General features: G+C 44.8%; 2 protein-coding genes and 1 long non-coding RNA gene across 4 annotated transcripts; 2 read left to right on the top strand and 1 right to left on the bottom strand.

Moving 5' to 3' along the window:
- The first annotated feature begins 27,085 nt into the window (after nucleotides 1-27,085).
- Nucleotides 27,086-34,646, top strand: LOC308526885. The gene is made up of 4 exons (XR_013996583.1): nucleotides 27,086-27,229; nucleotides 28,597-29,795; nucleotides 29,890-30,841; nucleotides 34,417-34,646. It is a non-coding gene; the product is annotated as an uncharacterized lncRNA (long non-coding RNA).
- A 13,985-nt stretch (nucleotides 34,647-48,631) lies between these two features.
- LOC308527468 (aldo-keto reductase family 1 member B15-like) lies at nucleotides 48,632-63,247 on the bottom strand (the record flags this gene model as incomplete). The annotated part of the gene is made up of 10 exons (XM_081102791.1): nucleotides 48,632-48,674; nucleotides 49,966-50,048; nucleotides 50,629-50,712; nucleotides 51,249-51,330; nucleotides 51,728-51,834; nucleotides 52,122-52,244; nucleotides 56,991-57,068; nucleotides 58,012-58,137; nucleotides 60,084-60,251; nucleotides 63,182-63,247. 10 exons carry the CDS (start codon nucleotides 63,245-63,247, stop codon nucleotides 48,632-48,634), a joined length of 960 nt encoding a protein of 319 aa, XP_080958917.1.
- Nucleotides 63,248-94,250: 31,003 nt separating this feature from the next.
- Nucleotides 94,251-105,889, top strand: AKR1B1 (aldo-keto reductase family 1 member B). Of its 2 annotated transcripts, none has more exons than XR_013996601.1 (10): nucleotides 94,251-94,421; nucleotides 97,261-97,428; nucleotides 98,083-98,199; nucleotides 99,172-99,249; nucleotides 99,522-99,644; nucleotides 100,149-100,255; nucleotides 100,575-100,656; nucleotides 101,243-101,995; nucleotides 102,058-103,466; nucleotides 105,484-105,889. XR_013996601.1 is itself a non-coding variant. In XM_081102547.1 (10 exons), exons 1-10 carry the CDS (start codon nucleotides 94,356-94,358, stop codon nucleotides 105,524-105,526), a joined length of 951 nt encoding a protein of 316 aa, XP_080958673.1. In that variant the 5' UTR covers nucleotides 94,251-94,355; the 3' UTR covers nucleotides 105,527-105,889. The 2 variants fall into 2 exon arrangements, 1 of the variants encoding a protein (XP_080958673.1); XM_081102547.1 differs by having other exon boundaries at nucleotides 101,243-101,326; nucleotides 103,384-103,466.
- The last annotated feature ends 1,358 nt before the right edge of the window (nucleotides 105,890-107,247 follow it).

Raw genomic sequence — 107,247 nt, 5'->3', positions numbered from 1 at the left:
ACACTGGCCCAGAAACTTAATTTGCAGGAATCACTTACTCCTAGTGCTTGATATTTCCTTCTACATGGAAGGAAATGTATTGGTGTAGCATAACTGGCCTCTTTCTGGCCTTCTCACTTATCCCCAGAGGAAAAGGAACAGTTTATCCAAGTAATGAGTTTGGGAGAAAGCTTTGAATGTATGAGGCCTAGCCTCTTTGCAATGAGAAAGTGCATGAGTGATCTTAGCAGTTAAGCCCCTGGCCTTACAGATTAGACCTGTCTGGGTGGGTGATCTTTCTAGATCTGGGACAGTATTAAGCAGCTTATTGTTGCCTCATACTTGAGTCCTATTATTCAAAAATTTTAACAGCAATATAGCTGATATTCTGGTCTCTATCTGTTTCTATACAATCTTAGTTACCAATTTTACAATTTTGGATTGGTGAAAAACTTTTCAAAATTTTTTATGTGGAACTAAATGTAGACTGTTAGAAAACTTGCCAGAATATACCCTTCACCCAGCTTCCCCTGTTGTTAACATCTTCTATAACCATACTGCAATAGTCAGAAACAGGCAATTAACGTTGCTATAATACTTCTAGCTAAACTGAAGACCTTATTCAAATTTGCCACTCATTTTCCACTAACATCCTTTTTCTTTTTTAAAAAAATAAGTAATAATCCTGTTGATTTCTTCCTCCTTTTTTATTTTTTAAATCTTTATTGTTGAAAGCACTACATATGTCTCCTTTCTTCCCCCGCTCCATTGACCCCTTGCAGCCGACCCCTGTCCCAGGCTTTCACCCCACTATTGTCTGTGTCCATGGGTTATGCATATATGCATACAAGTTCTTCGGTTGATCTCTTCCACCTATTCCAGGATCTTTTCCCAGATGTCACATTGCCTTTAGTTGTTAGTTGTCCTTAGTTCCCTGAGGCTATAATAGTTCCTCAGTCTGTCCTTGTCTTTCACAACCTTAATTATTTTTTGAAAAGTTTATTTTGTCAAACGTCTCTCAGTATGACTTGGCCTGATGTTTTTCATATTGAAGTGACGTTATATATGATAGGTAAGAATACCAGGAAATATTATATTCACACTGAATCATATCACAGTGCTCATGATATTGGTAGGTATTATTATTGGTGACATTAACCTTTACCAGTTGGTTAAGGTGGTCTCTGCCAAGTTTCTCTGTGATAAAATTGCTGTTTATCCCATTGTAATTAATAAATATCTTGGGAAATATATTTTTTTAAATTTTATTGTAAAATATGCATAACATAAAATTTATCATCTTAACTATTTTTAAGTGGATAGTTCAGTGACATTAGGTACATTCATGTTGTGCAACCATCACCACCACCCATCGCCAGAAGTCTTTTCATTTTGCAAAACTGAAACTTTATACTCATCAAACAAAAGCTCCCCCTTCTCCCTCAGAGGAGATATTTTGAAATGGTGCAAAATTTGTATCTCCTCAAACTTCCACACACTAATTTTATCATCTCTTGATGAAGCTTTATTGCAACTGTTATTATTGTGGTATTTCATTGTAATTTTGTATTTTTCTTTTTCCTTTTATATTTATTACTTCAAATTCTACCATAAGGAAAATCTGACCCATCTCCCCCATTTATTTAATTGATTACTCTTATCCAGGAGTCCTCAAACTTTTTAAACAGGGGGCCAGTTCACTGTCCCTCAGACCGTTGGAGGGCCAGACTATAGTTTAAAAAAAAACTATGAACAAATTCCTATGCACACTGCACATATCTTATTTTGAAGTATAAAAACAATACGGGAACAAATACAATATTTGTATTTGCATGTGGCCCACGGGCCGTAGTTTGAGGACCCCTGCTATCAGTAAGGACTCATGGATATTTATTATATTTATATATTATAATTTAATATTGTAATTTTCTATTTTGCTGCTCAAATTGTTCCAGCTTTGGCACATAGGAGCTACTTTGAGTTGGCCCCTATGTTTTATTTTGGTTTCGAAACATGATCTTACTTTTAGGCACTGGAAGATGTTCCAGACTCATCTTAAGTATTACCTGCCCTAGCCCTGGAATCAACTTATTTCTCCAAGAAACTCTAGTTCTTTTTATTAGAGAATGGTGTTTAGAAACCACGATCTGAACACAAGCTGTGAAATTGGCTAAAGTTTCTGAAAATTTCAAGTTGATGAAAATGTGGAATTCATACACTCATGGGAATTGGTACAATCAATTTGGAAAACAATTTAGCATTAGCTGGTATAGTTGTAGGTAGTTACATTCTGTAAGCCAGTAATTTCACTGGAAAAATTCTTGCAGATGTGCAACAGAAGTTGTATGCAGAATAGCACAAAACTGAAAAATAACCAAAATGTCCCTCAGTAGAATCTATATATATAAAAGCCCAAGTGACCGACCATTCGACCATTTGACCAGTAGCTATGATGCACACTGACCACCAGGGGGCAGACACTCAACGCGCAAGCATGGAAACATGGAACAGACTGATGAATCTCAGAGGGAAGGGGGGAGAGAAGGCAGGAAGAGATTAACCAAAGATCTTATATGCATACTAGAGGCCCAGTGCACAGATTCGTGCACCAGTGGGGTCCCTTGGCCTGGCCTATGGGGATTAGGCTAAAACTGGCAGTCCAACATCCCCTGAGGGGTCCCGGATTGTGAAAGGGCACAGGCCAGGCCAAAGGACCCCACTGGTGCACGAATCTGTGCACCAGGCCTCTAGTAGATGAATAAAGTGTGGTGTCTTCATAAAATGCAGTACTCTAAAGCAGTGACAACTCATTATGTTGATTGATGAATGGATCTCAGACACATAATATCGAGCAAAAAAGGATACATTGGTATTATTACATTTGCATAAAGTCCATCAACACACAAACTAGGTATTTGTAGGGATGCACAGGTGATAAGATAATAAAACTAGAAAGAGAAGGGAACAATAACTACAAAATCCAGGATAGTGGTTAAAGATAGGGGGTCGAATACAGTGGGCTTCAGAGGTATTGGTAATATATTTCTTAATTTGAATGGTGGGTTATTGGGCATTTTATTTAGTTCTGACATATGTCTGAAATATGCATAATGAAGAAGCAGGAGAAGAAAATGGAGAGGGAGAGCAGCTGGAGGAAGGGAAAGAAAAGAAGGGAGGGAAAGAGAAAGGGAAGAATGGAGTGAGGGGAAGAGAAAAGCATTCCTACGCATGTTATCTTAGATCTGAGTGGTAGTTCAGATTCTGACCCTAAATACCAGTTTGGCTTTGGGTGAGTCACTAAACTTCTCTGCACTTCACTTTTCATACCAGATAGCTGGAAAAAATGCCCTTTGCCCTGTGTACAGTGTTATTTTTGCAGATAAAATGAAAGAGGTATACCTGTAGAATAGTAGCTCAAAAAAAAAAAGCAATAAAGTGTTTCAAAATATAAAAGAAAAAGAAAGTTATACTTCACAGTGTTATTGTGAGGATAAAATGGAATGTTTATACCTATGGTATAGTACTTCAAAAAAGTAATAAAGTCTTCTAAAATATAAAGAAAAAAGAAAGTTAATACTCAAGTTATTTTGCTTCCTAACGCCAGAAACCTAGTGTATCTCAATATTTACATATAATTTTATATTCAGTTACTGTTTAACTTACATCCTGTGCATTCCTTGCTCAACTAATATATAAAGAGGAAGGCAGATACTGTGCTTATGCCTTTCAAGAAGGGTGGTTTGCTCTTCTGCAAAATTCATACAAGAGTGGTTTAGCCATAGCATTTCTACAGCCTCAGGCTGTGGGACTAGGGGGCCTTTCTCACTTGAGAAGGGCAGTATTGGTGTGCTCTCTGGTGGTCAGAGGAGAAAGCGCACGTGAAGGGCTTGGCTATTGGGCCTCAGTTTCAGCAAATGCAGTAATAATATAAAGGGCTTCTCTGCCTTATGATGTGACAAGTTCTGCATTCACTGTTTTATTTTCACTATCTCATTTAATTCTCATAACAATTCTGAGGAATATATCCTCATTTTACAGATGAGAATATTAGGGCCTCAGAGTTGAAGTAAATGAAGGGAGGTAGGAAAATAGACAAAGTTGGTGTGCATTCCCTCTTCACCCCTGTAAACCTACCCCAAGTCACTAAGCATGCCCATCTTTTAAAATTTCAGGTCCCAGTCTGACGCACTTCACACATGTACAGCTCTTTTTTCCCTCTGAACCTCTTTCATCACACATTTGCTATTTATGTCTGATACACAAATCGGCCCTTTCCTGGTCTCTAACCTGTGAGTCCTGCTTACTCCTGGGCAGCATCCATACTTAACCACTGAGATTAGGAGCTGAACTATTACCAAAGGGTTGGGGGGTCGGGGTGGGAGGAGTGAAAGAAAAGATTTTGTCTTTAAAGTGTAAATTGTTTTTTTAAATACACAGTACTGTAGAGGATTTATATTCATAGAACTGTGCTCTCAGCATGAAGTCATCAGTTCTGTAAAGGGGAAGGAAAAAACACAATTAGTTCAAAGAGAGCATTTCTCCCTTCTTTTGATATGCAACGGCACATACAGGAACATTTCATATCGACTCAACTCAGTGGTATAATGTGATTAATATACAGGCATGGTCTGGAGTCAGGAGACTTTGGGTCTACTTCCATGATCTATTATACTAGCTGTGTGAGAAATTGCTTAAAACTGTAGTTCAAGTTATTTGTCTCTATATTTAAAATGTTAAACTATATGATTTTTAAAGACATTTTTAGCTCAGCAGTTTCAGACCCCAGGGAATACTTAAGTGCTTATTCTATGTTGGGGCCCTGGACATATGGAAGAAATATAGTCTTAGTCTTAAGAAGCATATCATTTCATAAAAATATGACTTATTTTAAGTAGTTAAATATAACATTTTTCTTTTCTCATTATTTAAGGTGAACTTAGTTCAAGACATTATAACACAATTTATAACTAACTTTTCTCCATCAATTCATGTATTCCTCTTTTTAGCCTTCAGAAAAAAAAGTATGATATAATCATGGTCCAATAAATCAAATCCTATTATTCAACACGTCTACATGGCTTATTATTTACTTCTCACTTCCTCTTTTTTCTTCCAAAGTTACAACCTTCCACTGACACAGATTAAAATATTTCTTATGCTTTTCATTGCTATGATTATGATGGACTAGATAAGATGAATGACTCTCCCATTACAATATGACTAACTAGAACCTGGATATATTTCAAATATAATTTTAATACATTGCTGACAAACAAGAAATAAATTATATCCCCATGTGCCAAAAATGGAAAAATGAGAACAGCTAGAACTGGAATGAACAGTTTAAACAAATGTAAAGGCTGGGATTGCCTTGGGGGGGAAGTGTCAATACCAGCTACTGGGATTAGAAGATTAAGCTTGGGCTTTCTGCAAAATGGGGAGTGAGACTCTTCCACTAAGCCAGAATCTTTGAAGAGAACTACAGGGATCTCAGATCAGTAGCCTCCCTGAATCCATTATAAAACAAATACAATTCCCCAGTCGAGGCCTCTGATTTACAAAACTTAAATACAATAAAATATAATAAGAAATTAACAAATATACCACAAATGAAAGTCATGAGAGAACAATAACACATTTAAATTCTTGAGAATTTGTATAGTGAAATTATCAGGTAGGTAGTATAAAATAATTATGGTTCAACTGTTTTAAGAAATTAAAGATGGAATAAAAACTGAAAAAAAGGATCAAAATATAAATGTAGTAAAAATTCTAGGCATATTTGAAAAAAGAACCAATTAGAACATTTATAAATAAAATATAATTATTGAATTAACTCAGTGAATGAATTGAACAGAATATATTCAGGTGAAGAGAGTATTAAATCTGAATGAAATACTCCGACTATAATACACAGAAACAAGGTGGTAAATATGAAAGAAGTTGAGATACATGAAGGATATAATAAGTATAACATATCTAATTGGAGTCCGAGATGAAGAAAATAGAAAAAAGGCAGCATTTGAAAATATAATGAAATAGAATTCCCCAAAACGGATAAAAGGATATGAACCCACAAAAAGAAGAAATAAGAGTCCAAGATAGAAAAGATATATATTTGTTGTACAACCAAAGAATATCAAATAAAAGAGAACACCTTAAAAGTATGCAGTGAAAAAAGGTAGATAATTTACAAAGGAGGACAAGTAGATACCAAATTTTTCAATAGCAACAACGGAAGCCAGAACACAGTGGAATGATATCTTCAAAGTCCTGAAGAGAAAATAATTGTCAACCTAGGTTTCTGGATTAGCTTTTCTGTTTTCAAGAAAAATGGCAATAAAGACATTTTCAGACTAACATACAGTAGATTGGATTTACTACCAAGAAACCTTCCCTCAAGGAACTTTTTAAAGAATGTACTTCAGTCCTGGCCAGTGTGGCTCAGTTGGTTGGATGTTGTCCCATGTACCAAGGGGTTGCTGGTTTGATTCTGGTACATGCCCAGGTTTCAGGCTTGATCCCCAGTAGTGGGAGTGTGTGCAGGAGGCACCCGATTGATGTTATACTCACATCAATGCTGCTCTCTTCTTTTTCTCTCTAAAAGTCAATAAAACTATTTAAAAAATAAAGAATGTACTTCAGAAAGAAGGGAAAATTCTAAACTCAAGTTCAGTATTCCCACATGCAAATGAATGAAGTTACCTCACACCATATACAAAAATTAACCCCAAATGGACAGAGAGCCCTTCTGGAGTGGTTCCGTTGGTTGAACATCAACCTATGCACTAAAATGTCACCAGTACATTTCCCAGTTGGGGCACATGCCTGGATTGTAGGCTCGATCCCCAGTAGGGGGCATGCAGGAGGCAGTTGGTGCGTGTTTCTCACATTGATGTTTCCCTTCCTCTCCCTTTCACTCTCTCTAAAATCAATAAAAACATATTTTTAAAAAAATGGGCAGTCCAGCTGGCATGGCTCGGTGGTTAAGCGTCAACCTATGAACCAGGAGGTCACGGTTCTATTCCTGGTCAGGATACATGCCCAGGTTGTGGGCTTGATCCTCAGTGTGGAGTATGCAGGAGGCACCCGATCAATGATTCTCATCATTGATATTTCTTTCCCTCTCCCTTCCTCTCTGAAATCAATAAAAATATATTTTAAAAAAATAAATGGAAAAAAAGACATCACCCTGGCCCAGTATTGTAATCTCCATCTGGCAAAAGACTATAGGATGTCCTCAAAAAATGTATACACACACTTTGAATAATTATAAAAGCAGTGTTTATTAATATTCATTTCATTTTCAAAAATTGAACTTACAGCTCTTGAATTGTGTGTACATTTTTTGAGACATCCTGTAGTTTTACTGGTGGACTGGAAACCTTTTGAACAATTCTGTATTTGTATAGTATTCTATGAATTGCCAAGATAAAGTTTTCTTGGACACAGCTAATAAAAAGCATTTCATGGCCATGCACATGGCAAAAGTCTACCTCAATTTGAAGAAATCAGAAGATCTGGGTGGTAGTCTTATCCCTTGTTACCTTGCACAAGTGATTCACTGCTCCTGGTTTCAATTCCCTCATATGTAGCATTAAAGGGAACTTCAAATGTTTCCTAAGAAATAAATCTGTAATTCACTCTAACGAGTCTACACAGACCCCTGCTTTCACACACATACACATGCATTGCATTAAGATGTAGGGAATTTGATGTAGACTCTTATGAAACACAGCATTGTCATTAATCTGTTTTAAAACAAAGTGATGAGGTGATGATTTATTGGACATATTTCTTATATATTCTCAGACACAATTTTAAATTTATAGTTTTTTTAAAAAATTAGTTGGTGACTGATTGTGGTATAATTTAATTACTACAACCTCAGGAGCTTTACCAGGTTGAAAAAGGGGATTATGCTGGTCTGAGCCTGTACCTGTAAACATGTCTATAGTCCATGGTAGCTAAATGGCTCACGTTTGAATTCTCATTCCAATTACGGCAAGGTACCTCAAGGAACAATAGTTGGTGAGTTATATTTACACATGAGATATACACATCTGTTTTCCCACCACAATTATCCATTTATGTTAGCTAGTCATAGTAACCATCCATGCTTTGGAATGAGATGTGACTAAGAGGTTCAGTATCTTCGGCCCACCGCTGTCTGGGAAGATTCCTATGAGATGAAAGAATGGAAAAGACACTCTCCACTCCAGACACACTGAACTTTTTTTAGTTCCATAAAAGCCTTTTGGTGATCTTTGCTTATTGTCTTTTTAAAAAAACTTTTTGTGTGTGGAAAACTTCAAACCTAGATAAACAAAATAGTATATTAAATCTCACTTTTTCACACAACTTCAACAATTAAATATTCTACCACTCGTTTCATCTATACCACCCACTTGCCAGCCTCTTCATTTGGTTATTACTACTTTTACAGCTTTTAAGGTAAATTTTGCATACAATGAAACACACAAGTGTTAATTGAATGGTTTTGACAACTAGATACACCTGTGTACCTACACCCTCACCAGATTTCTATTTCATGAGGTCTTCCTCCTTTCTTCCCATGTTTTCTCTCTACCCCCCAAAAGCAACTGATTTTTTTTCACGTTATGTTAGTTTTGCCTATTCTAGAATTTCATGTAAGTGGAAATGCCATTTTTATATACCCTTTTGTGTCCACTTCTTTTCTCAGCATTACATTTGTGAGATGCAGTCATGTTGTGGCCTGTATCAGTACGCTAATTCATCCTTTTTATTGACAAGTAGTAATATACCAAAACCTGTTTACCCAGCTTCTTGTTGATGGACATTTGAGGTGCTTTCCATTTTTGGCTATTGTGAATAAAGCTGCTATGAACATTCTTGTACAAGACCTTTTGTGAACATATATTTTCCCTTATCTTGGATAATTACCTAGGACTGCAATTGCTGGATCATAAAGAAAGCATATGTTAAACTTTATAAGAAACCACCACCCTTTGTCAAAGTGATTATATCATTATAGTGCCCCCACCAGCACTATATATATATATATATATATATTCTAATTGTTCCACAGTCTCATCAATACCTGATATTGTCATTCTTCAATTTTACCCATTCTAGTGGGTGTGAAGTACTATCTCAATTTAGTATTAATTTGCATTTCCCTAATGACTAGAAATATTAATCATGTTGTCATGAGCTATTACTTTGGCCTAACATGTTTCACATGAGGTTCCTTTGTCCAGAACACTTACTACCACACACATACCTAGTTAACTATGTATTCCTTATCTTGTCCTTCTCACTTTATTGAAAGGAATCTTTTGTCCAATAAAGTGGAGAGATAAGGAAATCAGCCTAAAAGTTATAGGAGAACCAGTTTTCTAGAAACAACATCAACCATTGTCTTTTTGTAGCACCTTGGAATCTTAGAGCAGGAAAACTCTCCTTTCCTGCACCCTCCTCCATTTCCCAAATTAGGAAACACAATGCAAGTCTGAGTTGCTCGTTTAGTTTGATGTTAAGAGGTACAAAAAGCTTATAAGGCTGCGACTTAAGTGGAGACAGGGCCATACCAAAAAATATAAAGGGAAAGTACTGTGCAAAAGTTTTATTGAAGAACAATATCTCCCTTTGAAGGGGTAATCCTGTGGCTTTCAAGCCCGTAGGGAAATAAAATGATTAAAATTTACAGCATAAAAAAGAAATATTTCCTTGGAGTGTGACACTAAGTTTCCGTTTATCAGAAAGGCACTGCAAACTCCTGCTGGTTGTGCTTTATAAAACTGGTCTCCTAACCTGTCCCAGTGTCTCCTGAGAAGATAAGAAGAAACTTTTCTCAGGCCTCCCTTAGCCTGACCTTCAGTCTGGGGTTGAGGTGAAGCCTTCAAAGATCATGTGTGGGAAGAAATAGGACTGCTAACAGAAGAATTACAGTTTCTGCTTTCCATATCTTGCCACCATCTGTTGCTGGCCTTTTGGCTTCCTCCCACCAAGAGGAAACTTTAATAGTGTGTTTATAATCTGTTATGCCTGTACTTTTGGTGCATTGCTCATAGTCACTTGTTACTCAACATTCCTATACATGGTGATAGCTTTCTATTGCCAATGCCTGCATCCCTTAGCCCAAGAGCTTTCTCTAACCACAGGAGGTGCTGGGTGCCAGGCAGGCTGAAGTGCCAGGGAGTTAACATCCCTAGAAATAGCCTTCAAACTAATGACAGATGGGAATTAGTGGCTAAATCCTCCATCTTTCTCATCCTTTGGGTGGTACCACTCTTGGGTATGCTCTACATCACCTCCCAGAGTTACACAGTAGACATGAGCCCAGTTCCCCACAGTCACCTCCTCATGAACGCATCCTCTAACTGGCTCCTTCCCTTCCCTGGCAATGCTTCCCAATATTACCTTCCAAATAACTCCTGGCCTTAATTTTAGTCTCAGGATCTGTTCTGGAGAAACCCAATCTAGGCTAGCTTAGTATCAAGTCAACTCACTAATAAAATAATATTAGGATGAACAAGTTGTAAATAAATCTTCTGATACTCAAAATGCTGCACTGCACCTCCAGCATTCCTAAAGACAGAACTAACTCCTGAGTTCAGCCAGTGTTTTCCCTGAGATATCGTTAGAGAATTCTTTTCAGGAAAAGATCTAGTTTAAAGAATAACCCCCAAACCAAGGAAGTGGGTATCTCACATATTTGAGTTTAGATGGATAATCAGCTACTTGATTTCTCAAAGCAAATTGGTATAATGTTTATTGTTTCCCATCATATTAATATACTTCTGGGTATAATAAAAGGTATCTTCAACAGATTGATGTTTCGATTTTACTTACCTTGGCCTGTTTTGGAAAACAAAAATGGAAAGCAAGAGTAATTTTTCTGAAGAGAGAAGATGGCTAGTGCTGGGGTGTATAGGTATGTATGTATGTGTGGACCCAGGAATCCTCAGCATCCTTTGCCCTTCACAAAAACATTAACACAACTAAAACACCGTGGCAAGTTTGGGTTTATGGGTGTGTCATGGGTTGATGAGTTTGGTAAATAGCTCCACGTAATACTTTTATAGGTCAGGGATCAGAGGAGTACATTACAAAATTGAAGCAATGTCAGGTTTTCATGACTCAAGATGCTAGAAATCTGGCACCAGGATACATTTTGCTTCCCTACCCATTAGAATATTTCTTCTTAAATCCCAATCCCAAATGCAGGGATTCAGGTCTGAGGCTTAGTCCCATAGTCTTCCTCCAAATATTATATTCCAGGTAATTTAATGTTAACTTCACTATTTTTTAAATTAAAAAAATATATATAATTGCTGCTTGATAAGGACTGAACATTGTTATAGTTTTCTATTAAATTTGAATTAACTATATTCTCTGGTTTATATGAATAAATGAAACTTCTAGTGCCGGTTTCTCATGCTTTTAGAGAAATCCTTGAGGTCAACATTGTACAACACAAAGATACTACGGGTCCATATCACAGATGTTCATCCATTTAAAATGACAGATTTTGTACACTTTCTGTAACCGATGTCCTTGTAAACCTAACACCTTTCTTGTCCACCCCAATTTTTCTTTCCTGAGGAAACAGGCAGGAAAGTGTTAATAAACACCTATTCTGGTTATTCTTTTATTCTTCCCAGACCATTGACTCTTCTCTACTATTTTCTTTGTCTTGGGAGGCTGACGTGCATGGACGATGTCACCCTCTGGCCAGTGGGAGGTACCAGGAGGAGATCAAAATGTACGAGGAGAGATATTAGGGTACTTATTCCCTCCCACTTACTCTGTTCACTGTGATTCTATCAATGAACTTATCACCAAAACTACAGCTACCATTGGGCAGTCCCTGGACCAGCTCTCAAACAGGCCCCAGTCATAGGGTTGTGATACTGGGACTGGATTTTAAGAATAAATTGGTTTGAATAGATGGTGAAGAGGAAAAATGCACTGGAAGACAGACAAAGAGTGGAAGTAAAGTTTTGGAATTATGGACAAACACGAATGTACAGGGGACAGTGAGAAGACCATCCTGACCAAAATGAGGAATTGGTCACAAATTAGGTGGTATAGAGACCATTGTACCAGATGGTCTTGATAGGTGAAGGAATGTAGATGGCCTGTGGTGGATGTTAGAAGCTGCTGGGATTTCTTGGTGGAGAGATTATTTAGTTCAAACATCTTCAGTTGTCACAACAGGCTGGTTGTCGTTGTGACTCTTGGCCAGCTTTTGACTGGGAAATGATAATAATCGTAGCGGTTGAAAGAGGAGATGATTCATGTGTATTTTGACTCCTTTACAAATTTAATTTTAGCCTGAATCATAGAAAAAGTCTGTAGCCTTTCCCATGGATTTTGTTGGCAGCAGCCCTATGTTCCCATGGGAACAGACATACCTACCCAAACCTTCCTCTTCTGTTTGCCCTCAGCTTCTGTTCACTTGAACGTTTTCATCTTTTCTATGGGGCATATTCACATATAAGCTTAGAGCACAGTCAATTTTTCTTCTACAGCTGAGGATTCATTCTGAATTTTTTTCAAATACATGAAACTCTAGGTATAACTCCAAACAGAACACGATGAAAGCAGGCATTTGAATAGACCGTGGAGTAATAGCATCTCATTGAGTGCCATCTGCTACGCAGCTTTCTGTGGTGACCAGACAAAGGAAATACGGCACAGCATGCTTCTTCGGTGGTTAATTCTGGAAAGCCTTTTCCAAGCTCTAATCGAAATGGGAAGAGCCTACCTCCCATGTGTTCAGAACCTTTGCAGTCCTAGGGATGACACTGCCCTTGTCATCTCCAGGAAATAAGTTCTCTGATCATAACTGCAAAGCAGCAAACACTTACCTCCAGAATTCTGCACTGAACTCTTTGCTCAGGCAGGATACACTAAGTTTTATGTTACTTCCTTTTGTTGCCAAATTCTAATGGCTTGAAATCCAAAATAGAAGAAGTTAAACGATAGCAGTTGTGTGTTTTCAGGAAACTTTGGTTACTGGAGATAGTGCTGTCCTTAACTTATATGAAAAGCACTTACTGAGCCAGCTTCTAGACTACGTTCTGGTAACTCAGACATGAATAACACTTCCTCTGGAGTGTCTCAGGCAAGATAGATACATTAACAGTGAGCTGTAATAAAGCCTACTAAGTCCTGTAATAAAAGTGCTCCAGCTCTGTGGGACGTAGAAGGAAAAACATCCTTGATCCTGTGGTTCCAGGGAGGCTTCCTGGGAGCCAGAGTCGTTTGGACAAGGCTCCAGGAACCGGCAGGGGGGCTCCCTGAGGGGACTTAGAGCACTCCAGGCAGAGAACAGAGTGAACAAAAACACCGAAAAATCACAGGACAGTGCTGGCTGTTATTTCTTCACATTCCAGAGGAGAGAAGTCAGGCAGCCAGGCAGAGACAGGTGCCTGGGAGGCTGCCCTCAAGTGCAGGCTTCTCAGAGCAGCTGCAAGCAGAAATGTCAGTATTGAAAAGCCAGGCTGGTGAAGGATAAGGGTAAGACTTCCTGGGGAGCAACATATTTCCAACACTTTCATAGAAATGGGACAATAGACTCAAAATAACTGCAGGTTTTCCAGACAATCAGGAAACATGATTTCTGGGGGAGGAGACATCTCCTCCGAGAGAGAACGTCAGGGAAATGCCCCGAGGTTTTAAGAACTACCAGTGACCTCAGCCTTTTCCCTAGTCTCAAGGATGTTTCATTGTTGTTTTCCAAACCATGTTGTTTTCCCACTTCTCACTTTACTAAAACATGAGTGTACTCCCTGCATCAGTTACCTAGGGCTGCCATTACAAAATACCACAAACTCAGTGGCTTCAAAACAACAGAAATGTATTTTCTCACCGTTCAGGAGTCCAGAAGTCTGAAATCCAGACGTCAGCAGGATAGGTTCCTTCTGGGGACTCTGAGGGAGAATCTTCCCCCTGCCTCTGTCCCAGCTCCTGGTGCCTGCCGGCAATCCTGACTCTTGTAGACCCAGCCCTCCATTATCTGCCTCCACAGTCACACGGCCTTCTCTGTGTCTCTGCATGTCTCTGTGTCTCTCCCTTCTCATAAGGAGACCAGTCTCTAGATTTGGGACCCACCCTCAATCCAAAATGATTGCATCCCATGAGCCTTAATAACATCTGCAAAGATCCTGTTTTCAAGTCAAGTCACATCCACAGGTTCCAGGAGTTAGAAAGTAGACGTGTTTTTTTTAGGAAACAGTATCCAACCCCCTTTTCCTTGCCCACATGTGCCATGGATGTCTTCAGAGCACTTGTGAATGGGCTGTTTGACCTTGTTCAGAAATTGGATATTAGGATAGAAAGACACAGTATCTTAACTCCCATTGGCCAGGAGTAAAATATGGGTTCAAATTATCCAGCTTCAGGTCTCAAAGGGCTTTCTTACCGAATCTTTAACCAAAGGCTCATCAAAGGATGTGAGCTCTACCTGCAGGAGGTCTAGAGTTAAGACATTTTTACTAGAGGAAGGTGGGGCAACCTCAAACACATCTTTCTTGCTTTTACAAGCCCTGTGGTTGTACTAGACTCAGCCTCTTGTAAACTGGGACAAGTATTTACAGTTCTTACAGTTGGGTTCTATGCCTTAGCTAATCAGTGGCTATAGGGTCCACCAGAGTCAGCAGGCTCAGGGAGGGAAGCCAGTTCACCACATTTACTGAGGGTAAAGGTCAATTTTTGCAGAGCAACGCTTTCAAAATGGATTGAATAAAACAACTTATGCTTTACTTTGATCTGTCTTTGCTTATAACATAGTCTCAAGACTCTTGGCATTCAGGATGATTTTCCCCAAGAAATGCTCATTTCTTATCTAATTACTATATAATGTGTTCTTGAAGCAAACACAAAAAAATTAGAGGTTGTAAATAAAACATACCCAACCTCAGTTAAATCTAATCTCTCCTATTCCAGGCCTGCACGCAGGTGGCTGAGCATGGCCGGAGACTCAGCCACGCTGACTGCTCCTCACTTTAAATTTAAGATCACTCAGCTCATTATTTGTTTCTTCTGTGGCGTTTTTGACACAGTTAATCTCTTCCTCCTCCTGCTGCTAAGACCACTCTCTTAACTTGGCTTCCAGAACTCCACTGTCTGTTTTTCACTGGCCTCTCCTCAGTCTTTCCTTTGCTTGTCCTTCTCATTTCCTTGACCTCTAAATGTTGGAAAGCTATAGTGCTTTGGTGGCTGGACACCTTCTATCACTCACTGTTGGGCTAATGTTAGATTGTCTCATGCTATGGGCACCTCACCAGTATCCCTGCAAGACTCACCTCTACACACAAGGACTGCTTTTTGGGGAGACTTGCTTCTGACTCTCTGCCTGGGACCTTTTATTGGCCCAGAGAGCACTGGGCTCTCCTGGTAAGAAGCTGCAAATTGCTGGGGAGTTAATGCACCTAGAGCAATCCTTAATCAAAGATAAATGGCAATTTGGTGAATAATTAATCTAGCTTTCTGGCCTCTCAGTTTAGGGACCTTTGAGGCCTGTTCTGTACTTTCCCAGAATTCCACAATGCCAGTTTCCAATAGGGATAACTTACCTTATAATGCACCTTTTATTGACTTCCTCCCTTTCTCTGGCTCATTTCTCCTCTACTGGTAATTCTTGGACTCTCCTTCCAAATAAACTACTTGCACTTAAATTCTTGTCAGGGTCTGCTTCTAGGGGAACCCAAACTAAGACAAATGCTATTTATATGCGAACAATGCCCATATTTACATCTCCAATCCAAACATCTCCCAAATCATATAGCTCCACCACAGCTCTGCATGGATAGCTAATATTTCATTTCAAACTAAACGTGTCCACATGTGAGCTCCCAATTTCTCCAAACCTGCACTTCTCGAGTAGAAGTCATTTTGGACTCCTGGCTTTCTTTTACACCCATATACAACCCAACAACAAAACTGTTGGCTCTTTCTTCAATATATGTCCAAAATCCTACCTCTCCTCATCTACTTCTTGGGCCCTCGTCCAAGCTACCTTGCCTAGATTATTGAGATAATTTTCAAACTGTCCTCTCTCTTTGTCTCTTGCCCTATTAAAGTCTATTATCCTCACGGCAGCCACAAGGATCCTTTTAAACCATAGTGAGATCATGTCACTCTGTTCAAAACTTTCCAATGACTTCATCTCAGAGCAAAAGCTGAAGTCCATGGTATGGCACATAAAGCCTGATGTGATCTACTGCCGGTCTTCCCTCTGACCTCACCTCCTACCACTCCCCTGCTCATTCTTTTGTTATAGGAGCACTGGCTCCAACTGCCCCTTTGCCCACCAAGCATGCTGCTTTCTAGGGCCTATGCCCTTTTTTTCTGCAACCCAGAACATTCTTACTCCAAATAGCTGCATGCTTTGCCTCTCTACTGAAATGTCCTCTTATTTAGAGGGGCCTTCTTGGATCTGAGCCTTCGTGTTCTCAGAATTTTATGTTCGCTGATTCTGCTTTCTCCCGCAGGCTGCTTTTCTCGGGATCCTATGTCAGTTGGGTTTCATCACTAGGAATGCCAACATGAGATTGGAAAATGGCAGAAGAGAGAAGGGAGGAAGGCATATGTTCCTCTTTGTCAGGCTGCATCTTCAGGCAGCAGAAAATCTCTCCAATGGCTCTAGTTTCCTTTGAACTAGCTTCTAGCTTCTTCCAGGTAACTCCGGCATCTAGGATTTGGTAACATGATATATTTTCTTTGCCCCTCCCTGGTAGTGGCTCCCAACTGTTGCTGATTTCTGGATTTTTTACTGCTATTTGGCCTTTCAGGTCTTCCAATACCCATGCAACCAATTCTTTTCATGAAATTCCTCTCTTTGAAATACTGAGACCTATTTCTGTTTTACTCACTGGATTCTGACTGACAACTTATATCAGTTTCAGTTCCAGAAGGAAATTTGTAATTTGAGGAAAAATTAATAATTAAATGATTATTTACATAGGTGTTGGTTTGGTTTGGGGAAATCACAGGAATGATGCAGTAACTCTGGGCCAGTAACATCTGGAAACCACCACCAACCTCCAGGCTTAAGAGTTTAAGGCAGGGCTTCTTGACCTCAGCACTATTGACATTTTGGGCCAGATCATTCTTTTTGATGGGGAGGCTGTCCTGAACATTGTAGGATATTTAGCAGCATCCCTGTCATTTACCCACTAGATGCCAGTAGCATTCCCCTAGTTGGGGCAATCAAAATTATCTCCACACTTTGCCAAATGTACTGTGGGGACCAAAATAGCCCAAGGTTAAAAACCACTAGGCAAAACAGCTATTGGAAACCCTAAGAGAGAAAGGTGTAGGTAGATGACCATCAACTAGACAAACCTTTAATAGAAAGAGATAGCCACACCATTGCACTTCAGAAGGGCCAGAAGAAGAGCTATTCTAAATCTACTCTTCTCTTTCCCTTTGATCTCTTGCCAGTGGCCCCACGGGCCAAACCAAACTTAAACCAGAAAGAAAAAGTGCCCATTGTATAATCCATACAGGTCAACCACATATGGTAGATAATAGAATGGAGAAATGTGGGGAACAGATCTGGAGAAGCAAAGGAATGGTACCTAATATGCTACCTTACATATCATGGTAAACACCCTTTCCATCCTGCCCTCTATTGTTCTCCACAACACTTACCACCCTTTGATATGCTATATGTTTCCTCATTTGTTCCCTGCCTTATGCTCAGTGCCTGGTACATTATAGATGTTCAATGATGTTTTTCAAATGAATGAATGATGGCATCCAATAGGAGAAAATATGTTCTGGATATGCAGTAAAATCTTACTCTGGAAACAAAGTACAAATCACAGGGCTTAAAGGAAATATTTTGGTTTCAGAAAATATTTGAACTATGTAGCAAGTATATTAGTCACTTCTCCAGAGAAACAGAAACAACAAGTATGTGTGCGTACCTACAGAGATTTATTTTAAGGAGTTGGCTCACATGATTATGGAGGCTTGGTGAATTCAAAATCTGATGGAGCAGGCCAACAGGCTGGAGACTCAGGGAAGAGTTGTAATTTGAGTCCAAAGGCAGTCTTCTTGTTAGGGGATGTGAGTCTTTTCCCTATAAGGCCTTCAACTGATTGTATGAGGTCCACCCACATTATGGAGAGACATACTCAACTCAAAGTCCACCAATTTAAATGTGAATCTTATCCAAAAATTACCTTCAAAGAAACATCTATAATAAAATTTGGGGGAGAAACCAAGATGGCAGCATAGGTAAACACCGGAGTTTGCTGCCTTGAACAACCACTTCAAAAATACAACTAAAAGACGGAACGGACATCACCCAGAACCACAGGAAGGCTGGCTGAGGGGAAATTCTTCCACTAGAAGGAAAGAGAACAGCATACCGAGTCTCAGAGAAGGCGCAGTGAGGAAAATACAAAGGTGCGGAGGTGCGTGCGGAGCGGGCTGGTGGCTGAGGGTGCGGTTGTCGTTTTCAATCGGGAGGGAGGCTCAGGCTCTGAGCTCCAGTTCTGGGTGAGTCTCTAGAGACCCAGACTCAAATGGGAGAAAGGGACTGTCTGGCATCGATCGGAACGCGAGGGCAGCTTTCCCTCCAAGGTTTGCAGCAGTTGCTGGGACTCTGAGAGGCAGAGCCTCTGGGGACGGGACTGAGAGCAGCCATAACTGCTCGCTCTGCCTGCCCTGTTGATCCCGTGCGACCCACCCCACCCAAGCCCTGCGCAGAGCCATTTGCCAGATAGCTTCAGGCAAAGGCTAGATTAGCACCTCCCCAGAGGACAGAAGTTTTCCCACTGCAGACACAGCTGATTCTCACATCCAGTTGGCCTGGAGGTCAAATCCCCCTAGTATTAACTACAACAATCAAGGCTTAACTACAACAAGACTGTGAACAAAGACCACTAGGGGGTGCACCAAGAAAGCATAAAAAATGCGGAGACAAAGAAACAAGACAAAATTGTCAATGGAGGATATTGACACACTTGAACCACACTTTTAAGGTCTCTCAAGAACTGTCTAGAAGCCGCTGATAAACTTATTGAGATCTACAAGAAATCTAATGAGACCCTCGATGTTGTGATAAAGAACCAACTAGAAATTAAGCATACACAGACTGAAATAAAGAATATTATACAGACTCCCAACAGCAGACCAGAGGAGCGCAAGAATCAAGTCAAAGATTTGAAATGCGAAGAAGCAAAAAACACCCAACTGGAAAAGCAAAATGAAAAAAGAATCTGAAAATACGAAGATAGTGTAAGGAGCCTCTGGGACAGCTTCAAGCGAACCAACATCCGAATTATAGGGGTGCCAGAGATGAGAGAGAACAAGATATTGAAAACCTATTTGAAGAAATAATGACAGAAAACTTCCCCTTCCTGGTGAAAGAAATAGACTTACAACTCCAGGAAGCACAGAGAACCCCAAACAAAAGGAATCCAAAGAGGACCACACCAAGACACATCATAATTAAAATGCCAAGAGCAAAAGACAAAGAGAGAATCTTAAAGCAGCAAGAGAAAGAAATTCAGTTACCTACAAGGGAATACCCATACGACTGTCAGCTGATTTCTCAACAGAAACTTTGCAGGCCAGAAGGGAGTGGCAAGAAATATTCAAAGTGATGAATGCCAAGAACCTACAACCAAGATTACTTTATCCAGCAAAGCTATCATTCAGAATTGAAGGTCAGATAAAGAGCTTCACAGATAAGGAAAAACTAAAGGAGTTCATCACCACCAAACCAGTATTATATGAAATGCTGAAAGGTATACTTTAAGAAGAGGAAGAAGAAGAAAAAGGTAAAGATACAAATTATGAACAACAAATATGCATCTATCAACAAGTGAATCTAAGAATCAAGTGAATAAATAATCTGATGAACAGCATGAACTAGTGATTATAATAGAATCAGGGGCATAGAAAGGGAATGGAATGACTATTCTTGGGGGGGAAAGGGGTGTGGGAGATGCGGGAAGAGACTGGACAAAAATTGTGCACCTATGGATGAGGACAGTGGGTGGGGAGTGAGGGCAGAGCGTGGGGTAGGAACTGGAAGGAGGGGAGTTATAGGGGGAAAAAAAGAGGTACAAATGTAATAATCTGAACAATAAAGATTTAATTAAAAAAAAAACACATTTGACCAAATGTCTGGGCACTGTGGTCCAGCCAAGTTGACCCATAAAGTTAACCATCACAGCAAGATTATAGTGTATTAAATTAAATTAGATTTGTAGTGTACAAGTTAGATTACGAATAATATATAGTTTGAAGAAAATAGGCTGTGCTTTTCAATCCTAACCCTTTACTTTTTCATAAGGTAGAAAAATTCATACAATGAACTTGCTCCTGTTAACCTAAATATAAACACAGGTTTATCCTTAGCCAACCATGTTCCACCTTTTTATCATTCACTTGATAAGGGACCTCAGATAGGCCAAATTGTTAAATGATACAATCAGAATTAAAAAAAAAATTGGCTAAACAGTTTGATAACTCAAATATAATAAAATAAGGGTTAGTAAGGATACATGTAAGATCCTGAATTAAGGTAGAATGTAGATTCTGAAGAATGGTCTTAAAGTAGCATATAATCACAATATATGGAAATTAAATAGCATACTCTTAAACATCTAATGAGTCAAATAAGAAATTAGAATAAACATTGGAAAATCCTTTTATATGAATGAAAATACAAACACAACTTGTCAAAACCTATGGGATGCAGTGAAAGCAGTGCTCAGGGGGAAATTTATAGCAGTAAACGCCTATATTAAAAAAGAAGGAAGATCTCAAATCAGTAATTCAACTTTATATCCTAGAATTTAAAAAAAGAAGAGCAAACTAAATCCAAAGCTAGCAAAAGGAAGGCACTAAAAATGATTAAAACTGAAATAAATGAAAATGTAAAAACAATAGAGAGAATCAATGAAACAAAAAGTTGGTTTTTGAAAATATCAACAAAATTGACAAAGCCTTTAACTATACTAATCAATAAAAAAAGAGGAGCCAAAAAGTTAGCTCAAAATGAATCAACATCTAAATGTAAGAGTTAAATTCATAAAACTTTTAGAAGAAAACATAAGTATGACTCTTCATGACCTTAGATTGGCTATGGATTTTTGGATATGATAACAAAGGCATATGCAATAAAAGAAAAAATAATTTTAAAGGATATTATCAAGAAAGTGAAAAGAAAACCCACAGAATGGGAGAAATTATTTGCAAATCATAAGGGTTTACATAGTATCCAGAATATATAAAGAACTTTTAAGACTCAACAACAACAGAAACAATGCAATTAAAAAATAAGCAATGGATTTCAATAGACATTTCTCCAAGGAAGATAAACAAATGGAGAACAAGCACATGAAAAGATGCTGAATATCATTACTCATTAGAGAAATGCAAATCCAAACCACTATGAAATACCACTTCACACCTACTAGGATGTCTATAATTTATTTATTTTAAAATAAATTTATTCCAGAGAGGAAGGGAGAGGGAGAGATAGAAATATCAATGATGAGAGAGAATCATTGATTGGTTGTCTCCTGCACTCGACGCACTGGGGATCGAGCCCACAACCCAGGCATATTCCCTGACCCAGAATCGAATTGTGACCTTCTGGTTCATAGGTCGACACTTGATCACTGAGCCACACCAGCTGGGCAGGAGATGTATAATTTTAAAATGTAAAATAATAAATGTTAGTGAGGATGTGGATAAATTAAACATGCTAACAATACTGGTGGGAATGGTGCAAACACTGTGGAAAACAGTTTGGTGGTTCTTCAAAAACTGAAACAGAATTACCATATGAACCAGCAATTTCACTCAGACATATGCTCAAAAAATTGAAAATAGGTACTCAAGCAAATACATGTGCATATATAATCATAACAGCACTATTCACAGTAGACAAAAGATTAAAACAATCCAAATGTCCATCAGTGTGTAAATGGATAAACAAATTGTGGCATATCCATATAATGGGTTATTATTCAGCCATAAAAAGGAATGAAGTGCTGATACATGCTACAAATGAATGTACCTAAAGAGCATGCTGAAAGAAGCCAGATACAAAAGTCACATATTGTATAATTCCATCTATATGAAATGTCCAGAACAGGTAAGTCCACAGAGACAGAAAGCAGATTGGTAGTTGCCAGAATCTGGGGGCAGGGGGAAAGGGGAATAATTGCTTAATGGTAATAGGGTTTTCTTCTGGGGTAATGAAAATGTTATGGAACCAGATAGAGGTGATGGTTGTATAACATTGTGAATGTACTGACACTGAATTGTTCACTTTAAAATGGGTGAATTTTACGTTATGTAAATGTCACCTCAATCTAAAAAAAAAATAGAGTATAAAATACACAGGAACTTAAGAGGTAAACCAACTTTATCTGGGTTTTTTTCTGATGAAAGAAAAGTAATAAAAGTATTAAATTGTGTATTTAGTTATCTAGTACCAATTAAAGTATTAAAATTATTTGGAGGAGGAAAGCATACATTCATTAATATGAATATGCTAGAGGCCTGGTGCACAAAATTTGTGCGCTGTAGGTCGGGGGGAGAGGAGTGTGTCCCTCAGCCCGGCCTGCGCCCTCTCACACTCCAGGACCGCTCACTCCTTACTGCCCACCTGCTTGCTGCTCCTTAGTGCTACCACGGAGGTGGGAGAGGCTCTCACCAACGCCGCTGCGCTCGGCAGCCATGAGCCCAGCTTCTGGCTGAGCGGAGCTCCCCCTGTGGGAGCACACTGACCACCAAAGGGCAGCTCTTATGTTGAGCGTCTGCCCCCTGGTGGTCAGTACACATCATAGCGACCAGTCATTCTGGTTGTTCTGCCCTAATGGCGATAAGGCTAAGTGACCAGAACAACTGGCTGCTATGATGTGCACTGACCATCAGGGGGCAGACGCTCAACGCAGGAGCTAGCCCCTGGTGGTCAGTGCACTTACACAGGGGGAGTGCTGCTCAACCAGAAGCCGGACTCACAGCTGGAAAGTACAGCAGCAGTGGTGGGAGCCTCTCCCGCCTCTGCAGCAGCTCTAAGGAGCAGCGAGCCGAGCAGTAAGGAGCAGTGAGCAGGTGGGTGGTAAGGAGCAAGGGGTCCCAGACTGAGAGAGGGCACAGGCTGGGCTGAGGGTCTGCCCCCCCCCCTGCATGAATTTCGTGCACCAGGCCTCTCGTATAGATATATATACATACTGGACAGTAATAAACCCTAAGTTCTGGAGATTCAACATATTCTCCTGAAAAAAAAATTTCGTCTAAGTGTTGGTAAGTTACCAGAGACTCTAATACCTCTAGTCATTCCATGGCTTGTAGGTTATTTTTGTTAAAAACATAACAAAAAACTACAGCTTATACGTTTGCTATGATGTTTTGTGTTGTTATAGTCTGTTGCTGAAGGATATCCTAAATGCATATTTTTGGCTGCAGTCTGACGTCTGTTTACCAAATCTATTTTTTCCACCTGTTCACTTAAACAAGAATTTTTACATTGCTTACTAATGTGCCAGAAGATTTTCTAAATGCTTTACAAATATTAAGTTATTCAATCCTCATGCCAACCCTCTGATGTGGGTTCTATTATTTTCCCCATTTTACTGATGAAAAGTCCTGAGGCATACTTTGGTGAGAAAATGGCCCAAGTTCACACAGCCACTAATTAGGGAAGCCAAGACTCGAGCCCAGGCTTTAAACTCTCCATACTCTTAATCACAGTGACACACTGCCTCCATACAAAAGGGGGTACATTTAGAAAGCACCTTTTGTAGGGAAGGCAGATGGAAAGTGCACCCCAGATAGTGATAAATACAGTATTGACAATCAGTACACCATTCCACAGTAATTATTTCTGTTTTTGATAGAGTTTCTAGACTGGAAAAAGGAGTGAATTCAGCATAAATTGTGTTTGTGGACAAGGCATTTGCCAAGATGCCTCATGATTTACTTTAGAAAATATGTAATAATGTAGCTGGTTTCTAGATCAAGTAAGTGAATTCATATCCAGTTGAACGACCATATCCAAAGACTAGTACTTACTGAATTTCCTTTCAACCTGTTAGGAAGCTTCTTGTAGCAGGTCACAGGACTTTGTGCTGCCTCAAGTCCTAGTAAAACTTTTTAGCAATGTTGTCTGTTACGGCCAAAGGTGATCCTGAGGGAGGGGAGGGGGGGACGGGGGGGAGGGTGAAAGGATTGAGAAAAGACAGACAAGAGAATGAAAGCTGGGTCTCGGTGGGATGCTGCTCCCTGATGAGGAGACAGCGCCAGCGCCCACAAGCCGTGTCTTTATTTTATAGCAGATGCCACGAGGCAAAGTAGGGGCATGATCAAGTTGTTTACAGCATTCTCATGAGTTTCAACCCTACTCAACTACATGCACCTGAACTCTATCACAAGGCACGTGGGGCCACGTGTTCGGACCATAGGTTCAAGCTTACAACCACAGCCGTTGGCTATGATTGTGCTGGGAGGGCCCTGCCCTCCAGCTGGGACTTGCACGAGACAATGAGAGGACCCTGTCCTTTCATTAGTCCGAGGCTTGAACCTGGCCAAAACACTGTAGCCGCGCCCTATAGTTGTCAATAAAGGACATCGTTAGAAAATCAATCCAATTTGAAGAAGATATCTAACTGGTCCTATGGGAGAGGTTTGTTAACATACTAACGGCTAGAATGGAGAAAATTAATCTAACAAGCTGGAATTTAACAGCCATGAGAAGTCCTTTACTCAGATACAGAAAAACAAACTGTCCGAGATCTGGGTGGGGGAGAGATGGCTTAATAACATCACATGGGGGAGAGAAAAAAAGAAAAGAAGCTTAAGGGTTTCCGTTGGCTGGAAGCTAAATATGAGTCAATGGCAAGTTGTGGCTACTTAGCAAAGCAAAACAAAACCCTAAAGAAATCTTAGCCTGGAAAAACAGAATTATAGTAAAAGAACTCTTTGTTCCATTAGTCAGCCCATACCTGGGAATTGAGTACTATTTCAGGTATTGCATCAGAGAGGGGCAGCATCAAACTATAGGGGTCCAGAATGGGATAGGAAGGTGCAAGGCTGAAACCATCTCATGAAGAATGTCTGCAGGAATGGGAAATATAATTAGTCAGGGATTTAATGTCTTCAATTATCTGGGCAGGTGCCAATGGGAGGCAGTGTTCAAAGAGAGAGTTCGTATGAGATAAATTACTTACTCTGTGCTACTCCCTTCTATAGAAAATCTACATAAAGGGAGCTTAACGTTGAGTGCTTACTGTGAACCAGGAAGTAATAACCACTTTACATCCCCACACCAACTCTCTGAGACAGTTATTGGTATGTTTCTGACACCTTACCAGTATTCTACTAACTCTTCCTTTTGAAGATCAAGCGAGGGGAAAGCATATGCTTGTCAAGGTAAACACACTATTTGATGCTGGATCCTACGATTCAACTTGAAGTTTCATGATCAACTTCAGAAAGAAGGGCTCTTTGCTCCCACGATCCAACACAGTCGTGAACCATTTACTTTCTGTACTCAGACCAGAATCAGAATGGGGCAAGGCAGTAAGTGAACTTCAAGGAGGTTGTCAAATCCAGGAGCAGTGCCTGAGTAACAGGACTTGCCTCTGTTACCAAACAAAAGGACTTCATTCGCCTGCCTGCATCAAAATCGGACGGGAACAGCAGATTGCAGCAAATGAAGTGAAGGTTTATGGAAGGAAATGTCACCAAAACCAGAGTCACAGGTGAGCTGTTGCTCTAAGACCTGGCTCCCTGGTGGCTTCTAGGAAATGGGTTGTACAAGGGACTAAGGGAGTTAGGCTCGTGGTCTCCATTGATTGGTTAGCACTAGGGTAGAGAATAGTTGATCATTGCATCTGGTCCTGATATCAGCCCTGGTGTCATTCTGCTTAGTTTTGCAAGGATTTGTTCAGTGGGATGGTTTTGGTTTCTGGGCCTGGAGCTGAAACATAACTGAGGCCAAGATGTTATCTATAGATTGACCAAAATCTGTCTCTGTGGACAACAGACTCAAGGCTTTGTTCCTAAGATTATGTGATGCTGGCCAGAACCTCATTGTCCTGGGGGCTTCATGACTAAGGGGGTGGACCTGCAAAGGAGAGGGAGGTAGCTGATTCAGGGTGCTCCCAGGCTGCCTGAGGCCAGTTTGAGCCAACCTCCATCTTGAGGTTTAGTTTATAAATGAGAACTTGAAGATCATATTCAAGAAATTATTTGAAAAAAAAAATACTAAGGGAAGTATTTGAATTTCAATCCATCATTCCTGCACCTCCATAGGAAATAGAAACCCTGCTCTCTGGTGCCCTGGACTTTCCAGATGCAGGCCACATGCGTCTTTCGGACTTCGTTTTCCATTACATCCCTACATGGGTCCCTCATTTCATCTAAGCTGAAATTCTCATCCCTAGTATCATACTGCCACACCTTTTCCTGTTATTGTTTCCTTTACTTGGAAAGACTCTTTTCTCTCTCTTTCAAAATCATACTCATCACTTCAAAATACCATCCCCTTCATGAAACCCGTTTTTACCAGCAACCCACACACCCTGGGTGAGATGTTTTCTTCGCTGAGCTCCACAGGCCATGTCTAAGACTATTTGTATGGCACTTAGGTTACTACTTAATCAGTCTCCAAGACCAGCTCACATAGTGTGGTATACAGATTTAACATATTTTGTCCCCTAGGTTTATAAACACAGAATACCCTAATGGTTTTATACTGCATAATGACTCATTGTAACACATTTTCTAAGTGGAAAAAACAACTCAAGGAAATGGAAGGCAGAAACACATTTTGCCCTCAGCACTTGTGCAACAGGTTATTTGAACCATCTATAATTGGCAGTGCACAATGAGGGAACAGCGCTGTTTTTCTTCTAGCTTTGCCTTCAAAAACACTGTTGGCTCTCTCTCCTGTGCCTTGGAGATGTCGCAGGCAGATCCAATGACTCTCAATTCACTCTTGGGTATTAAAACAGTCTCCCTTTTCAGGTATTAAAAGGTACACCTAGCTAAAGACTTCAAATTGTCATCCATTTCAAGGTGTCACCCTCCCCTCAGCTCAGAACTGATTTTTGCTCTTTGCTTTCTCCTCCCCCAGTTCGTTCTGGCAAGGTCTCCTAGAGTCGCTCCTAATAAGCTCCTGGAATATCTCCTTAAACTTTGGGGAAAATGATGCTCACAGTAAATCAGGCAGAGATGCTGGAAATTCCTTGGCAGAGGAACAGGTTAAAGGCTCAGAAAGGTGAGCATCTTAGAACTGACTGATGGTGCAACGCCAGAGAACCACTAAATGACCAGGAGACACAGAGGCACTGTCTTCACTGAAGCAGGAAGGAATGCTTCATGGGGGAGACACCAGCATCTGACAAAGGCAGTGTTGTCTGTCCTCATTGCATGAACATCGTAGAGTGCACTTACACAAGCCTGGATGGCAGAGCCAACACTGACATTGGGAAATATTTCTGGGAAACTGGGCTCCCTGGTGTCAGTGGAGATAATAGGATTCTGGAAGAGCAGAAGCAAGTCCACAGCATAGAACTATCAGAGCGAAGGTAAGATTGGTGAAATTAATTGGCTGCATTAATTGCCACAATAAGCCTCTAGGAAGACAGGTTAATGCAATTCTCTGAGTGAATAGCAAGGCCAGAGTGACAACCAGGAGGCCTAGACTCTCAAGAATCTGTGGCAAGGACTAATAAACCATGGTGTCTAGGAGCAAGATGTATGGGCAGGCAAATGAGGTACTAATTGATTTATATATCCAAAAAAGATCTTGAGTGGGTTAGTACCACAAAGAAAATCTGGTCTCTTGTCTAGTTTCAAGAGTTGAGGTGGATTTCAGATTCAGAATCTATTGATTGACTTGTTGTGCCCCCTTGAGGAAGGTGGCTGAAACACCATAGTAAGTCCTTAGAGTAGCTATTAACAATTCTTCCTCAAAGGGACCTAACAGATTTTTATCAGATTAACTGTACACTGAGTAAAGTAAATATTTGAGTATTTTAAGGGCTGTGGATAAGCTGAGATGGATACCAAGTGACCCAAAATATCATCAGCCTCTTTATTAGAGAGGATGTTCAGCGGCCAAGTGATAGATGGAGTCCTAGCCCAAGTCCAAAGGCTATGGAATACTTAGAAACTGGAAGAGCCCTCTCATTGGCTCTCTGTGGAGTGATTGGAAAGGCTAAGACAGTGATGGCAAACCTTTTGAGCTCGGCGTGTCAGCATTTTGAAAAACCCTAACTTAACTCTGGTGCCGTGTCACGTATAGAATTTTTTTTGATATTTGCAACCATAGTAAAACAAAGACTTATATTTTTGATATTTATTTTATATATTTAAATGCCATTTAACAAAGAAAAATCAACCAAAAAAATGAGTTCGCGTATCACCTCTGACACGCGTGTCATAGGTTCGCCATCCCTGGGCTAAGAGGAAACCCCTAAAAGATCTCCCTGATCTGCAACCCTAGGCAAAGATGGTAAGTTGAAAAAAATAGAACATCCTGCAGTGAGTTGCTCACTCTCAACCACTTAAAGGAGGCAAGAGTGACTATCTCCATAATAGCCCATTCAGTTAACCAGTTTAATCCTTGTTTAAATTAAATAGATCGTGGAGGATGACAATGAACCTTGATTACCTGGACATTTTGGACACTGGTCCACTATACTGATGACACCATGCCAGTTGGACCCGGTAGCAGAAAGTGACTAGAGCTGTGAATGCTTAGGTAAGAGATGTATTCCTCGGATGATAGGGAATAAACCTGTGAATATTCAGGGATCTAACACATCTGTGGCATTTTTTAGAGGTATAATAGTTTAGACCAGGGGTTGGCAAACTATGGCCTGTGAGCCCACTGACTTTTCAAAATGTTTTTATTGATTTTTTTAAGAGAGTGGGGAAGGGAGAGGGAGAGAGAGGGAGAGAGAGAATCATCCATCGGCTGCCTCCTGTGCCGGAAGCCAATTCCAGCATGTCAGTAGGGCTGAATCATCTGGAAATGGCTGAAGGCATTTCTCCAAGCCTGAAAAGGTTGCATAAAATGATTGCTTGCTGCCAGACAGCTGAGGACATTTCAGGCTACATGTTATTGCCTCCTACTGGCCAAACACCTGAACAACCGTAGGCAATTCCCCAATCTGACAATAGATTGTGTATATAAACCCTGGCCTTTGATGTATATCTACCTTGCCTTGGGACAAATTGTGTTAATAAATAGAAAGGGGTCCTGAGACAAGGAGAACTTAGTTCCTTTAGCTAAATCTTCTCTGACTCCCCATAATGCCTTTCAAAATTATGTTTTGTCTCTGGACTCTTTATTAGTTTAAGCACAGCGCCTTCTCCAGATTCCTGAGCCCTTCTAGATGCTGGATCAAGACCACCGGCATTACTCCTGCACACACCCACCCACACCCCTCACACCCCCCACACCCCACACCCCGGGATCAACCCAACTCGGGCATATGCCCTGACCAGGAATGGAGTTGATCACCTCTCAGTGAATGGCATGACACTCAACTAACTGAGCCACACTGGCCAGGGTGCCTTTTTTCTTTTTAATGGCCCTAAAGCTAAGAATAGTCTTACATTTTAAAATCGTTGAAAAAAAGAAAAAGAATTCTTTGTCACATGTGAAAAATATTTGAAATTAAAGGTTATATCTATCAGTAAATGAAGTTTTATTACAACAGCCACATGCATTTATTTTCATATTGTCTATGGTTGTATTCGAGTTTTAAGAGCAGACTTGACAAGTTGCAACAGAGACCAGATGTGGAACTCTCATCCCTTCATACTGCTGCTCAGTAAGTCATGATGCACTCAGAAAGCATTTCAAGTGCCAAGCATAGTTTTGTACCATGATATTTTCTGACATTTTGTTTTATTTTATTTTACCAGTGCATATCTTTTATGTCGAAACAAGAAAAGTGGACTTCAAATTTTGCTACAACTGTGCTAAGCACAATGTGTGTCACCATCACCAGATTAAGCACTAATCACAATATTCCAAACTCATAGGAAAGTGACAGTTAAAAAAATTAGGACAGCTAGAATTTCTTCACAAGAATTAAAAATGTAAATGAAGCTGCAACCAAAGCAAGTTTCCAAGCGGCTTATTAGCAAGCAAAGAAAGTGGTTTACCAATATTAAGTTAATAAGATTGTATTTGATTGGAAAAGTTGAAGAAATGTGTCCAGAGAAAATAAACCTGTTTAAAACAATCAACCTATGGTAAAAACAGTTGGTCCAAGAGTTGGGGACCTTGGTTGCAACATCAACAGTTGTTACAAAAAGAAGGCTGATGGTTCTGAGTATTTTTCCCTTGTATCTTAATGAGTTGACAGATGCTACCGGCACTGCTCAGTTGTTTACTTGAGGTAGCAACGCCAGGTTTGAAGTGACTGAAGAATTGGGTTCCATCGTCTGTGTAGAGCAAGTACAAGTGAGAATATTTTCAAAGAAGTTGAGAAAATCTCTAATACAGAACAACCTGAAGTGGAATCTGCTAAGATGTGTTACAACTCCTAGTGGTAGAAATTTGTGTGGAACAGAAAAGGTTTAATTGGACAAATTTACAAAGCTTATGAAAAAGTAGAAGGTTAAAGCGTGCAGTTACTCGTTGTGTGATTTATCGGCAGATACTATGCAGAAAATACAGTCATGTGCTACTTAGCAACAGGGAGATGTCCTGAGAAATGCATCACTCGGCAATTTCGTCGTTGTGTGGACATCGCAGAGTGCACTCACACCGACCTGGGTGGCACAGCCTACTACACACCCAGGCTATATGGGATAACCTATGGCGCCTAGGCCACAGCATGTTATGGTGCCGAATACTGTAGGCAATGTGGTAAGTATTTGTGTATCTAAACATGTCTGAACATAAAAATGGTACAGAAAAAAATAGAATGTAAAAGATAAAAAATGGTGCTCGCTTCGGCAGCAACATATACTAAAAATTGGAACGATACAGAGAAGATTAGCATGGCCCCTGCACAAGGATGACACACAAATTTGTGAAGCATTCCATTTTTTCCCTCTAGTTTAAATTTTACCTTCTAAAGTTCAGATCAAGTTTCATCTCTTTTATAAGGCTTCCCAAATCTTTACCACTCAATAATCAACCTTTTTCCTTTAGTTTTTCAATTGCTTGTCTAGCCACACATTTTAACTTTATCAATGCCACCATATTTGCACTAAAGTTTATTAAATTGAATTCAATCCAATAGTAGGAAAAGCATATTAATTATGCTTAATTATAGCCTGGTCGACATGGCTCAGTGGTTGAGTGTTGACCTATGAACCGGGAGGTCACAGTTCGATTCCCGGTCAGAGCATATGCCCACATTTCAGGCTTGATCCCAGTGTAGGGCATGAAGAAGGCCGCTGATCAAGGATTCGCTCTCATCACTGATGTTTCTATCTCTCTCTCCCTCTCCCTTCCTCTCTGAAATCAATAAAAAAAGAAAAGATAAAAAAGATAAAAAATGATACATCTCTATAGGGTACTGACCATAAATGGAGCTTGCAGACTGGAAGTTGCTCTGGGTGAGTGAGTGGTAAGTGAAAGTGGGGGCCTAAGGCATTACTGTATGCTATGGTAGATTTTATAAACGTACACTTACTGAATTTATATAACAACACAAAATTGACTCAAGCACAAGAGAAAATGATGCAATTGACAGACTTGGTAAACATGATATATATGAGGCTGCTGCTAACATATTTTATGATTAGGAAGAGTACGCTCTAAAATAACAATAAAAGTACGGTAAATACAAAAATCAGAAACATAGTCATTTATTATCATTATCAAGTATTATGCACTGTACATAATTGTATGTGCTATACTCTTTTTTTTATTATATTTTTCTTGATTTCAGAGAGGAAGGGAGAGGAAGAGAGATAGAAACATCAATGATGAAAGAGAATCATTGATTGGCTGCCTCCTGCACACCCCCCACTGGGGATCGAGCCTGCAACCGGGCATGTGCCCTTGACTGGAATTGAACCTGAGGCTCTTCAGTCTGCAGGCCAATGCTCTACCCACTGAGCCAAACCAGCTAGGGCTGTGTTATACTCTTGTATGACTGGCAGAGCAGTAGGTTTTCTTAAACCAGCTTCCCCACAAACACATAAGGAATGCACTGTCCTATGACATTCTGAAGGCTATGGTGTCACGAGGCAACAGAAACTTTCCAGCTCCATTATAATTTTATGCGACCACCATTGTGTATGTGGGCCATAGTTGACCAAAACATCATTATGTGATGCAAGACTGTATTTGAGTCTGTCATGTATTATTAAACCAATAACAAAAATTAACTGTATTCACTTTTGTGAATTTGAGTGTCTTCACTTCTATGAACTTTCTGTCAGCAATAGAAGCGGAATATCCTGACTTGCCCTACCAAACAGCAGTTTGATGTTTTAGTAATGGTAAAGTTTAACTGAGATTTTTCTTTTAGACCAAGGCTGAAATTGAAATTTTTCTGAACAAGAAGAACTACCCTCAAGCCACTATTATGAACGACTTGGGAATTTTTTTGCTAATTTTTATGTGTGATCTGGTATGAATTTTTTCCTTTTAGAGACATATACTGATATATTTATAGATGAAAGGGTTTGATCTTTGGGATTTGCTTCAAATTAATCAGGTGGAGGCCCTGGCCAGTGTGGCTCAGTTGGTTGCACGTCATCCCATGCACAGAGAAGTCTCCAGTTCCATTCCTGTGCAGGCTCGATCCCCAATAGGGGGCGTGCAGGAGGCAGCCAATTGATCTTTCTCTCTCATCAATGTTTCTATCCCCTCTCCCTTCCTCTCTCTCTAAAAAAAAACACAACATATTTTAAAAAATAGCTTTAAGAAAATAAAGTATTAAGCTTTAATTTAAACACTAATGATTAATTGGCATTATTTACACACAAAAAAAATTGGAAATAGCGTAGGAATATACAGCCATGACAAGTACTTGGAAGGCTCTCACAAGGTATAGGCTAAGACTTGTTCCATGTAGTCCCAGCATACAGAATTGAGTCCTACGGGTGGAAGATATAGGAAGGCATATTTTGGCATAAAAAAAAAAAGGCTTCTCTGAACACAACATTTTTCTAAATATTAGTTGGGAGAAGTGAATTCCTGGTCACTGGAAGTGGTTGGGCCAGTCTGATCTTGAAGATCGGGACGACCTTCAGTGCCTCAAGGCACCACCAAACAGACTGTCTGGTTGAGGCTGAACCGGTTAAGTCAACCCTACCATTTCCACTGCAGCCAGAAGCACAGCATTGTTGGTTAGCCTTGGGGCCACCTCAGCTCCTGACCCTGGCTCACTTCCTACACAAACATAGGGCATGGCTGCAGGGAGACAAACCTGTTTATCAGAATTTACGGCTGTGAGTGCGCTGCTTTGCATCTGTTAGATTCCCTAAGGACGATAGTGCAAGGCTGATAATTATGGTGAAGCAACTGTTTGAACTACTTTTTGAGTACTTGGCTTCCAGTCTGGAGGTAGAACTCAATTATTAAGTTACAGAACATTAGAATACAACAACGACAGCAGTATTTTCTGCTTTACAATATTACCTTTTTGTTTTGAAATAAACAAAGTTGGAAGACAGACGCTGCACCCATAAAGAGCTGAAATCAGAGAAGAAAGGAGTCAAGAGATTATTTCCCTGAAATCATTCTTTTCCTCTGAAAGTTTAATCAGAAATGAAGGAAATGGGCTCAGGAGTTCTAGTGCCTTTAGGACTAGTTCCAGATTATTGCAAGGAGCTGGAGTGTGGACTAAAGGGATAGACTCTTCTGGGCCGGCATGATCTGAGAGGCAGGTGGAAAGCGTGAATCTTTGGATTTACCTGAGAGACAGGCCAGAAGGGACTACTTTGGTGGATATGAAAATGCGAATACTTTGGAAAGAGTGGTTTCTAACTACACTGTTTTCCTAACCTAGTTCTGTGTTTTGTTGTTGTTGTTAATCCATACCCAAGGACATTTTTTCCCCCATTGATTTTTAGAGAGAGCGTAAGAGAGAGGTAAAGACAAACAGAGAGAGAGACAGATCAATTGGTTGCCTCCCACATGCATCCAGCCAGGACCAGGGATCGAACCTGCAACTGAGGTATGTACCCTCAACCAGAGTCGAACCCGAGATCCTCTAGCCAATGAGCAAAACAGGGTAGGGCTCTGTGTCTGGACTTTTAAGAAAATACTTGGTACTTGATTTATTTTGAAGAATATGTATGAGTGAGGCCTGTGTTGCTTTATTAGAATCATTAAAACCAAGAAAAGAGGTTGGTAAGAGAAAGAATGAGCTGGGGCTTGTGGATATTTTTTTATTTTCAGAAGCCTGACCCCCTCTTATGACTCCACAGCCTTTGCCCTGGTGGAAGAGTGACAACAATGTGTCTTGCTTGTGCCAACAGAAGGCCAAAGCCCCAAATCCAGAGACAGGCTGAGGAAGATACGTAAGTGAAGTCATGGTGTGGCGACCTCGACCAACAACTTCACAATGGATAAGATTGTATTGGACACGGGAGTGCAATGTGCAGAGAGCCAACACGCAGAAGGCAACAGGGCTGCTCAAAAAGTGGAGCCTCACAACCTGCTCTTTCTAGTGATGTCCAGAGACTGGCGTTTGCAATGTTAGCAAGACAATAAAAAAAGAAAAGAAAAGAAATTAATAAGGGATCTGCCAGGCTTCTCCACTGTAAAGTCACTCTTTGCCCCTTGGTAATTGTCCTAGTCAGCTCAGGCTGCTGTAACAAGTTACCATGGACTGGGGTGGCTTACACAGCAAACATTTATTTCTCACAGTTCTGGAGGCTGGAAGTCCAACATCAAGGTTCCAACAAATCTAGTGTCAGATAAGAACCATCGCATTGTGTCCTGATGTGGTGGAGAGGGGAGGGAGGGAGGGAGGGAGAGAGAGACAGAGAGAGAGAGAGAGAGAGAGAGAGAGAGAGAGAGATCTCCCACGTCTCCTCATAAGAGCACTAATCTCATTGATGAGGGTGTCCCTCTCATGACCCAATTACTTCCCAAAGGTCCTGTCTCCAAATACCATCACATTGGGTGTTGGGATTTGAACCCACGAAATTGAGGGGGGACATAAACATTCAGTCCATAATTGTAATTAATAAGCATTTTTTGGAGAGGTACTTTGAGATTAGGTAAATATCCTATTCCTCAGTACCCGCTGGTGATTCTTGGATGGACTAGTTATTAATATGATTGCCCATCGTTTCTTCTATATTTATACTTGGCAATATGCTGTGAGGAAAACTTTTAATTTTCATTTATTTATTTCAGTCTCACAGACCCCTCTCCTATTCAGTGTGTCATAATCCATTAGTGTCATTAATTTTTATGCTCTAAATGAGCTGGCCTCTGTGCCTGTAGCCAGGACCCCCTCATTCATGAGCACTCCCTCACTTTCTGGTGGAAAAATATATTCCCTGCTTCAACCCTGGAATTAGATATTTCTCCAAGCAACCCTAGTCTGTTTTAATGGAGAATGGTACATACACATCTATAGTTCCACAAATCTTTACATCTCAATTTCTATGCCAATCTATCTCTATGGAAAACCACGAGTTCACACTAATTCTAATCCTGTTCCACAGGGGCCATTCTAGGTTTGTATCTTTTCATAGTTGTCATCTCTTACAGTGAGAAATCTGACTCCGTGGCTGACTACGTACTAGTAATTTGTAGAATCCAGTGGAAAATGAAAATGCAGGGGCCCTTGTCCAAAAAGCAGGGGAAAGATGCCAATAAAGGTACTGCATATAAATCTTTTTCCTTTTTCCAGGGTCTCTCTCTCTGTCTCTCTCTCAACTAGTCACACCTGTTTTTATTTGTTAATGTCAAAATGGTAAGTTATTAGCATGAATTTTACTGCTCATCTTTCTATTATGCAGTATCAGTTTTAAATGCAAACAGGAGAGCATTGAACTCATATGGAAAATCAGTAGAACATAACACAACTCATATTTTGGAGCTCATACACACAGATGTATGTTGTTTTACCAGGACAGTGGAAACATTGCACAAAACTAATTCAACTGTTTTTATTTCACTTCTTGATGTACACACATTCTTCCAACATGTTCTTCATTTGTTTTACTGATGAATAAGGTTGTGCCAAAAGGAAAAGAAACTATGGTTTGCCCTATTTTTTTCTTCTACATCATCTTCAGTACAAGTGACTGTCTAACAAACAGAAGTAACACAAGTAAGGGTTCATGTGGCTAGGTCAGGACCACCGAATGACCTCCTTATCTTAAGGTCAGCTGATCCGGGACCTTAATTATATCTGTAAAATCCCCTTTATCATACAATATAACACAATTATGTGAATGTTATCACATTCAAATATTGGGGGACCTTTTAGAATTTTGCCTACTACATCTAGCTTGAAATAGACAATGGCTGCAGCCATCAGAGGGAGTGTGGCCCTGCCAAACCTTGATTTTGAACTTCTAGCCTCCGGAGCTGTGAAAGAATATGTATCGGGTTTTTGAAGCACGACTTGTGTGGTAATTTGTGATGGAGTCCTAGGGAAACTGCTATACTGGAGGAAGAAATAAAAACTGGAATAATCAGAATACTGCTGTTCGTAGGAAAACAGCAAGGGGTATGAATTCAGCTTATCAATAAATATGACAGCCATTATCTTTAATTTCCAGGATTCTTCAAAGACTGGGCAGTAAGGGTATAATTTTGCAGATTGTGATGGCCCAAGGCCCCTGCGAAGCTACCATACACAAGCTGTCTTTGTCCCTGCTTCTCTCCAGAGCTATTCGCATGGCTTGACTCATAGAGATACTGCTGTGGCCGTTCTCCTCCACTCATGCTTGTCTGGCCCCCTGAAAGCTGTGTCCTGGTAGAAAGCAGACCTAGTGCTATGGCCCATCACCAAGCCCTGTTCAAATCATAGTTAGGAGGAAGTTGATAGTAGGGGGGGTGGGGGATATACCTGTTTCAAGTTTGGAGTAGAACAAACAGAATGGAAGGGATGGAATAACGACAGTTTTTCAATTCCTATTTTAGCCTCATTATTAGACCTGAGTGGAGATAGGAGTAAAAATTTGATCATGAATTAAGACTGACATTCTCCACCTATCACCCTGGACTGCAAAGTGATCATCTCGGTCCCAGTTTAAGAGTGTCACGCAGTCCATGAAATTTATGATTATTTGTAGAGTCCTTCATGGCTCACTCAGAGTATGTGGGTGGGCCCTATGGGTTGTAACAATTAAGAGACATGATTTCAGTTTTCTCAACTGTAAATCCAGAATAAATACTTTTCATCCATCCATTCATCCATCCATTATCCTTCATCCATTCATTATCCTTCATCCATCCAACAGATATTGAGGCACAGGGGATACGACACCAAATGAACCAGACACCAATTCCTGCTCTTACAGAGCTTACATTCTACTGGGTAGAAACATAACAAGCAAGCAAGCAAGCAAACAGTAAGTAAAATATATATATGTTAGTTAAATAAATGCTGTGGCAGAAAATAAAACAGAAGGGAAAGAGAAAGAAGCAGAGGAGATGGATTAATTTTAAATAAGGTGGTGAAGAAAGGCCTCACTGAGAAGATGATAAATAAGCAAAGGCCTGAAGAAGATGTAGAAGAGAATCACTCAGCTACCTGAAGGTAGAGCATACCAGACAGCAAGACATGAGTGGGGAAGATAAGGACACATATGTAATACCTTAATCAATAAAGAAAAGAAATTTTAAAAAGAAGAACTCAAGGGGCAAACACAGTGGTAAACACAAACCATCTCTCTTGTGTAATTTTTAAATGATGGTCAAGGTTGTGAAAGAGAAATAGCAAAATGGGCTGCTTCCAAATCTGGGCTATTATAAATAATGCTGCAGTGAACACAGGGGTGCACATATTCTTTCAAATCAGTGTTTCAGGTTTCTTCAGAAAAAGTCCCAAACGTGGGATCACTGGGTCATAAGGTAGTTCCATTTTTAATTTTTTGAGGTAACTCCATACTGCTTTTCACACTGGCTGCACCAATCTGCATTCCCACCAACAGTGGACAAGAGTTCCCTTTTCTCCACATCCTTGCAAATACTTGGTTTGTTGATTTATTGATGACTAGTGACCCGGTGCACGAAATTCATGCGCGGGGGAGGGAGTGTTCCTCAGCCCAGCGTGCATCCTCTCCAATCTGGGACCCCTCCAAGGATGTCCTACTGCCGGTTTACAGGGATCAGGTCTAAACCAGCAGTCGGACATCCCTCTCGCAATCCGGGACTGCTGGCTCCTAACCGCTCACTTGCCTGCCTGCCGGCCTGCTCGCCCCCAACTGCCCCCTCTGCTAGCCTGCTCGTCCCAACCTTCCCTCCCCTCCCCACTGGCCTGCTTGCCCCCAACTGTCACCCTGCTTGCCTGCTCACTCCAAACTGCCCCCTCGCTGTCCTGATCACCTCCAACTGACCCCCACTGATGGCCTACTTGCCCCCAACTGCCCCCCTTGCTGGTCTGCTTACCCCCAATGGCCCCGCCCCCCACCAGCCTGATCACCCACAACTGCCCTTCTCTCTTGGCCTCTAACCGCCTCTACCTTGGCCCCACAACCATGGCTTTGTCCAGAAGAACGTCCGGAAGTTCTCCTGGAAGGTCTCCCAGTCAAATTAGCATATTACCTTTTTATTAGTATAGACTAGTAGCCCGGTGCATGAAATTCATGCACATTAAAAGGGAATTAATTGCCCTAACCGGTTTTGCTCAGTGGCTAGAGCATCAGCCTGCTGACTCAAGGGTCCCAGGTTCGATTCTGGTCAAGGGCATGTACCTTGGTTGTGGGCACATCCCCAGGGGGGAGTTTGCAGTAGGAAGCTGATCGATGTTTCTCTCTCATCAATGTTTCTAACTCTTTATCCCTCTCCCTTCCTCTCTGTAAAAAATCAATAAAATATATTTTTTTAAAAAAGGGAATTAATTAGCGGAGATATTTTAATGTTGTTATTTGCCCTTTCTCTATAATAGAAGTGTGAGAGGTGAAAGGAAATTAGTAAAATGTATATGAAAATAATATATAAATTTATTAATAAATAAACAGTAACAAAAGGATATAACAACAACAGAGGCATGATATGAAAACAACAAAAACATGATATGAAAACAACAGTGATGCAAACAATGACTGATAAAGTGATTAAACTTATTCTAATATCTCCCTGTGCACCACATTAAGAGAGAAAACACTTTCAGAGTGCTTGACTAATTTCACTTGTGATGAAGTACTTAGAACTTTAACTGTAACATCACATGCTCTTCAAACTCGAGAGAAAGCAACATATAACTGACCATGTGCAAAAATGGGTTCAGGTAGGAATATGCCTACTTTGACTAGAGTTTGTCCTTATGATTTATTAATAGTCATCACAAATGCTGGCATCACGGGACACTGTCATCGAATCAATTTAAATGGGAGGCCAGCGTCAGATGGGGACAAATTAATTCTTGGAATCAGAACAACCTCTCCCTCTGCAGATCCTGTTAATACTTCAGCTTTGATCATGTTAGATGGTAATCTTTTGATAATAAATCTGATAGCATTACAAAGACCCCATTTACTATTGAGATTTCTCAACAGCATGATGATTACAGTGTTTTGGACAGGTTCAAGCCTTGGACTGATGAGAGGGCACAGTCCTCTCATTGGCCCTCCCAGCACAATTATAGCCAACAGCTGTAGTTGTAAGCTTGAACCTATGGTCCGAACATGTGGCCCCACATGCCTGAGTGATGTAGGCTTGATAGAGTTCAGGTGCATGTAGTTGAGTAGGATTGAAACCCAGGAGAATGTTGTAAACCCCTTGTGCTGGCCCGGCACACTTCATAAAGATATAATGCCTTGGAGATCAACCAAGATGGCGGCATAGGTAAACACCGGAGTTAGCTGCCTGGAACAACCACTTCACAAATACAACTAAAAGATGGAACGGACATCGCCCAGAACCACAGGAAGGCTGGCTGAGGGGAAATTCTTCAACTAGAAGGAAAGAGAACAGCATACAAGACTCAGAGGAGGCGCAGTGCGGAAAATACAAAGGTGCGGAGGTGCGCGCGGAGCAGGCTGGTAGCTGAGGGTGCGGTTGTCGTTTTCAATCGGGAGGGAGTCTCAGATTCTGAGCTCCAGTTCTGGGCGAGTCTCTAGGGACCCGGACTCAAACGGGAGAAGCGGGACTGTCTGGCATCGGTTGGAATGCGAGGGCAGCTTTCTCTCCGAGGTTTGCAGTGGTTGCTGGGACTCTGAGAGGCAGAGCCTCTGGGGACGGGATTGAGAGCAGCCATAACTGCACCCTCCACCCGCTCTGTTGATCCCCTGCGACCCGCCCTGCCCAAGCCCTGTGTAGAGCCATTTGCCAGATAGCCTCAGGCAAAGGCTAGATTAGCACTTCCCTAGAGGACAGAAGTTTTCCCACTGCAGACACAGCTGATTCTCACAGTCAGTTGGCCTGGAGGTCAAATCCCCCTAGTATTAACTACAACAGTCAAGGCTTAACTACAACAAGACTGTGCACAAAGACCACTAGGGGGTGCACCAAGAAAGCATAAAAAATGCAGAGACAAAGAAACAGGACAAAACTGTCAATGGAGGATATTGAGTTCAGAACCACACTTTTAAGGTCTCTCAAGAACTGTCTAGAAGCCACCAATAAAGCTATTGAGATCCTCAAGAAATCTAATGAGACCCTCGATGTTGTGATAAACAACCAACTAGAAATTAAGCATACACAGACTGAAATAACGAATATTATACAGACTCCCAACAGCAGACCAGAGGAGCGCAAGAATCAAGTCAAAGATTTGAAATGCGAAGAAGCAAAAAACACCCAACTGGAAAAGCAAAATGAAAAAAGAATCTGAAAATACGAAGATAATGTAAGGAGCCTCTGGGACAGCTTCAAGCGTACCAACATCAGAATTATAGGGGTGCCAGAAGAAGAGAGAGAGCAAGATATTGAAAACCTATTTGTAGAAAAAATGACAGAAAACTTCCCCTACCTGGTGAAAGAAATAGACTTACAAGTCCAGGAAGCACAGAGAATCCCAAACAAAAGGAATCCAAAGAGGACCACACCAAGACACATCATAATTAAAATGCCAAGAGCAAAAGACAAAGAGAGAATCTTAAAAGCAGCAAGAGAAAGAAATTCAGTTACCTACAAGGGAATACCCATACGACTGTCAGCTGATTTCTCAACAGAAACTTTGCAGGCCAGAAGGGAGTGGCAAGAAATATTCAAAGTGATGAATGCCAAGAACCTACAACCAAGATTACTTTATCCAGCAAAGCTATCATTCAGAATTGAAGGTCAGATAAAGAGCTTCACAGATAAGGAAAAACTAAAGGAGTTCATCACCACCAAACCAGTATTATATGAAATGCTGAAAGGTATCCTTTAAGAAGAGGAAGAAGAAGAAAAAGGTAAAGATACAAATTATGAACAACAAATATGCATCTATCAACAAGTGAATCTAAGAATCAAGTGAATAAATAACCTGATGAACAGAATGAACTGGTGATTATAATAGAATCAGGGACATAGAAAGGGAATGGACTCACTATTCTTGGTGGGAAAGGGGTGTGGGAGATGCAGGAAGAGACTGGACAAAAATTGTGCACCTAGGGATGAGGACAGTGGGGGGGGGGGGGGGTAAGGGCAGAGGGTGGGGTGGGAACTGGGTGGAGGGGAGCTATGGGGGGAAAAAAAGAGGAACAAATGTAATAATCTGAACAATAAAGATTTACTAAAAAAAAAAAAAAAGTTTGAAAAAAAATAAGAAAGATATAATGCCTCCACTCTCCGAGGGTGGGTTCCTGCATCAACAACGCCCCTACAGGAAACAGCTCTGGGAAACAGCTGAGGGGTGGGTGGTGGGGGGGGCACAGCCATTGCCAAGACAACCTCTACAGGACTGACTTCCTTCTGCTCGGTCGCAGTTGTTGAGGTCATCATGAACACCACCCAGGGATTTTATATAAGTAGATAGAGGCCTGGTGCACGGGTGGGGTCTGGCTGGTTTGCCCTGAAGGGTGTCCCAGATCAGGGTGGGGATTCCCTTGAGGCATGGGGCAGCCTGGGCAAGGGGCCTATGTTGGTTTTCAGGCCGGCCACACCCCCCATGGGGTGAGGGTCCCCGCTGGGGGTGTGTGGCAGCTTGGGTGAGGGGCTGAGGGCTGTTTGCATGCTGGCCACACCCCCTTCAGGGTGGGGTTTCCCTCTGGGGTGCCTGGCCAGCCTGGGTGAGGGGCTGATGGCTGTTTGCAGGCTGGCCATGGCCCCGGGCAACCCAGGCTTCCAGACCCTCCTTCAGTGGAGGCTACAGCAGGTGGAAGCAGGTATCTGGGATTTATTTAGCTTATATAATTGAAACTGTAGCCTTGAGCAGAGCTCAGGGCCAGCCAGGGCAGGCAGGAAGCTTGGCTTCCTCCATCACCAGGGGTAACCCAAGCTTTCTGTTCGCTCCAGCTCTGTGGCTGCAGCCATCTTGGTTGAGTTTATTTGCATACTCGGTCCTGATTGGCTGGTGGGCGTGGCTGGTGAGTGTAGCGGAGGTATGGTCAATTTGCATGTTTCTCTTTTATTAGATAAGACTAGAGGCCCGATGCACAAAAATTTGTGCACTCAGCGGGGGAGGGGGGGGTCCCTCAGCCCAGCCTGTGCCCTCTTGCAGTGTGGGACCCCTCGGGAGATAACGACCTGCTGGCTTAGGCCTGCTCCCCGGTGGCAGAGAGCAGGCCCAATCCCTAGGTGCAGCCCCTGGTTGGGCTCAGAGCAGGGCCAATTGGGGAGTTGGGGCACCGCCCCGTCATGCACAGAGCAGGGAGATTGGGAGGTTGTGATGCCACCCTCAGTCACGATCAGGGTAGGGCCGATTGGGGGGTTGGGGCACCGTCCCCTGTCACACTCAAGGCAGGGTCGATGGGGAGGTTGCGGCGCCACCCCGTCATGCACAGAGCAGGGCCAATCAGGGGGTTGGGGCACTGCCCCCTGTCACTCACAGAGCAGGGCCCATCAGGGGGATTAGGACTCTGTACCCTGTCACTCACAGAGCAGGGCCAATCAGGGGGTTGGGGCACTGCCCCCTGTCACACACAGAGTAGGGGTGATAGGGGAGTTGAGGCACCGCCCCCTGTCACACACAGAGCAGGGCCCGTGGGGGGGGGGGGTGGGGAGCTCCCCCCTATCAGGCACAGAGCAGGGCTGCTCAGGGGGTTGTGGCCCCGCCCCCTGTCACACACAGAGCCGCAGGGCGATCAGGGGGTTTGGGCGCTGCCCCCTGTCACGCTGATCCCAGTGCCGGGAGGCATATTACCCTTTTACTATATAGGGTAGAGGCCTGGTGCACGGGTCGGGGTCGGCTGGTTTGCCCTGAAGGGTGTCCTGGATCAGGGTGGGGGTCCCCACTGGGGTGCCTGGCCAGCCTGGGTGAGGGGATGATGGCTGTTTGCAGCTGGTCACACACCATTCAGGGTAGGGGTCCCCACTGGGGTGCCTGGCCAGTCTGGGTGAGGGGCTGAGGGCTGTTTTCAGGCTGGGTGTGACTGAAGTTCCCAACCGCTCCTTTTTTCCTTTTTTTTTTTTTTTTATTCTGGGCCAGCTTTACCTTGAGGCTTGGCTCCAGCTCTTAGGCCTCCGCTGCTGAAAGTAGGTTTCTGGCCTTTGCATACAATGTTGCGAATCTGCTGGCTGAAGTCCCGCGATATCTGTTACAATGTTTGAAACTGCAGGCTCAGAGGCCTGCAGCCACAGGTGGGGAACGTTGGTTTCCTCCGTCACTGAAGCAAGCAAGCCTCATGTTAGTTTCAAGATGCCTGGCTGCCGGCCGCCATCTTGGCTGACAGTTAATTTGCATATCTTGCTGATTAGCCAATGAAAAGGGTAGCGGTCATACGCCAATTACCATGTTTCTCTTTTATTAGTGTAGCTAGCCATTCTGACAGGTGTGAGGTAATATCTCACTGTGGTTTTAATTTGCATTTTTCTGATGATTAGTGATGTTGAGCATCTTTCATATTTCTGTTGGCCATCCATATGTCTTCCTTGGAGAAATCTATTCAGGTCCTTTGCCCATTTTTTAACTGGAATGCGTGGGGGTTTTTGGTGTTGAGTTTTACAAGTTATTTATAAATTTTGGATATTAATTCTGTATCAGATGTATCATTGGTGAATATGTTCTCCCATTCAGTGAGTTTTCTTTTCATTTTGTTGATGGTTTCCTTTGCTGTGCAAAATTTTTAAATTTGGTATAGTCCCATTTGTTTGTTTTTTCTTTTGTTTCCCTTGCCTGAGATGTATCACAAAATATATTGCTATGAGAAATGTCCAAGATTTTACTGCTTATATTTTCTTCTAGGACTTTTATGGTTTCAAGTCTAACATGTAAGTCTTTAATCCACTTTTAGTTTATTCTTGTGTATGGTGTGAGAAGGTGGTCGAGCTACATTTTTTTTGTACGTATCTGTCTAATTTCCCCAACACCGTTTATTGAATAGACTAGCGTTACCCCATTGTATGTTCTTGCCTCTTCTGTGAAATATTAATTGGCCATAAAAACTTGGGTTTATTTCTGGCCCTGAGTTCTGTTCCATTGATCTACTAGTTTATGTCTCTTTTTATGCCAGTGCCATGCTATTTTGATTACTATGGCCTTGTAGCAAAATGGAGTTGATATTGTCAAGAGAGCAATCTAAAATGGAACCAGGAGGCCTCTGGGAAGCTGAGCTAACTTACCCCCTCCATGTGAAACTGAACTTTTGAACTAAGCTAAACCATAACAGTTATATCCTAATATAGTTCCTGGAACTGGCTCTGCATCACTGAACTCTCTAATTAAAAAATAAATTTTTACCTAGCAATAAACAAAAGCAATTAATCATATCATATACGATAGTATAAGTCTGCTTGCCAGCACCAACCACAGCTCTTTCAAAGAAACTTGTATAACCCCTCTCAAAGCTCCCCTTTTTCTAAATTCTGATTCTTTCTTTCCCCCTTGGAACACAGTTGAGTTTCTACTCAAATCTGTGTGCCAACTTGCAATTCCTAAGACCTCCAAATAAAGCTTTCACTTGGCTTATAGTTCTTGGTCAAAATTTGTTGACAAGGTGGTCTTCTTGGTCCCTGCCAACTCTTCCTAGCTTAGTTGGGGGCTAACTTCTTTGCATCAACAAAAGTGCTGAAAGGCAGCATTATAATATCCAGGAGTAAAAAACTTTCCTGCAATTGCTGGAGAAACATTTATCCACTGACAACAAATGAGGAACAACAAACTGGATAGAATTTAAAATATTATCAAATTACAGTGTAGTACATTCAGAATATTTGTTTCCTAAAGTTGAAAGATCAAGTGAATGAAAATGAGTCTGAGTAAAAGTGTTTGGCTTTTCAGTAGGTGTGTGAAATAGCTAATTGAGTTTAATCCTTATTTGTTGTTTTTTATTTTTAATATATTTTTATTGATTTCAGAGAGGAAAGGAGATGGAGAGAAATAGAAACATCAATGATGAGAGAGAATCATTGACTGGCTGCCTCCTGTATGCCCCCCACTGGGGATCCAGCCTGCAATCCGAGTGTGTGCCCTGACCACATGCCCTAACTGGGAATCAAGCCCCGACTTCCTGGTTCAGAGACTGATGCTCAACCACTGAGCCATGCCAGTCAGGCTATTTGCTGTTTTTTAAATGCTTAATGCTTCTCTGATTGCAAAAGTGAATGTCTTAATGTAGAAAACTTGAGAACTATGCAAAAGAATAACAAAAATAAAATTCACTTGTTACCACATAGGAAAAAAATCTGTAAATAGCCCTAGCCAGTTTGGCTCAGTGGATAGAGCGTCGGCCTGCAGACTGAAGGATCCCAGGTTCGATTCTGGTCAAGGGCACATGCCTACGCTGCGGGCTCGATCCCTAGTCGGGGGCATGCAGGAGGCAGCAAATCAATGATTCTCTCTCATCATTGATGTTTCTATCTCTCTCTCCCTCTTCCTTCCTCTCTGAAATCAATAAAGAAATATATTTTTTAAAAATCTGTAAATATTTGTATATTTCTAGATTTATTTTTCTTTTTACATTTTGTTGATTTTATAGTGAAAATAACTTGTTTTAATTTGCATCTTGGTTGCTACTATGAACAACTTTTCATATTGTTTTTTGGCCAGTTTTCATGTACCAACTTTTCTTTTGGCATCTTAGATTTTTCTTGCTGATTTGAATAAGCTCTTTCAATCATAAGAAAATTACCAATTCATTTTTTGTCACATTTATGGCAAATGTTTGTTTTTCTAAGTTTCTTTACTGCCTCCTATTTTTGCATAGTTTTTAAAAAGACATAATGTTTGTTTAGTCCACAACTCATGTTTGGTGAAGTTTTAGATCTGCAGAAACTCTGGCCACCCAAGGGCCTGTGGATCTGAACTTGGAATCATTGATCAAAATGACACAAAGATGTCCCTGTGTAGTATCTCTTTCCGTTGAGTTTATGTAACCTCTGAACAATGAGAAAACTCTTGATGTTGGCTAGAAACTCAGGATTGAACTCAGGAGGCGTGCTAATGAATGAGAGTGTCCTCGGGTGCTTGCCCCTCACAAAAGGTCACCTTTATCCTTCTACAGGTTTTTATGACATCTGCGACGAGGACGGCCACGGAGGCTCCTCGGATACCAGCAAGTGCACGTGCACTCCCGGAACCGTGCTAGGCCCTCACAGGCAGACATGCTCTGGTCAGAAACTAATCTTGAAATAGAAACAGGCTGTTAATATTAAGATCAAACGAATAAGTAAAAAATTCTTCCTGACTCAGAGCTTTATCTGAACACTTGAATGGTGTTTGCCTTTGTAGTTCATAACTAAAGCCTCAAGGCAACTTTAGAGCATATTTAGGGACAGTCTAGAACTGTACAGTGCAACACAGAAGCCGATAATCAAGGGAGAGAGGGAGAATCACCTAATGTTTCTTCCTCCTGCCCTCCAATCATCTAACAGGACCTCCCATTGACCATACTTGGGACAGGAGGCCCTACTTTCTCCTTTTCTCCAAAAGAAGTAACATTTCCTCTCTGTTCCCAGCTCTCGCCAGGTAGCCTCTACCTTGATTTGGTCTCCCACTAGATGACCCGACTTCTGGGATTAGGAAACATCACCTCCTCCTGTAACCTCCATCCCTAGGACTGGTAGTCTTTTCCTGCTGCTCGTAGACTTCCGCCATGCCGAATAGGGGAGGGCGAGGACTGGAAGCAAATAACCAGCAGAGGAAGGACTTGGCACCTCGTCAACGTGAGGGTGTGCATTACCTCTGGGGAGGGTGTCAGTAGAATGGGAGTGGGGAGGGGTACAGAGAGTTTTCAACCATATCAATAACCACTTATTTCATTAATAATTTTTTAAATGTTTGAAGCCAATATGGCAAAATATAACCATTTGTTAAATAAGTAAGGTGGGTGTTCAGATGCTCATTATATTATTCTCTGTGCATTTCTATATCATTGGAATATTTCGTAAGAAGAAATTATTAGAGAAAAAACGTTCCAGATTAATGGCAACAGTAAGCCTTTTCCTTGCTCAGACATGCCACTCTTTGCCACCCCACCCCCAGGAATATGCTGCGCCTCTCCTTCAATGAAAGGTGGCTTCTTACAGGCACTGCCACCACTGCAGTTGACTCTTTGGTATGACCACATATTAAAGGAAGGAGGGTAAGTGAGAAGGAGAAAGGATAGAGAAAGGCAAGGAGAGAAAGCGCTGGAAGACGTGGGAGGGACAAATCACAGGGAGCTCCCCTGAGCCCACCTGCCTTTGCAACTTGGTTCAGCCACTTACAACCTGGGTGGCCTTGAGCATCCCTGCATTCTCTCTTCTGCGAGCTATGAATAAGAGTGCCCACTTCCAGGAGGTACTAGCAGCATTCAACGGCTTAACTCAAACAAAAAGACCTTTGAATAGTATTGGCGCATAGTAAACTCTCAATGTTTCTGAGAAGTTTAATTTTAATTTTTCAGTCACAGTTTTCTTTCAATCTTATTTTGTATTATTTTCAGGTATACAGCATAGTGGTCAGACAACCACATCGCTTACACAGTGTCCCTGCCCCCAGGATTTCCAGTAGTCACCTGGCATTGTTAATGACTATGTTCCTTACGCCGTGCTTTGCATCCCCGTGACTATTTTCTGACTCCCAATTTGCACTTCCTAATCCCTTCACCTCTTTTTCCCAGTCTCCCAGGCCTCCTCCCCATCCGGCAACTACCAGTCCTCTCTCTGTGCCTATGTAAACTCTCAATACTTATTGGTTATTATTATTATCCTTTATCTTTTTAATCTTTGTACCCACAGTGTAAACAGAATTGTCCCATGATTAGATCAGATATGTGGGGGAAAACCCTGTGGTGTGCTTGCTGGGGTCGTATTTCCTGGTGATAATCTGCTCCTGGCTGAATGTGTAGCTGTACATACGGCTGCCTGGATTCTGGCCTAGAGGAGGGCCAGGCTCAGTGTGATTTCAGACAAGCTCGGCTAAAAGAGGACTCTGGCCAAGAGAGTTCAGTGAGATGGAGAGAGAGACGCTGTGGGGTCATCCCATCAAGAGATTCAGCTTCAATATTCTGCTTCGAAGGGAAAGTCCTCCAAATGAGAGAGCCTATGGAGAGAGCAAGCACAAAGAAAAACATGTCAATATTAAACTCTGGTGCAAAAGGCATTCTCCTCTGGTGTGTGCTGTGGCCTTTGTGCCCTCTCAGCCTCCCCCCCAAATTCTGTACGAACACAAAGGAGGCTCCACCTTCATCTTCCATCAGATTGATCTGATGGGTGTGCTAGGATCCAGGGCACAGAATAAACTCATAATAACAGCTAATACTCAGCCTCCCCTCACTCATCCTGCTCCAGCCCCAGGGGCTCCTTACTCAACTCCTCTAAACACAGTTCCACCTCAGGGCCTTTGCACTTGCGGTTCTCACTGCCTACTATGCTAATCCCCCAGACATCCACACGGTTCATCCCTCACCTCCTCCAGGTTTCTGTTCAACTGGCATCTTCTCAGCAGAGTTTCCCCTGATCCATCCTATTTAAAGTATCAATCCCAGCCTGGCTAGTGTTGCTCAGTGGTTGGGCATTGACTTATGAACCAGGAGGTCACGATTTGATTCCTGATCAGGGCACATGCCTGGGTTGCAGGCTCGACCACTAGTGGGGGGGTGTGCAGGAGGCAGCCAATCAATGATTATCTTTCTTCATTGATGTTTCTATCTCTCTCTCTCTCTGGTTGCCATAACATTGTTCACTGTTGCTTATCTCTCTCTCTTTCTCTCTCTCTCTCTCTCTCTCTCTCTCTCTCTCTCTCTCTCTCTATATATATATATATATATATATATATATATATATTAGTTTTGGTTTTTTTTTGCTCAATCTCTTCATCGACTTTGATCCAGTCCCCCAACCCCTCTCCCCTCTGACACTTGTCAGTCTGTTCCCCGTATCCATGCCTCTGTTTCTAGTTGTAGGATTCAGTCTTAATTGCATGTTTATTTTGAGTTTATTTCTGTAGTCCCTGTAGTCCCTCACCAGGATGCAAGCCTGTGAAGGCAAGAACTTTGACCAGTGTGCTATCTCAAGCACCTAGAAAGTGCTTGGCACATAGTAGATTCTCCATAAATATTTATTGAGTGGATGAAATTAATGATTCTGTCTTCTCCCTAGTTACATGTCCTTTCTTAAAGTTCTAGCTCTACATCTAGAAGTTCAGACAACATGCAGCTGTTAGGAATGCGTCTTTTCCAGGTACTCCAATATTAATTGCCAAACTACCAGGAAATAGTATGTAAAGATAAAAGTAGTCCCAGGTGCCTTCCAATCCTTCCAGCTGACCCTCTATCCATTTAGAAAAACTCCTGATGATCCCTCCTCCTCCTCCTTAACCCAGTGCCACTTACAAGACCCCATTGAAGGCCCTCCAGTTTCTATTTAAGCTGAGAATGGTCCTCATCTCCTCATCGTTCAATTTAAAGTCAAAGACCTGGAAAAGAGAGAATTCCAAAACATCAACGCCAAGCCCATTCCTGGTATGCTTTGAGATCTCTGTCATTCCCACCAGAAGCAAACTCACATAATGGGGCCACAGCCTTGCTCCCATTATGTCCACTGGATACGAATTTGGCTCTAAATTAGATCCTCCGGAGACTGCAGTATTGACAGGGTTTAGTGTTCCCAAGGGGAGAGTGGCCAGGCTTATCAGCACTACCCATGTCTGCGCTCCTGATGGGCAGGTCTTCAAGTGTGGTCCGTGCCTGCCTACTGCTGTGTGTGGCCCCAGAACCTAATGCTCAGGGGCAACCGCAGGTCTTCTCAGTGGTGAGAGGCACCGCTGTGCTCAGACCTAACAGGACTTGCCCGCTGCGCCCCCAGCACATCCTAGGCCCACAGATCATTCTCTCAGCTCCACTGAGGACAGCTCCCTGGCCTGAGAGATGGCAGGGTGGTGGGAAGGGCGTGAGGCCCACAGACAATGCAGGGATGGGATGAAAAGCCCAGTGACAGAGTCTCTCCCGCCCCCTCCTCCACTGAGGAAAACCAGGGCCACCCAGCCAGAATCTGACCTGGAAGTTCTCAACGATGTGTGCCGGTGTCGTGGACTTGGGGATCACGACCACATTCCTCTGGACCTGGAACAGGATCAGAACCTGTGCAGAAAGGGACATCGTGTTCCCACTTATCTACAGGGGCGCCTCCCCTACGAAAAGGAAAAATGAAAAACCTGCCGCTCACTGTGCCTCTCGTTACAGCGGCTATATGGACTGAGCACTTCGTGACAATCCAACACTTGCCAATCCTCTGCTCGATTATCTCCCCTAATCCTCACAACCTCCCTGTGCTTCCCTTTAACACATTATTTTTTTTTAAAAAGAAGAAAGAGAGAGGCTTGGGACAGTGTTCGGGTCATACAGCTGGTAAGTGGTGGAACTGGGATCTGGACCAGCTCCAAAGGTCACGCTCTGGCTGCTCATCTCGAGGGCTCCGCTGCAGCCGTGAGAGGGACGCTGGCCTTCCTTCACTGATGACCATGGTATTTCCTGGGCTGCAAAGACACTTCCAAGGAATGGCCTGGGGGGCTTCCTCTCCTGTTCACTTCTCTTTCAAGGAGTTAAGTGAAGGCAACATAAGGAAGAAAAAAACAAAATGGTTTACCGGGGCGAACACACACACGCACACACTGTACCTGGGCTGTGGGTTTTTTGTGTTTTGCAGCAATCTCCTTAATCTTGGGGTCCTCCAGCAGGAAAGGGTCCTCCGGCTTGGCCCTACAGGCAGAAGGAAGGTAGAACGATCACCATTTTATCATATGCGGGGGAATATTACTACAGTGAGGGGCCCAGGGCTGCTCATCAGTCTTCTCCACATGGGAGATGAGGTGGGAGGTTCTGAATGCGTGGGGTCTCGCCCCTGAGCTCCACGGGCTCTGAGCCTCAGCACTTTGCAAAGGCAGGCCCAGCCCTGGGTGGCTGACCTGGAGCATCCTCAAGGGTCAGGCACGTTGCCGTTTTTGAAAGTTCCTATTTCCCCCCACTGCTTGGCTGTGCCAGGCACATCGCCTTCAACACGTTTTTCTTTCTGAGGGCTTGTAGTCTAAGACCAACATGAGCCAATTATGGAATACGTTTTTAGGGTATCAAGAGAAAAACCCTTCAGATGCCATACCACGGTCTACTCAGAGAGCCCAGAAGGCTGTATGCCGTGACAGTGATGCCCTTGGAGTAGCAATACCGGATCAGTTTCTCCTGCGTGAGGTATGGGTGACACTCAACCTGCAAAAGCAAGCAATCCCTGTCACTCGGCAGCTGGCCTGCTTTATGAGCTGTTCTCAAGGGGTTCTACACACACACACACACACACACACACACACACACACACACACTGCCAGACAAAGACCAGACTGCCCCCTGCTAACCCAGACCCCAAGAGCTGTCTCATACCTCCCCAAAGTGTCCTGATCACTGAGCCCTGAGATAAGACTCAGTACATAACACAGAACTTGGCCCCAACCGTTTAAGACATAATGGGCAGGATCATTATACCTTACTAAGCAGTTTACCTGGTTCGTCACTGGTTTGTGTTTCAGTCCAGGTTTGTTCAAGAGCCTTTCGATCTGGATGTGGTTGAAGTTGGAGACCCCGATGGCTTTCACCAGACCCGCATCCACCAGCTCTTCCATGGCCTGTCACAGAGAGGAGCAACTCTGGGCATCCCAGAGGGGCTCCGGGGACCTTAGCTTGGCTTAGTCCTCTCTGGGACAGGGGAAGCTGGTACAATGTCCACCATCGTAGGGTTAGCTGAGGCAGAAAAGGGAGATTTCTATCTAACCTGCAGGTCGATTCCAGCCCTCTGCCCTTCCTCAGACCTGATGAAACACTAGAAGTAAAAGATGAAGGTTTCATATGCTTGCCCTTCTCCTCTCCCCCAAACCTGGTGGCTCCGGGTAGCCCTGGAAGAGGAGAAGCATCACTTGTCTGGGTTCTGGGTCAACCTCTTGCATACCAACCGTGGCTTGGTTTTGCACATCAAGCAAACTGGGGGAGGTCATGCAGCCTGTGCCCTGGCAGGGGCACCCAGGCAAGAAGTTGAGTGGAGCCATAATCTGGCCACCATTCATTTAGCAAGCTGTGTCCCTGGTGCCTGCACCCCAAGGAAAGATACCTGTTTTACAATATTTAGTCTATAAGGGGCACTTTTCTGAACTTGCCCAAAGATACCATATCTGTTAACAGCAGCCCCCAATTCAACAGGTACTTATTATTCCCTTATTCCAAGTCCAGATCCTGTCCAGGAATTGTCAGGACATAGAAATATACCATGTGCTTCCTTCTCCCAAGAATCTTACAGTCCAATTAAAGAGCTCGGTTCCCTTCTGGGGAGCAATGAGCCACAGCACTGAGGCTGCCGGAGAGCAGGAGCCAGAGGCATAGCACTGAGAATCGGAGGCCAGAGAAGAAGACTTTATGGGTGGAGGTTAAACTGGGACTCAAAAATAACTTTGAGGAGCCCTAACCGGTTTGGCTCAGTGGATAGAGCATTGGCCTGAGGGGTGAAGGGCCCCAGGTTTGATTCCCGTCAAGGGCATGTACTGTGGTTGCGGGCACATCCCCAAAGGGGGAGTGCAGGAGGCAGCTGATCAATGTTTCTCTCTCATCGATGTTTCTGACTCTCTGTCCCTCTCCCTTCCTCTCTGTAAAAAATCAATAAAATATATTTAAAAAAAAATAACTTTGAGGAAAGAGAAAAAAGAGCAGGTGGGAGGAAAGCAGGCTTCGAGGTGGGACAAGGGGGAGGTGCTCAGGGGACACTTTATCCGATGGTCCTCGAACCTGGCTGGAATTTGGAGTCACCTGACAGCTTTCAAATATCCTGATGCTCAGGTTCTGCCCCCAGAGTTCCTTACCAAATTGGTCTGGCATGCAGCTTAGGCACGGAGACTTTTAAAACTCCCAGGTCATTTTAACACACAGCCTACGACTCAGGGATGATGAACCTTTTGAGCTCGGCGTGTCAGCATTTTGAAAAACCCTAACTTAACTCTGGTGCTGTGTCACATATAGAAATTTTTTGATATTTGCAACCATAGTAAAACAAAGACTTATATTTTTGATATTTATTTTATATATTTAAATGCCATTTGACAAAGAAAAATCAACCAAAAAAATGAGTTCGCATGTCACCTCTGACACGCGTGTCATAGGTTCGCCATCACTGGGCGTTGTGATCACTAGGGTAAGTGTTGCAGGTCTTCCAACCAGGCAAAAGAGGTTAGAAGGACTGAGCCCCACAAGGGTCCTGAAACACCGGAGTTGAGTGATGACACAATATAAACGTTTCTGTGTCAGATCAGATAGAGTGGCGTGTATGCTACATCTTGACTTCTTTACCTTTTTTCCCCTCCCATCTGCTCAGGGCAGTCAAGGAGATTTCTACTGGCCTGGATGTATGTACGTCCACATAACCACCTATGGCTTACACATTCAGACCTGTCTGTTTCATCTTAGACTCTCTGACCTTGACCATCAAAATGTTTTCATGCCGCCTGGCCAGCATGGGTCAGTAGTTGAGTGTCGACATGCCCAGGTTGCAGGCTCGATCCCCAGTGTGGGGCATGCCAGAAGCAACCGATCAATGAGTCTCTCTCATCATTGATGTTTCTATCTCTCTCTCCCTCTTCCTTCCTCTCTAAAATCAATAAAAAAAAATGTTTTTTTAAAAATCTTTTCATGCCTTCAAAATTTTTTATTTAGCAATTATTCTCAAATCCATTCAAAAGACAGCACTGTGACTATCAGAATATATATATATTATTATTTTGCAGAGAAAAACGACAGAACTGCCATAATTCATACCATCATAAAAGCTAGGAGGAAAAATCTGGTAGAACCAACAACCTTAGAGATATCCTATCTCCACATCTCAGAAATAATTCCTAAGATATTTAAGAGCTCACATTTAACCAGGGTAAGATATACAACAGAGCCGTCACCAAATTTAGTGCAGTGGCTGAGTCTGCTGAAATTTTAAGCTGTGTTTCAGGTCTTGCCACAATTTTCATGTTCAGGAATAAAACATTCATTGAGTTGAGTCCATGTACATAAACCATTATATTGTTTATGAAATCATCAATCCTGACCTGTTTCCCTCATAAGAGGTTGTTTGTGGTAGTAAAATAAATATGTAGACTTCTTTTCTACAGTTAAGTATGAGAATTCATTATCGTTTTTTGTTTTTATGGCTACAATTTTGTCACTAGCAAAGAAAAAGTAATATCTTTTCTTGAAAATGCAGGCTTAGTACATACATTTATTTTAGTAAGTATATCAAACAAATATTTAAGACTCGGTAGTTAGATAGTGACTTGTATGATAATTAAGGTAAAAAATAATACGCAAATCTAAAAGAAGCATTTTTCAACCTGAAACTTGAGTCCTCTTTTTAGAATGTGGGCTCATCAGCTCATACCTTGTTTGGCAGTGATGTTCTGTCGCATTTACCTTGGATTCATTAATTATATGATCAAGATAGTAGAATGTATGACGAATTGACGCTTTCAGAGGATTTTCCCAAAAGTATTTCATTTATTGCTATTTACTGTGTCTGGCTCCTAAACTATGATGTTACTTAGTATGGATCTTAGTTACATAAATCATTGCTGCCTTATTATTGCTAATTTTGACTTACAGAGCCTACGTGTAAATTATATATCCTCGTCCATCAAGTCCAATGGTAATACTGAAGCTCTTTAGCATGGCTGGTAGTTTTTGCTGTCTTTTTTTCCTTTTACCTACAACCCAGAGAGCTTCATAACAGTCTTAGAAACTCACCCATAGAAAACGGGATAGTTTTCTCCATACTTTGTTGTAATGTAGCCTTTCTATTGCTAGTAGACAAATTTCATGATTTATTTGCCAAAGATAATTCCCTTCAAATACATTTACAAATTGTTAACCTTGCCATTATTCAATGATTAGTTTTCTGCTTTATTAACCTTTTCCCTGTTAGCAAATCAATTTTGCTATCTAAATTTTCTTACTGCTACTCATTGAAGTTCAAAGCAGCAATAATGCTGTGCTTACAGATAAATACTTTTAAACAAATAATCCACAGAAAAGTCAACACTTAATTATGTCAAGTATTAGAGGCCCGTTGCATGAAATTTATGCACAGTAGGGTCTCTAGGCCTGGTCAGCGATCAGGGCCAATCTGCTGCCACTGCCTGTAGCCTCCCTCTGTGGGGCGATTGGCAGGATGATTGGGGCGGGGGGGGGGGGCCTCACTGGCACCTGCCTTGGCTGGCCTGGGGCCTGTGGGCTGGGGGCAGCTCCTGCTTTGAGCATCTGCCCCCTGGTGGTCATTGCACATCATAGCAACTGGTCATTCCACCATTCAGTCAATTTGTATATTAGGCTTTTATTATATAGGATAAGTTCTTCAGAAAGGTTAGGCTTAACACTTACTACACTTTTAAGCTGTAAAATATGAGCTACATGTGTCCCACACCAAAAGCTGACAAAGTAACACAGTGAACTCTGGAAGTTTTTGTCACTATTGATTTGTCATTTGTTCATTCACTTTCATCTCTACTAGCATTTGCAGGAGGACATGTTGGTTTCAGGGAGTGGGGGGTGGGGGTGGATGAGCAGAGAAAGATATTCCTTAATCCAATTTTGAATTCAAATTATGTGGGACAGGTCATTATCTGACCTGAGAAGCGAGTTGCTCGTATCCCCCAATATTGGAACATGTGTATTCACTGTGTGCCAAGCTCCATATGAAGTGCTTTGGTAGGTGGGGTATTTGGGACAGATCGACCGGGGTTCATCCAGTCCCAGCTCTGCCACACACTTGCTACATGACCTGACAAAGTCACCAACCTCTTGGGTCTCAATTTCCACATTTGTAAAGGGGGATGATCATAGTACCTACCTCTTAAGCTCTGTGACTGAAGTTCCTGGTGCTTAATAGATGGTAGTGACCTTAATCTTTAAATTGCCATATTCTAAAAGATATATATTATTAGCATGTATTATAAGATTTTTTTTTAAGGGGCAGAACCTGAGGTTCAGAGGAATTAAACAACTTATGCTAGGTTATTCAGCGGATACATGCAAACCCAGGGCAAGGCCTCTGTTCCAAATCCCTCTTCCTGGTTTGAGGACATCATGGGCATCCTCCAGGTGAGGTGCACTGTATTCCAGTCTCCTTTGAGAACTCAGTCTTAGCCTTTGAAAACACAAGTGGTGTCAGGTGGACCCTAAGCCAAAGGCGATTAGGAAGGAGTTTAAAGAATGAGAGAATGGTGGCAATGATGAAATTCAACAGCACCAAGTCCATGGGCTGCTTCACACCCGGGTAGACAGACAGGCCCTTGTGGACAGAAGGGAAGGGTTCACTCCCAGCGCACTGAGAAGAAGATGGAACTTACCTCCCAGGCATCCAAGAATGTAAATTTACTGGAGAGGACATTGCTTTCCGTAACATTGAGGAGAGAGTTTTGTCCAGGCTGAAAATGCAGAACGAAGAGCTTAGTGCACTGTTCATCTGAGCACTTGGTTTGTTCAATGAGACTTCCGGGTCCTAACTCATGCTAAACACCCACACCTTCATCCTATTTTTTCAACTTCCAGAGTGCCAACTTCAAGAACGTGAGTTTGAATTATCCTACATACTGTAGGATAAGTCCTGTAGCATAAAACATATATTTTTATATTTTAGAAACTGCTGGGATGGTTTTAAAATCTATTATGAGCACATTTCAAAAGCCACTGTTGTCACCATGGGCACTGCCTTCATACCCAGACCCTATAGATACTTGGGGACAGACTTCAGTTTCAAAATCAACCAACAAGGGTTAGCTCCCAAAGAAGTGGTGTCCTGGGGGAATACCATATATTGGCCAAATTCTATTCTTGCAGCCTTAAGAAGCCTGGAGTTAGGGATGGTACACTATCCTTGCCATAGCTGGTCAGGAGGTGAGAGAGCCAGGAATTTGTGTCCCTCCTGTCTGCCAGGTTCCGGCAGGGGTAGAGCCCCAGGACACGAGGGCCATTTCTTCAGCGAGGACTGGCTACCTCCCAGCGGGACCGTACCTGGGCTCTTCTCCAAGGTGGCACCCCAGGGCACCAGAGGGTTGAGCCCTGACATATCAGCATGGAAGAGCTCCCCTGGGAAGGGAACTATTGGCCTGGGATCAGGACGAAGGAGATGTGGCAGCTGCTGCTTGCCTGGACTGCCAGAAAGCATGTTTCTCCCAGACTGAGAGAATGCCTGGGCCCGTGGTTGTTTCATGAGCCACACGTGGACTCAGCTCTTCTTCCAGGTTTTCGTCTCCTCCCGATAACCTGCAGCTCAAGTCACAAAGTGCAAGGCCTCCTGCTCTATCCGCCCCATGCCCAGCCCTGGCACCTACTTGGGAACTGGAGATGGGGACAGGAAGTAGCTCAGACCTGTGATCCCTGTAACCCCTGTGGCCAGTGAATGAGGAAGAGGTCCAGGTAGTCCAGTCTCAGATCCATGAGGGTCTTCTGACAGGCTTCCTTCGCTAGGGTTCTCTCAAAGAAGCTCGACCACAGCTAATGAGTGAAAGGCAAGACGTCAGTACTGGGGAAAGGAAGGCCCCGCGACTCACTCTCCCTGCCGTGGATGTATACCCTGATCTAACCAGAGGCAGGCCTCTTAGAGCAAAGTGGGTTAAGACACATGATCCAGGTATTGGAGATCACCAGGCTGCTCAGCAAATCAAGGACATTTTTAACTGTGAGGACAAGTTATTTTTTCAACTCTCCTGGCCTTCTGTCTGTGTCGCCTATTGTTTAGCATATTTGGGCCCTGACTTGGTATTTGTGTAATGCCTAATTCTCTTCCTCGGCTATCGGCTTTCTGAGGGCAGGAATTGTGTGTAGCTTTTAAATGTCAAGCATTTTTAAGTCTTTGGGAGCAAATGGCCCTTCCTCTGCATTTTCATGTCTCCGGGCCCATGGGCCCCAAGTGTTGACTCTTTAAGAAGTTTATCCAGATTCCACCACTGCATACAGTGGATCTGGGCACTTTCCAAGTTCCTGTAACTAGTATTTGTTTAGCAAGTTGGATATAATATAGATACAGTGATTCTCACCTCTCTCTCACGCTGCCCTTTATTTAAAACTAGAGGCCCAGTGCATGAAATTCCCATAATGAATTACAAGAGGGATGTGCAACAGGGAGCGGGCCTAAGCCAGCAGTTGTACATCCCTCTCGCAGTCCGGGATCCCTCACTGGCAGTTGAGAGGCTCCTGCTACTGCTGCTGCACTCACCAGCCATGAACCCGGCTTCTGGCTAAGTGGCAGTGGAAGCTCACTGACCACCAGGCGCAGCTCCTGCGTTGAGCATCTGCCCCCTGGTGGTCAGTGCACATCATAGCAACCGGTCATTCTGGTTGTTCTGCCCAATGGTCGCTTAGGCTTTTATCATATAGATAACATTTTGTAACTCACCTTTTACTAGACTGAACTAAAATAAAATTTGCATGTGACAACAAAAAAACAATTTGGCCATTTTCCAAAATACCTCTGGGCCACAGCCATTGAGACCAGTGCTAAAAGGCAGGGCTTCAGGATCAATCCTGACTGCACCCTTAGCCTTTGACTATCATAGGGCAGGTGGATCCCATGGATGGAGACTGCCCCCATGGCTCAGTGGAGCCCTCCCCACTAGGGAAAACTGCCTGGAGATGGGTGCGTGGCAGCAGTATCTCCCCACACTAATGCTGTTCGACAGTGTGGATATGTGTATATCCAGGGATGTCATAAAGGCAGGGATGAAGAGGGCTGGGAAATGATGCTAGAACTCAGAGGAAAGGCTGGCAGAGTTCTGGGTGTTGACCACATCCAAAGCCTCCCGCCTTTACTTAAAGTGCAGTCCTCCCAGCAAAGGAGACTGGTACTGAAAAATAATCATATTATTTTAAATCTTAGAACACAAATACTTAAGTGAATAAGGGGTTAACTTTCTTACATGTGAACTAGAGGCCTGATGCGCAAAATTCATGCAGGGGTTCGGCGCTCACAGCCCTGGCTTCATCAGGAAGGTCATTTGGCTGTCCAGTCTAATTAGTATATTACGCTTTTATTATTATAGATAGGGGGTTACGCTTTTCTTAGTTTCCTTTTCAAGGCCTGTGCGAAGCGACTGAGGAGGTGACTCAGCTGTGAATCCAGCAAGCAGAACCAGTAAGCACAGTCAGACCGACCCACCAGGAGTCAAAACATCATGACATCAACATCATCTCATCAATGACTAAAGGGCAACAGCTGATGTCTGCAGCCCCCCAGGGCTGCACATAGCCCCCAAGCCCTTTCCCCTTCATAATTCTGTCCCCTGTACCTTGCTGGGAAGGCAGGATTTGATGCTTGTAAGCACCCTGTGTTCTCAGTTGGCTGGCCTGCTCAATAAATGCCTAATATGATTTAACCCTGCCTTCGTTACTGGACAGAGCGACAGGCAGCCCAAGCCCAACCGGGGGTTTCCTGGTAACAGTACCTTGCTAACGATGAAGAGGTCCTCCCTCTTCACAGCCTTGTCTTGGATCTTCTCTTGGATGGCTTCTCCGACCTGGTTCTCATTACAGTAGTAATAGGCACAGTCGATGTGGCGATACCCTGTGTCAATGGCCACCTCCACAGCCTCCTTGACTTTGTCTAGGGAGGACTTAATAGAAAGACCACATATATCATATCCCCAGCCCACCTTCAAAGGGCTCTGCTCCAAGCCTGGCTTCTCCCAACCAAGGCTTCACTGGGGTCACTTTCCAGAGGACACCTGGGAAGAACAACACGCTTGGAAGACTCCCCAAAGAAGAAGGAGGAAAAGTGAGTTCACTTCTGATTATGGCCTTATGGCCTAACCTAGCTCATAAAAGCCCATTTCCTTCTAATCCAGGTTAACCCTCCAGCTCTGCAATGTCTCCAGGTGTGCGGCGGAGCGATGGCTCCGACAGCAACCCTTCTAATGACCGGGCTGAAAACTGGATTCTGAACCACCCAAAGGAATCTACCGATGGAAAATGGTCATTGCAGCAAAAACTAGGCTCGTCGCAGACTAGGTGTGAGACCTGAGCAGATGACTTACTTTATCTAAACTTTGCAAAATGGGAATGATACTAGTTGCTGCCCCGGAGGTCATCGTGTTAACTGCCACAAGGAATGTAAAGTTCTTAGCACAGCACCCGGAACACGACAGGGAGCAATTTGTTGTCACATCTGTATCAAGGTCGAAGCTCTGATTTGAAGCAAAATAGCCTCATTCAAGCAAGAGAAGCTGGGACTGAGGTAAACTGGAGGAGAACTGCTCACCCGGATTGACCAAGAATGCTTCCTGGGAATGACCCGATCCTGGGACTACACGGGATTCTACCCTCTAACTCAGCGGTTCTCAACCTGTGGGTCGCGACCCCTTTGGCGGTCGAACGACCCTTTCACAGGGGTCGCCTAAGACCATCCTGCATATCAGATATTTACATTATGATTCATAAGAGTAGCAACATTAGTTATGAAGTAGCAACGAAAATAATTTTATGGTTGGGTCACAACATAAGGAACTATATTTAAAGGGCCAGAAGGTTGAGAACCACTGCTCTAACTCAAGAGAGGAGATGGGAAAGATTGAGTGCAAGAAGGGCGGAGACAGAGGAGAAAGAATCAGCAGAGGGGCAAGAGAGAAGAAATGCAAAGATTGCTCCTATCACTAGTTAGGATGTGAGAAGAAAGATTCATTTGATGTAAATGCTGAGAAGAAACAAATCTGCTGGGATAGACTCCCCATAGGTGAACTGAGAACCCACATTTTATAAATAATAGGAGTCTAGAACAGCCGTGGGCAAACTGAAAAACAAAAGACCGTACCCTTTTATGTAATGATGTTTACTTTGAATTTATATTAGTTCACACAAACACTCCATCCATGCTTTTGTTCCGGCCCTCCGGTCCAGTTTAAGAACCCATTGTGGACCTCGAGTCAAAAAGTTTGCCCAACCCTGGTCTAGAACCAGTTGCTGAGAGGGGCTCCTCAGGCATTCTGTATACCAGGAGGAACCGTAGGCTGAACTCTCAGTTTCCTGCACTAACCCTGCTCCACATATTTACATTACTATAGTCCCGGTGCCTGAAATTAGAGCATGGGATGGGCGGTGTCCCTCAGCCCGGCCTGCACCCTCTCCAATCTGGGACATTCCTCTCACAGTCTGGGACTACTGGCTCCTAACCACTCACCTGCCTGCTTGCCCACCAGCCTAATTGCCCCTAATTGCCACTTCTGCCTGCCAGCCTAATTGACATCTAACTGCTTCCCTGCCAGTCCGATTGCACCCAACTGCCCTCCCCTGCAGGCCTGTTTGCCCCCAACTGCCCTCCCCTACCGGCCATTTTGTGATGATGTCATGTGAGGGCATCACGCCACCTAGGCTTTTATTATATAGGATATTTACATTTGTTACACCACCATCTAAGCCAACAGCTGCAGGGAAGCTCTGAGACCTACACCAACCAATCAGAACTGCACAATTTCTATATTTCTATACCTCGTTTACATAAAATGGACCTAATTGGAAACCTGTGTGGGAACTTTACCCTGCTCTGGCCAGTTTGCTCAATGGTTAGAGTGTTGGCTGGCAGATTGAAGGGTCATGGGTTCAATTCCCAGTCAAGGGCCTGTGTCCTGGTTGTGGGTTCCCCAGTCTCAGTGAGGACGTGTTTGGGAAGCAACCAATCTCTTTCATGTCCATGTTTCTCTCTTTCTCTCTCTCTCTCTCATTTCCCTCCACCCCCCTTCACTCCCTTCCACTCTCTTTAGAAGTCATTGGAAAAAATATCCCCCAGTGAGGATTTAAAAAAGAGTGTCCTCCCCTTTGCCTCAGTGGAACACAATTTAGGTTGCTACCTGAATCTGTATCCTGGGCGGCAGCTCCTTTCTACCCAAACAAATGGTTCTTATTCTTGATTACAGTCTGAAATTAAGGTTACTTTGCATTGGAAATGAGAAAGAAGGCCCAGGAAGGTGATGGGAAGGCATTTAAAACTTAGCCTAAGAGAGGCTCCAGGATCTGCTTCCCTGAACTCTGCACAGTGCCTTTCTGGGTTTTGTCCTCAGCCCACACTGGGACATCCCCGCTGTGGGCACAGTACCTCTCAGACCCCGGGGTGCACCGCAGTCACCTGGGGATCTTGTTAAACTGCAGATTCCACCTCAGTAGCCTGAGATGCGGCCTGAGCTTCCTTCCACATTTCTAGCGAGCCCCAGAGCAGAGGGATGCGTGTACACACCGAGCAGCAAGGAGTGCTGGGCCTTCTGCGCCCTGACATCCCCCTCACACCCTTTCAGTAACCTAGAGCCAGGGAGTGTTCAGAGGGAAGGCTGCTGAAAGAGAAACTGCCCTGGAAAACCACCGGGGTTTTGTGAAGCCCAACTGCAGCTTGAAACTGGATACTTGCTAGTGAACTCTCACTATCACCGGAAAAAGCCAGACTTGCAGTTTTGCAGCTCGAATCATCCCTGAGAAAGGAAAGTCACCTCGCATCTCCCCAGACCCCTGACTCCCAGGAGAAAACGCCCAAAGCCCCTCCAGGGAATCGAGTGTGATTTACCTGCCAGGTGCCCAAGCCCACGATGGGCATCTTGGCTTTGGTGCTGAGCCTCACAAAGGTGGCCATGGCTGTGCTACCGTTCCGAGTGCTCAGGTGGGTGGCTGTGCCCAGGTAAGGCCCGGCAGCGGGGAGGAGCCAGAGGCTGGTGGCTGGCGTCCATTGCCTGCCCTAAACCTGAAGTCTGTCCAGCCCTTTGCAAGATTAAACAATATTCATGAACCAGCAGCACTGCAACTTGGGGCACAGTTTTCCCAGTGACAAAACGCATATTATTATTTATGAGAGTGATGCTTAAGGGGTTTCATCAATTTTCTTTTTACTTTTGCTAGTTTAATAAATGGAAAATAAAAGTACATGCATTTTGACTTATTCTTATCAGATTGGTCTACAGTTGTATCTTTTTTTCCTCCAGAGCATAGAAATTATCTGTTAACCACATGGACAAAATCTTTACATGCTAATATTCTTCATATATTTATTTAGAACGTGGGGCTTTGAACAGTTGTAGTTATAATAAACTTTTTAACATTTTTTTAAAATATATTTTATTGATTTTTTTACAGAGAGGAAGGGAGAGAAATAGAGAGTTAGAAACATCGATGAGAGAGAAACATCAATCAGCTGCCTCCTGCAAACCCCCTATTGGGGATGTGCCTGCAACCAAGGTACATGCCCTTGACCGGAATCGAACCTGGGACCCTTGAGTCCCCAGGCCAACGCTCTATCCACTGAGCCAAACCGGCTACGGCAACTTTTTAACATTTTTGAGAGTTACTTAAAAAACAAACTTTGTGATAATAAAATGCCACATATTTATTATAGAAAAATTAGAAGATGTAAATGATTCTAAATAAGGGAATATCCATTACCTATATTCTCACCACTCAAGAGTGGTCCCATGCACCAAAATGTCGCCAGTTTGATCCCCCTTCAAGGCATGTGCAGGAGGCAACTGATCAATGTCTCTCTCCCTGTCTCCTCCCCCTTCCTCTCTCTCTCTCTCAAATCAATAAAAAGAACATATTTAAACCCATCAATGAGTTTCCACTCCCCTTTCAGTGAAATACAGCCTGTGGATCAAGCCTTCATGGCCTCTGGACTCTGTCCCTTTACTGCCTCTCCTCCCTTGTCATGGGCCACCCACCCTTTGCTCATAATGCATCCCACTTGCAGGCCTCGTTGCTGTTTCTCTAAGATTCCCAGTTCTTTCCTGCCCCAGGACATTGGCACTTGCTTTCTGGGTGCCTGAAATATTCTCTTACTTGCTCTTAGCAGGGCTGACTTCTCTCTTCTGTCCTGACTCAAATGTCTCCTCTGCGCTGAGGCCGCCTTTCCTGACCTGTCTGTGTTAAAGTGGCATGCCTACCCTCTCCCCCAACTTGGCTCACTGTCCAGTTTATTTCTCACATCAGCTTGTTGCGATCTGAATTAATGTGTTTGCTTGTTAATCTCTTTCTCTCATCACTTCCTGAAGGAAAATCTTGTCTGTCTTGTTTATCACCATCACCCCACTGCCTGGGAGAGTCCCTAGTTGCATAGATGTCCAATCCATCCTTCAGAAATGAGTGAATGACTGTGGTTGGTGAAAGTCTCAGGCCTATAATGCTTAAACATTTGAGTCAGTACAATGTTTAAAAAATAGCCAACAGGCTGTCCTCTTGCTGCTGACTCTAGATCTACTCTTTCATCATATCCAAAACCAAAGGAAACATTACCTCTCATGTCATTCCCATGTGCAGCTGTTACCACTCAGGGTGGCTGACCGTGGAAAGTTCCAGAGATGTGATGTAGGCTAAAAGGTGAAGGAAGGAGTACCTAAGCAAAAGTCACAACATTTCACTCAACCATATTATTTGGCAAACTTTCCATTCAAACCAGGACTGTTCGGGCAAACAGCTACACAAACAAGCAAATCTCGGTTAAATTAGAAAAGGCAGGTGGAGACGCCCCCCAAGTGTGCTGTTTTCTGCTTGTTAAGTAAAGATTAATTGAATGAATGGGTTGTAGAACACCCAAACCAACAGGGAGATAAACCACCAGGAGTAAAGGGAACTTTTTTATTTTCCATCTAGAAAACGTCAGAGAAATATGACAAAAAGAAAATAAGGTTCAGTAACAGAAACTCTATTTTTACAATAGGTATGAATATGTTACATTTTGCTGGGGTCCAGCCCCAGCGGGTCCAGGGGTTCCCCAAGGTGTGGACGGAGTCAGCGAAGAAGGAATGACACGGAGGCAGTGTTCAGGTGATCATCATAGCCAGGTTCTTCACTTTATTGTCATCTAACATCTGTATGTATACTATTCGGTCTTAATCCTATCCATTCTATTCAAAAGGTTAGAGCATTTCTTATCTCAATTCCAAGGTTACTCTATTGTTCTATTAAGCTACAAGGAAGAAGATTATGTAGCTTAAGCGTGATTGTTCGTAGTTAAAGTGATTAACTACCTCTCTGGCACTTAGTTAAGGGGTTTACTGATAAAAATCCTCACCTGGGGAAACAACCTTTCTTGGAGAGGTGACCTTGGTTAAAACACACAGCGCTTAAGAAGGGGAGCAAACATACCAAGAACAGCATGCCATATACGCCAGGTCCCTTGAAACATCCCTGCAGGGACCGCCTCAAGCAGCCAGACTGGATCGGCTTCCAGCAAAATTTACCTATTAAAAGAAAATAAATTGTCATCTTCCTATTGAGCAAGGACACTGTCCTATCCCACAACTTATTATTTCATGGGCTAACCCTTCCTGGGAGCTTGCAGCTCTTCTGGAATTGTGCTAATATTTGGGGAACAATTACTCTGGTGTCCCTGAAGGGTGCTTCATAAAAAAATTATGGGGTGGCCCTGGCCGGTGTTGCTCACTGGGTAGAGCACCAGCCTATACACCAAAGGGTCTCGGGTTCGATTCCCAGTCAAGGGCACGTCCAATCCCCGCCCCCAGGTCAGGGCACCAAAGGGTTGAGGGTTTGATTCCCAGTCAAGGGCATGTACCTGGGTTGTAGGTTCCATCCCTGGCCCGTGTCGGGGCACATGCAGGAGGCAACCAATCGATGTTTTTCTCTCATCTCTCCCTCTCCTCTCTCTCTCTCTCTCCCCCTGTCTCCCTCTCTTCCTTCCCCCTCCCTCCCATCCAATCTCTCAAAAAATAAAATATATCCTCAGGTGAGGATTAGAAAAAAATTATACATTTCTTTTTGTCAGATCTGCAAAAAAATATCTTTTTTGGTGTGCTACTAGTAATTACTTTATGTGTGCCATGAGGTGGAAAAGGTTGAAAATCGCTGCTTTAGACTAGTCTTGCTCCTTCATCCTTTATAACATCCTGGACAGGACCACGGTCGTGTCTCCTTTTGTACTAGAAACAGGAGGGAGCTTCCTGGGGGCACAGAACAGCGGGCGCAGGAGGTGGCGGCCTTGACATGGGCAGCTGAGGTGGGAAGAGTGTTGTCGATTTCAGGAGGAGAGAGAAGGCTTAATAGTTTCGAAGAAGGGCAGGCAGATAAAGACAGAGAGCAGCATTTGCATCTTGGGTTTTCCCCACCAATCATTTTTTTCTCTCTCTCCTTCCCCTTTGGCTCCTGGTAGCTACAGGTCTTGTGCTCTTGCTTCTGGCCCTCTACCGCGCAACCAGCCAGCACTCCCCCTCCTGGCCCGCTGGTGAATCTCTCTACTACCTGGGTTGCACACAGAAACCTTGAGACCACGGCTGAAGTTGCCGTCCACGGCCCGTGTTAACATAGAAACTGGGAGAATATTACATTTATTTGCGAGAAGAGGGGGTCCCCATTATGCCTTGCATCTCCGCGTTCCACAGTAATCCTTAAATTCCCATTTCTAGGGTGTCCCGGTGGCCATGACAAACAAGCTCTGTCCTTGACAAAGGAAGCCTAGAAACAGCCACGGTTGGGATATTCCCAGAGAACTTGTATTAAAAATAAGTAAAAGAGGTTTCTCTCTCTCTCCACTCCTTCGGACCAAAACAGCTTAGAAATGCCTTTACAGCGCACATACCCTTTCCGGTCTCAGTGGGAAATAAAACTGCAGAGTCATCCTGGCACACCCAGCAACCAATAATACTAAATGGGCATCAATGCCCCACACAGGTGGGCACATAATCAGAAGCACCAGCCATGCAGGGGTGACCTGAGTTAAAGCGCGGGGGATGCAGACACCTGAGGTCTGTGGCGGACAGAGCCCAGAGGTGGAGAAGTGAAGCTCAAGCCTTTCCTGGCCTGGACCGGCCCCAGCACTTTCAGGTGTGACGTCCCGCGCCTGTCCAGGGCAGGGCGGGCTTGCACTTCAGACTACGGCCAGCAGAGAGCAGCACCCACCTATGTGCCTAGCTTTCCGGCCTCTGGCAGTGCTGCCTGGGGGAAGACAACCAGCTTTGACAAAGCCCTGCTGGGCGTGTGCCATGAAAAGCCACTGGCGCCTAATCTGGAACTCTAGCGCCGGGGCAGCTCCAGACCAAGGCAGTGCTCAAAAGTGGGAAGTTTTTTGTCTTTGAACCCTCACCGCTTCCTGGTGTTCTCTAAGTGTGGCTGGGGGGGGCGGAAACATCTGCCTGAACTGGGAGTATGTCAGAAATGCAGGATTTCACGCCCCGCCTCAGGCCCACTGAGCCAGAACCTGCATTTTCACAAGCTTCCCAGGTGAGTCGTGTTCACATTGAAGTCCGAAAAAAACACTGAACTACCTCTTGAGTCCACACATGTGCCACCCAGAAACTACCCTTGTTACATGAGCCCAACCTCTCTCCCCACCTCACCCCCACCCCCGGCCCCTGCAACAGGCAGAAGCTCACTGCTGGCTTCAGGCTTAATGACAGCAGCCTGAAGTGAGCAGCTCTGAGATGTCCTCTGCCCCTAACTCAGGGGACGCCCCAACCATCCAGCTCTATTTGTTTTGGGTAACTGCCCAGCAGGGGAACGTTGGGACTGGGTGCTCCTCAAAGATTGAAAACCTATTAGCATCCACAGAGCACAGATGGAAATATATGGCTTTTTGAGTACAAAACAATTGCTTTCCTCATTTGCACTTGGTAGTGGGTTCCTTGTAAGAGTGAAAAGAAACAAGCCAACACCTTCTTCTCTTATGTTGCACTTTGTCAGCTCAGGGTGGGTGTTTCACACCTCGCACTTCTCCCAGGACGCTCACACCTCTTTGACGGAGGACCGATGTCTATAGTGATTCCTCTCCTGGTCCAAATCCTGCGTTCTGGCGGGGGACCTGCTCTGAGCTGACTGTTGAGGAGAAAGCAAATGTTCAGCAAATTTCTCTTGGGGAGTGAGTGCTTGCTAGAAGCTTCCTCCAAAGGTATTGGTCTTTGTACAGATTAAAGGCTCTTGAGAAGTGGCTTCAGAGTTATTTTGGTGGGAAAAGGCTTCCCCGGACCCTCAGGTGGATCCTCGGAGATGGGTGCCTGGCCCCAGAGCTGTGTGAGAGGCCCTTTGGGAAGCCGGAGGTCGCTGTGGGAGCTGCTGGCGTATGAATCCTGGCCCCAACCTGGAAAACAGGTCTTTCTGAAGGCGCCATGGATGGAAGAGGCGCCCACAGGAGCGAGACAGCCTGCTCTGATAACAGATAAGGGAGGCGAGTGCCTGCTGAGTGGGTCCTCCCTCATTCCTCTCTGCCCGGCATTTGTTCTCTCACCTCCCCACTGTCTTATAGGCGGCAGGAAGCAGAGTCCCAGGCACTGTGTGAAAGCCCTAACTCCTTCCCTAAGGAAGTACTTGCAGGAAGAGAAGAGGAGGAACTGACTGTTAGGTAGGACAAGGGTCTCACGTCTGGGCCTTCTTACTAAGTGTTATTCTTGCTAAATGTAGCAGTATATTTGCAGATGCAGCAGCAAACAGCATGAGCGGACAGGAACCCAACCTGAGAATGTAGCCAACTGCAAAGAAGAAATCAACACGTAATTGACCAAACAGTTTATGTAAGCAATGGCTTCCTTTCTCCCTTTCTTTTCCCTCCCTCCCTCCCTCCCTCCCTCCCTCCCCCTCTCTCTCCCTTCATGCTCACACTGGGCCCTTTCTTGTTTCCTCTGTGTTAAGAAGCAATTATAATATAAACTCATTATATCAACAGTGCTGCTTTAATCTATATTTCCCCCCCATCCCTTCTCTGTGACTCACCTCAATGTTTTCAGTCTCCCAAGCCCAGGCCCAGTCCCCATGCGTGTTCTGCTCCTTTCTTCATAAGCAAACCCATTGGAAAAGGATTCCCATTGAGCCATAGTGACTTATGGAGCCAGGAGCTACCTTTTTCAGGCAATTTGCATTTAAAAGACATATATATGTGAACGGAATATTACTCGGCCATGAAAAAGAACGAAAGCATACCATTTGCACAACATGGATGGACCTAGAGGGTATTATGCTAAGTGAAATAAGTCAGACAGAGAAAGACAAATGCCATTGATTTAATTTACATGTGGAATCTAAAGAGCAAAATAAATGAACAAACAGAACGGAAACAGACTCATAGTCACAGGGAACAGACTGATGGCTGCCAGAGGGGAGGGAGGCTAGAGGGCTGGATGAAAAAAAGGTGAAGGGATTAAGAAGTACAAAGTGGTGATTACAAAATAGTCACCGAGATGTAAAGTACAACATAAGGAACATAATCAATAATATTATTATACCTGTTATGGTGCCAAGTAGGTACTAGATTTATCAGGGGGATCACTTGGTAAATTACATAAATGTCTAACCACTATGTATACAACTGAAACTAATATAAAATAATATTGAATGTCAACTGTACTTGAAAAAGAAAAAAAGAAAAAAGAAAGAAAAGCCTGGAGCTGAGCTGAAATCTTGAGGATAAATTGGTCTGACAGAGAAGGTCTGAGAGGTGAGGCGGTTTTATTATTTCATCCACGGAGAAGGTTGTATTCAAGGTCGAGTAACAGGAGAGAGGGCGCTAAGTACGTCACTCATCTCAGGGGCATTTGCCTCTCCCTGTTCCCTCTACTTTTGAATTTCCCCACCTAGAAAAGTGCTGGGCCCAGGGTAGACAATCAATAATTCAAGTGAGAGGTAAGAATGTGCAAACCTACCGTCATGGTGGTGAGCGTGGGTTCTTGGGAAGATGTACACAGAAAACGACCGAAGCCGTGGACACTGAATTATTGATAGGACATCAGAGATGGCCGGTGACTCGACACTGGCGTGTACTGCCACCCACAAGGCAACTCTGGCCACTGAATTTCTGAATCTAAGACTTCTGTCCGTGTGAGCACATTTCTTGTAAAACAGGTTAAGCTTAATTTCCTAAAGAAAATTGGAGAGCCCTTTAGAAAATTGTCCTTCATGTTTGTGACTTTCAGTATCTTATTCCAGAACGTGGGGGAGGTCCCCCACACTGCAGGGATCCCATGCGCTTTGTTTTCGTGACTCGCTCTTGCAACTTTGTATTGTTCCTGAATAACCCCTAACAAGACTGCAAGCTCTTCTTGCACAGCCCAGGTCGCTTGGTTTTGCCCCCGGGCCTGGGCAGTGCCCTGCAAATAGTAGGGGAGGTCTACACTCCAGCCCCGTCCCCTGGGAAGCCCTTTTCAACCCCTCCAGGCAGAATGCAGGAGTTCATCACTCACTGCTTGCGCTTTCTTCGTATTTTGCTCAGACCCCCTGTGCCACAGTCATCTTAGCTTCTCTTCTCTGCCCCTCCCCGGAAACTTCCTGAGATCAGGAACCAGGCACGGGTCATTCTCCCAGCACAGCTGTCACAATGAAGAGAGTCAATGTTATCCAGTGAGTGAGTGAATGAATGAGCGAATGAGTGAATGAATGAGTGAGTGAATGAATATAGTTTCCATGGTGGCACGGGGGGAATGAGACCACAGACACTTTTCCAGACCATGTTGACAGGCTGCAGAGAAGGAAACTGGGAAGATGCTGGCAAGGCGTAAAGATCCTTCTTTAGCAGCAGAGGTACTTGAGGTAGAGACAGCCTGTGGTTTTTTTTTTTGTTTTTTTTTTGGTTAATCTTCACCCAAGGATATTTTTCTCTCTCTCTTTTTTAATTGTTTTATTGCTTAAAGTATTACAAAGAGTATTACATATGTCTCCTTTTTTTTCCCCCGCCCTTGACAATCCCCTGGACAGCCTGTGCTTTTTCATAAAATCTGTGCTTCCCTATGGACACAGGCTGTGTCTGAATTTCACTTCTGTGTTGCCATGGCTCTGTCTCAGTCACGAACTTATAGAGAGCCAGTACCCCATGTTCAAAGCCATGTCCATGGACAGCACCGCGGCTGTGTGTAAGAGCTGCTTCACCGCCCTCCAGTGCCTACCTCCGAGTGGATGCGCCCGGTGCAGTGATCAGCTCAGGGAAGGGCGTGAGGGTGTGTGTGGCTAGGAGCCAGACCTCTCCTGGATGGCTCCAAGACTTGCCCCAGTAATACCTCATTGCCGAGGTTGCTGGTATTCTCGCTGTTTGCTGGGGACCTGTAGCTCCAGGCCCAGGCTCTGCTGAAACGCCCCACACAGAGGGTGAAAGCAGGTTGGGCCTAAGAAAGTCTGCAGAGCCTGGGCCTGAAGCCGGAGGTACCCAGCAACATGGGAGAACACCGAGAATCCTAGAGACGTTGGGGCCCAAGCCAAGTTGCTTGTCAAAGATGGAATCTGAATTTGAGGACATTTTTACTTTATCTTAAAAGACAAGTTGTCCCCAGTGAGCAGGTGGACTAGAAGACATCGAATTACTAGTCACTGTTATTATAGGCATTGCAAGGCATAACCCCTTCTGGGTTTAAGATTTATAAATTTAGCTGGTTACATCTCTCCAAGCTTCAATTTGATCATCTGCAGGTCAATGAGCTTGACTACATAATATCCAAGTTTTCTTCCAATTATAATGAGTTATCTTGCTTAGACTTTGGGAAGGAAAGGGGGAAATTATGGAGAAACCAGTAAGATCGAGGCAGGATAGTAAGAAGCTAGGAAAATTCCTGGGCAAGTGAAATGGGGAAACTGAGATGAGATAATGAAACAAGGCCCAATAATTCCAACAATTTACAGCCAGCAAGCGAATTGTAAGCCCTTATCTTCCCCAACCAAGGACACCTGAGAGCAAATGGCTTATGTCCTCCTCCCTAACTAGAGAACACACAGTGTTTGGCCTGGGAAAATAGAGAACAAAGGCCCAATTAATGCCATTTGTGCCAACTAAACCCAAGGACAGATGAAGTCAGGGTAACAAATAACAAAAACCCGATTAGAGCCAGGCGGACCCAATATAAAAGTAAAACAGTAAAGCAGACCAAAGAATAATCCCAAACTCCCCCTTGCACTCATTTCGATGCATCAGCAAATTAAAAACTCTCCACTAAGATTCTGGCCCACAGAAGAGAGAAAAACCCTCAAGACAAAGACTCAGTGAGGGCTCGCTCTAGAGCACACCCACGCCCCTTCCCGGGCATGAAATGTTCACTTCCTCCTAAATGCTAAGGGTCCCCATGAGACCTGCAACCAGGGGAGCGATGAGCAGCGGCCGCTCGTCCCAGGCTAACCCCCTGATCCTGTCTCCAAGGCCCCCTTTTCTCTGACTTCCCGGGGAGCTAACGCAGCCCCACTTTGGCCCACTCCTTTCCCATAATGCTTCTAGGATCCAAAGCAGAGCACCGCCTCCGCTCCCTCCTGTTGCTCCGTCTACCCTCAGCCCTTCCTTTGTTTCACAGTCCCCAGCTTTCACAAACGTAATCTCAAAGTCACCTGGTCTCATGCTGTGAAATCTTTCCTGCACCAAGTCAAGAACCCACACACTACCGGCCAGCCCAAGGCAGACCCATTCCCGGCCAGGCCCTGTGTAGTAACAGGATTGGATACAATAAAGAAGAAAAAAAGTGACAAGAAGCAACAAAGGAGAAGTGAGTTTAAAATTCCTGAGTAAATATGACAGGGTCACTTGTCAGGAATAACCCTCGCTAGGGTGACCAACTGTACCTCTTAGCCTGGGGGGTCCCAGGTCACAGGACTTTCCGTTGTAAAGTCAGGAAAGTCCCAGGTAACTGGGATGAGGTGGTCATCCTACTTATGACCTCAAGCGCCCAAAAAATAGTATCACATGGAGTAAACAGAAGAATGAAAACTAGAGAGTTTACTACAAATATATTTGAATTTGATAAATGAAGGATGTGTTCTTGTAAGGAAGCACATTTAGCAGAAAGATAGCACCATATGCTGAAGAGGGGAAACGTGTACCTGTTATCTATAGAGAATATTCAGGCGAAAATTAACGAAGAAAGACACAGACATCATATTATTCAAGGAGCGTCCTTCCAAAAGCCCATCCAGGCATGTAATATGTATGATATTTGAGCAAGTCAGATAAGGAACTTCAACCAATTCTAAGATTATTAAGCAAATTCTAACAATTCCAGGAGTGAATGCTTTGTCGTATCAACTTGAATAAAAATGAGAATAAGGTTTGAGTGTTTCATTTGGGGGTCAGGATGGTTGTTTCTTTCTTTCTTCTTTTTTTTTTTTTTAAAGGGGAGAATGATGCTTTTATTTTTATTTTAATACTAGTAGCCCGGTGCACGAAATCCATGCACATTAAAAGGGAATTAATTGCCCTAACCAGTTTGGCTCAGTGGATAGAGCATTGGCCTGCGGACTCAAGGGTCCCAGGTTTGATTCCGGTCAAGGGCATGTACCTTGGTTGTGGGCACATCCCCAGTGGGGAGTGTGCAGGAGGCAGCTGATCGATGTTTCTCTCTCATCGATGTTTCTAACTCTCTATCCCTCTCCCTTCTTCTCTGTAAAAACTCAATAAAATATATTTTTTTTAAAAAGGGAATTAATTAGCGGAGATATTTTAATATTGCTATTTGCCCTTTCTCTGTAATAGAAGTGTGAGAGATGACAGGAAATTAGTAAAATGTATATGAAAATAATATATAAATTTATTAATAAACTAGTAGCCCGATGCATGAAATTCATGCACTGGGGTGGGGAGGGAAAGGGGCCCCTCAGTCTGGCCTTCACCCTCTCCAATCTGAGACCCCTCAGGGAATTTCCAACTGCCTGTTTGTTCCCACACTTTTAACAGATAACAGCTCCATTGTTGTTTCTTTCTTTTGCTTAAAACCATTGGAATTAGTAGGTATTCAAAGTGTGTATACATTTTGGGGGGATACCCTGTATATCTCTAGTCAGCGGTGAAAGAAATCAACAGCAGATTTGGAACCCCCAGACAGGGAACCTCGCTCACTCCCCACATGTCTCCCACTTCACCTTCCACCTTTGTGGGCAGCAGGAGAATCAACGTTTTCTCTCATTAATTTGGAAAAGCACACCCTGTCACCCGCTGCCTGGCAGGAGTGCTAGGCCCCAAGCAAGTGAGGCTCAGTCAGGGCAGCCTTCACTCATGGGTGCTGGCACCCAAAGTGCACATTCCTCCTCTACAGTCGCCCTGACTATCCCACTGTTTCACTGAGAGGACGGAATTCCTCTCCACCTCGGGGTTCTTGATCTTGAACGCTGACCGAAGGCACCTCAGCGAGGGCCGCCTGCGCCCACCAGGTGTGTCTGTCTGCACCTGCTCCTGCCTCAGCACCTGCATTAACCCCCCAGAGGTGATCTCGTAGCTGCACTGGCCTCCGTGGGAACAGGGCATCACCACTCCGCCCTCTCACTGTCATCTCACAGGCACCCACCCTCAGCACCCAGAACACCCAGACACTCTCCAAAGGACGTGAGCGCATCAGAGGGGATGTGTGCACATCCTGTGGGGGTGTTAGGCATGCTGGGTTGGTGGAAGTGCGGTGGAGAGGCGGGGGGAACTTGTGCACGCCTTGGTTTGCAACTGTTGCAGGCGTGGGAGAGTGACAGTGTGCTGGGGGATGTTCGCATGCCAGGGGGGGATGTGCACACCGGAGGCCTCTGGTTTTGCAGATCCGCAAACCCCTGTGGTGAGGCCAGGAGGACATCAGTCTGGCCCGCCACAGTGGCTGTCCCTGGGATCCTGCACCTTCTGGGCCAGGAGGTGGATCTTGCGCAGCCACTCCTGGGAGCTGATGGCCTGCAGGCTCTACGTCAGCTCCACCTGCAGGCTCCGTTTGGAGTGCTCACAGCTGTCACCATTGCCATGTGGGGAGTACAGGCCGCCCTCCGCCGGCCTGCCTCCCCTGTCCAGAGGCTCTCTGCGCTGCTCACCTGCCCAGAGTGACTGGGGCTGGGCGGAAGCCAGGCGTCCTGCCCTGCCCAACCCCGGTCGATCCGCCCCTGTGTGAGCTGCCGCTCTGTCGGGAAGGGTCACGGATCTGGTCCCGGACCACGGACAGCCTCAAGCGCTGCCCCTCGCCCGCCAGGTCATGGATCCAGGTCCTGGACCATGGACAGCCTCAAGCACTGCCCCCCTGCCCGGCAGGGTCACAGATCTGGGTCCCAGACCAAGGACAGCCTCAAGCGCTGCCCCCCGCCCACCAGGTCATGGATCCGGGTCCCGGACCGCAAACAGCCTCAAGCGCTGCCCCCCGTCCGCCAGGTCATGGATCCGGGTCCGGACCGCAGACAGCCTCAAGCGCTGCCCCCCGCCCACCAGGTCATGGATCCGGGTCCGGACCGCAGACAGCCTCAAGCGCTGCCCCCTGTCCGCCAGGTCACAAATCCAGGTCCCGGACCACGGACAGCCTCAAGCGCTGCCCCTCGCCCACTAGGTCATGGATCCGGGTCCGGACTGCGGACAGCCTCAAGCACTGCCCCCCCGCCCGGCAGGGTCACAGATCTGGGTCCCAGACCAAGGACAGCCTCAAGCACTGCCCCCCACCCGGCAAGGTCACTGATCCTTCCCCGACCGCGGACAGCCTTGCCTGCTGCCACCCGCCTTCAATATGCAAATTAGCCGCCATCTTGTTACTTCAGGGTGGGGGTCCCCACTGGGGTGCCTGGCCAGTCTGGGTGAGGGGCTGAGGGCTGTTTTCAGGCTGGCGGGCGACCGAAGCTCCCAACCTCTCCTTTTTTTCTTTTTCTTTTGTTTATTCTGGGATTTATTTACCTTCTATGGCTGTCACTAGAGCTGAGAGCCAGCTTTAGCTCTGAGGCCTGGCTGCAGCTCTGAGACCTCGGCTGCTGAAAGCAGGGATTTGGGTTTGTTTGGATTCTATAATTGAAACCCTGTTGCAGTCCTGCTGGCTGAAGCCCGGCTGGCCAAAAGCAGGTTTCTGGAGCCTGTTTAGCTTCTATATTTGCAACATTGTTTCTTAGACTGCAAGCTCAGAGGCCGGCAGCGGCAGGCAGGGAACCTTGGCTTCCTCCTTTACTGGAGCAAGCAAGCCTCCTGTTCGCTTCAGCTGCCTGGCTGCCGGCCGCCATCTTGGTTGGCAGTTAATTTGCATATCTCCCTGATTAGCCAATGGGAAGCGTGTCGGAGCTACGGTTAATTACCATGTTTGTCTATTATTAGATAGGATGAACAGTAACAAAAGGATATAACAACAGAGGCATGATATAAAAATGACAAAAACATGATATGAAAACAACAGTGATGCAAACAATGACTGATAAAGTGATTAAACTTATTCTAATATCTCCGTACACCACATTAAGAGTGAAAACACTTTCAGAGCGCTTGGCTAATTTCCCTTGTGATGAAGTATTTAGAACTTTAACTTTAATGTCACATGCTCTTCAAACTCAGAGAAAGCAACATATAACTGACCATGCACAAAAACAGGTTCAGGTAGGAATATGCCTACTCTGTCTATCATTTGTCCTTGTGATTTATTAATAGTCATCACAAATGCTGGCATCACGGGAAACTGTCGTTGAATCAATTTAAATGGGAGGCCAGTGTCAGATGGGGACAAATTAATTCTTGGGATCAGAACAACCTCTGCCTCTGCAGATCCTGTTAATAATTCAGCTTCGATAATGTTAGGTCGTAATATTTTGATAATAAATCTGGTACCATTAAAAGACCCCATTTACTATTGTGATTTCTGAATAGCATGATTATTGCACCCACTTTCAATTTTAATTTATGACACGGCATTCCCGAAGGGAATTCGATGTTAAATTCGATGGGAAAATTTTCCTTTTCAGCATCACCTGTGGAATCAATGGAATCATCACTCAAATATGTGTGAAAATCTCCATTGAGTATATCCAAAATTTTTTCATTTAATTTTTGAACATGCTCATTTTTTGGACAAAGAATTGCACGTTTAGATATATTTTTAATATTATCTATAGATATAGTATTTCCAAAGGTACTTTCAATAATAGATCCATTACACCTAATTTCACAGGGGATTTCAATTATATCCACTCCTAAATGAAAACTGCTATCAAATTTGCCATATCCAAGTTTTACTAACCATTCACTATAAGCAGAATCCTCTGATCTCATATTTGTTGTATGAGACAACTTTCTGAAACATCCCCAAACATTGCTGTACTTTAAACTCATTTGTACTATGGCCAATCACATAGCATGTGGTACAATACTGAGACATTGTCGAAAATCCCCTCCAAGAAGGAGAACTTTCCCACCAAATACAACATTCAGACTCATAATTTCTCTAAGTAATCTGTCTATGGCATTTATAGCATGACTGGATGCCATGGTGCATTCATCAATAATAAGTTGGGCCTTTTTAATAGTTTTAGCAACTTCACTGTTTATATTGAGTCTAGAAATTAAAGTTTCATTTAATGGAATCGGTAATTTATAATGGGAATGAAAGGTGCTTCCACCGAGAAGTAAATTTACAGCAATTCCTGTAGACGCTGTGGGTAAAACAGTACCACCACGACCTCAATTATAATGTATTAAAACTTTATACAGATATGCAGGTGAACAGGATTCCTAGCTGGCAGGCAACTGACAGCAAGCTGGCCACCTGTCGATTCCGTGAGGAATGGGGCTCCCTCCACCCTCCTGGCAGGGTCTGGGATGTAGGTGAATGGGGTTCCTGACTGGCAGACCACTGACAGCAAGCTATCCAACAGCAGATTCTGTGAGGAATGGGGCTGCCTCCTCCCTACTGTCAGGGTCTGGTTTGAAGGCTGGACTCAGTGCTTCCACGCTCTACTCTGAGGGCAGGTTCCTGCCTGAAACCTTGACCTGGCGGGGTGGGGGGGGGAACAGCTCGGGGAGGGCACAGCCATTTCCAAGATGACCCCCTGCAGGACTGACTTCCTTCTGCTTGGTCGCACTTCTGGCCGTGATGTTACACCCAGGGTTTTTATATAAGTAGATATTTTATTGATTTTTTACAGAGAGGAAGGGAGAGGGATAAAGAGTTAGAAACATCGATGAGAGAAACATCAATCAGCTGCCTCCTGCACACTCCCTACTGGGGATGTGCCCGCAACTAAGGTACATGCCCTTGACCGGGATTGAACCTGGGACCCTCCAGTCCGCAGGCTGACGCTCTATCCACTGAGCCAAACCAGTCAGGGCAGGATGGTTGTTTATTGTGGGCAACCCTAGGGCAGGCTCAGAGGCTTGGCATGAGCACACCCGCCTCCCTCCCTGCCTCCTGTCATGCCGATTGGTTTGATCCCCTTTGGAGGAACAGAAGTCAACACTGAAGTTGTTTTGGGGAGAGACTTTGTAAGAGTTGGGGCTCAAACAGGAACAAAGTACAAGCTAAAGTGGGCAGAGGACGTTCTTTCCATTTCCTTAGGGACTCAGTTTCCCTGTGGCTCCCTGAGGGCTGGTGGTTTGGGGAACTTTGGGATGCAAGTTCCCATGGACGCTGAAGGGTGGACAAAGGCAGGGGTCCGAGACCCCCTCGGGGGCTCTAGGAAAAGTGGCATTAAGAATATATTCATGTATATCATTTTCCTGGCTTGCTTCCTTTGATCATGAAAGATGAGGTGCATTTCAGTCACGTTCCTGTAACTGTGGTTTGTTTATGCTCTTGTTGCCTTTTATTTTATTGTATGAAAATGCTGCAATGCATTTATCCAATCTATTGCTGATGCACAGTTGAGCTGTTTCTTGTTTTTCTGTTTTTTATTTTTGTTTTGTTTTTGCTGTTACAACCAATGCTGTGTATACATGGGCACCAAGATACGTATTTTATGTTTAAGAGTTTCTCCAGAAGAGAAATTGCTGAAGTGCAAATGTATGCATCTTTAACATCCTGGGGCTTGGATCTGTATGTTCTTTATGATATTTGTATATGCGAAGATGTTTTTAATTTTACTGAGATCTAATGTACCAATCTTTCTCCTTTAGTGCTGTTTGCATCTTCTCTAAGGAACCCTTCTCTAGCTTGAGATCAGAAGATGTTCTCTTTTCTTAGTTTCTAAAAACTATACCACACTATCTTAACTACTGTAGAGAAAGTCTGAAAATCAATTAGTGTTAATCCTCCAACTTTGTTCTTCTTTTTCAGTTTTTTTTTTTTTGCCACTCTAAGTCCTTCCACATGAGTCTTAGAATCTGTTTGTCAATTTCTACCAGTTTGTCCAAAAAAACTGATGGGATTTAAATTGGTATTGCTTTGAACGTGGACATCAATTTGAGAAGAACTGTAACAATATTGAGTCTTCTAACTAATGAACATGGTATATGTCTCCATTTATTAAGAATTTCTTTACTTTTCAATGCTTGGTAAAGTTCCCTAAATCTTTCACATTTTTGCTAGTTTGCTGAGATTTTTTAATCATGAATGGATGCTGGATTCCATCAAATGCTTTTCTCACATTTATCAATATGATTGTGTATTTCTTTATTTTTTAGTTTGTTAATGTGCTAAATTAAGTGATTTTCAACTGTTAAAGCAACTTGGCATTCCTAGGGTAAGCCCAACTTTGTCGTGGGGTTTTATCTTTTTAATATATTATTGGATTTTATTTGTTACAATTTTGTTGAGAATGTTTGTATTCATGTCCCTGAGGGATATTGGTCTGTAGTTTTCCTGTAATATCTTTGTCTGGCTTTGGTGTCACGATAATGCTGGCTTCATAAAATGAGTTGGGAAGTGTTCCCTCTTCTTCAGTTTTCTGAAGGAATTTTTTTCTAATGGATATTATTTCTTCCTTAAATATTTGGTGGATTTCACCAATAATGCCCGAGGACCTGGAGGGTTTTGGGGGAGAGAAGGGTAGATTCAATTTCTTGAATAAATGCGGAGCTATTTGGGTAATCTATTTCTTCTTAAATGAGACTTGAGAGTTTTTATCTTTCAAAGAATTTGTTTCTTTCATCTAAATCATTGTATATATTAACAAAATAGTATTCATGATGCTCTTTCATTATCTTTCAATATCTGTAGGATGTTAGTGTTGAATCTCTCATTCTTGATATTGGTAATCTGTCTTTTCTCTTTTTTATCTGGTCAGTCTGGCTGAGATTAATCAATTGTATTGATCTACTTGAAAATTATTTTGGATTCAGTGATTGTCTCTATTGTCTTTCTGTTTTCTATTTCATTTATGTCTGCTCTGACCTTTATTATTTTCTTTCATCTTCTAACCCAAGTTTCATGCTTTCTTTTTTTTCTAGACTTTTATGGTAGAACTAAGGTTATTAACTTGAGACCTTTATTCTTTTCAATACAGGTATTAGTGTTTGAAATTTCTCTCTAAGTATGGCTTTAACAGCATCCTGCAAATTTTAGTATGTTGTGTTTTCATTTTCATTCAACACAACTTGTAAATTTACCAACATTGTTTTTAATTTGAAGTTATTTTCCAAAGCAATTTATCCAAATACTAAGAGCATAGCATGCTAACTAGGCTTTTCCTTTAATTTGAATTGAATGTTACTACATACTGATTTGGGATTTCAGTGTAAGAACTCGGGTTGTTAAAATCACTGATGGAACAGACATGACGGTGCTCCCTACCTGCCTGGTGAGACGCTGAAGAGTTCGTACTCTGCCTCCAACAGGCGGCTGCACCAAACAACCTTCATTAGCCCCACAACAAAGCCAATGAGACCCAAAGGTTAATTTAATAATTCCTGTGAGATAAATTCATCTGGGAGCCGAGATTACTATAAATACACTGTACACTGGGTACTTAAAATTAGATCGGGGAAGGAAAGTGGAGTAAGACAATTCGTTTAACATTTTCTTTGGAGATAAAAGCCAGGAAGAGACTTTTTCATGGTTCAGTCCTTTCAGGCAATCTGTCTGAAAGATAATAAGATTACTTCAGGTAAACCTGAAAAGATGGGAACCTGCTTCCCACTCCCTCTTTACCCTTTCCACCAGCACTCCGTAGGTAGCTCATTCTATCCTTATTATTTAACTTCTCTACTCTTACTTGCTTTAAAACTTCATACTCCAATTCCACTGGCCCTGCTGGACCTTACTTCTTGATTTTTTTTTTTTTTTTTTTTTTTTTATGGAGAGGAAGGGAGAGGGATAGAGAGTTAGAAACATCGATGAGAGAGAAACATCAATCAGCTGCCTCCTGCACACTCCCTACTGGGGATGTGCCCACAACCAAGGTACATGCACTTGACCGGAATCGAACCTGGGACCCTTGAGTCCGCAGGCTGACGCTCTATCCACTGAGCCAAACCGGTTAGGGCTATACCTTACTTCTTAAACTCATTTTTGTGTTTCCTCATTTGTTGCTAACAATTTCTTGGTTTAGCACAGCGGTTCTCAACCTGTGGGTCGCGACCCCTTTGGGGGTTGAACGACCCTTTCACAGGGGTCGCCTAAAACCATCGGAAAACACATATATAATTACATATTGTTTTTGTGATTAATCACTACGCTTTAATTATGTTCAATTTGTAACAATGAAAATACATCCTGCATATCAGATATTTACATTACGATTCATAACAGTAGCCAAATTACAGTTATTAAGTAGCAACGAAAATAATTTTCTGGTTGGGGGTCACCACAACATGAGGAACTGTATTAAAGGGTCGCAGCATTAGGAAGGTTGAGAACCACTGGTTTAGCAGTTTCTACATATCTCCCCCCACTTTTCTTTTTAAACATAGTCAGTCACCTGATTTTTCCTGCTATTGTGACCTGACTCCTTGGTAACACTGGACTTCAATTCATTCAATTACTTTAGAAATTTTCCCACATAAATTTTTCCAGCGCAAGCCTTTGGATTTCTATAATTTAAGAGAAAGGCTTCTTTGGGATGCTAGATACCCAAAATAATACCCAAACAACCTGCTGATAAGGCAATGCTGATCTTGATGAGGGAGGATGTTACCTCTATGGAGTCTTAATAGTATCTCAAAGGGGAGTGGGCAAAGTTGGGATATTTATTCAGATTTTTGAAGTCTGGTCTAAAGTAAGTGTTTTGAAGTAGGAGGGGGCAGAGGGCGGAGCTCAATTAGAATTGGGGAAGAATCATGATGTAACAGATTAGGATTTGGTAGATCCAGCAATGCAACGAATTTGAGAATAGGATCCAAAAACTCTGGGGGTGTGAACTGTCATTTTATGCTTTGTATTGAAGAGCTGGTGGGTCTTTTAGGAAGTACCTGAAATGAACAACAAAGTTATCTGCAATATTTACCTTCCTGGAGGAGTATACTAAAGAAAGTGAACTAGCATTAACATAGACAGTAAGATGTGTAGTATAGACAGTTTCAGTTCTCAGTCTGATTCTTATTAACAGAGAACCACACAATTTTTGTGGGAAAAAGATGCCTAGTATATAAGTATTTTGATAAATGTTGTATTTTGAATATATTGTATGTAAATACTATAAGATAAATATAAATCTATTTATAAATATTTATTAAATGAATGAATGAATGAAAACTCCAGGTAGGGAGGAGGAGCTGACCAAGCAGCCTCATTCTATGCCCCAGATTTCTCCTGCCTCTTTGGGTTCTAATAGTTAATGTCTTTGTCATTATCATGCCCAGATTTTCCTGAGTATAGGTTAAAATGCCAGCCCAAGTTGGAACAAAATTAACCTTTCTTCTAAATTCCTTTGGCATAGCTAAGTTAGGCAAGAATTTTATAAATTATTGCTAGCTATTAAGAAAACACTGAGAGAAATGAACAATGAAATAACCCCACCATTCAAAAAAAAAAAATGGCATCTACAGTAACCAATGATATGTCCACTCACACCAATCAGTGCTAAATAGACAGACCCATCCACTGACTTAGGGAAAATTCCATGGCCACTTCTGCCAGCAGCGCTGCTGATACACCTTTAATCATTGCTTAGCAGTGCACACACCCTGATTTTCTGAGATAACTCCCATAATAGTTCACATTGACCGGATGAAATGAAAGCTCCTCTGCTTGGCACTCAAGACTCAAGTTTCTTTTTGCATATGACAAATAGAAAAAAATGATGTCTGAGGCTTAGAATGCTTCAATGACTCACTCATGTCATAAATGGGAATTGAAGCTGAGAGGGCGCTGGCTTTGGAAGCAGGGAGCCCTGGTTAGAATCTCAGTTCAGTCACACAATAGCCCTGGGGCCTTGGTCCAACTCTCTGACCTACATTTCTTCATTAGTAAAACGTGAGTGATGAAAAACCTCTTTCACGATGGCTTTGAGAGAGCTACGTGAGGTACCATGCACCACACATTTACCCTGACTACCATTATGACATTAAACCACGTGAAATTGATATTTTTGCATTTTAAAAAGCTGAATATTTGTAAATTTATATGGTTCAATCTTACGTTAGCTAGTAAGATGCAACGCTGGAATATAGACTCAAGTCTTCTGGGGCCCAGCCCCTGCTCTTCCATATGATACTGCCTTTTGTTTGCAATGAGACTGGTTTTTAGTTGGATAGGTGCTGCCGACTGAATTATGAAGCAGCTTTAATACAGAAGATGTGTAAAGACAACAAATGGTGGAAGTTGAACAGGAAAGGAAGTTACAGAGTTGGTGCAAACATCTAGACTTTACAAATAAAATGGTTGTCCAGTTATTCTGCCTTTCATAACAACAATGAGGTATATGTGTGAAAGATCCCGGTTATCCTTCTGTTCTTTTTAAATATATTTTTATTGATTTTTAAAGAGAGAGGAAGGGAGAGGAAGAGAGAAACATCAATGAGAGTGAAACATCCATCAGCTGCCTCCTGCAAGCCGCCTACTGAGGATCAAGCCCGAAACCCGGGCATGTGCCCTGACCAGGAATCAAACTGGTGACCTCTGGGTACATGGGTCAATGCTCAACCACTGAGCCACACTGGCCAGGCCAGGCTATCCTTAAAGTCAATGTCATTGGTTAGGGATGCCACTGTGATGTTTAATTTTACGTGTTAACTTGACTGGGCCATGGGGTGCCAAGGCATTTACTCAAACATTATCTGGGGTATGTCTGGGAGAATGCTTGGGGGTAAATTTACATTTAAGTTGGTAGACTGAATAAAGCAGATTGCCCTCCCCAATGTGGGTGGGCCTCATCCAATCAGTTGAAGATCTGAAAAGAACAAAAAGGCAGAGTAAGAGGAATTTCACCGGCTTGACTGTTGGAGCTGAGACATCAGTCTTCTGCCCTCTGACTGGGACTTACACCACTGGCTCTCCTGGGTCTCCAGCTTGCTGACTGCAGACCTTGGAATTTCTATGTAGCCTCCATAAATCACACAAGCCAATTCCTTATAATAAATTTTCTCTCTCTCTCTCTTTCTCTCTCTCCCTCTCTCTATCCACATATATATATATGTCATATATATATATATCATATATATATCCTACATAATAAAAGGTTAATATGCAAATTGACTCTAATGGCTGTACGGGAACGACTGGTCACTATGATGCACACTGACCACCAGGGGGCAGGCGCTCAATGCAGGAGCTACCCCCTGGTGGTCAGTGCACTCCCACAGGGGGAGCTCCACTTAGCCACAAGCTGGGCAGTGCTAAGGATGTCCGACTGTGGCTTAGGCCCGCTCCCCATGGGAAGCATGCTTAAGCCACAGTCGGACAAACCCCGAGGGCTCCCAGGCTACCAGAGGATGTCTGCCAGCTTAGGCTCCATCCCCCAGGGGGATGACAAATGTTATAGTTCTAAAAAAATAATAGTGCACTCTGGAGCTGCCATTCGTAAGTGTATCTAAAAGGCTTTCCAAAGATGTTGGCCATCACTTTGTAGGGTTAGATTTTTAAGGTCTGAGCATAGGAACCCCCTGATCTATCATTAGGCAGCCAGCTTTGTTCTGTCTGTGAAGGCATGACTCAAATTGAAAGGCTTTCTGTGGGTGAAGGGGAATGTGTCTCGGACTTCAGTGGGGCAGTGTATTGGACAGAGCTTGAGATCAGATGTCAGAAGATCTGCAATTGAATCCCAGCTCTGCTATCTACTGGCTGTAAGAAGTCATTTCTTTGAGCTTCAGCTTTCCCCGCTGTGAATCGAGCATAATAAGGATTAACTCGGGGTCCAGGAAAGATTTACGGAGACAATGTATGTGAACTGCTCGTGGTAACTCAATTGTGTCTTAAGAATATTAGCTGTCGGAATGCATTATTGTATGTTGAAAGGAGTATGACTTTGGGGGCTGTTTATTTAGGTTAGTTAATCTTTCTAAGCTTAAGGATCTTCATGTGCTAAAGATAAAAAGACAGAGAGAAAGAGAGAGATAACAACTGACTTTTTCAGGTTCCTGTGAGGATAGAAGGGCATAATACATGAAAAGTCTCCAGCAAAAATCCTGGCAAAGCATCTGCATTATATATGTAATAAAAGTATAACTTTTTATTAAATTAACAAACCATTAGTCACTTTAATGTTATGCTATGTATATATTTTTAAATAAATGATGAAATCAAAGTACTTCCCACACTCAAGTTCTATCAAGTGATACCCACACTCGCCTCCCACTGTTAGCCATCACTACAGCTTCTTCCAGCTCACACAGCTTCTCATCCTGAATACTCCTTGGCCCATCAAGAGCCTGTAACTGTGAAACACTAGGCCCCTGAGCTTGTGTCACAAACACATCGTTGAGATTTATGACTGAAAGATATGTATTCTCTTTGCTACCTGGTACTCAAGACATCACATAGTTATGAACTTTCTGAAGATTTCATAGGAAGGGGAAACAGATTTCTGCTCTAAACACTTACTAGTAGATGAGCCAGAAAAAGAAATTCTAAACACATCACACTTTCACAACTCCCTCGCCATGGCCCATCTCTATTTACAGATCTTTTAACCCAGGGGTGGGCAAACTTTTTGACTCGAGGGCCACAATGGGTTCTTAAACTGGACCGGAGGGCCGGAACAAAAGCCTGGATGGAGTGTTTGTGTGAACTAATACATGTTAACACTGCTGCTGGTGAAGGAGCAGAGGGGAGAGCAAGAGAACCCTCCGCTCTTTCGGCTCCGCGGGCCGGATAGAACAGCCGAACGGCCCGCAGGTCGTAGTTTGCCCACGGCTGTTTTGACCCCTCCTACTGAAGGTGTAGATTGGTGAAGGTCATACTCCTCAGCCTGGTTCAGGCGTTTGGGAGGTCATTTACTCCTTGACAATGAGATCAGAGGGGAATGAAGGCAGAAATAAAGTCATTCCATCCTCTTTTTAGTTATATAGTCTTGGATAAGTTACTTAGTCCCTCTGAGCCTTAAAGACCTCACCTGTAAAGTGGCAATAATGCCCATCCACAGGGTGGATTAATGAAGTCTCGATGTAAATAGACAGCAAGAGAATTCCATACACTACCCTCTCCCCTTCATTTTAGAACATCTTTGCCCAGATACTCACTTTCAGGGTGGAGAGGATGATGCATCCTTAGGACAGTGACATCTATGTGGCGCTCCTTTGATAGGCCCCCAATCCAAGATGGGCCTTTGTGGCTGCTCTTCTCTATGCACCTGAAATGCCTGCCGGTATAAGTGTGGGGGTGCTGTATGGGGTCTCTGGAGTCAGACTACTTCACTACCTGTCCCCTTGCCATATACAACACGTAACATATTGCCTTTCATACGAGTCATCTTAGTGGGGCCTCTGTTGCATTCCCCTAGGTTCTACATTGCCTCTAAATAGAGTAGGATGTTCTGTTCTCAAGGAACACTTAAGAGGGTAACATTCATCCTCTTTCATCCACTCCCCACTTACTCTTTCCAAAAGGTGGTGAGTGGCTTACTTGCTGATTTCAGGACTCTTCTTGAATTTGACTGTGCACCCTTGGAACACCCTTTCTAGATCTTCTCTCCCTGTGTGTCTCAGAGATAGAATCCCATCTTCAGGATTTTCCATTAGCTCAATGACCAGCCTCTGAGAGGGAGACTCAGTGGTCAAGGTTCCCATGGTGCTGGTGGGCACATTCAATCCCGGGGGGCACATATTATGGTCTGCAAACTTCAAAACCTAGTCTCCAATTCAGCCTTTTCAAAACAAAGCTGGTATTTTGATCTTCATCTGCCCTGCTCTTGTGTCTACTGCTCAATATCTTCTCAACTCAGAAAAAGAAGAGCCGCCTCCCCCAATGGAACATGATTAATCCATGTTGACTAACACAGATTTTGATATTTTTCCTGAACATCAGATAGGTGTTTGTTTGTTGAGCAAGCTCTGATACTCTTAAAATAGAGGCTTTGCTATTCTCTCTTAATCTTTCTTAAAGGGTAACTCTCTTTAAAAATTTTTTTATAATGGACACTGAAGAGAGTTTTTGCAAATATTGGCTTTTGTTTCTGTCTCTTTCAAGTCAATGTCCGTATATGTAGTCTTGACATTGGCCATGCGACAAGGGTGATGCCTCTTCAATGCCAGAGTTAAATCAGAGCCAACTGGACACATGGCCCTGGACAGATTCATGCAGATAATTGATACCCATTCATTGGGCAAGAGCAGCCCATAAACCTTCACCAGATAATGGCCCTTAAGGACACAGAGTTCTGAGAAAGATTGTATCACAGCTACCTGACAGTGAACCATCTCATTTGCTGTCACCTGTGGTACTGTTAACCCTTCCATGCCTTGATTTCTCTTTCTACAAATTGGAGGAATAACAGTAATTATCCCCTAAGTTTTCTGTCAGGACTGCTTAAACTAACACTTGTTAAGTGCTTGGAATAATGCCAGGCACAGAGTAAGAGTTCTGGAGCCAGAATGCCTACCTCAGCCTGCCACCTACAACCTCTGTAGGTCTTGGTTCCCTCATCTATAAAACTGGTATAGAGATGGGGCATTTCTTTGGGTAATTATGACACATAAGTGAGCTTATCTGTGTAGAGTTTGTGGCAAGCAGTAGCATAAATAAGATGGAAGTTTTCTGTTCGTTTTTTTTGTTTGTTTGTTTGTTTTTGTTTTGTTTTGTTTTCACAAAAAAAGAAGATGGGAGGAAGGCAGTCCAGGTCTGATATGGCAACTGCACCATTTAAAAAATCCAGGTTCCTGCTACCCACTGCTTTACCCAGGCAATCTCGGGATTCCAACTAGCTGCTTGAGCTCCAGCCATCACATCCACATCCCAAGTAAGTAGTAGAAAGGAAGAAGGGGCAAAGAAAGGATGGTATAATCCTTTATGGCATGGGATTCTAACTTTTCTCTTTAATTGTACTTCCTATAACACTTGGTAGGGATTTTTCTGCATTAACAATCAGAACTAATCATAGAGTGTCAGAAAACATCTTCCTGAAACATTAAAGATTCACTGACAGGCTTACTTACCCAACTTGGAAGGTTACGTAAGCAACTGCCACATATGTAACAAGTGACATGCATGTAGAGGCATCTTACAGTCTATAGGTTGATCGTGTATTTTTATTGCCATTTACATTTTACGGAGGCTGCTCTCTGATACTCTTACACTGTTGGGGTGCAGAAACCCAATGAAGGATCTGAGAGAAAGCTTTGGATGCCTCCCTGGAAGAATACACATAAAAACATCTACTTCAAATTGTGCAGTGAATTGAATTGCACTGAAAGTCTATTCCCTTCACAGAAACAGCATTTTAAAAATGTACACCGCTTTACGACGTAGTCACTCTAATACATGTCCAAGCTTAACAAATTGCTTTAACAATGGGCTTTCCTTTTCTTGCAGCAACAACAACAGAAAACTGCCAGCAGTTTCTGCACATGCTCCCAGAGGCCTCTGCAAAGTCAGTGAGTTTCTCTGGAATGTGGTCCCATTTCTCCACAAAATCTGGTGATTCAAAGCCCTGATTCCGATGAAACTGATGACGCCTGCAGCAGCAGACAAAACTTCTTTCAGGGTTTTCGCAGAGCTCTTGCAATTTATAATGAAATGTGGAGCCTCCTCAGAGAATAGAGGAGTCCCTCCCCCACCCCCCGGGCACTCTCCACCCGGTCTCCTGTTCTCTCTCACTTCAGCTGCGACTGTGTTTCCTGGGGACCTCCAAGTCCCTCTCTCTGCTTTAGCCACACAGACTTCCTTGCTTCTCCCACCCTCCCCTGCCCCCACCCCAAACTCACCCAGATCAACTCTTACCACCCTCAAGGCCAACGCAGGGCCCTCCTCAGATGCTGGGATGGGTCACCCTCTCTGTCAATGGAGCTGACCCCGCCCTCGCCTCCATCCTTAGCATGGCTTTCGTTTTCATCACGTGGCCAGGTGTTCTATTGGCTTGTTTTTAGATATGTTTACTATCTCTCTCTGCCTCTATAAAAGAAGCTTTCCATGGTCAGAGACTTTGTCCTGTTTATCTCTGTAACCCCCGAACCTAAGACAGTACCTATTGGTATTAAATATTTGTGGGATAAGTGAATGGATTTGTTTACTGAATACACTTCTTCCATAAAGAATGTGTGGGTGCTGTTATTCACGAGAATTTATGGAACAGCTGTGCTTAAAAGCGACAAAATGTTTATTTTTCTCTCTCTTTGGGTTTTGGACATTCCCCAGTATCAATGAATAAGGTTCATACTGACCCTTCTCTCAATCTGAACCTCACCTTGCAAATAAACGTGAACAAATATTGACACACTGGAGCCTGCTCCCTTATAGACTAGTCCCCCGAGTCTGTAAGGCTTACCCAGCTCTTCCATAAAGGTGCCAAACTTGTCAATACACCATGCACTCTGCCTGTGCACTGAGATCTTGCCTTTCAGTAGATTTTCCCACCAAGGGCCTGGGTCTGGCCATTGATCCTGATGAGACAGGAGCTGGCAGCCAGGATGTTGCCAGGCATCTCACCCAAGTCCATGCTGATGGGGAATGACACGCTCCTCTGTGACCTGTTTAAAAACACCAGAACCTGTTTTAGCAATTCTGTAGGTTCATTAGCCTTCACCCTCTCTGCTGCCACCAAACTAGGATCCCAGATAAATAAGGTGACCCCTCAATTTTACCAGCAACGTATTCCTAAATCAGAGGGCAGGAGACATATTTATTTGTTCTGCAAGGCCCATTCCCCCACACCGACGTATAGGTTCATCTCCCCTAAGTCCCTTCACTCAGAAAGGAGAAGCCGCAGGCCCCAGAGGTTCTCAGCCACAGAGCCACCCCCCTGAGTGTGCCCCCACAGCTGGGAGGGGTATCATTGGTTTCTAGAAATAAAGCATTCATGAATGCCTTAGGCATTGCATACAGAAGTGGCCTCCAAGCTAACTCCCTTCGAAGGCCGTCCTCACTCACCTGCGTCCTCTTAAGCTTGCTTGGCTGGAAGAAAAGGGGGTGGGGGACCCCTGTGGGTGGGAACTGGGTGGAAGCACGCAGATGCTCACATTTCCGTGCGCACTGCGCGGATGCTGTTATCCACAAGAATTTATGGAACAGCTGTGCTAAAAAGTGACAAAATGTTTATTTTTCTCTCTCTTTGGATGTTGGCCATTCCCCAGCCAATATCAACGAAGAAGGTTCATACAGACCCTTCCTCAATCTGAACCTCACCTTGCAAACAAACGTGAAGACCTATTGACACACTGGAGCCTGCTCCCTGGTAGTTCTCCGAGTCTGTAAGGCTTACCCAGCTCCATGGCAGTGGCGCAGGCCTCTCTGACCTCTTCCTACGGCTCTTTCTCTTTTGCCAGTTGCCTCTCCCTGCTTCCTGCCTCTCCACAGGATCTATGTCAGGTGTTCTTATCCCCAAATTGTGACTGCTTCGCCAGAGTTGTGGAAGGATGGAGTGGGCCGAGGTGGCATGATAGGAAGTGTGCAGAGGTCCCATTTGCTGGCCTGGTAGGAAGGCTTACCCCGTGGTTTCTCCATCATGTCCCTTGTGTGTGGCTGTCATAGTGTTCCTGCTACCTGAGAATTTACCTGGCCAGGGCCTGGGCCCAGAGCAGGTCTGCATCAGGCCAGCCAGGAGTGTGTGGGTTCTTGACTTCATGCCAGAAAGATTTCACACTATGAGTCCAAGTGATTTTGAGGGTATGTTTACTAAAGCTGAGAGAAGCTAGGTGGGGGTGCTTCGGTTTCCCAGAAACATTATAGGGAAGAAGTGAGCCACACTGGGCTGTGTGAGCTCACTGGGAAGTCAGAGAAAAAGGAGGCATTGGAGACAGGTTCGGGGAGTTAGGCTGGGATAAGCTGCCACTGCCAGGTGCTCTTCTGGTTGTAAGTCTCATGGGAGCCCTTAGAGTAGAAGAAAGAAAGCAGAGATATAAGGTGTGGGTGTGCTCTAGGGGAGAGCACTTCAGGTCCTTTATCTTGAAACTTTTTATCTTCAGCTGGCGATAATTCTGCAGGAGGTCTTAGGGGAGGGTCTTAACAGAATATTCATTAGCTTTCCAGATGTGTCCATGGATATGTTGATTCATCAAAATGTGCATATAGAGGGGTCAGGGTTATTTTTTATTAGTTTTATTTTCAAAGAATGTTATCAAAGAGGGACCAGGACTAAGGCCAGTCTGCCCCCAAGTGTCCTTGGTTAGGGAAGATAAAACTTTGTGATTCATTAGCTGACGACTGTACTAGTAAATTATTCAAATTGTTTGGTCTTGTTTAATTATTTTGTCACAGTTTCCCTTATTCTACTTGTCAAGGAATTTCCATAGTTTCTTTCTATTCTGCCTGATAACCTTTGTATATTTGTTTCTAACAGCTTTAATAGTCATATAACATACTATAATAGTCACCCTATTAAAGTATACAATTTGGTGCTTTTTCATATATTTACAGTTATATCAGATTTCACAGGACCTTGAATGCCAGGCTAAGGAGTTGAAGTTTTATCCTAGAGAGACTGGAGAGTTAATAGTTAATTGCAAAATATGTTTATTAATCAAATAATATGACAAACAGTATTCTTCATTTCCTTTGACTTCTTCCTAACTTTATGTTACAAGTTGTTTTTTATACTTATAATCATATCATATTTGTGATTTTTTTCTCTACTTTCTCATATTTTTCTCAATTTTTTCTCATATTTTGTTCTCTACTTTCACCTTAGTATTTTTTCATATACCCTTCTCTATATCTATACAGTTTTATATTTAATGGCTATGTGTTATCTACACTTTCCTTACCCTAGTCCCAGCCCCATACCTATAGTGTGTGTGTGTGTGTGTGCACATTTCCTCTAAAATTATTTAATCAAGATGGTATTACTGGTTTCATTATGGGGTTACTGGTTCAAAGTACATTAAGATTTTTATTGTTCTTGATATTAAGTACTAGAATATTTATCAGAAGGATTCTATTGAAGGGTTTTTAAAGCATAATTTTGATATGTGCACAATGACATTTTTAAAAGTTTATGGAGGCAATGAGGCAGTTAGGAGACTATCATAATAGTATGTCCCAACTATGGTCCTATTTTTACTTTAGAAATTCCACAGATCTGACTTCTCACATTTGGGTAACTGGGTCAGAATATCCCATTTTTAGACAGTTACACCTTTATGCAATCAGCTGCTATACTCAGTCATCATAGAAACAACAACAATGCCCCTCATATTGAGACCGTGTCCCTAACCGTTGTCCCCTCTGTGTCTATCAACCTGGTCACTCAAGGTGGATCATTTTCTAAAAAGACTAGATCTTTGGACAACAGCCTCTATGTCACCATTTTATGAAGAGAGGTGGGCTACTGCTCTTTTACCCACAAACCAAGTTCCAAGCTTTAGGGTTAAGTTAAAATTCTATTCTTTGGGGACAAATAACAACAGAATTTGCCTACTAACGAGAGTTTTTATAAAAATCAAATGGAAAAATATCTGGGCAGGTCTGTTGTGTATAAAATTTTCCTAGGGGGCACTTTTCAGAAATCACTACATGGAAAATCACCAGAATGGAGTTTGGAGGTCTGGCTCCTGAGTCATTAGCAGGCAGATGGAGTTCTCAGTCTTGCGTGGTTAGTGGAAAGATTGGAGGGTGATGGAGCAGAAAGAGCAGGTTCGGGGTAGGAGAGAGCATTATGGACAGCAATGATTGGAAATAAGCCAAAATTGTCTTTAAAGCTCTTCCAGCAACTTTCCTTTGGTTACCTTTGGAAAATCATGTGTCTTCTTGAGGCAGAATAGAAAGAAGTCTTACCTGCCAATTAGGGCTGGCCGGTTTATTATTTAGCACCCACTAATTTGAAGCCCGTGGAGCTACAACCTTAAAGCTAACTTTCCTTTTGTGGCTTTCTGCCCATTCTCTCTTCTCAAGTTTTACCAAATTACCAGATTGAAACTTGCTGCGTGGATAAGGTCTCACTTTCTAAAGATTGAAGAGCTTCTGTGTGTTCAGGATCAAGCTCACCGAGGCTTGCTAACCTGGCTGAACCAAACCCACACACAGCTCACACCTAGGGTGGGGGTGCCAAGACAGCTCGGGGAGCTACACACAGGCTGGGCAAACCCACGTGTCCAGAAAGTGTTCTGCAACAAGATTGCGAGGCGTGTCTCTTAGAGGCACCTTCCTAAGAGCAAAGTGGCTAATATATGATTCGTACAAATTATGGGCCCGACATTTGTCAAATTCTCGAAGAGCAAGATACTGGGCTTGGACAACAGGCAAACCTAGTCTCCGGGCTCTTAACAAAACAAACAAACAAACAAACAAACACTCCTTCCCAGGCTGCTTATTCGTAAGCTGTCTCTTACTTCTGCTAAAGCATTCGCGTTTCCGAGCGCCAACGCCACAGCGATGGGCGAGGTCTCCCAAGCCACGTGGGGGAGAAGGCCAGCATCCGGGCACTAACAACCCGGCCCCGCTAGGACCCGGCGGAAGCAGCGTCTCGGCGGCGCTGGGAACGAGCTCGGCGGGCCAGCCAATCAGAAGCCTCGTCTGCGGAGCGGGCCGCCGTCCGGATCCCCCCCCACTGGCCGCCCGGGGCACCGGTTATTTAAAGGCGCGCCGGCTCCAAGCTGTCGCGGTCCGGGAGTCTGGTCTGCGCAGCGCGTCGGCATGGCGAACCACATCGTGCTCTCCAGCGGCGCCAAGATGCCCCTCGTGGGGCTGGGCACTTGGAAGGTAGGTGCGGAGGGGGCGCGTCCCGCGGGCTCCGCGCCGCGTGGGCGGGAGGGACCTGGAGTGACCCTTAGCGGTCCCGGCCCTGGACGCCTGGCCTCCGAGGCGCCACTCGGGCTTGCCCGGCCCTCGGCGGCTCGAGTCGCCCCGAGGTGGGCCAGGCAGGCGGGCCGGGCCCTGGCTCCTGGGTCGGGCCGGGGACTTGCGTGAGGGGCTTGGGGGCGGCCCGCGGAAGGCCGGCTCCGTGCACGCTCGGTTCCCCGGCCGCGCCTTGAGTCCGATCCCAGCTGGAAAGGTCGCTAAAAGGAAGGGGAGGGGAGGGGAGGGGAGGGGGCTTCCCGAGCCCCGCCGCCGGGCCCCGGGGATGGACCGCGGGAGGTGGATCCGAAAGAGATGGGGCGAGGGGGTGGGGGTGGGGGGTCCGCTCCAAAGGCACTTGTTGCGCCGCCTCCTTGTTTGTCTTATAAATAGTTTGGCCTTAATCGTTTCCGTTTTTCTCTCCGGAATAAGCATCTCAAGGTAAGCGCCCCCGGAGACTGCAGATAATTACATTAGGGGGCGCGGGTTTGCCCAGGACGCAGCCACTTCCTCGTCCCCAGACGCGCAGCGCTGAACCCCTGTGTCCCCGAGGGGCACCTGGGGGGTGTCCTGGGAACCCCGCGGGGAATCTGGGCGGAAAACTGTTGGCATCAGCATTGAATAAATCTGGCCCCGAAACCTGACCCCCACCGAAATCTCTCACGCACGGCGTCCCTAAGAAATGGTCAGGAATAAAACGGACGGCCTGGTTATCTGAAAATTAGGGGGCGCGGAAAGTGGTATTAATGGGGCAAAACCCAGTATTTTTTAAGCCGCTTAGGAGGCAGCTTCAGGTATTATACAGAACATTCCACAGCCATGACCCGGGGTTTCCCACCAACATTGACTGTGGGCCTGGGCGTGGGATGTTTGCACACAGACAAGGGAAGGAAAGGCCGGATTGAGGTGCACCCCTGCGGTGGTTTGGACGACCCTAAAACCCGCAGTTGAAAATTAGTAACTATAAGGTGAGTAGGAAAGGGGTCCTAGACTTGCCTCACACAGACGATGTTTCCTGGCCAAAGTGATCAGAGTATTTGTAATCCTGTGTTTCCTTCCAAAAGACCAGTGGTGGCTCCAAGGGTGTAATTGAATTATGACCGTGACACTGAGTTAAATTTCCACCTGTTGCAGATTATTCTCTCGGGAAAGGTGGGAAATTGTGCTTTCCTGACCTGCAAGTTGACCTCAGGTGTACCAGATCCAAGCATATAAATGTAACCCTCATCTGTCCATCAGTCCCTCTGTCCTCCAGCAGCTCCTGGCTCAGATCCCAGCACAGTGGCCCCCGCAGGACGAAATGTTGTCCTCTTGGTGCCAACTTAAGGGCAAAGATTGGCTCTCACAGGCCTGGTTTGGGTGGTCGTGTCTGTCCCTGTACCAGTCACTGGCAGGTAACAATGTGTGACTAGGCCGGGCTGGCACATTCCCGGGCTCTGCAGAGAAAATCAGGGTTCCATTAAGCCTGAAGAAAGTTAAATGCATGCTGGGCAGTTTCTCCACCTGGTCCCTCACTTGTCCTCGCTCTTGGGAAGGGGTGTGCTTTGCTGTCGCTTCTCACATCAGCATCAGCTGTGTCCGGGATGCCACAGAGAGGCTGTGGTCTACTGCTCTGCTCTGTTCCTTGAGCCATGGCGGTTGGGCAAGGCTGGGTGCAGCTTCTTATGCCCTCCAGGGAAAGAGGAGGTTGCCAGGTCATCTGAAGGTGTTCCTTGGTCTCACACCCGAGGCCAGCATCGCCACCCGCCTCCCTGCTCCTCCGTGGTGGAAAGCAGGTTCAGGTCACGCTCTGTTCCCGTGGCTCCATTCCCCCCTCGCCTGTTTGCAACAGCTGATCAGCAGCAGATGTCTGCAGCTGCGATGGCCCCAGCCATCGAGTTTCCTTTTCATTTTCTACCCTGCCCTCCAGAGGGCGCTCCCCGGAGGAATGCCCTCGGTTCTTTCCAACAGTCTGTTGCCCCCGCTTATTTTTCACCTCTTTGGTCTGAGCAGGAGATGGAGTAAGTGTCTATGCAGTTGATCTGGGTGAAGCTTAATGGCCATGCGGGCCCTTCTCTTCCTCCTCCTCAACAGCCAGGCTCCCCCACACCTGTCCTGGTCACTCAGATGGTTTGGGCACAGCCAGCCATTCAGCTTCTTTGCAGCTGTGACCACAAACCATATGGTGATCTTCAGACAGCGTGAGAATTGATGCCCAGGCCTTTGAATCTGTATCAGTAATGTTCTTGACTCTATGACCGTCTCCCAGAACTGCTTCCAAACAAGGGATTGCCAGTATCTGAATCCAGGCATCAAAAAGAGAAAGCACAGGAATTTACTGAACTCGGAAACCAAATGGGAATTGGGTAAACATTTACAATTTTTTAAAAATACTTGGAGCTATTCAAAGGAAATGGTATCCTTTATTGTCTTGGGAACCTCATAGATCCAGATGGTGGGGGGTTTTTTATACAGTGGTTTGTAAATCAACTGATGTGAAGAAACAGGAGTGAATGTCTTTGCACATCTTTTTAAGATGATCGATGCTGCTGTAAAATTATCCTAAAATGAAGCCATGTGGCATTTCAGGTTCCGTCTGAGAGCAAATGGTTCGGAGTCAGCTTCAGGAAACTGGCCTGGCCTTCCAGTGCCGGCCTTCCAGGAACAGGCGCTTCCGTGAGGAGCGGTCAGCTCACACTGTCCTCCTCCCTGGGTTGTGTGCAAACTGTGTCTTCTGTTTCATTTTGGATTTTCACTCCGTGCTTTCCATTTCCTTTCCTTTCAGTCCTCTCCGGGCAGAGTGGCGGAGGCTGTGAAGGTGGCCATTGACGTTGGGTACCGCCACATTGACTGTGCCCACGTGTACCAGAACGAGAACGAGGTGGGGATGGCCCTTCAGGAGAAGATCAAGGAGCAGGTGGTGAAGCGTGAGGACCTCTTCATCGTCAGCAAGGTGCTGCTCTTGGGAACCTGGGGGATAGGGTTCTCGTTCATGTTATCCGTTGGTGGCATCGGGGCCTCTTAATGCAGCTACAGTTATCACTGGGTACACAGTTCTTCCAGGGAGAACGTTAGACTCGAGGCCATAGAGGGCTCCAGAGCTCGCCCATCCATGGCTGTCTTGGATGGTCATTCCACTGGACCCGTTGGTTAGAGCCCCTTGCCGATGAGGGTGAGGTCGTGGGTTGGTGCTTTCTTTCCAGGGACTTATCTTTAAGGACGGGACTTGGTTCCCATCTACAAACTAGATCTCCACTGCTGGCCACCACCTGGAGGTGAGGCCGGCTGTGAGAGACCAGCTTTATAGGAACCTAGCCCTGAGAACTCACTGTCAGGCCCAGGGCTGGTGCCGAGCTGTCCATTCTGTTTTATGCCTTGAGTTTGGTCCTTCTGGGAGGAATCCTGACCTGATTATCTTGCCTTCCTTTGGAAAGTTAGCACCCACACTGCGAAGTGGAGTCTCCTCCGCCACCACGTGTAGCATCACAGTGACATGGATGGGTTATGGTGAGAGGAGAGAGAATCATCTGGCTTCAAGCCATCTGGCTCCAGCCAGGAAACAGCTTCCTGCATGGAGTGATAGGCTGTGTTCTCTCGCTGGCTTCAGCTGTGGTCCACGTACCATGAGAAGAACCTGGTGAAAGGAGCCTGCAAGAAGACGCTCAGCGACCTGAAGCTGGACTACCTGGACCTCTACCTTATCCACTGGCCCATCAGTTTCAAGGTAAGGGCACGGCTCAGGTGTAGCCTGTGGCAGGTGGGGGCCTCCTTTATTAGCAGGTGGAGTGGGACGCGCGCTGTGTGTGTGGTTACTCTTCCAGGGGCAGGCCTCAGGCCAGCAGCAGCGACCTCACCTGGGAGCTTGTTAGCAATCAGTCTCAGGCCCCACCCAAGGCTTCTGCATCCAAACCCAGTGACTCAGCTGCATATTATAGAGTTTGAGGAGTCCTGACCTGGGTTGGTGGGTGATTGTGTGGTTTACAACCTTGTAACAACCAACATGACTCGGGACATTCCTGCACACAGCCCAGGTGTCACCCGCTATCCCCGCCCTGCCCAGAGGCATGCGTGCGCGTATACATTCATACCCTGCACCTGTGTATGTGCATGTTCCTACATTCCACACACATGCCACATCCTGTGGAGGCTTGGTGAATATTTATCGGCACTCTAACTCTGTACAGAAGGAGTCTAGCGTTATTATGTCCTTTGCCTTCATTCCAGCTACAGGCTCAGTTTTCTGCTCTGTCAGCCAGATGGAAAGTGTGGCGTTTACCCTGTAGATCTATTTTATTGCACTGTGGGGTATCCAGGCCTGACTTTCATTGTTTGTGTTTCATGATAAGCCAGCGAGGCTTGGCAAGGCGACGCTTCTTTAGTCTGGTGATCCAGCCAGCACGTGGACCCTGCGAGTTCTGGTCTGAGTCCTCCCTCCATCCACACACTCTAGTCCATGGCAGGGTTCCTTTCACTGACCGAGAATTATCCATTTCCATCTAACTGTCAGCTCCGGCCCATTTGATAAACAGTTGTCTGCCTATTCCTTTTTCACACGGACAGATTTGCCCTTGATTATCTTCTAAACACTTAGCCAGCTCTCGTAGTGTAGAATATTTTTAGAACTTTGCTTTCAAAGATGTCACTGCACGTCAGTGAAGGGCTGTTACTGATTGTCTGCGTTTGATTGTTGTGACAGCCCGGGAACGAATTTTTCCCGTTGGATGCGAAAGGCAACGTGATTCCCTCTGACACCGATTTTGTGGACACATGGGAGGTAAGGCTGTCCCTGCTTTGGCTTTCTTCTTCAGTGCTGGCTTCCTGCTGTCCTTGTGAGTGGACGGGTGTGAGTTCTGCCACTTCTTCTGCCGCTATTTTTGCTCTTCCTGCCTCACTGAAGCCAGCCTGGCTCCTGTCTTGCTGTCTCTTGGCTTCTCCAAGGTCTGACACTGGCGCTGAGTAGTAAGGGCGGGGCTGGTGTAAAGCATGCCTCTGACCCTGGCCTTCGGAGCACATGTCAGGAGCAAGCAGACTTTCTTTTGTCTTCAGGCCATGGAAGAGCTGGTGGACGAGGGGCTTGTGAAATCTATTGGGATCTCCAACTTCAACCATCTCCAGATCGAGAAGCTCTTAAACAAACCTGGCTTAAAGCATAAGCCGGTGGTCAACCAGGTCAGCATCCAGCAGGGAGCTGGTGGGGGCATGGAGGCTCGGTGCCCTCTGATTCTGGCGGTCACTGCTGTTCATGTCACCAGGGAGCGTCCGGGAGGCAAGCTCCTGGGCACTGGCACAGTCCTCACTGACGATTCAGAATGGCAGTGGCACATCGGGGGTGGAACTTGTAGGAGAGAAGGGTTGAGCCTGGCTTGTGATGGCTTCGGGTCTCACAGATGAGCAGCCTGCAGACACCGAGGTCTTCAGACCTGTCACAGCTGATAAGTGGCCAAAGCCAGAGAAACGCTAGGGCCACGGCCATGGTGCGCCAGGAACAAGGTTAGCGCTGCTAATGTCGAGGACACTCGCTGGGAAGCGTAGACGTGGTTGCGGCTTATCTGGGAGATAGGACGTTGGTTACACAATTTCCTATTGGATGAGGTAGGACTTGGCATGGGTACCTTCCTGAGTGTGCCATCGCCGGTGCCCAGGCCTGCATCTGCCTCCTGCTTGCACTTGCAGATCGAGTGCCACCCGTACCTCACTCAGGAGAAGCTGATCCAGTATTGCCAGTCCAAAGGCATTGTGGTGACGGCCTACAGCCCCCTTGGCTCTCCCGACAGGCCCTGGTGAGTCCCCATGGGACCATGTTTTCCTGTCCATTGGAGAACATTAGAAATGGCTAAAGAGAAGCATTCAGCACCAAGGAAACGGCTCGAGCTGATGTGCAAACCTTCCCAGGAGCCTTTGCTGGGTTTCCTGGTTGGCCTTTCAGGTAGCAAGAGGCCTGCTCTCTTTCCAGAGGGTTGGGAGTTTGTAACTAAGCTTTGAATCGGGAGGGCACTGGCGGGCCGCCCTCTAAGGCTGACGGGAGTCAGGGTTGGGGTGCCAGCTGCTTTGAGTGGCGGTGCCAACGGTTGCTCACAGGGGTCACCTTTCTGTCTCCAGGGCCAAGCCCGAGGACCCTTCCCTGCTGGATGACCCCAGGATCAAAGCCATAGCTAACAAGTACAATAAAACCACAGCCCAGGTACGGCCGTGTCCAGGCACTCGTGACCGTTCCCAGGACTTCTGCAGATCTGATGGCCCCCGTGGGCCGGAGGAGAGGTGGCCGGGCCCAGTCAGGCCCTCCTGGGAGTGTGGCTTGGGGTTCTGGAGTGTGTAGTAGACAGGGACCAGCTGGGAGTGAGAAGATGCCGTGTGGTCTGGGAATACGGTGCCTGCCCGCTACCTTCCCAGGCTGCCACGGGGCCAGCAGCTGCTACTGTAGGTGAAGGCGCATCTACTCCTAGAGCAGCTTGTTATCAGCTGCACGGGAAACGTTGTCTCCTCCCACTGTGGGAGCAGCAGCTCCTGATCCGGGAGCTGTCAGTCTCCTGTAGGTGGGACGCCTGGGAGACACGGAAGCGCAAGGCGTGGTGGCTGAGCGCAGGGCTCCGGTCGGATCTTGAGGGCACCCTCCTTGTTGCTGGGTGTGACCCCAGCATCTCTGTGCCTTGGTTTTATCACTCGAAGTTCTGGGATGTCCCCTTCCGGGTGTGGATGCATCAGATCAAGTGAGATGATGACAGAGTTCTTGGTGAACATACGCACACACTCGGCACATCTGTTCGCAGGTTCTGATCAGGTTCCCCGTGCAGAGGAATTTGGTCGTGATCCCCAAGTCTGTGACCCCTGAACGCATCACCGAGAACTTTCAGGTAAGGCCCGGCTGGTTGCCCTGGTTTTCCTCACTGGAGAAAGGGAGGGCTCTTCATGGGGTCTCGGCCTGTCCCTGGAGTGCGGATGGAACCCCACCCTGTGGCAGTCTCGGTGGGAGCCAGCCTCCCTAAGCTGCAGTGAGCACACCTGGGACAGGGGCTCCTCCTGGGTGGGGGCACCGCTTTGGGGTGGGCCCCGTGCTCAGTTTGCCCTCTGCACTGGCACACTCCTGTGCTGAAGCTCCTCGGTGACTCAGTGTTGCCCTGAGACATGTTTGTGAGTGACACTGGGCCTGCATCAGGGCTTCATTTTCCCCATCTGTAAAGTAATACCGATTTCAGGAACTGTCATAAAGATTAAATAAGATCCGTTAGAGGCTTCACACACAATGCTTGGTACGCGAGTAAACGCTCAGGAAACGCTGCTGTGCTGAGGGTGAGTCCCTGGTCTGCAAGGAGCCTACAGGCCAGTCCTGCCCCCCCCCCTCTGCCAGTCCTGTCCTCCCTCTCCCAGTCCTGCCCCCCTCTGCCAGTCCTGCCCCCCTCTGCCAGTCCTGCCTACCCTTTGCCAGTCCTGCCCCCCTCTGCCAGTTCTGTCCACCCCTCTCTCAATCCTGCCCCCCTTTGCCAGTCTTGCCCACACTCTTCCAGTCCTGCCCCCCTCTGCCAGTCCTGCCCATCCCTCTGCCAGTCCTGCCCATCCCTCTGCCAGTCCTGCCCCCCTCTGCCAGTCCTGCCCCCCTCTGCCAGTCCTGCCCCCCTCTGCCAGTCCTGCCTACCCTTTGCCAGTCCTGCCTACCCTCTGCCAGTCCTACCCATTCTATGCCAAGACCCTATCTCACAGTGGACTGAGCAGCATGGCTGGCACCAGGGCATCAGGAGGCGGTCTCTGTGGGCGCTGGGAGCACCCCCAGAGCGAATCAGCCTGGCGTCACCCTTCCCTGCCTCTCTCACTGGTGCTGGGTCTGGGGTGAAGCGCTGTCTGGTGGGGCCTGGTGCCCTGAGCCTCTGCTCACTGAGCAGAGCAGCTCCGCTAGCGCCACGCGGCCTCATCTGAGCTTTGGTTTCCGCAGCTGTTTCCACTGCGAGCAGCTGACTCTGCCTGTTTGCTGGCCACAGACTGTGGCGGGGCCTGTGCCCTCAGTCCCCTGGGAGACGGGCCGAGGCCTGTGGAGGGGAGGGCGCTTGCTGTGTCGTAGGGGAGCGTTTCTTCTCACTTCAGATTCTGACTGCTCGAGATAGAGGCAAAACAGTGACCCTGTGGGAAACATATCATGAGGAAATGGATGCCTTGTGTCGTGTTGTCTATTTTCAAGGTGTTAGAAAAGAAATATTTTGAACTGACATTTTGTTTGCTGTGTAGTCCTTGCACATTTTGCACAGTTGTAATCACAGTCTGCAGCAGACTTCTCGCACGTTCTGTGGTCATCCAACGCTGAGGGCCTCCTGGCATGTTCCTGGCCCTCCCCGTCTCACCCGTGCTGCTTAGGGCCTGCCCGCTGGCCGCCGTGCTGGCCACGTCTCCCTGCGGACCGTGGTCTTCGTGCAGACGGTTCTCCTGATGCACCTCTCGCTCTCTCTCGCTCTCTGTCAAGCCTGATTTGGCCTTGCAGGCCTGCCTCAGACCCTCTGGCCGCAGCCTGGTTCCCCGAGTCCTCTGGCCTCCCCAGCACTGTGTGTAGTGCCTCTCGTACCGGGTGCGGAGAATTCCTCCTGCTGTTACAGCTGTTGTGTTTCCTTTGTAAACGAGGCAGACACGTCTTCCCATCACTGTGCCCTCCCCCCTCCCCCGGTGCTGAGCACAGCAGAAATGCTAGGGAGGGTCTTGAAATGAGCTAAGCGGAGGCCCTGGAAGGGAAGGGCTGTTTTCGATGTTTCATGAACTCCCAGCCGAACCGCGTGCCTTCTCTGAATACGCCGACAGCCAGCTTTCTCCGAGTTCAGCCTCCGTCTCCCCTCACCGCCCAGGGCAGCGTCTCATCAGCAGCCTGCGCAGCGCTGCTGCGGTCTTGGGTTGAGCTTTACTCGCAGAGCTTACTGGATGTTTTCTCTTCTAGGTCTTTGACTTTGAGCTGAGCAGCGAGGATATGGCCACCTTACTGAGCTACAACAGGAACTGGCGGGTCTGTGCCTTGGTGAGGTGAGTGGGTCCCGGGCAGACCAGACTGCAGAACGGAAGCGAAGCTCCCGGCAGCCGTAGCGTCCACGTCCTGTCACCGTCACGGCCTCATTTGGTGCATTTCCTTGCGTTCTCATGCATGTGCAGCTGGAAACGTTAGCCCTGTGTCAGCCACGGGAAGATGCTGGGACGTCTGCTCTAGTGTCTTCTCGTCCCGGCCCAGGTGCACTGTTGCCTGACCCGCAGTCACCGCACGTTCTGGCATTTCATTTCCAACTCTTACTGTCGGTGGACACCAGAGGGGCCCAGGTGGCTCCTGCCCCACCTTTGTGGAAGAATTTGCCTGTGGCCCTCTCTGATCATGATGCTAATGAAGGGTGTAGAGGAAGACCCTGGTGCTGGGCCCGAGATGATCCCAGCTCCGGCACGGATGGGCCGCTTGGCTCTGACATGGTCACTGGGCTCTGCCTGGCAGTCGCCTGCGGGCCTCCAGCCACACATCCGCGGGTCCTGGTATTCCCTGATTCCTCTGAGGAGGTGACGGGGGCTGTTCATTTCCTTCTCCTGCCTGTACAATAACTAAAGTTAGAACTTGTTTTCTTTCAAGAAGAACCGTCCCATTTTCCATGCGCGTCTCAGCGCCTCCTCCCGCTGTTCTCACTGTCTGACCTCTGCCGGCTCCTCTCTGTCTCCTTACTAGCTAGTTACTCTCCTGCACAAAATGTGAACGTTCCCTGAGCCACGTGGGTGGCTAGCTGTCCAGTGCAGGTCTGCCCCCCGTGGCTTTGGCCACCCTGGGCAGATGTCCCCTGGTGTGCATCGTGGTTGATAACGCTCCTGTCCAGGTGTGAACACGCTTGAGGTCTCACCCTGGCCTCAGACTCAGAACAGGCCACAGAGGTTACCACTGGCAGCCCCAACCAGGGCGTTTTTGATGTCCCTGTGTGTGTGAATGCTGTGTAATCTTTAGACATTGAAACCACCTTTGGATCTAGTGGGTAAGGGAGAGAAGTGAATCTTTCGCCAGTTTACCCGTCTGCTTTCACAACGTCCCTGCCATCCGTTCTGTTCCCATCCACCGCTGCCCCCGTAGGGAATCTCTCGGGGCCGATAGGCCAGTGGTTTTTCTATCTGTTTCTTTACACTTAGACTTCCTCCACCCTCTGGTGCTGTTCTAGACTCCACTATCAGATTAGTCCTTGGGCTACTGGTGGTTCGTGGGGATGTTTGGGGTCTGAGTGGGGTGGGAGAGGCTGTCCCCAACATGCCCAGGGCACCCAGGGAGCTCTTTCTAACACTACATGTTACCTCTGGTGATCATTGTCGTTCTTCACCTCCATTGCTAATGGCGGTGTTTATACCTCAGGTTTGATGGGATACAATAAAAAGCAGATCACGGGAACTTTTGAATGGTTCTGAGTATTTAAGTAAGAGTTATATGCCCCACGCGGGTTCACCCTGGGCCTTTCGTGCTCTGCCCGGCCAGTCTTCCCAACGTTTATTGCTGTTATGTCCCCAACACTAGCCTTTGGCCCTGCCGGATGGGACTGGACTGGCAAGCACTCCCGCAGCTCTCCGTCCCCAGGTTGATGCCCTGCCTCCCTCCCAGTTCCTTTAATCGAATCCTCGGCTGCTCACTGGGCTCCTGAGGGACGGAGCATTTCTGTCTCCCTGTACTCGGAGCACGTCTCTTACGTTGTCGTCACCCTCTTAATGTCTGAGACAAGGTGCTCTCCTGTCCTGCCCGTTGGATGGAATTATGAAGAAGCAGGAATTGCGTCCTGCTGCCCTGAACACCCCAGGCCTGGTGTTGGGCACTGGGAGGGTGGCGTCGTCATTCATGAGAGTCCGTGGCAGAGGAGTCTAAGGGTGGGCGGCTGCCCCCAGTGCAGACCCGTGGCCTACAGCTCAGAGCCGACTTGCTCCTCGCAGGCCTTTATTTCTACCTGTAATGAGACACTCAGCATTTCTGACTTTTTGTAATTTATTTTGGCTGAAATCTCTTAAAAACCTAATGTGTTCCTCTTTCTCTTGACAGCTGTGCCTCCCACCAGAATTATCCCTTCCGTGAAGAGTTTTGAAGCTGTGGGTGCCTGCTCTTCCCCAGGCCACCTGCCGCCATTTCCTGCCTTGTTCTTCCTTCTTCGTGTACGTAGTGTAGTGTGGCCATGTCCCTCACCACAGGGCAGTCACCTGCAGTTGCCCAACCAGGGTGTGGCCAGCCTGGCATTGGGGCCAACGAGCAGTCTCAGTAGATTGGAGTCTCTTCCCGTTTTTTTTGCCCTTCGTGTCTGGGGAAGATACAACCTCCATACCCTTTCCTGACTAAGTTGAATCTACAGAGTGAAAATTAGTGCCACTAACAATGGGATTTTGGTTGCTTGGAACTGTAGTCCTTTCAGCCAGACTTCTTGCTCAAATAAAAAGAACTTTTGTGAGCTTGATGCTGTTCGTTTTGGCTTGGTTTGTTGAAATGATTCATCGCCTCTGTCCTGCTCGACCTTCATACCATTGATCCCCACAAAGCAGGCCATTCAGCTCTGCAGCACCAATGAGGGCTTGGCACCTTTCCTTTTGGTGCGGAACCCTGATCCCCAAATTTTACCCAGTTAGCCTTAGGGTGGTGGGTTTCCTCCGGCTGCACATTGGAGTCAGCTGGGGAGCTGGAAAGGCCAGTGATGTCTGGACCTCGCCCCGGAGACAGTAAGGTAGCCGGGACATCTGGAGTTTGCATGCCCCCTGGGGGTGCTAATGTGCAGGCCCGATGGGAGCCACAGCTTTAGGGCCAGGCCAGGATGTAAACCCACTGGGGATTTCACTTGTGAGGCCGAAGTCCTGTTTACTAGGCAGTGCTCCTCACAAGGAACTGCTTTCATGAGCTCCTTTCCTAGACTAGAGGGAAGAGCATCATACCTGGTGTCTGTCTTACCTGGGGCTGCCTCACGAAATGGCACAGAAGGGTGCACTGAACAAGTTTATTTCTCACGGTTCTGGAGCTGGCAGATCAGGGTGCCCGCCTGGTCCGTTCCCAGAGGGCCACTTCCTGGCCGGTAGACGGCTCCTCCTCACTGTGTCTTCACGTGACAGAGAAGGATGAAGGCTTCTAAAAAAGGGTTACAAAATAGAGGCCCCCTCCTTTTTTTTTTTTTTTAACCATTTTTTACTTTTACAAATGCTGTTGTTTTTATTAATAACGTTTCCTTACCCAGAATTAAATTGACGAAGGTGAAGAAAAGGATGGAATAGACAGTGTTGACCTTAAATGTCGTAGAGAAGATGCTTTGCTGCTCACACTTTACCGGGGGACCATAGCCCCTACTTATGAGGTGGCTTAACTGCTTGGCAGGTAATCCATGTGTAAGTGGCTGCTAGGCCTCACTCAGGGATAACAGAGCATCAGGCCCCTGAGTGACTGGGATGGAGCCAAACAGACTGAGCGCCCCACCCGATCACTGCCTGCCAGGCCTAGGCCTGGGCCTCTGCCTGGCACCTGGTCCAGTTTCTCCTGCTGGTTAGGCAGGTCCCACCTTATCCCGAGTCAACTGCAAACCTCTCCAGTCACCCTCTACACCAAGCATGTCGAACTCAAAGGCTAACACAGGCCAAATAAACAAGGTTTGTTTCTATGGGCCGCAGAAAAACAAAAGCTTCAATTTTCATAGAAACGTAGGTTTATTTCAATAGAGACGTGCTGAATACAAAGGGCTAAAGTAAATGAGTAATCGTTAACATAAAATAACCGAACATTTTAATAACACTGACTAATTGCGCAAATTAGTAAGTGTAATGCAAATAAACCTGT

This window comes from Myotis nattereri (genome assembly GCF_964212035.1).
Source record: "Myotis nattereri genome assembly, chromosome: 11".
Lineage (NCBI taxonomy): Eukaryota > Metazoa > Chordata > Mammalia > Chiroptera > Vespertilionidae > Myotis > Myotis nattereri.
The sequence above is the reverse complement of the archived record's forward strand: the minus strand, read 5'-3'. Positions and strand labels throughout refer to the sequence as shown.

Excerpts from the sequence above, each read along its gene's own strand:
- AKR1B1 (XM_081102547.1), top strand. The coding sequence starts at position 94,356 with ATGGCGAACCACATCGTGCTCTCCAGCGGCGCCAAGATGCCCCTCGTG. Across the intron at positions 94,422-97,260 it reads TGGGGCTGGGCACTTGGAAG|TCCTCTCCGGGCAGAGTGGC; the intron begins GTAGGTGCGGAG and ends CTTTCCTTTCAG. Across the intron at positions 100,256-100,574 it reads GGCTCTCCCGACAGGCCCTG|GGCCAAGCCCGAGGACCCTT; the intron begins GTGAGTCCCCAT and ends TTCTGTCTCCAG.